This window comes from Miscanthus floridulus, chromosome 16 (genome assembly GCF_019320115.1).
Source record: "Miscanthus floridulus cultivar M001 chromosome 16, ASM1932011v1, whole genome shotgun sequence".
NCBI classification, from domain to species: Eukaryota; Viridiplantae; Streptophyta; class Magnoliopsida; order Poales; family Poaceae; genus Miscanthus; species Miscanthus floridulus.
This window is the reverse complement of record NC_089595.1, coordinates 23,729,807-23,873,985: the sequence shown is the minus strand read 5'-3', so window position 1 is coordinate 23,873,985 and position 144,179 is coordinate 23,729,807. Positions and strand designations below refer to the sequence as shown.

The 144,179-nt window shown below is 42.8% G+C and overlaps 3 protein-coding genes, 1 non-coding gene and 4 pseudogenes across 4 annotated transcripts; 6 read left to right on the top strand and 2 right to left on the bottom strand.

The window, feature by feature from the left end:
• The first annotated feature begins 36,014 nt into the window (after positions 1–36,014).
• Positions 36,015–36,906, top strand: LOC136510426 (uncharacterized; annotated as a pseudogene).
• Positions 36,907–55,735: 18,829 nt separating this feature from the next.
• On the top strand, positions 55,736–55,844 carry LOC136514604 (small nucleolar RNA R71). Its single transcript, XR_010773758.1, has one exon. It is a non-coding gene; the product is annotated as a small nucleolar RNA R71 (small nucleolar RNA).
• A 7,002-nt stretch (positions 55,845–62,846) lies between these two features.
• LOC136510425 (uncharacterized) lies at positions 62,847–65,040 on the top strand (annotated as a pseudogene).
• A 15,244-nt stretch (positions 65,041–80,284) lies between these two features.
• On the top strand, positions 80,285–81,518 carry LOC136510424 (agamous-like MADS-box protein AGL80; annotated as a pseudogene).
• A 22,486-nt stretch (positions 81,519–104,004) lies between these two features.
• LOC136509843 (uncharacterized) lies at positions 104,005–105,058 on the bottom strand. The gene is made up of 2 exons (XM_066504427.1): positions 104,659–105,058; positions 104,005–104,557 (listed from the first exon to the last, which is right to left on the bottom strand). The coding sequence occupies exons 1-2, from the start codon at positions 104,783–104,785 to the stop codon at positions 104,427–104,429; spliced, it is 258 nt and encodes an 85-aa protein (XP_066360524.1). The 5' UTR covers positions 104,786–105,058; the 3' UTR covers positions 104,005–104,426.
• A 31,769-nt stretch (positions 105,059–136,827) lies between these two features.
• LOC136512852 (1,4-dihydroxy-2-naphthoyl-CoA thioesterase 1-like) lies at positions 136,828–138,429 on the top strand. Its single transcript, XM_066506863.1, has 2 exons — positions 136,828–137,282; positions 138,041–138,429. Exons 1-2 carry the CDS (start codon positions 136,926–136,928, stop codon positions 138,194–138,196), a joined length of 513 nt encoding a protein of 170 aa, XP_066362960.1. The 5' UTR covers positions 136,828–136,925; the 3' UTR covers positions 138,197–138,429.
• A 1,487-nt stretch (positions 138,430–139,916) lies between these two features.
• Positions 139,917–142,115, top strand: LOC136512853 (1,4-dihydroxy-2-naphthoyl-CoA thioesterase 1-like). Its single transcript, XM_066506864.1, has 4 exons — positions 139,917–140,114; positions 140,237–140,428; positions 141,388–141,581; positions 141,721–142,115. The coding sequence occupies exons 1-3, from the start codon at positions 139,953–139,955 to the stop codon at positions 141,541–141,543; spliced, it is 510 nt and encodes a 169-aa protein (XP_066362961.1). The 5' UTR covers positions 139,917–139,952; the 3' UTR covers positions 141,544–141,581; positions 141,721–142,115.
• Positions 140,443–143,972, bottom strand: LOC136512851 (uncharacterized; annotated as a pseudogene).
• Between the last annotated feature and the right edge of the window lie 207 nt (positions 143,973–144,179).

Here is a 144,179-nt window from a genome sequence, read left to right as displayed (position 1 = left end):
CTGCAGACATAGGTAAACACCAGAAGGCACGTCAACGACGAAGTGAAGGCACGTCAACGACAAAGTGAAGGCTAACCTTGTCCTGCACGATGTCATTCAGGGCTACATGGCCTTGGTGATGTGCCCCTTGAGCTCCTCGCCAACATCAAGAAGGTGTTGGAGAAGCGCATGGAGGAAGCAACCAACACAATCAACGACAACCTCATTGTGTGTTAGTTACGAGTTTTATTACTTCATTTTCATTGTTGCCTATATATGTGTCTTGCATCATGTGTCACATACGAGCTTATTTGTGAGTTGCACTTACACTCTATATAAAGTGAACATGGTTGACATTTTCTAGATAATGAAACTTATTGGAGTGGTTTCTAGACCATATTCTGTGTTAGTCACACTTAATACTGAGGTGTATCCAATGTCGTGGTTATAGAATGACGTAATTCTATTGTCCAACTTTGATGCTCTGTTTATCTATTTAACTTTCATTGGAATACATAGAAATTCTACAATTTATACCACATGAGTACATCCACGCTTAGCGACGTCTCCACCATCATCATGGTGATGCATGGCCTGGTGGGGCCAGGCCGACCATCTGGCCAGTGGCACCAGAAACCTCGGTCATGTTGCAGAGGTATGCAACAACTAACTCCTCCTCGAGGAACACGTTGGACCAGGATGATGAGTTCCTAGGTGGGCGCATCGCTGAGCTAAAGATGCAGGTCAAACACCAGAAGGCCACCAATGACAAAGTGAAGGCTAACCTCGTCCTCCACGACATCATCTAGGGCTACAAGGACAACGATGATGTGCCCCTCGTGCTCCTCACCAACATCAAGAAGGTGATGGAGAAGCACATGGAGGAAGCTTCTGACACAATCGAAAACAACCTCATTGTGTGATAGTCATGAGTTTTATTACTCCATTTTCATTATTGCCTATATATGCATCTTGCATCATGTGTCACATACGAGCGCATCTTATTTGTGAGTTACACTTACACTCTATATAAGGTGAACATAGTTGAAATTTTCAAGATAATTAAATTTATTAGAGTGGTTTCTAGACCATATTTTGTGTTAGTCACACTTAATACTGAGGTGTACCACTGTGTCATGGTTAAACAATTATGTAAAACTATTTTCTAGCTCAGATGCTCTGTTTATCTAATTAAGTTCCATTGGAATACCTAGATGCCATAATTTATACCACATGAGTACATCCGCCCTCAGCGACGTCTCCACTATCATCGTGGTGACGCATGGCCTGGGGACCAAGCTGATCGTCTGGCCAGCGACGCCGGAGACCACAGTTATGCTGCAGAGGTACACAACAACTGACTCCTCCTAGAGGAACATGTTGGACCAAGACGACTTCCTAGATGGACGCATCGCTATGCTGCAGACATAGGTAAACACCAGAAGGCACGTCAACGACGAAGTGAAGGCTAACCTTGTCCTCCACGATGTCATTCAGGGCTACATGGCATTGGCGATGTGCCCCTTGAGCTCCTCGCCAACATCAAAAAGGTGTTGGAGAAGCGCATGGAGGAAGCAACCAACACAATCAACGACAACCTCATTGTGTGTTAGTTACGAGTTTTATTACTTCATTTTCATTGTTGCCTATATATGTGTCTTGCATCATGTGCCACATACGAGTTTATTTGTGAGTTGCACTTACACTCTATATAAAGTGAACATGGTTGACATTTTCTAGATAATGAAACTTATTGGAGTGGTTTCTAGACCATATTTTGTGTTAGTCACACTTAATACTGAGGTGTATCCAATGTCGTGGTTATAGAATGACGTAATTCTATTGTCCAACTTTGATGCTCTGTTTATCTATTTAACTTTCATTGGAATACATAGAAATTCTACAATTTATACCGCATGAGTACATCCACGCTTAGCGATGTCTCCACCATCATCATGGTGATGCATGGCCTGGTGGGGCCAGGCCGACCATCTGGCCAGTGGCGCCAGAAACCTCGGTCATGTTGTAGAGGTATGCAACAACTAACTCCTCCTCGAGGAACACGTTGGACTAGGATGATGAGTTCCTAGGTGGGCGCATCGCTGAGCTAAAGATGCAGGTGAAACACCAGAAGGCCACCAACGGCAAAGTGAAGGCTAACCTCGTCCTCCACGACATCATCTAGGGCTACAAGGACATTCACGATGTGCCCCTCGTGCTCCTCGCCAACATCAAGAAGGTGATGGAGAAGCACATGGAGGAAGCTTCTGACACAATCGACAACAACCTCATTGTGTGATAGTCATGAGTTTTATTACTCCATTTTCATTATTGCCTATATATGCATCTTGCATCATTTGTCACATACGAGCGCATCTTATTTGTGAGTTACACTTACACTCTATATAAGGTGAACATAGTTGAAATTTTCAAGATAATTAAATTTATTAGAGTGGTTTCTAGACCATATTTTGTGTTAGTCACACTTAATACTGAGGTGTGCCCCTGTGTCATGGTTAAACAATTATGTAAAACTATTTTCTAGCTCAGATGCTCTATTTATCTAATTAAGTTCCATTGGAATACCTAGATGCCATAATTTATACCACATGAGTACATCCGCCCTCAGCGACATCTCCACTATCATCGTGGTGATGCATGGCCTGGGGGCCAAGCTGACCGTCTGGCCAGCGACGCCGGAGACCACAGTCATGCTGCAGAGGTACACAACAACTGACTCCTCCTAGAGGAACATGTTGGACCAAGACGAGTTCCTAGATGGACGCATCGCTATGCTGCAGACATAGGTAAACACCAGAAGGCACGTCAACGACGAAGTGAAGGCTAACCTTGTCCTCCACGATGTCATTCAGGGCTACATGGCATTGGCGATGTGCCCCTTGAGCTCCTCACCAACATCAAGAAGGTGTTGGAGAATGCATGGAGGAAGCAACCAACACAATCAACGACAACCTCATTGTGTGTTAGTTACGAGTTTTATTACTTCATTTTCATTGTTGCCTATATATGTGTCTTGCATCATGTGTCACATACGAGCTTATTTGTGAGTTGCACTTACACTCTATATAAAGTGAACCTGGTTGACATTTTCTAGATAATGAAACTTATTGGAGTGGTTTCTAGACCATATTCTGTGTTAGTCACACTTAATACTGAGGTGTACCCAATGTCGTGGTTATAGAATGACATAATTCTATTATCCAACTTTGATGCTTTGTTTATCTATTTAACTTTCATTGGAATACATAGAAATTCTACAATTTATACCGCATGAGTACATCCACGCTTAGCGATGTCTCCACCATCATCATGGTGATGCATGGCCTGGTGAGGCCAGGCCGACCATCTGGCCAGTGGCGCCAGAAACCTCGGTCATGTTGCAGAGGTATGCAACAACTAACTCCTCCTCGAGGAACATGTTGGACCAGGATGACGAGTTCCTAGGTGGGCACATCGCTGAGCTAAAGATGCAGGTCAAACACCAGAAGGCCACCAACGACGAAGTGAAGGCTAACCTCGTCCTCCACGACATCATCTAGGGCTACAAGGACATGGACGATGTGCCCCTCGTGCTCCTCGCCAACATCAAGAAGGTGATGGAGAAGCACATGGAGGAAGCTTCTGACACAATCGACAACAACCTCATTGTGTGATAGTCATGAGTTTTATTACTCCATTTTCATTATTGCCTATATATGCATCTTGCATCATGTGTCACATACGAGCGCATCTTATTTGTGAGTTACACTTACAGTCTATATAAGGTGAACATAGTTGAAATGTTCAAGATAATTAAATTTATTAGAGTGGTTTCTAGACCATATTTTGTGTTAGTCACACTTAATACTGAGGTGTACCCCTGTGTCATGGTTAAACAATTATGTAAAACTATTTTCTAGTTTAGATGCTCTGTTTATCTAATTAAGTTCCATTGGAATACCTAGATGCCATAATTTATACCACATGAGTACATCCGCCCTCAGCGATGTCTCCACTGTCATCGTGGTGATGCATGGCCTGGGGGCCAAGCTGACCGTCTGGCCAGCGACGCCGGAGACCACGGTCGTGCTGCAGAGGTACACAGCAACTGACTCCTCCTAAAGGAACATGTTGGACCAAGACGAGTTCCTAGATGGACGCATCGCTATGCTAAAGACATAGGTCATACACCTAAAGGCACGCCAACGATGAAGTGAAGGCTAACCTTGTCCTCCACGATGTCATCCAGGGCTACATGGCATTGGCCATGTGCCCCTTGAGCTCCTCGCTAACATCAAGAAGGTTTTGGAGAAGCGCATGGAGGAAGCAACCAACACAATCAACAACAACCTCATTGTGTGTTAGTTATGAGTTTTATTACTTCATTTTCATTGTTGCCTATATATGTGTCTTGCATCATGTGTCACATACGAGCTTATTTGTGAGTTGCACTTACACTCTATATAAAGTGAACATGGTTGACATTTTCTAGAAAATTAAACTTATTGGAGTGGTTTCTAGACCATATTCTGTGTTAGTCACACTTAATACTGAGGTGTCCCAATGTCGTGATTATAGAATGACGTAATTCTATTATCCAACTTTGATGCTCTGTTTATCTATTTAACTTTCATTGGAATACATAGAAATTCTACAATTTATACCGCATGAGTACATCCACGCTTAGCGACATCTCCACCATCATCATGGTGATGCATGGCCTGGTGGGGCCAGGTCGACCATCTGGCTAGTGGTGCCAGAAACCTCGGTCATGTTGTAGAGGTAAGCAACAACTAACTCCTCCTCGAGGAACACGTTGGACCAGGATGACGAGTTCCTAGTTGGGCACATCACTGAGCTAAAGATGCAGGTCAAACACCAGAAGGCCACCAACGACGAAGTGAAGGCTAACCTCGTCCTCCACGACATCATCTAGGGCTACAAGGACATCAATGATGTGCCCCTCGAGCTCCTCGCCAACATCAAGAAGGTGATGGAGAAGCACATGGAGGAAGCTACCGACACAATTGACAACAACCTCATTGTGTGATAGTCATGAGTTTTATTACTCCATTTTCATTATTGCCTATATATGCATCTTGCATCATGTGTCACATACGAGCGCATCTTATTTGTGAGTTACACTTACACTCTATATAAGGTGAACATAGTTGAAATTTTCGAGATAATTAAATTTATTAGAGTGGTTTCTAGACTATATTTTGTGTTAGTCACACTTAATAATGAGGAGTACCCCTGTGTCATGGTAAAACAATTATGTAAAACTATTTTCTAGCTCAGATGCTCTATTTATCTAATTAAGTTCCATTGGAATACATATATGCTATAATTTATACTACAGGAGTACATCCGCCCTTAGCGACGTCTCCACTATCATTGTGGTGACGCATGGCTTGGGGGCCAAGCTGACCGTCTGGCCAGCGACGCCGGAGGCCACGGTCGTGCTGCAGAGGTACAAAGCAACTGACTCCTCCTAGAGGAACACGTTGGACCAAGATGAGTTCCTAGATGGATGCATCGCTTTGCTGCAGACATAGGTAAACACCAGAAGGCACGTCAATGACGAAGTGAAGGCCAAACTTGTCCTCCACGATGTCATTCAAGGTTACATGGCATTGGCGATGTGCCCCTTGAGCTCCTCGCCAACATCAAGAAGGTGTTGGAGAAGCGCATGGAGGAAGCAACCAACACAATCAACAACAACCTTATTACTCCATTTTAATTGTTGCCTATATATGTGTCTTGCATCACGTGTCACATACGAGCTTATTTGTGAGTTGCACTTACACTCTATATAAATCGAACATGGTTGACATTTTCTAGATAATTAAACTTATTAGTGTGGTTTCTAGACCATATTCTGTGTTAGTCACACTTAATACTGAGGTGTACCCTATGTCATGGTTATAGAATGACGTAAATCTATTGTCCAACTTTGATGCTCTGTTTATCTATTTAACTTTAATTGGAATACATAGAAATTTTACAATTTATACCGCATGAGTACATCCATGCTTAGCGACGTCTCCCCAATCATTGTGGTGAGGCATGGCCTGGTGTGGCTAGGCCGACCGTCTGGCCAGTGGCGCCAGAAACCTCGGTCATGTTGTAGAGGTATGCAACAACTAACTCCTCCTCGAGGAACACGTTGGACGAGGACGACGAGTTCCAAGGTGGGCGCATCGCTGAGCTAAAGACGCGGGTCAAACACCAAAAGGCCACCAACAATGAAGTGAAGGCTAACCTCATCCTCCATGACATCATCGAGGGCTACAAGGACATCGGCAATGTGCCCCTCGAGCTCCTCGCCAACATCAAGAAGGTGATTGAGAAGCACATGGAGGAAGATACCGACACAATCGACAACAACCTCATTGTGTGTTAGTCATGAGTTTTATTACTCCATTTTCATTATTGCCTATATATGCATCTTGCATCATGTGTCACATATGAGCACATCTTATTTGTGAGTTACACTTACACTCTATATAAGGTGAACATAGTTGAAAATTTTGAGATAATTAAATTTATTAGAGTGGTTTCTAGACCATATTCTATGTTAGTCACACTTAATACTGAGGTGTACCCTGTGTCATGGTTAAACAATTATGTAAAACTATTTTCTAGCTCTGATTCTCTGTTTGTCTAATTAACTTCGATTGGAATACATAGATGCTATAATTTATACCACATGAGTACATCCACCCTCAGCGACGTCTCCACTGTCATCGTGGTGACGCATGGCCTGGGGGGCCAAGCAGACTATCAAGCCAGTGGCGCCAGAGACCACGGTCGTGCTACAGAGGTACACAGCAACTGACTCCTCCTAGAGGAACACGTTGGACCAAGATGAGTTCCTAAATGGGTGCATCGCTATGCTGAAGACATAGGTCAAACACTAGAAGGCCCGCCAACGATGAAGTGAAGGTTAACCTAGTCCTCCATGATGTCATCTAGGGCTACATGGCATTGGTGATGTGCCCCTTGAGCTCCTCGCCAACATCAAGAAGGTGTTGGAGAAGCGCATGGAGGAAGCAACCAGCACAATCAACAACAACCTCATTGTGTGTTAGTTACGAGTTTTATTACTTCATTTTCATTGTTGCCTATATATGTGTCTTGCATCATGTGTCACATATGAGGTTATTTGTGAGTTGCACTTACACTCTATATAAAGTGAACATGGTTGATATTTTCTAGATAATTAAACTTATTGGAGTGGTTTCTAGACCATATTCTGTGTTAGTCACACTAAACTGAGGTGTACCCTTTGTCATGGTTATGGAATGGCATAAATCTATTGTCCAACTTTGATGCTCTGTTTATCTATTTAACTTTCATTGGAATACATAGAAATTCTACAATTTATACCGCATGTGTACATCCATGCTTAACAATGTCTCCACCATCATCGTGTTGATGCATGGCCTAGTGGGGCTAGGCCGACCGTCTAGCCAGTGGCACCAGAAACCTTGGTCATGTTGCAGAGGTATGCAACAACTAACTCCTCCTCGAGGAACACATTGGACCAGGATGACAAGTTCCTAGGTGGGCGCATCGCTGAGCTAAAGACACAAGTCAAACACCAGAAGGCCACCAATGACGAAGTGAAGGCTAACCTCATCCTCCACGACATCATCTAGGGCTACAAGGACATCGGCGATGTGCCCCTCGAGCTCCTCGCCAACATCAAGAAGGTAATGGAGAAGCACATGGAGGAAGCTACTGACACAATCGACAACAACCTCATTGTGTGATAGTCATGAGTTTTATTACTCCATTTTCATTATTGCCTATATATGCATCTTGCATCATGTGTCACATACGAGCGCATCTTATTTGTGAGTTACACTTACACTCTATATAAGGTGAACATAGTTGAAATTTTCGAGATAATTAAATTTATTAGAGTGGTTTCTAGACCATATTTTGTGTTAGTCACACATAATACTGAGGTGTACCCCTGTGTCATGGTTAAACAATTATGTAAAACTATTTTCTAGCTCTGATGCTCTGTTTATCTAATTAACTTCCATTGGAATACATAGATGCTATAATTTGTACCACATGAGTACATCCGCCGTCAGCGACGTCTCCACTATCATCGTGGTGACGCATGGCCTAGGGGCCCAAGCTGACCGTCTGGCCAGCGGTGCCGGAGACCACGGTTGTGCTGCAGAGGTACACAACAACTGACTCCTCCTAGAGGAACACGTTGGACCAAGACGAGTTCCTAGATGGACGCATCACTATGCTGATGACACAGGTCAAACACTAAGGCACGCCAATGATGAAGTGAAGGCTAACCTTGTCCTCCACGATGTCATCCAGGGCTACACGGCATTGGTGATGTGCCCCTTGAGCTCCTCGCCAACATCAAGAAGGTGTTGGAGAAGCGCATGGAGGAAGCAACCAACACAATCAACAACAACCTTATTACTTCATTTTCATTGTTGCCTATATATGTGTCTTGCATCATGTGTCACATACGAGCTTATTTGTGAGTTGCACTTACACTCTATATAAAGTGAACATGGTTGACATTTTCTAGATAATTAAACTTATTGGAGTGGTTTCTAGACCATATTCTATGTTAGTCACACTTAATACTGAGGTGTACCCTATGTCGTGGTTATAGAATGATGTAAATCTATTGTCCAACTTTGATGCTCTGTTTATCTATTTAACTTTCATTGGAATACATAGAAATTCTACAATTTATACCGCATGAGTACATCCACGCTTAGCGACGTCTCCACCATCATCGTGGTGAGGCATGGCCTGGTGGGGCCGGGCCAACCATCTGGCCAGTGGCGCCAGAAACCTTAGTCTTGTTGCAGAGGTATGCAACAACTAACTCCTCCTCGAGGAACACGTTGGACGAGGATGACGAGTTCCAAGGTGGGCACATCGCTGAGCTAAAGACGTGGGTCAAACACCAGAAGGCCACCAACAACAAAGTGAAGGCTAACCTCGTCCTCCACGACATCATCGAGGGCTACAAGGACATCGGTGATGTGCCCCTCGAGCTCCTCGCCAACATCAAGAAGGTGATTGAGAAGCACATGGAGGAAGCTACCGACACAATCGACAACAACCTCATTGTGTGTTAGTCATGAGTTTTATTACTCCATTTTCATTATTGCCTATATATGCATGTTGCATCATGTGTCACATATGAGCACATCTTATTTGTGAGTTACACTTACACTCTATATAAGGTGAACATAGTTGAAATTTTCGAGATAATTAAATTTATTAGAGTGGTTTCTAGACCATATTCTGTGTTAGTCACACTTAATACTGAGGTGTACCCTGTGTCATGGTTAAACAATTATGTAAAACAATTTTCTAGCTCTGATTCTCTATTTATCTAATTAACTTCGATTGGAATACATAGATGCTATAATTTATACCACATGAGTACATCCACCCTCAGCGACATCTCCACTGTCATCGTGGTGACGCATGGCCTAGGGGGGCAAGCAGACCGTCTAGCCAGCGGCGCCAGAGACCACGGTCGTGCTACCGAGGTATGCAGCAACTGACTCCTCCTAGAGGAACACGTTGGACCAAGACGAGTTCCTAAATGGGTGCATTGCTATGCTAAAGACATAGGTCAAACACCAGAAGGCCCGCCAACGATGAAGTGAAGGTTAACCTAGTCCTCCACGATGTCATCTAGGGCTACATGGCATTGGCGATGTGCCCCTTGAGCTCCTCGCCAACATCAAGAAGGTGTTGGAGAAGCGCATGGAGGAAGCAACCAACACAATCAACAACAACCTCATTGTGTGTTAGTTACGAGTTTTATTACTTCATTTTCATTGTTGCCTATATATGTGTCTTGCATCATCTGTCACATACGAGCTTATTTGTGAGTTGCACTTACACTCTATATAAAGTGAACATGGTTGACATTTTCTAGATAATTAAACTTATTGGAGTGGTTTCTTGACCATATTCTGTGTTACTCACACTTAACTGAGGTGTACCCTATGTCGTGGTTATATAATGACATAAATCTATTGTCCAACTTTGATGCTCTGTTTATCTATTTAACTTTCATTGGAATACATAGAAATTCTACAATTTATACCGCATGAGTACATCCACGCTTAGCGATGTCTCCACCATCATCGTGTTGATGCATGGCCTGGTGGGGCCAGGCCGACCGTCTAGCCAGTGGCACCAGAAACCTTGGTCATGTTGCAGAGGTATGCAACAACTAACTCCTCCTCGAGGAACACGTTGGACCAGGATGATGAGTTCCTAGGTGGGCGCATCGCTGAGCTAAACACGTAGGTCAAACACCTAAAGGCCACCAACATTGAAGTGAAGGCTAACCTCATCCTCCACGACATCATCCAAGGCTACAAGGACATCGGCGATGTGCCCCCCGAGCTCCTCGCCAACATCAAGAAGGTGATGGAGAAGCGCATGGAGGAAGCTACTGACACAATCGACAACAACCTCAATGTGTGATAGTCATGAGTTTTATTACTCCATTTTCATTATTGCCTATATATGCATCTTGCATCATGTGTCATATACGAGCGCATCTTATTTGTGAGTTACACTTACACTCTATATAAGGTGAACATAGTTGAAATTTTCGAGATAATTAAATTTATTAGAGTGGTTTCTAGACCATATTTTGTGTTAGTCACACATAATACTGAGGCGTACCCCTGTGTCATGGTTAAACAATTATGTAAAACTATTTTCTAGCTCTGATGCTCTGTTTATCTAATTAACTTCCATTGGAATACATAGATGCTATAATTTGTACCACATGAGTACATTCGCCGTCAGCGACGCCTCCACTATCATCGTGGTGATGCATGGCCTAGGGGGCCAAGCTGACTGTCTGTCCAGCGGCGCCGGAGACCACGGTCATGCTGCAGAGGTACACAACAACTGACTCCTAGAGGAACACGTTGGACCAAGACGAGTTCCTAGATGGACGCATCGCTATGCTGAAGACACAGGTCAAACACCAGAAGGCACGCCTACGATGAAGTGAAGGCTAACCTTGTCCTCCACGATGTCATCCAGGGCTACATGGCATTGGTGATGTGCCCCTTGAGCTCCTCGCCAACATCAAGAAGGTGTTGGAGAAGCGCATGGAGGAAGCAACAAACACAATCAACAACAACCTTTTTACTTCATTTTCATTGTTGCCTATATATGTGTCTTGCATCATGTGTCACATACGAGCTTATTTGTGAGTTGAACATACACTCTGTATAAAGTGAACATGGTTGACATTTTCTAGATAATTAAACTTATTGGAGTGGTTTCTAGACCATATTCTCTATTAGTCACACTTAATACTGAGGTGTACCCTATGTCGTGGTTATAGAATGACGTAAATCTATTGTCCAACTTTGATGCTCTGTTTATCTATTTAACTTTCATTGGAATACATAGAAATTCTACAATTTATATCGCATGAGTACATCTATGCTTAGCGATGTCTCCACCATCATCGTGGTGATGCATGGCCTGGTGGGGCCGGGCCAACCGTCTGGCCAGTGGTGCCAGAAACCTCGATCATGTTGCAGAGGCATGCAACAACTAACTCATCCTCAAGGAACACGTTGGACGAGGACGACGAGTTCTAAGGTGGGCGCATCGCTGAGCTAAAGACGCGGGTCAAACACCAGAAGGCCACCAACGATGAAGTGAAGGCTAACCTCGTCCTCCACGACATCATCGAGGGCTACAAGGACATCGGTGATGTGCCCCTCGAGCTCCTCGCCAACATCAAGAAGGTGATGGAGAAGCGCATGGAGGAAGCTACCGACACAATTGACAACAACCTCATTGTGTGTTAGTCATGAGTTTTATTACTCCATTTTCATTATTGCCTATATATGCATCTTGCATCGTGTGTCACATATGAGCACATCTTATTTGTGAGTTACACTTACACTCTATATAAGGTGAACATAGTTGAAACTTTCGAGATAATTAAATTTATTAGACTGGTTTCTAGACCATATTTTGTGTTAGTCACACTTAATACTGAGGTGTACCCTGTGTCATGGTTAAACAATTATGTAAAACTAGTTTGTAGCTCTGATTCTCTGTTTATCTAATTAACTTCGATTGGAATACATAGATGCTATAATTTATACCACATGAGTACATCCACCCTCAGCGATGTCTCCATTGTCATCGTGGTGATGCATGGCCTGGGGGCCAAGCAGACCGTCTAGCCAGTGGTGCCGGAGACCACGGCCGTGCTACAGAGGTATGCAGCAACTGACTCCTGCTAGAGGAACACGTTGGACCAAGATGAGTTCCTAAATGGGTGCATCACTACGCTGAAGACATAGGTCAAACACCAGAAGGCCTGCCAACGACGAAGTGAAGTTTAACCTAGTCCTCCACGATGTCATCTAGGGCTACATGGCATTGGCGATGTGCCCCTTGAGCTCCTCACCAACATCAAGAAGGTGTTGGAGAAGCGCATGGAGGAAGCAACCAACACAATCAACAACAACCTCATTGTGTGTTAGTTACAAGTTTTATTACTTCGTTTTCATTGTTGCCTATATACGTGTCTTGCATCATGTGTCACATACGAGCTTATTTGTGAGTTGCACTTACACTCTATATATAGTGAACATGGTTGACATTTTCTAGATATTTAAACTTATTCGAGTGGTTTCTAGACCATATTTTGTGTTAGTCACACTTAACTAAGGTGTACCCTATGTCGTGGTTATATAATGGCATAAATCTATTGTCCAACTTTGATGCTCTGTTTATCTATTTAACTTTCATTGGAATACATAGAAATTCTACAATTTATACCGCATGAGTACATCCACGCTTAGCGACGTCTCCACCATCATTGTGGTGATGCATGGCCTAGTGGGGCTAGGTCGACCGTCTAGCCAGTGGCGCCAGAAACCTTGGTCATGTTGCAGAGGTATGCAACAACTAACTCATCCTTGAGGAACACGTTGGACCTGGATGACGAGTTCCTAGGTGGGTGCATCGCTGAGCTAAAGACTTAGGTCAAACACCAAAAGGCCACCAATGACGAAGTGAAGGCTAACCTCATCTCCACGACATCATCCAGGGCTACAAGGACATTAGTGATGTGCCCCTCGAGCTCCTCGCCAACATCAAGAAGGTGATGGAGAAGCACATGGAGGAAGCTACCGACACAATCGACAACAACCTCATTGTGTGATAGTCATGAGTTTTATTACTCCATTTTCATTATTGCCTATATATGCATCTTGCATCATGTGTCACATACGAGCGCATCTTATTTGTGAGTTACACTTAGACTCTATATAAGGTGAACATAGTTGAAATTTTCGAGATAATTAAATTTATTAGAGTGGTATCTAGACCATATTTTGTGTTAGTCACACATAATACTGAGGTGTACCCCTGTGTCATGGTTAAACAATTATGTAAAACTATTTTCTGGCTCTGATGCTCTGTTTATCTAATTAACTTCCATTGGAATACATAGATGCTATAATTTGTACCACATGAGTACATCCGCTGTCAGTGACGTCTCCACTATCATCGTGGTGACGCATGGCCTTGGGGGCCAAGCTGACTGTCTGGCCAGCGGCGCCGGAGACCACTGTCGTGCTGCAGAGGTACACAACAACTGACTCCTCCTAGAGGAACACGTTGGACCAAGACGATTTACTAGATGGATGCATCGCTATGCTGAAGACACAGGTCAAACACTAGAAGGCATGCCAATGATGAAGCGAAGGCTAACCTTGTCCTCCATGATGTCATCCAAGGCTACACGGCATTGGTGATGTGCCCCTTGAGCTCCTCGCCAACATCAAGAAGGTTTTGGAGAAGCGCATGGAGGAAGCAACAAACACAATCAACAACAACCTTATTACTTCATTTTCATTGTTGCCTATATATGTGTCTTACATCATGTGTCACATACGAGCTTATTTGTGAGTTGCACTTACACTCTATATAAAGTGAACATGGTTGACATTTTCTAGATAATTAAACTTATTGGTGTGGTTTCTAGACCATATTCTGTGTTAGTCACACTTAATACTGAGGTGTACCCTATGTCATGGTTATAGAATGACGTAAATCTATTGTCCAACTTTGATGCTCTGTTTATCTATTTAACTTACATTGGAATACATAGAAATTCTACAATTTATACCGCATGAGTACATCCATGCTTAGCGACGTCTGCACCATCATCGTGGTGATGCATGGCCTGGTGGGGCCGGGCCGACCGTCTGGCCAGTGGTGCTAGAAACCTCGATCATGTTGCAGAGGCATGCAACAACTAACTCCTCCTTAAGGAACACATTGGACGAGGACGACGAGTTCCAAGGTGGGCGCATCGCTGAGCTAAAGACGCGGGTCAAACACCAAAAGGCCACCAACGACGAAGTGAAGGCTAACATCGTCCTCCATGACATCATCGAGGGCTACAAGGACATCGGTGATGTGCCCTTCGAGCTCCTCGCCAACATCAAGAAGGTGATGGAGAAGCACATGGAGGAAGCTACCGACCCAATCGACAACAACCTCATTATGTGTTAGTCATGAGTTTTTTTACTCCATTTTCATTATTGCCTATATATGCATCTTGCATCATGTGTCACATATGAGCACATCTTATTTGTGAGTTACACTTACACTCTATATAAGGTGAACATAGTTGAATTTTTTGAGATAATTAAATTTATTAGAGTGGTTGCTAGACCATATTCTGTGTTAGTCACACTTAATACTGAGGTGTACGCTATGTCATGGTTAAACAATTATGTAAAACTATTTTCTAGCTCTGATGCTCTGTTTATCTAATTAACTTCCATTAGAATACATAGATGCTATAATTTGTACCACATGAGTACATCCACCCTCAGCGACGTCTCCACTGTCATAGTGGTGATGCATGGCCTATGGGGCCAAGCTGACCGTCTGGCCAGCGGCGCCAGAGACCACGGTCGTGCTATAGAGGTACACAACAACTGACTCCTCCTAGAGGAACATGTTGGACCAAGACGAGTTCCTAGATGGACGCATCGCTATGCTAAAGACACAGGTCAAACACTAGAAGGCACGCCAACGATGAAGTGAAGGCTAACCTTGTCCTCCACGATGTCATCTAGGGCTGCACGGCATTGGCGATGTGCCCCTTGAGCTCCTTGCCAACATCAAGAACGTGTTGGCGAAGCGCATGGAGGAAGAACCAACACAATCAACAACAACCTCATTTTGTGTTAGTTACGAGTTTTTTACTTCATTTTCATTGTTGCCTATATATGTCTTGCATCATGTGTCACATATGAGATTATTTGTGAGTTGCACTTACACTCTATATGAAGTGAACATGGTTGACATTTTCTAGATAATTAAACTTACTGGAGTGGTTTCTAGACCATATTCTATGTTAGTCACACTTAATACTGAGGTGTACCCTATGTCGTGGTTATAGAATGACGCAAATCTATTGTCCAACTTTGATGCTCTGTTTATGTATTTAACCTCGTCCTCCATGACATCATCAAGGGCTACAAGGACATCGGCGATGTGCCCCTCGAGCTCCTCGCCAACATCAAGAAGGTGATGGAGAAGCACATGGAGGAAGCTACCAACACAATCGACAACAACGTCATTGTGTGTTAGTCATGAGTTTTATTACTCCATTTTCATTATTGCCTATATATGCATCTTGCATCATGTGTCACAAACGAGCGCATCTTATTTGTGAGTTACACTTACACTCTATATGAGGTGAACATAGTTGAAATTTTCAAGATAATTAAATTTATTAGAGTGGTTTCTAGACCATATTATGTGTTAAACACACTTAATACTATGGTGTACCCCTGTGTCGTGGTTTAATAATTATGTAAAACTATTTTCTAGCTCTGATGCTCTGTTTATCTAATTAACTTCCATTGGAATACATAGATGCTATAATTTTTACCACATGAGTACATCCGCCCTCAGCGACGTCTCCATTGTCATCATGGTGACGCATGGCCTGGGGGGCCAAGCCGACCATCTGGCTAGTAGTGCTGATGACCATGGTCGTGCTACAGAGGTATGTAGCAACTGACTCCTCCTAAAGGAACATGTTGGACCAGGACGAGTTCCTAGATGGGCCCATCGCTATGCTAAAGACACAGGTCAAACACCATAAGGCCCACCAACGACGAAGTGAAGGCTCACCTTGTCCTCCAGGACATCATCTAGGGCCACATGGCATTGGTGATGTGTCCCTTGAGCTCCTCGCCAACATCCAGAAGGTGTTGGAGAAGCGCATGGAGGAAGCAACCGACACAATCAACAGTAACCTCATTGTGTGTTAGTTATGAGTTTTATTACTTCATTTTCAATGTTGCCTATATATGGATCTTGCATCATGTGTAACATATGAGCACATCTATATATTTGTGAGTTACACTTACACTCTATATAAAGTGAACATGGTTGACATTTTCTAGATATTCAAACTTATTAGAGTGGTTTCTAGGCCATATGTTGTGTTATTCACACTTAATACTGAGGTGTACCCTATGTCGTGCTTAAAGAATTATGTAAAACTATTGTCCAACTTGGATGCTCTGTTTACCTAATTAACTTTCATTGGAATACCTAGAAATTCTACAATTTATACCACAAAGTACATCCACCCTCAGTGACGTCTCCACCGTCGTCGTGGTGACACATAGCCTAGGGGGCCAAGCTAACCCTGTGGCCAACGATGCGGAAACCATAGTCGTGCTATAGAGGTACGCAGCAACTGAGTCCTCCTCAAGGAACATGTTGGACCAGGATGAGTTCCTTGGTGGGCGCATTGTTGAGCTGAAGATGCAGGTCAAACACCAGAAGTCCACCAACGATGAAGCGAAGGCTAACCTCATCCTCCATGATGTCATCCAGGTCCACAAGGACATTGGCGTTGTGAATGTTGAGCTCCTCGCCAATGTCAGGAAGGTGCTGGAGAAGAGCATGGAGGAAGCTACCAACACAATCAACAACAACCTCATCTTGTCTTAGTTATGAGTGTTATTACTTCATTTTCATTGTTGCCTATATATGCATCTTGTGTCACATATGAGCGCATCTTATTTGTGAGTTGTACTTGCACTCTATATAAAGTGAACATGGTTGATATTTTCTAGATAATTAAACTCATTAGAGTGGTTTCTAGACTATATTCTGTGTCAGTCACACTTAATACTGAGGTGTACCCTATGTCGTGGTTATAGAATGGTGTAAAACTATTGTCCAACTTTGATGCCCTGTTTATCTAATTAACTTTCATTGGAATACATAGAAATTCTACAATTTATACCACATGAGTACATCCAGACTCAGCGACGTCTCCACCATCATTGTGGTGATGCATGGCCTGGTGTGGCCGGGCCAACCGCCTGGCCAGTGGCACTAGAAACCATAGTCATGCTGCAGAGGTGTGCAACAACTAACTCCTTGTGGAACATGTTGGACTAGGACGATGAGTTCCTAGGTGGGCGCATCGCTGAATTAAAGACACGGGTCAAACAACAGAATGCCACCAACGTCGAAGTGAAGGCTAACCTCGCCCTCCACCATGTCATCTAGGGCAACAAGGACATCGGCGATGTGCTCCTCGAGCTCCTCGCCAACATCAAGAAGGTGACGGAGAAGCACATGGAGGAAGCTACCGACACAATCGATGACAACCTCCTTGTGTGTTAGTCATGAGTTTTATTACTTCACTTTCATTATTCCCTATATATGCATCTGGCATCATGTGTCACATATGAGTGCATCTTAATTGTGAGTTACACGTACACTCATATAAAGTGAACATGATTGACATTTTCTTGATAATTGAACTTATTAGAGTGTTTTTAGACCATATTCTATGTTAGTCACACTTAATACTAAGGTGTACCCAGTGTCGTGGTTAAAGAATTATGTAAAACTATTTTCTAGCTCTGATGCTATGTTTATCTAATTAACTTCCATGGGAATACATAGATGCTTTAATTTATACCACATGAGTACATCCGTCGTCAGCGACATCTCCACCGTCGTTGTGGTGACGCATGGCCTGGGGGGCCAAGTCGACCGTCAGGCTAGCGACGCCGAAGATCATTGTGATGCTATAGAGGTACGTAGCATCTGACTCCTCCTCGAGGAACATGTTGGACTAGGATGAGTTCCTAGATGGGCACATTGTCGTGCTGAAGACACAGGTCAAACACCAGAAGGCCCGCCAACGATGAAGTGAAGGCTAACCTCATCTTGTCTTAGTTACGAGTGTTATTACTTCATTTTCAGTGTTGCCTATATGTGTCACATATGAGAGCATCTTATTTGTGAGTTGCACTTACACTCTATATAAAATGAACATGGTTGACAATTTCTAGATAATTAAACTTATTGGAGTGGTTTCTAGACCATATTCTGTGTTAATGTTTACACCAAAATTTGGAAGGAGAGTCACAGGGACCTAGAAGCTCCCAGGATCATATCATCAAGGGATCAGTTGTGGGTGGATCAGAAACAGCTGATTTAGGTGCAAAGTCTAGGAATCGGCTTTCTTCGGACAACACTAGCAGATAACGACAGAGGTTACGCTCGACGCTGAGAAGAAAACGTGTCGGACTCTACAAAAAGGGAAAGATTAGAGTCCAAGTTATCTTAAATTAGGAATGTTTTCATTTTGTGCCAAAGTTTGTAACAAATTGTGCTCGAGTAGGATTCATGTTTAGGCTCCGGGTATAAATACCAAACCCCGGCTATTGTAGAATCACCAATCAATCAAATACAAGTCAATTACTTTTTTTGGCTTCGGCCACCCCTTAGGAGTAGGAGTAGAGTAGATCTCGGTGAGTTCTTCAGCAAGTACGACTGCATCAATCTGGTTGACCTCCACTGCTTGTTGTAAGTACCGCCATGGTTTATACCTCTGTTCGTATGGCTGCATCGATCCAGTCGACCCCCACTGCGGCTCTGGTATAAGCTAGTTATCGACTCTTGCCTAATTCAAGTATGGCCTGTGTGATTCTACCTCACACCCCACTGCTTAAATTGGATCAAGGTCAAGTTATTAGCTCTATCTTAGAGTGGCAGTCTTTGGTAGATTCATTAAGTTACCGATATTACTTATTGCTTTCATTGTTTATCTAATTACAGCAATATCACTCTGCCCGATTGAGATTGATCTGGATTGGCCTTATATCTAGTTTAACTCATCGTTTGCTAATCTAAAACTGATCTAATCTACATTTTAAGCGGTGAGTTATGTTTTTATCGGCTGTTTTGCGTCAATCTTAATCGTGCATAGCATGCGGTTAAGGCATGTTCAATCTTGAGTAGATCTATCGGTTAGCGAGAGCCGTTTCATGGCCCATCATCATGGCCTGTGGGATTCTGCCTCTCACCCCACTGTTGGCACCGTGGAGTGGGGATTGTTGGTTGATAGACCCGTTCCTGAGAAGACATGACCTTAATTGTGCGCTATGCCTGAATTGGCTGTTTAACCGATATCGAATGCTTTCACAAACAGTTGACATCACGAGATCATTGAAGTAGAGATAAGTTGAAAGATGTGTTAGCCCTTGATCTTGTTATTGTATTATGGCCTGTATGATTCTGCCTCATGCCCCACTGATATTAGTAATGAGTTAGGGTCATCGAGTCTATTATTGTTTCTACAGCCTGCATGATTCTGCCTCATGCCCCACTGGTTATGGCGATAGATGAGATCTAACATGTTCATTAGACTTATCTTTATTAAATGATTAAGTGATGTTGAATTGTTTCTTTATATAAAAAGGAGTTCGGTTACTCGTAATCATTGGCTCAGTATGGACCGATCATCATTGATATCTTATTGCCATTGATTAATATTTGTTTAAATGATGTTTATCCTGAATGATAACCGATTCTCCTCACACGACCCCATGAGCTCTAACTGACTTATTCTCATGAATATACTGGAATCGGCTATTTAGCCAATTTCCTTTCATATCGGCTCTCACAGCCATACATTTGGGACTGTCTGGCAACACTGGTAAGTTCCGCCCTTAACTACTGATGAACTTTCTCTCCTTGTCAATTGTAGGGTCAAATTGACTGGCACGCCTCAGGAGGATTGCGTAGGATCGACCACCCCTACGCTGAAGCTAGGCAGATCTGCTCCATCGAGCGGACCCTTTCGGCTTGCTGTGTGTGTCCTGGGCACGGGACGAAATTCTGTGTCGACACACGTTTCTGGCACGCCCAGTGGGACACCACAATCGTCATGGCGGTTCACAACAACGATAGCATCCTTATGGTACATTATGAAGACCTGGCTGATGAAGATAAGGATACCATCAACAAAGCTATAGAAGAATTTCAGTAGAAGTGTTTGTTGTCCTACACCAAAACATGTGACAGCACAATTATTTAGAAATTTCCACTACCAAGAGTTCTACTACATGGGTAGACAGATATGGTCGAAGCTGAAGACAGGCGTTTCTTTACAGAAGCCATAGACAAGTCTGTTCGTGGTGCCATATCAAGCCGCAATGAAGCTTTCATTGATGCTTTTCACAACGCCATGAAAGAGGCGATTCATGGATTTCTAGTTGGTCAGGTTGGATCGACTTGTTATAATATTCTAGATCCGTCGACTTAAGGGACAAGTCAAGTCGGTACTAGCCATCAAGAAGCAGCTTCAGCTAGTAATGGTGATGTCCAAACACTTCAAGGTTCATCTAAACAAACTCCGGGTACTGCTACAAATCAGATACAGTACAATTCTAGACCGTCAGTACAGCATGTGCAGCAGTTGGCGGGGCAAAGTCAAAACCATATGATCAATTTTGGCACATCAGGCCACATACCGTCATCGGCTCAGAAGATAGCACCATCAATTCAAAGGATCCGTAGAGATATAGATCCTTATGTCTATAATCAGAGACTTCAAACAGCAAGCCAGCAAAGGACCCAATAGATTGAGATTCCACAAGGCTATCACTATGGCATGGATTATAACACCCTCCACATGATACCAAATCTAGGATATCAAGGCACGTGGGATTTCAATCCACAGATGGGTCAGCAAGTACCGAGAAATCCAAATCCGTAGGCTGATGAGTTGCTGCTCAAGGTGACCGAGATGATGAAGAATCAGTTCGATCTGAAGCCAAAAGGAATGACTTTTTCGTACAAACACCCATGTCCAGAATGGTGTGATTTGGTCGCTCTTCCTACAAATTACAGGCTCCCAGAGTTTGCCAAGTTCACTAGTCAAGACGGTATAAGCACAATAGAACATGTCAGTCAGTATCTTACACAATTGGGTGAAGCATCAATTGAAGATGCCCATCGAGTTTGTTTCTTCTCCTTGTCCGTATCAGGGCCAGCCTTCACTTGGTTCTCGTCATTACTAGTCAACTCCATTGCCAATTGGGCCGACCTGGAGAAGAAGTTTCATACATATTTTTACACTGGGACTGGAGAGAAGAAAATAATGGATTTGACAACCATGAGACAGAGGACTAATGAATCGGGCATTGAGTTTCTTTAGAGATTCCGAGAGACTAAGAATTTGTGTTTCTCATTGAGCTTGGTCGATGATCAGCTAGCTGCTTTAGCCATCCAAGGAATGCTACCAATGTGGAAAGAAAAGCTGCTAGGACAAGAGTTTGACAACTTGGGACAATTGGCTCAATAGGTAGCAGCACTCAATAGCCAATTCCAGAGTATGCGCAGAGATACCCGATTCTAGAAGAGCACCACAGTAGCCGAAACTTATGATCCATACTCAATTGAAGACGGCTATGAAGATGAAGAAGAGGAGGTTGCTGTAGTTGAATCGAATTGGGGCAAGAAGACAGTAATGGTGCCAAATCCTTAGGGAGGAGGAGTTAAGGAGAGCTATGACTTTGATGTCACAAAATCGGACAAGCTTTTTGATTTCTTGCTTGAGAAGGGGCAGATCAAGTTGCCTGATGGTCATGTCATGTTGCCCCCTGATCAATTGAAGAACAAGAAGTTCTACAAATTCCATAATGCTACTTCACATTCCACTAATGAATGCAGAATCTTCAGGCAACATATACAGAGAGCTATTCAGCAAGGGAGGCTCAAATTCGATACATCTCAGAAGATGAAAGTCGATGATAATCCTTTCCTAGGAGATCAGAACATGGTTGATGCTGGGCTGTTCAAAGGAAAAACCAAGGTCCTAACATTGACTTCGTGCTGAACAAAAGAGCCGATATGAGCAGAGGAAGACGTCAAAAGCAGAGACATCAAAGCCGTGGGTCACATCTTTGATTCTGTTGAATAAATGGTAGCGGCAGAAGGAAAAGGATTATCAATGTTGGTTAAAAGATCAAGCATACCAGCATCAATTAGAAGAAGAGAGGTATGAAAGGGAACAAGCTAAATTACATTGGAATTGTTCCTTCTTTAGGCATTGCTATAATGAAGGTTTGAAGTTGCCTACCAGACACGACTGTCCAGAATGTAGCAATCAATATCGGGAGTATAGGAAATCTCGAACCAACCACCGGTCTATCCAAGTTAAAGATTCAAATCATCATAACAACATGGATCAACGCTTAAAAAACAAAAGTGTTCATGATCAGTTGGGAAAAAGAGTCATTAGACAGGATTGGGCTGATCATGAAGAGGAAGGCATTGAAAGAAGATACACGTGGTAGGAAGGCCAGTGGTGCCCAGGAGATTTGATGAGAAGCCAAAAGAGGAGGGTGCAGCGCCTAAGGAATAGAGAGATGGAATAGGCTCAGGCACCTGGTAAAACTCAAGTATGGCGTACCAAGCAGATAGCTGATAAGAGGCAACCATTGGCTAATATCTAAATGGCTTTTCTGTTACCACCCGAATTTAGAGCTCCGGCAGAATAGGAAGTTTATTCAAACTTCGATGAATCAAAGTATGAAGAGATGGTTGCCAAGTTAATGGTTGTGCAGCAAGCAATATTTGATAAGCTAGTCAAGCATCGGCACTTAAAGGCTTTATATATGAAAGGTTTTGTTGATGGGAAGCCAATGAACAAGATGTTGGTGGATGGAGGTGCTTCTATCAATCTTATGCCATACGCCACTTTCCGTAAGCTTGGCAAGGGACCAGGAGATTTGCTTGAGACCGACATGATGCTTAGAGACTTTGAAGGAAATACATCCAAGACCCGGGGGGCAATAAACATCGAACTGGCAATCAAGAGTAAAACTCTGCTCACCACGTTCTTTGTCATTGATGGGAAAGGATCATACAGTTTACTCCTCGGTCGTGATTGGATTCATGTGAATTGTTGCATACCGTCGACCATGCATCAGTGTTTGATTCAATGGCATGGAAATGATGTTGAACTGGTTTGTGCTGATGAGTCCATAAGCATCGCAATAGCTGATCCAGTCTTTTGGGAACTAGGAGATTTCGAGTGTTTTTCTGGCAAAACATGGGAAGGAGGCTTCATCAGGATTAATAATGAAGGCCAACAGCTGGTTCAAGAAATCGACTCTGAGAGTTTGTTTTGATCAATAGTCGTGGCGTTGCGTCGGCCATTAAGTTAAGGAAAAATAAGCATTAATTCTTGGAGATGGGTTTAGACCGACGCACATGAATGCTGAGTTAAAGTGTAAGTGCGATTCAGAGTTAATGGATTTCTTAAGAGAAGTTCTGTTTCGCTTAATAGGATGCTTGACTTGGATTGATCGATTGTTTGGAAGGAAAAAATGCATGAAGGAAATGTTATCCTAACATCTAGACCTGCTAGCCGATCCATTCTCGGCTCCAATAGCCGATACCAGGAGTATCGCCTCTAGTTCAAAAAGTAAAAATCTTCAAAGACAGCAAAAGCCAATACGATATGTGTCGCCTATAGAGCAAAAACAAAAAGAAACATTCACAGTCATTGCACTGAGGCACATTCATGAAAGAGAAGTCTTTGTTCATTGGTTCCCCTAAGTACAAACTAATCAAAGACCTTGTTTACCACATCCTGAGCGGATGTGATGTCCACTATGACCTCAGCTGCCATGGTAAATTCTTCAAGCAGGTCCTCATGCAGGGCCATCGCCTACTGGGAAGCCGGTCTCCATGGCATGGAGCTCGTACCCTATCCAAACCTGTGCCGTGGTCAGCGCCACTGATGCACCATGGCAAACGCCGTGGAGGGCGATTTCCTAGACATGGGCCGGGATGTCTTGAAGACGAGCATCAATAGAGGAACCTCGAGCATTGACGGCGTCCATGGCCACGTTCACCGCTAGTTGGAGAGACTCCAACCGCGCCATCAGGGTTGGTAATCACAGAAGAGGAAAAGCTATCAAGATAAAAATAGCCGAGATCAGAATAAAGACGTTGTTGAGGCTCATCGTACCTGCCACCATGGCATCTGATTCAGTTAGCTGCGCTCGAGCGGCGTTAGCCTCTTCCTCGGCCACATGAAGAGCGGCCTGGGAAACCCCGAGGCAGATCTCTAGTTGGCCGGTCTCCTAGGTCGCCTCAGAGTAACGGTTCTGGGCCATCCTCCACTCATGAAGGTAGCATCAAGCATCATTGCTATTGTAGGAATCAGAGGAGTCCGACGACAAGGCCGGCATAGAAGATGCGGCGTCAGAAGGCCCGCCGGCCCTAGAAAGAAGATGGAGACTATCATTCACAACAAACCTATAGGTGAGTCAGAACTGTTCATCATCATAAACAAGAAATGTCAATCTCACCTCATGTGTCGGAGATGCTGGTTCATCGGCATATTCTCTTCTGGGATTTCCTCCGCCGCATGTTTGCCTTGGCGGTCTTCGCCAGCCATGAAAAGTGATTGGATCTACGAAAGGGAGAAGAAAGAACCACTATAGGGTTTTCAGCAGGCAGAGAAGAGTGAAGGAACAGTTGTGGATGGAGATGTGTTCGAGGCACAAGCCATCGACTAGTATTTGAAGACATGAAGCGAAGGGACAGATGCCTCGAAACACGTAAAAGGCAACCACAATTAATAGGAAGCGAAGCGCCACTTCACCAATGTCGAAGAGAATACAACATCAGATGACCGAGGATAGCAGATCGAAGGACTCTCTTAAATGAAAGCCATGTCTCTAGACTTAATTAAATTAAGATCAGGAGTCCAGGATTGGCTGTATCGAATCGGCTCTTTAGCCGAAACAAAAATCCAATTGAACAACAAGGAATACGATTGATTCTACACAACCTGATGATCTCGAGATTGATTCAGATAGCTCAACCTGTTCTAACCTTAACCAGCAGTTCCTGTTTCTCTTATTGGGTGACATCAGGTATCTTAGCTAGACTAGACTTGTGACAATCAATGGCAATAAGACTCTGGAAAAGACCTGGCATGGACTACTTTTGAGAGCCAAGAGCGGAGCAGCCAAACGATTTGTCAAGCCGAAGCCTACCAGAATTTTGTGATGGATGACTTTAAAGACTTGAGTTGCCTTCAGCTACATGCTCTTGAAAACATTGAAGCCAATAAACTGAGGATTGCAAGATATTATGATTAAAAGGCCAAGATCAAGCAATTTACTGAAGGAGACTTAGCCTGGAAATAAAATCACCGACTGGGGCACAGCAAGTTCGGCGGAAGGTCACCCAACTGGGAAGGGCCTTATCGGATCAAGTGTTATGCACTTGGTAATGCTTGTATTTTGGGGATACTAAGAAGAAAAGGGAAATTCGGCAGAGCAATCAAATGGGAAATATTTGAAGGAATATTACCCTAGCGTTTGGATTGGTACTTAACAACCAATTTGCTCGGTCATCAGTTTTAGTAGCCGATGCCGGAAGGGTATCATTGCTAGCAAGAAAGTAAACCCGAAGGGGTGAAGACCGGTACAATATGTATCGATCATGCCGATAGACTGATGTGCACAATATGGAGTACAAAACAAAGGAGAAATCACTAAAGACGAAGAAATTGTTTGCTAAATACCGCCTATTATAGGTTATGGGCTAGAAAACACTTTGCCTACTATGTCATCGGCCAGGGTATTGAAGGCCACATAGTCGGTAGTGCTAAGGAAATCTTTAGTCAGACGCTCATGATCCCCAGGGTGCACCGCATCCGAGAAACCATGAGGAAGAAGCCGAAGATTGTGGCTAGAACAAGCCTATGCGACAGCCAACGCCGCAGCAGCACCATGACGAACACCATGAAGAGCGACCTTCCTGACGCGATTCAGGATGTCATACAAGCGAACTATTGGGACGGCACCTCTAGCATTGACAAATCCTGCCGCATACTCCGCAGCTAGTTGAAGGCTCTCCAGTTGGGTAGAAGAATCTGAAAGGTTCGAAAGGGAGATTATCATAATCCTGAAGGTGAAATTGAAAGGAAACAAAGGTCATGATATCTCACCCATAATTCTGGCCTCGGCTTTGGCTAATTTGTCATCCACTAAATCAGTCACGGGAGGCGATCGGCATCAAGCCATGGCCAGGGTTGATTCTGCAAGAGAGAGACATTCAGCAAGTCCCTAGCTATGATTGTCGATGGCGGCAAACAGATCATCATTGCCAATCCACTGCCTCAGGTAGCAAGGAAGCTAGCGATAAGCTGTTGATGAGGAAGACCCCAGAGGCCGAATAGAGTCGGCCCTATAACCTGAGGCAGTGGGCGCATCATGAGCTGCACCCTCTTAACGATGAAGGCGCTGGCGCGATGATGCATATCCATTAAGAGCCCCCTTGGCAGACCTTGTGTTGTTCTCCATGATCTCAAGCTTACAGAAAAATAGGGACTATACTGAGGATGCCGAGGGATTGAGACGAAGCGGGTTGTTGCTCGACCCTCAGCCGTAGCCCGTATATATAGCCCGGGGAGGCAAAATCAGTTTCGCCAGAGGCATGGAATTGAAATCAGAGACGGAAACAGATCGGCACCCTCAGGAATTCAGGGGATGGATAATGAAGAGATAGCAGACTCAGACCCATTGCTCCCCCAAAATTGCAAAATATCAGAAATAGATTCAAAGATTGACCAGAGATCAACCTATCAAGGCTTCTTTGGATTGAAGGGAGCCTGAACCCTGTAAGGCTGAAGATCATTATGACATGAATCAGCATCGGCCCGTTGTACCCAAGAAGAGGGAAAACCGCTTGCCCAGCATGTGATTAGTCAATTTCTCAGTAAATCGAGAAACTATGGGGAAGAAGCCGGTAGCTTTCCCGGTGGGCGTTTAGCAGAACGGACAAGGGAAAGGTGTCCATGCATTTTAGCCCTTGCAAACACTAGAACAGCTCTGCGAGCATGGTGAGAAGACACATGTGATATCACAAGACTTCTTCTAGCCGTAGTAGCTGATTCTCTTGCTCGACAAGGCGCTAGAATGAGCGACACAATCACCCTATGCACAAGAATTCTCCTAACCGCTCAAGATTTGCATAGCAAAGGGATAAACCATGGAGGATCCAGTAGGATCAGGGACACCCGAGGAGGCAGATAAAAGCGAAACATGGCTGAATTGTTGAGTTTGCTCTCACTAGGGTCGGATAGTCATTTTTATAGCTAGCTTGGAAGGATGAATCCAAAACGCCTGTGAAGCAATAATGCTCTAAAAAAGTTTTGAAACATGGGCTCATGGGTTGATATGGACGGCGGTGAATAGTAGACCCCAGATCAAGATTCCTTACCTATGACTATGGGCCTATCGGGAGCATGGACATGGTAATTTTGGAACAAATTTTCTTTTGTCCCAAAATTGGGGGCATGTGTTTACACCAAGATTTGGAAGAAGAGTCACAGGGACCCAGAAGCTCCTAGGATTGTATCATCAAGGGATTAGTTGTGGGCGGATCAGAAATAGCTGATTCAGATGTAAAGTCTAGGAATCGGCTTTCTTCGGACAACACCAGTAGATAATGACAGAGGCTACGCTCGATGCCAGGAAGAAAACATGTCAGACTCTACAAAAAAGGGAAAGATTAGAGTCTAAGTTATCTTAAATTAGGATTGTTTTTATTTTGTGCCAAAGTTTGTAACAAATCGTGCTCGAGTAGGATTCATGTTTAGGCTCCGAGTATAAATACCAAACCTCGGCTATTGTAGAATCAACCAATCAATCAAATATAAGTCAATTACTTTTTTGGCTCCGGCCACCCCTTAGGAGTAGGAGTAGAGTAGATCTCGGTGAGTTCTTCTACAAGTACGGCTGCATCTATCCGGTCAACCTCCACTGCTTGTTGTAAGTACCATCATGGTTTATACCTCTGTTTGTATGGCTGCATCGATCCGGTCGACCCCCACTGTGGCTCTGGTATAAGCTAGTTATCGACTCTTGCCTAATTCAAATATGGCCTATGTGATTCTGCCTCACACCCCACTGCTTGAATTGGATCAAGGTCAAGTTATCGGCTCTAGCTTAGAGTGACAGTCTTTGGTAGATTCATTAAGTTACCGATATTGCTTATTGCTTTCATTGTTTATCTAATTACAGCAATATCACTCTGCCCAATTGAGATTGATCTAGATCAGCCTTATATCTTGTTTAACTCATTGTTTGCTAATCTAAAACTGATCTAATCTACATCTTAATTGATGAGTTATGTTTTTATTGACTATTTTGCGTCAATCTTAATCGTGCATAGCGTGCGGTTAAGGCATGTTCGATCTTGAGTAGATCTATCGGTTAGCGAGAACCGTTTCATGGCCCGTCATCATGGCCTGTGGGATTCTGCCTCTCACCCCACTGTTGGCACCGTGGAGTGGGGATTGTTGGTTGATAGACCCATTCCTGAGAAGACATGACCTTAACTGTGCGCTATGCCTGAATCGGCTGTTTAGCTGATATCGAATGCTTTCACGAACAGTTCACATCACGAGATCGTTAAAGTAGAGATAAGTTGAAAGATGTGTTAGCCCCATAATCTTGTTATTGTATTACGGCCTTCATGATTTTGCCTCATGCCCCACTGATATTAGTAATGAGTTAGGATCGTCGAGTCTATTGTTGTTTCTATGGCCTGCATGATTCTGCCTCAAGCCCCACTGGTCATGGCGATAGATGAGATCTAACATGTTCATTAGATTTATCTTTATTAAATGATTAAGTGATGTTGAATTGTTTCTTTATATAAAAAGGAGTTCGGTTACTCATAATCATTGGCTCAGTATGGACCGATCATCATTGATATCTTATTGCCATTGATTAATATTCGTTTAAAAGATGTTTATCTTGAATGATAACCGATTCTCCTCACACGACCCCATGAGCTCTAACTGACTTATTCTCATGAATATATTGGAATTGGCTATTTAGTCAATTTCCTTTCATATCGGCTCTTACAGTCGTATATTTGGGACTGTCTGGCAACACCGGCAAGTTCCGCCCTTAACTACTGATGAACTTTCTCTCCTTGTCAATTGTAGGGTCAAATTCGAGCGGACCCTTCTAGCTTGCTGCGTGTGTAGGATTGCGTAGGATTGACCACCCCAGCGCTGAAGCAAGGCAGATCTGCTCCATCGAGCGGACCCTTCTAGCTTGCTGCGTGTGTCCTCGGCACGGGACAAAATTATGTGTCGACAATTAGTCACACTTAATACTGAGGTGTACCCTATGTCGTGGTTACAGAATGATGTAAAACTATTGACCAACTTTGATGCTCTGTTTATCTAATTAAATTTTGTTGGAATACATACAAATTCTACAATTTATACCACATGAGTACATCCGTCCCTAGTGACGACATCTACCCCGTTGTCGTCGTGATGCACGGCCTGGTGGGCCGAGCCGACCATCTAGCCAGCGGCGCCTGAGACCATGGTCGTGCTACAGAGGTACACAACAACTAACTCCTCCTGAAGGAACACGTTGGACCAGGACGAGTTCCTAGTTGGGCGCATCGATGAGCTATAGGAATAGGTCAAACACCAGAAGGCCACCAACGATGAAGTGAAGGCTAACCTCATCCTCCACGACGTCTTCCAGGGCTACAAGGACATTGGTGATGTGCCCCTTGAGCTCTTCGTGAACATCAAGAAGGTGCTGGAGAAGCACATGGAGGAGGCTACTGACACAATCAACAACCACCTCATCGTGTGTTAGTTATGAGTTTTATTACTTCATTTTGATTGTTGCCAATTGTTGGTATTTATTAACTTGTCACTTATTTAATTAGCCACCTAATGTTTGATGACATTTCTTAGCATCACTTTTACTAAGTTGTAATCTCTAGCTATGATGCCAGAAATGCTTGTTGACATTCTTTAGCGTCACTTCTAGAATGACACTAATAAGTACTTTAAGTATTTTAGCATCTCGTTGAGTCCATTGTAGTCCATTCCCTGAATATAGGACAAGTAGGATCTAGTTACGAAGGAAGACAAGCTCTGTTCTTAATCTTCCTTACTAATATCCCTTATGTGTAGATATGAAGTTGATCTTAGCCATGACTACTAGGTGTAATTGCACTAATCAACGTATGCCTTGATTTGTAATTAAGAATGACTTAGGAATTATTCCTCTAATATTCTACTTAGCCATGCTAATACCATAGAAAGGAGTACTCTGAGTGATCAATGATTAGTTATTACTTACCATTTTTATACTTTTATCTCTTGACTTACCCCCTATTGTGAGTAGAAGTTTGGTTATAGTTTTATTTCTCCATCATGTGTATAAGTTATCAATATATTCCAACAGCCCATCCTTCCTTGTGGTAAAAATATAAGTAACAATACCTAGAATGCTCCTGGGTGAAGTGCTACAATGGTATAATTATCTGTGTGCTTGCAGATTCCATTCATTATATATTCTATCTAGTCACATGAAATATTAAAGTACTTCTTAGTGTCATTCTAAGTGGTACTAGGAAGTATCAATAAGCATTTCTGGCACCATCGCTAGGGATGACAACTTAGTAAAAGTGATGCTAAGGAATGTCAACAACATTAGGTGGCTACATAAACAAGTGACAGTGAATAAATACCAATAGTTGTCTTCCGAGTCTAAAGCTAAAACTTTCTTAAGTTTAGCTTTAGTCCACCTGAGTAGTGCTTCTGGATTTTCAACGTAGTTTGTCGAAAGGTCAAAACTGGTAATACATTACCATGCATAAGATACAAAACTAGACAGAACAAGGGTAAGCATGTTTGAGCGGGGGTATATGGTTTCCTCGATCACATCAATAAGTACAAGTTTATCAATATTCCTTTTTTTCCTAGCTGCCTTCCCTAGCAATGGCGCCAGAAATGCTTGTTGGTATTTATTAACTTTTCACTTGTTTAAGTAGCCACCTAATGTTTGTAGACATTTCTTAGCATCACTTTTACTAAGTTATCATCCCTAGCTATGATGCCAGAAATGCTTGTTGACATTCTTTAGCGTCACTTCTAGAATGACACTAATAAGTACTTTAAGTATTTTATTGTGTCTAGAAAGAATACAAATATGTATATGAAGGGATCTGCAAGCGCATAGATAATTTACCATTGTAGCATTTCACCTAGGAGTATTTTAGATATTGTTATTTATATTTTCACTACAGGGAAGGATGGACAGTTGGAATATATTGATAACTTATACATATGCTGGAGAAGTAACCCATAACTAAACTTCTACTCACAATAGGGGTAAGTCAAGAGATAAATATGATAAGTAATGATAAATGATAAATGATCACTCAGAGTACTCCTTTCTATGGCATTAGCATTGCTAAGTAGAAATTAGAGGAATAATTCCTATGTCTAATTACAAGTCAAACCATATGTTGATTAGTGCAATTACACTTAGTAGTCATGGCTAAGATCAACTTCATATCTACACATAAGGGATATTACTAAGGAAGATTAAGAACAGAGCATGTCTTCCTTCGTAACTAGATCCCACTTATCCTATATTCGAGGAGTGGACTATAAAGGACTCAACGGGAGTGTCACGTCCTCTATCTACCACATGGCCTAGAATATAGGGTGCATCCGCAAGTAAACAACGTATAAGCACCATGCATACACAATGTCCACCACTCACCCCGTGTACACCAGAGCGAGCGCTATACAAACTTATGCTTGAATATAATGGCAATCTAGCTATACTAAGCATATAATCAAAGTAAACTATGAACATGATAATTAGGAATATGAATAATATTAGGAACAATGTGAAATCAATTGTAGCAAACATATGAAATATGAAAGATACAGAAGAGGATACAAGGGGGCTGATAGGTGGGCCCAAGGGCTGTCTAGCCTATAGGTGGGGCTAACTGCCACTCGCCCTCTACTTTGGTGGGCCTCCTGGAGTCCTCTAAAACCTTCTAGAGTTATTTTTGTTGCGGATAAGCGCGATTAAATCTAACGTTCGGGTCCACCTTGATGGTTTTCTGAATAAACCCTGCTACAAACACAGATTCACTAAAACTCATGGAATTTGTTAGTTTACACCCCTACACCTATGTTGGTGATTATATTCATGCCCTTATACAAGTTTCATTGATGGTTTATAGTGGTTGTTAACTATCATCAACACCTATATATGCATCTTGCATCATGTGTCACATACGAGCGCATCTTATTTGTGAGCTACACTTACACTCTATATAAAGTGAACATAATTGAAATTTTCTAGATGATTAAACTTATTAGAGTGGTTTCCTAACCATATTCTGTGTTAGTCGCACATAATACTAAGGTGTACCCTTGTGTCGTGGTTAAAGAATTATGTAAAACAATTTTCCCGCTTTGATGCTCTGTTTATCTAATTAACTTCCATTGGAATACATAGATGCTATAATTTATACCACGAGTACATCTGCCCTCAGCGATGTCTCCACTATCATCGTGGTGACGCATGGCCTAGGGGGACAAGCCGCCCGTCTGGCCAGTGGCACAGGAGACCACGGTCATGCTATAGAGGTACGCAGCAACTGACTCCTCCTCGAGGAACACATTGGACCAGGATGAGTTCCTAGGTGGGCGCATCATTGAGTTGAAGACATAGGTCAAACACTAGAAGGCCGCCAACGACGAAGTGAAGGCTAACCTCATCCTCCATGATGTCATCTAGGGCCACAAGGCATTAGCGTTGTACACCTCGAGCTCCTCACCAACATCAAGAAGCTACTGGAGAAGCGCATGGAGGAAGCTACCGACACAATCAACAACAAACCTCATCGTGTGTTAGTTATGAGTTTTATTACATCATTTTGATTGTTGCCTATATATGCATCTTGCATCATGTGTCACACAAGAGTGCATCTTATTTGTGAGTTACACTTACACTCTATATAAAGTGAACATGGTTGACATTTTTAGATAATTAAACTTATTAGAATGATTTCTAGACCATATTCTGTGTTAGTCACACTTAATATAGAGGTGTACCCTATGTTGTGGTTAAAGAATGATGTAAAACCATTGTCCAACTTCGATGCTCTGTTTATCTAATTAACTTTCATTGGAATACATAGAAATCCTACAATTTATACCACATGAGTACATCCACGCTTAGCGACGTCTCCACCATCATCATAGTGATGCATGGCCTGGTGGGGTTGGGCCGACCATCTGGCCAATGGCGCCAGGAACCATGGTCATGCTGTAGAGGTATGCAACAACTAACTCCTCCTAGAGGAACATGTTTGACCAAGACGATGAGTTCCTAGGTGGGCGCATCGCCGAGCTAAAGTCGCGGGTCAAACACCAGAAGTCCACCAATGACAAAGTGAAGGCTAACCTCATCCTCCATGACGTCATCCAAGGCTACAAGGGCATCAGCGATGTGCCTCTCAAGCTCCTCGCCAACATCAAGAAGGTGATGGAGAAGCACATGGAGGAAGCTACCGACACAATTGACAACAACCTCATTGTGTGCTAGTCATGAGTTTTATTACTTCATTTTCATTATTGCCTATATATGCATCTTGCATCATGTGTCACATATGAGCGCATCTTAATTGTGAGTTACACTCACACTCATATAAAGTGAACATGGTTGACATTTTTGAGATAATTGAACTTATTAGAGTGGTTTCCTGACCATATTCTGTGTTAGTCACACTTAATACTGAGGTGTAATCCTGTATCGTGGTTAAAGAATTATGTAAGACTATTTTCTAGCTTTGATGCTCTGTTTATCTAATTAACTTCCATTGGAATACATAGATGCTATAATTTATACCACATGAGTACATCCGCCCTCAGCGATGTCTCCACTGTCATTGTGGTGATGCATGGCCTAGGGAGCCAAGCTGACCGTCTGGCCAGTGGCGCCGGAGACCATGGTCGTGCTACAGAGGTACACAGCAATTGACTCCTCCTAGAGGAACATGTTGGACCAAGACGAGTTCCTAGATGGGCGCATCGTCGAGCTGAAGACTCAGGTCAAACACCGAAGGCTAACGTCATCCTACATGACGTCATCCAGGGCCACAAGGCATTGGCGATGTACCCCTCAAGCTCCTCGCCAATGTCAAGAAGGTGCTGGAGAAGCGCATGGAGGAAGCTACTGACACAATCAACAACAACCACATCGTGTGTGAGTTATGAGTTTTATTACATCATTTTGATTGTTGCCTATATATGCATCCTGCATCGTGTGTCACACAAGAGCGCATCTTATTTGTGAGTTACACTTACACTATATAAAGTGAACATGGTTGACATTTTTAGATAACTAAACTTATTAGAGTGGTGTTAGGACCATATTTTTTGTTAGTCACACTTAATACTAAGGTGTACTCCTATGTCGTGGTTAAAGAATTGAGTAAAATTAGTGTCCAGCTTTGATGCTTGTTTGTCTAATTAACTTTCATTGGAATACATAGAAATGTTGTAATTTATACCACATGAGTACATCCGCCCTCAACAATGTCTCCATCGTCATCATGGTGATGCACTGCCTAGTGGGGCTAAATCGACCATCTGGCCATTGGTGCTGGAGACCACGGTTGTTCTGTAAAGGTACGCTACAACTGACTCCTCCTTGAGGAACACGTTGGACCTGGATGAGTTCCTAGTTGGGTGCATCATCAAGATGAAGACACAGGTCAAACCTAGAAGGCCACCAACGATGAAGTGAAGTCTAACCTCATCGTCCATGAGATCATCTAGGGCCACAAGGACATAGGCGATTTGCCCCTAGAGCTCCTTGCTATCGTCAAGAAGGTGCTGGAGAGGCGCATAGCGAAGCTACCGTCACAATCAACAACAACCTCATCATGTGTTAGTTATGAGTTTTATTACTTCATTTTGATTGTTGCCCATATATGCATTTTGATTTTTGAATGCATGTGTCACACACGCACACAAGGTGCAGCTTTTACGTAGCAACTGACTCCTCCTCGAGCGAACACCTTATTTCCTCTCCTTCTCTAGCATTCTCAGAGTTGCTCTCTTGTAGCAAGGCTCACCAAAGCGTCAAGATCCCATGGATCACCAACAAGAACGCGTATCTGGTGGTGTCCCTGAGTGGCCATGCCAAGGTGCTCAAGAAGGCCGAGGAGCTCTTTGTCCCACTATGATGTCTCAATCCCCATGGTGATGCGCAATGCCGGTGAGGTCGAGCCGACCATCTAGCCGACAGAGCCAAAGGCCAAAGTCGCCTTGGAGAGGTACGCAGCTAACCTTGGAAGAACATGATGGATCATGAAAAATGCTATGCCAGTGTATCGTGGAGCTGAAGATGCAGGTCAAACACCATGCGGTGGAGGGAAGGGGAGATAGGGCTGAGAGGGGCCCGGCACCTACCAACACCCTAAGTCTACTACATTACTCTACTTCAATTAGCTACTTATTAATAATACAATTAGCTAGTTAATGATATTATTTATGGTTTGATTTCTTGTCCTCCCTCTATATTAATCTCTAATAGCATATTATGTAATTCAGAATTAGGTCTTTTTAATATTATCCCAACTTTTAGTGATTTTTATTATTTCCTACTAAATATCGAGTTCGTCCTCACGGGCCAGTGTTGTCAGTGTTGTCCTCACAGGGAAAGAGGGAGTTTGTGCTTTTGTTGCATTGCATCCTGGCCGTCGGCCAAGGGTTCTGATCCTCGCCTAGCGCGATGCCTCATAATCACGGGAAGCTCAAGATCTAATGGATCATCGAGAACACCGTGCAGAACGCGACGTTCTGGAAGCACCGCGCCGCGCTGCTAGAGAAGGCAATGCTCTCCATCCTCTGCAAAATCCCTGTGGCCATGGTGGTGTAAGGCCCCGATAATGTTGAGCTGGCATTCTAGCCACCGGAGCTTGACAAGGCCAAGGGCATCATGCAGAAGTATTTAGAGCTGCCTGAGGCCTCCAAGGAGACGCATAGGCTAGACAACGAGGGTTTCCTATGCTAGGGCTTGAAGAAGATGGGGAAACGGTTCGAGAGCTACAAGGCCACCGCCTGCCAGCTCGAGGTCAACCTCATCCTCAATGTCATCAGCCTTGGTCGCCACAGCAACCTCGATGACCTAGCATCCGAGCTCGCCGCCACCATCTGGTCAGAGGTGGACTTGCTTAGGAGCTCCGTCTATGAGCTGAGTGCCTGAACTCGCTCACCTTGGCCATAGTGGTGGTTGTTCTACCATCGCTCGCACTAGAAGAAGTTGTGGCGTGGTGCTTGTGTGGTCATAGAAGGAGCCATTGATGGTGGAGCCACTTGCTAGGGCGTCACCGGTGGTGGCGAACGCACCACTGTTGGTGTAGCCACCACCGCCGCTGAAACCTGAGCTGCTGCTGGTGCCACCACAGGAGCCCCTGATGGCACCATCACAGGACCCACTGATGGTGCCACCATTTGCGATGGCACCACCAATGGTAGCTGACGTGCCGGTGTTGTCAAGAAAGTGTTGGAGAAGCATGACATGCGGTCAAGAAGGTGTTGGAGAAGCGCATGGAGGAAGCTACCGACACAATCAACAACAACCTCATCGTGTCTTAATTATGAGTTTTGTTACTTCAGTTTGATTGGTGCCTATATGCATTTTGAATGCATGTGTCACACACGCGCGCATCTTATTTGTGGGTCATACACTTACACTCGTATGCAAAATGAACAAGGTTGATATTTTCTAGATAATTGAACTTATTAGAGTGGTGCTAGACCATATTGTGTGAGAGCAAGTTCACAACTTTTTCTTGACGACTCATCGTGTCATGAACATTTATTTGTGTAGCACATGTCCTAGTAAAATGAAGTTAGACACGTATCCACATGTGTATCTTAGTAGGAAAAAATATTTTGATTTGCCCAACTATGTAGTGTCCTCAGATCGATATCATTGTCCTTCTTTTATGTTTATACTTTGTCCCTCTTTTGTGTTTGGAACCAAACACAATTTCCTGTAGGTTAGCCACCCACCCACATGGGCTATAAAATGAGCATCTCTCCATCCCCATTCGCACACCAACCAAGAGAGAACACCTTTTTTCCTCTCCTTCTCTAGCATTTCGAGAGTTGCTCTGTTGTAGCAAGGCTCACAAGAGCATCAAGATCCCATGGATCGCCAACAAGAACGCGTGGCTGGTGGTGTCCCTGAGGGGCCATGCCAAGGTGCTCCAGAACGTTGAGGACCTCTCTAGCCCACTATGATGTCTCTATCCCTATGGTGATGTACAGTGCTGGTGAGGTTGAACCAACCATCTAGCCGGCGCTGTTAGAGGCCAAAGTCGTCCTGGAGAGGTACGTAGCTAACCCCCTCAAAGAACATGATGGATCATGAGAAATGCTACACTGATGTATCATGGAGCTGAAGATGCAAGTCAAACACCCTGTGGTTGAGGAAAGGGGAGATGGGGCTAAGAGGGGGCCAGCACCTGCCAACACCCCTAACACTAACCACAACCAATCTGTAGCAACTCCAAATTGGTCGCTAAAAGTCGTTATAGCGACCGATGATGTAAAAGTAGCAGGAAGTGGCATCGCTATAAGTCTATAGCGACCGACAGGGTTTACGAGCGCATGAACTCGCTCACCTCGACCGCAGCGGCAGTTGTTCCACCAGCGCTCACACTAGAAGAAGCTACGGCGGTGGTGCTTGTGTCATCGCAGTAGGAGCCACTAATGGTGGTGCCGCCAATGGTGGCAAATGCGCCACTATATGTGCAGCAGCAGCCGCGCTGGAACCCGAGCTGTTGTTGGTGCCATCGCAGGAGCCCCTGATGGCATCATCGCAGGAGCCACTGATAGTGCCACCATTTGCAATGGCGCCACCAATGGTAGCTGATGCGCCGGTGTTGTCAAGAAGGTGTTGAAGAAGCATGACGTGCGGTTAAGGTGTTGGAGAAGCGCATGGAGGAAGCTAGGGACACAAAGAACAACAACCTCATCATGTGTTAATTATGAGTTTTATTACTTCATTTGATTGTTGCGAAATACATTTTGAATGCATGTCACACACGCGCACATATTATTTGTGGGTCACACTTACACTCTATATACAAAATGAACAAGGATGATATTTTCTTGATAATTGAACTTATTAGAGTGGTGCTAGACCATATTCTATGAGAGCAAGTTTCATAACTTTTTCTTGATGACTCATCGAGCCATGAACACTTATTTGTGTAGCACATGTCCTAGTAAAATAAATTTAGGCACCTATCCATAGGTGTATCTTAGTAGGAAAAAATATTTTTTGATTTTCCCAACTATGTTGTGTCATCATACGATATCTTTGTCCCTCTTCTATGTTTATACTTTGTCCCTCTTCTGTGTTTGAAACTAAACACAATTACCTATAGGTCAGCCACACACCCACATGGGCTATAAAATGAGCCTCACTCCATCCCCATTCTCATAGAGAACACCTTATTTCCTCTCCTTCCCTAGCATTCTGAGAGTTGCTCTGTTGTAGCAAGGCTCACCGAATCGTCAAGATCCCATAACATGTTTTGTAACCTAACGTTGTAAATCTTCCGCAACTCTAATGTATGATATTATTGTACCAATGTTGTAATGTTGTGGTGACTCCATTGTTGATCCTGTATAGGTTGTAAAATATGGATGATTTGAAGTTCCCCAAGGACACAAGACAGACTACCAGATTATTAGGCTCCCGTGTGCAGCAGTCAGAGGTCTTTAGGACAATGACAGGTGCATGTGGGCTAGCATAATTTGGGTGGTTCTGCCACAGCTGGTATCAGGGCTCATACATTGGATTTTCTACATTACTTTTGAAAACTTCAAAAGGATTTTGCAATTAAAAGTGTTTGAAAGAAACTAATTAAAAATGCTCTTCTAACTTCCCTTATGCTTGCTATCAATGTCTCATGGAGACTTTTTGATGACTCAAGTAGAAGGCATCGGAAGGTGTTCAACTCTTCTTCAGGAAATCAGGTGGAAAATCAATTTATCCGATAAATCAAAGTGCGCCAACTTTAGTGAAAATAGCATATAAAGTATCGCCCTATGTATAAAATGAGTGCGCTGGCAGTTCTAAGTAAAATTATGGGTTTGTGAGTGAGAGGTTATGTAAATAATGGCAACTATGTAAACTAACTCAATAAAGTTATGTATGGGAAGGGTTTACATTTTGCGTTATTTACATTTCAACTTACTATTCTATAACGTCGCACCTACGCTAAGGTAAGAAGGTAAGTAACATCGGTTGTATGATGTCAAGATGTAGCCTTCCCTCCAGAGATGTGATTCCGGACATCGGCTGCACGATGTGGAGATGTAGCCCTCTTGCCGGTGATGTGAATCTGGACGCTTCCCTCAAGAAGTGGCCTACCTAAGGACATTCTGTATGGCAACATACAGGGAGTACGTATCTACCATGCGATGGTGGTCATGGTCGCACAGCCGAGGTGTGTTAACCCGTGCATGTCCCATAAAGTGAAGGTACAGGAAGTGAATACGTGCTACTCACGTATGTAGCGTTGTCCATGCAACGTTAATTGCATGGGCGCCACTTCTATATCAAGTGGTGATGTATGTTGGCGTGGGCTATGTTGCAATGATTTTCTACAGGTATACTAACTTGTGAGTAAGAGAGTGTTGAGCCACCTTAAAATAGTAAGAGTGACTCGTATGTATGTGCCATCATGTATGTTCTTGTCGTTTTTCTTTTGGTGAGGTCGTTGTATCAAATGTAGGACAAGCATGCACCAAATCATTCGTATAAGGTTGAAATATAATGGTGTTTAAAAACTCCCTCCTTCCATTCAAGGAATGTCTACTAATTGTTATAGCTGTTTTGTCCCAATAAATCTCATCATATCCTAGGTTTTTGCCAATAAACTACCCTTTGATTGTCCTTACCACATAAGTTTCTAATCTTTGGGAACTTTTGGATGCACTTTAATTTTCCTCGTCAACTCGTTATGGAAACCTAGGACTAATCCTTGATATCTCAACCTATGCATGTGTCATGTCTTGGTTTCTTCTCCCCTGACACATGCTATTTTCTTGACTTTGCTAACTCGACATATGTTACTTGAGAATTACTGTAGTTGTGTCCTATGATGGTATCATAATCTTGGACCATGGTACAGCGTCAAAACCTAGGGTCTCCTATGGAATGCAGCAACAAGGTAGTACTATTGGGTGCTCGCTAATATCAAGGTCTATGGTCATGATCCATTATAGCTCCGCAATTAATGTGATACTATCCCTTTTGCACCCTCCTTGGAATACATGTCCGTGCTTCTTTTGAAATTCCTAAATCCCTTGTTACTTGCAACCATATTTTGATCTCGGTTGTAATCCCGAAACCAACCCTGTTGTTTTATGAACTTCTTGCAAGTTAATGTGTTTGACACATTTCCTTTTCCATTACCCAACCCAAGGCTTTTGGCGCTTTGAAATCTCGGGATGATATTTCTGTAAGGGGGAGGAGCTGTAACACCCTAGGTGTTAAGCACTTAATAAAGACTTGATCATGTTCATCATCATGCATAACCATTAAGCATTAAGGAAGAAATACATTTCATGTTTGAATTATATCATGAATATGTTGTTTATGATGTGTTTTATTTGATACATGAAATGCTGTGAATAATAGTGATTAAGGCTTTTTGTGATTTTGTAGTTTAATAATCTGTTTAAACACTTGAGAAGATGATGAAATAAACTTTGTAGTACAAAGTGTGTGGTCTCATGTGGAATGAAAGTTTGATGATGTTTCTTGGCCAGCCATGTTTAAACTTAAGCTCAAAAATTGAATTCAATTTTGATTCTCACACAGCCATTTTGACTCCCTGAAAAACTGAAATTAAGTTCAATTTTTGGTGAATTATTAAATGAATTTTCATAGATAAAAATTGGGCAACTTTTGTTTCAATTGGTTGGTACTATGCTTGAACTATGTTAATGTGTAATTGGTTGATATGTTTGATAGATGTTTGACTACTAATTAATCAATCAAAGTTTGCTAATCAAAACTGCTATTAAAAGCCTTGACTGAATCTCAGTTTTCAGTTTCAAGTCTCTCTCTTCAAAATTCAAAATCTCTCAAATCTTCAAGTTTTTGGTGTTTGTCCTTTAATCAAAATTGGAGATCTCAGTCAAATGGACAATATTTATTAATGGAGTTGATCAAGTTTCTGCACAGAATCAAGAGAAAGAAGGAGAGAATGAAGGTTCAGTCGGTGAATAGTGGCACCGACTGCAGTACCACGTAGCTACCTGCTCGTCGCCGTCCAGCGCCTTCGCGCCGTTTCACGCGCGTGGACACATGGGCGTGCGAGAGGCCGAGCTCGAGAAGGCGCTGCCGAAGCCACGACATCGTCCTCGTCCTTTAAAATGTGAAGCAGTCGGCACTCCTCCTCTTTCTCCTCTCTCTTCTCGCCGCCGCTCCATCTCCATCCAATTACTCGCATCCACGGCTTCGCCTCATCCTTTCTAACCTCCTTGACCTAGATTCAGCGGTCCTAGTCACCAAAATCAGCCGTGCGCTCGATTCCCGCCATAGCCGTCCACCATGGCCATCACATAGGGGCCGCCGTGTGCTCGCCTCACCCATTCACCTCCAGGCCATACCCTTGACTTCCCCATCTCGCGCCGCACTTCCCGTGCCCCTACTCCAATCACCACCATCACTGGAGCACCGTCTACAGCAGCAGCTGCCAGCACGTCCGCTGCAAGTGCTGCACACACGCGTGGCCAGATGGCCACGGGCCACCTCTGGTCAGGCTTTAGGAAACTGAGGGTGCGTTCGGACATGGAGATACCCTGAAAGTTGTACTCAAGTTTATTAACTATGTTTGAGTTCATGCATGCACTTATGTGTTCCACCATGCATCATGTCATGCATTCCATCATGTTAAGCATGCATCCTTTATTTATGTATAGTAAATGAGAGTGAGAAGGTTCTCGTGGACAAGTTTCAGAGAAGGTTCATCCACCAATGGTGTTGGTGCCAAGTTTGACTTCGGCGATCCTTCGGTGATCCTGACTTTCCCTGCAACATAGGCAAGCCCCAGAGCATCCAAACCGTTCCTTGTACTTACAAATACTTTTATAATTTGAGTCCTATAATATGTGCATTAAGTGATATAGGAATTGGTTGAAGTACCAATTGCTGCATGCCTACCTTGATATTTCAATACTTTCCTTGTTACCCTTTAGTAGTGATAGGCTAGTGATGATTAGCCATGCCTAGTGATAAGAGTCAAGTGACGAGTTCATTATTCACAATGGTTCTTTACTCAGGAGACGTCCTGAGGATTTAATATGAATTGATGAATATGGAGACCGGACAGGACATGGGATATGCCTCTGGTGGTTAAGCCAACAGGATTGCCTAGTCATGCTTGTTCCGTCTTTGTCGATTAAGGACCGATCGTTGTAGGGCTGCTTGTGATAGTGACTTGTAGTACTGGCCACATACTCCAATAAGCCTAATATCTTGGCTATTCCATTATGGGAAAGGACAACCGCGCACTGGGAGTGGAGAGATGGTGAGAGTAGCGTGTACCCACCCTACTAGAATAGGGTAGGGCGGTGGAGTACTGTGCACTTAGGTGGCACGAACCCATTCCGGTTTTGGAGGATCTGAGTGAAGGTTGATATATGTAGGTCTGGGACCTACATATATCGTGTGGTTGGGAATCCCCAGCTAGGTTTTAATCGATTCAAATCATCGTTGCTTCTCGAAAAAGAAGACTCGATCAACTAAACCATATCATAGTTAATCAATGAAACATGGTGACTTATGGATATGAGAAGAAATGAGTTGAGATGTTTAAAGAAGTGATTAATTTAGATCAGGTGCAAACTGGATATTGATATGGACTTAATACACCGTTAAAACATTGAAAGTAAGGATTCACTCGTAGTAAGCTTTTCTGCAAAAGTTACTCTTGCTTCAGACCTTCCTTTAAGCCTTCATACCCTTAGAGTCTTTTCTTTTAGTTAGGTAAGTCTTGTTGTGTACGCTCAAGTACTTAGGGTTTGTTAACCCATGTTGCAGGTTCTGACTTGTGCTGCTAATCAAGGTCAGGTCGGTGGGCTAGACATGATCTAGTTGGCCCTTCTATCTTAGGTACTTCACTTAAATTACTTCCGTAGTTCTACTCAACTTTTGGAACTTAAGTGTTATTTAAAATGTACATAACATGTTTTTAACCTAATGTTGTAAATCTTCCACAACTATGATGTATGATATTATTGTATCAATGTTGTAATGTTGTGGTAACTCCATTGTTGATCATGTATGGGTTGTAAAATGTGCATGATTCGGGGTTCTCTGAGGACACCCGACAGACAAACTGGATTACCTAGCTCCCGTGTGCAACAGTCAGAGGTCTTTAGGATAATAACAGGTGCATGTGGGTCAGCATAATTTGGATGGTTCTACCACAAGAGGTATGCAGCTAACCCCTCGAAGAACATGATGGATCATGAGAAATGCTACGCCGATGTATCATGGAGATCAAGATGCACGTCAAACACCCAGTGGTGGAGGGAAGGGGAGCTGGGGCTGAGAGGGTCCCTGCACCTGCGAAGACCCCTAAGTCTACCACGTTACTCTACTTCAATTAGCTACTTAATAATACAATTAGCTAGTTAATGATATTATTTGCCGTTTGATCTCTTGTCCTCCCTCCATATTAATCTCTAAAAGCATATTATCTAATTAAGAATTAGGTCTTTCTAATATTTTCTCGATCCTTTTTGTGCTTTTTATTATTTCCTACTAAATCTCTAGTTCGTCCTCATAGGCTAGTGTTGTCCGTGTGCGTCTCTGGCCAATGGTGTCGGAGACCACGGTCGTGCTGCAGAGGTACGCTGCAACTGACTCCTCCTCAAAGAACATGTTGGACTAGGATGAGTTCCTAGTTGGGCGCATCATCGAGCTAAAGACACAGGTCAAACCCTAGAAGGCCACCAACGATGAAGCGAAGGCTAACCTCGTCCTCCATGACAACATCTGGGGCCACAAGGACATCGACAATGTGCCCCTAGAGCTCCTCGCTAACATCAAGCAGGTGTTGGAGAAGCGCATGGCGAAGCTACTGACACAATCAACAACAACCTCATCGTGTGTTAGTTATGAGTTTTATTACTTCATTTTGATTGTTGCCCATATTCTACGTTTGTCACACTTAATACTGTGGTTTCTAGACCATATTATGTGTTATTCACACTTAATACTGAGGTGTACCCGATGTCATGCTTAAAGAATGACGCAAAACTATTGTCCAACTTTGATGCTCTGTTTATCTAATTAACTTTCATTGGAATACATAGAAATTCTACAATTTATACCACATGAGTACATCCACGCTCAGTGATGTCTCCACCATCATCGTCGTGATGCATGGCCTAGTGGGGCTAGGCCGACCATGTGGCCAATGGTGCCAAAAACCATAGTCGTGCTGCAAAGGTATGCAACAACTGACTCCTCCTCGAGGAACATGTTGGACTAGGATGAGTTCCATGGTGGGCGCATTGTCGAGCTGAAGACGTAGGTCAAACACTAGAAGTCCACCAATGACAAAGCGAAGGCTAACCTCATCCTCCATGATGTCATCCTGGGCCACAAGGACATTGGCGATGTGCCCCCTTTAGCTCCTCGCCAACATCAAGAAGGTGTTGGAGAAGCGCATGGAGGAAGCAACCAACACAATCAACAACAACCTCATTGTGTGTTAGTTACGAGTTTTATTACTTCATTTTCATTGTTGCCTATATATGTGTCTTGCATCATGTGTCACATACGAGCTTATTTGTGAGTTGCACTTACACTCTATATAAGTGAACATGGTTGACATTTTCTAGATAATTAAACTTATTAGAGTGGTTTCTAGACCATATTCTGTGTTAGTCACACTTAATACTGAGGTGTACCCTATGTCGTGGTTATAGAATGACGTAAAACTATTGTCCAACTTTGATGCCCTGTTTATCTAATTAACTTTCATTGGAATACATAGAAATTCTACAATTTATACCACATGAGTACATCCACGCTCAGCGATGTCTCCACCATCATCATGGTGATGCATGGCCTAGTGTGGTCAAGCTATCCGTTTGGCCAGTCGCGCTAGAAACCATGGTCATGCTGCAGAGGTATGCAACAACTAACTCCTTGTGGAACATGTTGGACCAGGACGACGAGTTCCTAGGTGGGTGCATCGCCAAACTAACGACGCGGGTCAAACACCAGAATGCCACCAACGACGAAGTGAAGGCTAACCTCGTCCTCCACCACATCATCTAGGGCTACAAGGACATCGGCGATGTGCTCCTTGAGCTCCTCGCCAACATCGAGAATGTGATGGAGAAGCATATGGAGGAAGCTACGGACACAATCGACGACAACCTCATTGTGTGTTAGTCATGAGTTTTATTACATCACTTTCATTATTGCCTATATATGCATCTTGCATCATGTGTCACATATGAGTGCATCTTAATTGTGAGTTACACGTACCCTCATATAAAGTGAACATGATTGACTTTTTCTAGATAATTGAACTTATTAGAGTGGTTTTTAGACCATATTCTGTGTTAGTCACACTTAATACTGAGGTGTACCCAGTGTTGTGGTTAAAGAATTATGTAAAACTGTTTTTTAGCTTTGATGCTCTATTTATCTAATTAACTTCCATTGGAATACATAGATGCTATAATTTATACCACGTGAGTACATCCACCCTTAGCGATGTCTCCACTGTCATCATGGTGACGCATGGCCCAGGGGGCGAAGCCAATCATCTGGCCAGCGGCGTCGGAGACCACGGTCGTGCTGCAGAGGTACATAGCAATTTACTCCTCCTAGAGGAACATGTTGGACCAGGACGAGTTCCTAGATGGGCGCTTCGCTATGCTAAAGACATAGGTCAAACACCAAATGGCCCACCAACGACGAAGTGAAGGCTAACCTCATCCTCCATGATGTCATCCAGGGCTACAAGGACATCGGTGATGTGCCCCTCGAGCTCCTCGCTAACATCAAGAAGGTGCTAGAGAAGCACATGGAGGAGGCTACTGACACAATCAACAACAGTCGAATTGTGTGTTAGTTATGAGTTTTATTACCTCAATTTGATTGTTGCCTATATATGCATCTTGCATCATGTGTCACATACGAGCGCATCTTATTTGTGAGTTACACTTACACTCTATATAAGGTGAACATAGTTTAAATTTTCTTGATAATTAATCTTATTAGAGTGATTTCTAGACCATATTCAGTGTTAGTCACACTTAATACTGAGGTGTACCCCTGTGTCGTGGTTAGAGGATTATGTAAAACTATATTCCAACTTTGATGCTCTGTTTATCTAATTAACTTCCATGGGAATACATAGATGCTTTAATTTATACCACATGAGTACATCCGCCCTCAGCGATGTCTCCACCATCGTTGTGGCGACACATGGCCTGAGGGGCCAAGCCAACTATTAGGCTAGCGGTGTTGGAGACCACGGTCATCCTGCAGAGGTACACAGCAATTGACTCCTTGAGGAACACGTTGGACTAGGACGAGTTCCTAGATGGGCGCATTGCCGTGCTGAAGACACAGGTCAAACAATAGAAGGCCCACCAACAATGAAGTGAAGGCTAACCTCATCTTGTCTTAGTTATGAGAGTTATTACTTCATTTTCATTATTGCCTATATATGCATCTTGCATCATTTGTCACATACGAGTGCATCTTATTTGTGAGTTGCACTTACACTCTATATAAAGTGAACATGGTTGACATTTTCTAGATAATTAAACTTATTGGAGTGGTTTCTAGACCATATTTTGTGTTAGTCACACTTAATACTGAGGTGTACCCTATGTCATGGTTATAGAATGATGTAAAACTATTGTCCAACTTTGATGCTCTGTTTATCTAATTAAATTTCATTGGAATACATAAAAATTCTACAATTTATACCTCATGAGTACATCCGTCCTTAGCAATGACATCTCCACCATCGTCGTCGTGATGCACGGCCTAGTGGGGCCAAGCCGACCATCTGGCCAGCGGCACCTGAGACCATGGTCATGCTGTAGAGGTATGCAACAACTAACTCCTCTTGAAGGAACACATTGGACCAGGATGAGTTCCTAGGTGGGCGCATCGATGAGCTAAAGAAACAGGTCAAACACCTGAAGGCCACCAACAATGAAGTGAAGGCTAACCTCATCCTCCACGACATCTTCTAGGGCTACAAGGACATTGGTGATGTGCCCCTCGAGCTCCTCACGAATATCAAGAAGGTGCTGGAGAAGCACATGGAGGAGGCTACTGACACAATGAACAACAACCTCATCGTGTGTTAGTTATGAGTTTTATTACTTCATTTTGACTGTTGCCAATTGTTGGTATTTATTAACTTGTCACTTGTTTAATTAGCCACATAATGGTTGTTGACATTTCTTAGCATCACTTTTACTAAGTTGTCATCTCTAGCTATGATGCCAGAAATGCTTGTTGACATTCTTTAGCGTCACTTCTAGAATGACACTAATAAGTACTTTAAGTATTTTAGCGTCCCGTAGAGTCCTTTGTAGTCCACTACCTGAATATAGGACAAGTAGGATCTAGTTACGAAGGAACACAAGCTCTGTTCTTAATCTTCCTTACTAATATCCCTTATGTGTAGATATGAAGTTGATCTTAGCCATGACTACTAGGTGTAATTGCACTAATCAACGTATGCTTTGATTTGTAATTAAGAATGACTTTGGAATTATTCCTCTAATATTCTACTTAGCCATGCTAATACTATAGAAACAAGTACTCTGAGTGATCAATGATTAGTTATTACTTACCATTCTTACACTTTTATCTCTTGACTTACCCCTGCTACGAGTAGAAGTTGGGTTATGGTTTTATTTCTCCATCATGTGTATAAGTTATCAATATATTCCAACTGCCTGTCCTTTCTTGTGGTAAAAATATAAATAACAATACCTGGAATACTCCTGGGTGAAGTGCTACAATGGTATAATTATCTGTGTGCTTGCAGATTCCATTCATTATATATTCTATCTAGTCACATGAAATATTAAAGTACTTCTTAGTGTCATTCTAATTGGTACTAGGAAGTATCAATAAGCATTTCTGGCTCGCTAGGGATGACAACTTAGTAAAAGTGATGCTAAGGAATGTCAACAACACTAGGTGGTTACATAAACAAGTGACAAGTTAATAAATACCAATAGTTGTCTTCCGATTCTATAGTTGAAACTTTCTTAAGTTTAGCTTTGGTCCTCCTAAGTAGTGCTTCTGGATTTTCAACGTAGTTTGTCGGAAGGTCAAAACCAGTAATACATTACCATGCATAAGATACAAAAGTAGAAAGAAAAAGGGTAAGCCTGTTTGAGCAGGGGTATATGGTTTCCTCGATCACATCAATAAGTACAAGTTTATTAGTATTCCTTTTTTCCTAGCTACCTTCCCTGGCATTGGCGCCAGAAATGCTTGTTGGTATTTATTAACTTTTCACTTGTTTAAGTAGCAACCTAATGTTTGTAGACATTTCTTAGCATCACTTTTACTAAGTTGTCATCCCTAGCTATGTTGCCAGAAATGCTTGTTGACATTCTTTAGCGTCACTTCTAGAATGACACTAATGAGTACTTTAAGTATTTTATTATGTCTAGAAAGAATACAAATATGTATATGAAGGGATCTGCAAGCGCATAGATAATTTACCATTGTAGCATTTCACCCGGGAGTATTTCAGGTATTGTTATTTATATTTTTACTACAGGGAAGGATGGGTTGTTGGAATATATTGATAACTTATGCATATTATGGAGGAGTAACCCATAACCAAACTTCTACTCATAATAGGGGTAAGTCAAGAGATAAATATGATAAGTAATGATAAATGGTCACTCAAAGTACTCCTTTATATGGCATTAGCATTGCTAAGTAGAAATTAGAGGAATAATTCCTATGTCTAATTACAAGTCAAAGCATATGTTGACTAGTGCAATTACACTTAGTAGTCATGGCTAAGATCAACTTCATATCTACACATAAGGAATATTACTAAGGAAGATCAAGAACAGATCATGTCTTCCTTCGTAACTAGATCCTACTTGTCCTATATTCGGGGAGTGGACTATAAATGACTCAATGGGAGTGTCACATCCGCTATCTACCACATGGCTCAGAATATAGGGTGCATCCGCAGGTAAACAACATATAAGCACCATGCTTACACAATGTCCACTCACCCCGTGTACACCAGAGCGAGCGCTATATGAACTTATGCTTGAATATAATGACAATCTTGTTATACTAAGCATATAATCAAAGTAAACTATGAACATGATAACTAGGAACATGAATAATATTAGGAACAATGTCAAATCAATTGTAGCAAACATATGAAATATGAAAGATACAAAAGAGGATACAAGGGGCTATACCAAGCCACGCTCTTGACATGACCAGGAATCCAAGCGAAGCTTGCCTCCCTCTAGATCTAGCCTAGCTAGATATGCCCTAGAATATGGTGAAGCTCTAAGGATGATTAGGGTTTCTTGATCTCTTGAATGATTAGGGTTTGATGCTCTAGGGGTGTCAGGGGCTGGTATATACAGGGGGGTACTATCAATCCTAAGCCCTCGGATCAAACCGACTTGAAAGAATGGCATAGATGCAAACCCTAAGGCGGTGGAGAACCGACATTCAAAGGAGGGGACTGACTTGTGGGCCTAGGGGCTGGTCGGCCTGTAGGTGGGGCTGGCCTGCCTCTTGCCCTCTGCTTCGGTGGTTTGCCTCTTGGAGTCACTGGAACCTTCTAGAGTTATTTTCGTTGCGGATAAGCATGATTAAATCTGACGTTTGGGTCCACCTTGATAGTTTTCTGAATAAACCCTGCTAAAAACACAGATTCACCAAAACTAATGGAATTTGTTAGTTTAAACCCCTAAACCTATGTTGGTCATCTTATTCATGCCCTTATACAAGTTTCATTGATGGTTTATAATGGTTGTTAACTACCATCAACAAACAACCCCAAGATTAATCTTTACTCGTCCCTAAGCAAAGCTAAACTTAGCAATGGATTAGGAGTTGCTTTAATGTTTTCACTTCTCAAAAGTACACATGCGTTCAAACAAGAATTCTCCTCCAGATTAGAACAAACTATTCTGACTTTCAAATTTACCCATATTACCTTCAATGATGGGGCTTCTTAGCCTTCACTTGGGTCTTGAGCAATTGAAAGATAGAACAATCAAGTCAAGCACTATATCTCAAGTTCTTTGCTCAACCAGTATTCTGGAGTTTTAATAGGGTTTTAAAATAAAACTCAGAGCTTCCATTATATGACACTCTCAAGTCTCTCAATATGTGTGGTATTTGTGGATCCTCACCAAGGCAATAGTGATGTTGTGCCTCTCTTCCTACAACTAAGGCTTATGTGGAGCTCATAGGAGGGGAGAAAACATGAAAGAGCATACTTGCAACACACATATTGTAAAGTCAAACCTCGGATCCAAAGAGAGTTAAGTCATACAATCAAATCTAGATGTGCTTGTATATGGACATATGGTGGATATATAGTGGCTAACCTAATTCTACTATGCTCCTTGAAAACATAACTATCTTTTGAAATTTAGAAACATTCTACAAGAGAACATGGGCTATCTTATTCATCTCCTTCCTTTTTTCAGGCGGGTATCAGAGCACCAATTTTTTTAGATATCTCGGACACTTGTCCCTTCTTTTTTTCTTCAATTCTTCTTTTTATGAATATCTTTTGCATAGCCCAAGCTTCTTTTTGCAACAAAACTTTTGAGAGATAGCAACAAAAACTTGGAGCATTTATTTGGTGGATGAAAAACCTATCATGAATATTTTTGGTGTTCACTCCCAATGTAGGAGTCAAACATTTTTGGGTGGATCTAGATGGAATGGCATATTTTTGCGCCTACCCCCAGTGTAGGAGTAGTGCATATGTGGGTGGTGTGTACGTGATCTTGATATTAAGAGCATGACAAACCTCTCATAAGGGTCAACAAAGCTTGACTAAACTCAATGCAAAACAAGCAGCATATAAGAGTGAAAGTTTTCCTAGTCTAAAAGATAAATCTACTAAACTTTAGTATCACCCGGGACAAGAAAAACAGCAGCTCAGACCTTTTTATATCATATCCATCAATTATCTAGACTTAGATCAAGCATATGCTACCCACGTGTTTCAAGTTCAGAGTAAATTCTTATATCAAAATAGTCTTATCCAAAACTTGGAAGAATTCAAGGCTGAAAACTAGGTACTTGAAAGGAATTACAACAGAGCAGCTATTCATCATTTTCATTTCAAGATATTATCTTTACAGTCCTTTTTATTTATTCAGCCCTTAAAATAGAAAACTAGACACACACTTTTTTTTCATTTTTAGATCACACATTACTAATATAGCTAACACAAAGATAAATTTTTATTTTGTTTTTAGCTTATGCATCTTTCTTTTTCTAATATATAGCAAACCTATAAATAGTAAAACAAAAGGGAAAGAAATACTTATCTAGATACACGGGGGATGCCCTTCCCCCAAGCTAGTTGTTGGCATGGTTTTTCTCAGAGTGGTTTTACAAGCAGATTTTCTTCTCATCCATCAGGAGGTTGGATTCCTCTGGAGAATGCACTCCTGGTGGAACGAGGTGAAGATGACCGGGTGAACCTGCTCTTAATCTTATGTGTTATCCTGCAAAAACTTCAACAAGAACAACAAAACTCATGGAATGGATTAGGATAAAAGAGTTAGTGATCAACCATCTAGGAGTTAGTCATTCATGGAAGTTTCAAAACATTTTTGAAGTGGCAGAATTCTAACAGGATGTCTATCTCACATTTTTTAGGATTTTCTAACATAATGCATGCATGGTATTTTTATTTTTACGCCGCCACAGTAAATATTCTTGGGGGGTTTTACACACCATAGAATTATTCACATGGGGCTTAGGATTTCGTAATGCAATAATGAAATTTTTATTTTATTTTCTAAGTGCACAGCAAATGCAGAAAAGTAAATATGCTAAAGTAAAAATAATTCATGCAATGCTAAAAAGTAAGTATAGATAACTACCGATGTTACCTCCTGGTGAGGGTTTGGATTTTTAAGTCCTCTGGATAGGACTCTTCTCTAGTCTTGTTCATTCTTTGGGTGCATCTATTGGTCCTGGAGATGGAGGCCTTGATGGTTGGACCCATTGTGTTGGTGACTCTGGTGATGATGCCACCTTCTCTTTCCAAACTTGCTTGGTCTGAGGACTTGATTTCAGCATAGTAGGTTCATCCTTCATAGGTTCTACTTCCTCTTCATTCTTTGGGAGTTGATTCTTCTAGCATTGGGCTAATTGGCGTCTCCTCTTGGAGCAGGTCTTCTTGGGTTGTTCATAAGTTGTATAACTATTGAAATAGCAATGTACCTTTTGTCCAGGGAATTGGAAGTGGACTTGTCCAGATCCGACGTAGATGATCGTGTTGGTAGTGTTAAGGAACGGTCTTCCAAGGATGATAGGTACATCTTTTCCTTCTTCTCCCATGTCAAGAGTCATGAAGTCAATAGGGACATAGTAATATTGTATTTTTACCATGATATTTTTTGCTATTCCCTCTGGAAATCAAATTGATTGGTCCACCATCTGCAATTGCATGTATGTAGGGAACAAAGGTTCATCACCAAATAAGTAGTCATATGTTACGTTGGACATTATGTTGACACCCGACATAATGTCATAGAAGGTGTTATGGAAGATTCTTTGTCCAATGTTGCACTCAATTGTTGGTACGCCTGGATCTTCCTTCTTGGTAAGGAATGGTGAAGCAAGGAGGTTGTCGTACTCTGATTGGAGTGTGTTGATCATCTTGACTAATTCTTCTTGTGTCTGTCTGGCCTTGTTCTTCCTTCTTTAGTTGTTTCTCTTCTTGGTTACTGTTGTTTCTTATGGCAGGTATGCCATTTGTGGATGACTAGGAGAGTGGTGTATACGATTCTTGAAGGTGAATTTCTCCTTTCTATCCTTGATGGTGAAACAGATCTTGGCACTGTCTGCGTAGATGATGGCTTTTGCGGTGCTCAGGAAAGGTCGTCCCTAAATAATGGGTGTCCTTACATCTTCACCTGTTTCCAAAATCACGAAGTCTACGGGAACATAGGATTGTCCCACTCGAACAATGGCATCTTCAAGAATTCCCTTGGGGTAGCAGAGTGACTGATCTGCAAGCTGCAAATGCATGTTTGTGTACAACAAACTATCTCCATTGATTTTATCATATATTACCTTTGGCATGATGTTCACACTTGCAGCGAAGTCATAGATAGCATCTTGGAAAATGTGAGGTCCAATAGCCATGGGGATGACAGGCCCCCTGGATCACCTTTCTTGTTAGGCAAAGAATAATCTATCCATGTTCCTATCGATGGCTCCGTGTATTAGTATGCTGCATTGTGAATGTCGATAAGATTTGTAGTTTCTAGATCTTCCGATTACCCCAGAATCTTACCTTTGTCAGTCGGAGGAACAGCAGTTGTCAGCTGAGCTATTTGTGATTCTATCATTTTATTAAAGCTATGCTGGGTTTTAATGGCTGAGGAGAACTATCTGTTGGTATAAATTAACGCACATAGAATAATCCGTAAGCGCATGGATATTATGCCGATGTAGCATTTCACTGGGTGTACCCAGTTTATATCAAACTCAAGGAAATGTGTATGAGAATAACCAAATCTAACTTAACCCAACTTCACAATCAAGGCTAGATAATAGGAGTGTAGAGGAGACTACTATGGTCTTCTAATTCTAACTTCGGTAAGCTTTGTCTTCTATTGTTCAATTCTGGGGATATTACAAGAGAAAACACATGGAGAGTATGTTTCCCATAGTAACAAAGTCCTTCTAGGCCTACTAATAGGAGGTGGACTACAAAGGATTCAATGAGGCTATAAGAGTCACCCTCGCGAGCTACCACCGATCCAGAAAATAGGGTACATCCATGAGTAACTGAGTCTAAGCACCACACTTACACTATGAATACTACTTTAACCCAGGAGCTACAAGCATTAAAGTACTCAAAAGAGAGTCGCAAACCTAAAGAACAGTATGAACAAGATGCTTACTTAAATTAGAAGTCGATTACCAGAGAAATCTCAGAAGCAAGCTCAAGAAGAACTTGATTCTGCCAGGGTACAAGCCATAGAGAGAGCACCGACAAACCGATACTCCTACAAAACTCTTCCCTCTCACTCTATCTCTCTATCTCTAATACAAGACTGGATCCTATTGAGGACTAATCTTCTCTTGATTGCTAGCTCTGATCCTAGTGGAGATATGGATTAGGGTTTCTAGCCCTCAGGCTCTCAGGATCAAATGCATGGATGCCCTGGAGGGGGGTGCAGGTAGGTATATATAGGCTGGGGCATCAATCCTAAGCCCTCGGATCAAACCGACTTGAATAAACAGCAGAGATGCAATCCTTAAGGCGCTGGACAACCAACATAGCGAGGAGGGGCTGACATGTGGGGCCCATAGGCCAACCAACCTACAGGTGGGGCCGGTCAGCCTCACATGTCAGGTGCATCGGCTTCGCTTTGGTGGAGAGCCTCTTGGAGTCTTCTAGAGTCTTCCCACGTTGTTTACGCGGTGGAATTCCATAATTTCTTTTGACGAATAGGTCCTCCTTGGAGGTTTTCTGATTAAATCCTGCTGGAAACACATATTCACCAAAACTCATGGAATTTGTTAGTTAAAACCTCTATGTCTATGTTGGTGATCCATTTTAGTCATTTATGCAAGTTATATTGACGGTTTATGATGAGTGTTAACTATCGTCAACACTATCCATTCTATTATTTATGTTTTCTTAGATTTTATCATTGGAATCTAGTTTTCTAGATAAGCGCTCCATTATTTTAGCTTGGCCAGAAATTAACTCTCTCAAGGGTTGTTGATTATTGAAATTATTACCTTGATTCTATTGAGGACGATAGTTGTTATTGTTGATGAAGTTCATATCCTCATGGGTCTCAGGACAATTATTCCCTGAATGCCCAGTGTTTCCATATTCTTCACATGTCATGTGGGAATCATGAATGTGCATGACTTTGTACTTCTCATTGGCTCGGTCTTCAAGCCTCTTCATCAGTAGGTCCATCTTGGCAAACAACATGTCTACCTCCTTGAGTTGATGCATACTTCCACCTCTCTTGCGAGTCTGAAGATGTTCTACATTCGAACCTTGGTTGGAGACCATCTTCTCCACGAGAACTATTGCTTGTGTGATTGTGAGTGACAAAAATGCTCCTCTAGCAGCGGCATCCATGCTCTCATGGGTGCTATTAGTCAACCCATGGTAGAAGGTCTGCATGAGTAGCCAATCCTCCATCCCATGGTGAGTACATTCTGATATGTAGTCTTAGAAGCGTTACCATGCCTTAGGGATAGATTCATCATGATGCTGCTGAAAACTTGAGATTCTCCCACGCAGAGCATTGGTCTTGCTTGTGGGAAAGAACTTTGTTAGGAAGGTAGTGGAGCAGTTTTCCCAGGAAGTATTTCTATCTTTGTTGGCATAGAACCATTGCTTCGCCTTCCCTAGAAGTGAGAATGGGAAAAGGCGAAGTAAAATGGCATCTCTGGTAACTCCTTTGATGGTGAAAGTGATGCAAATCTCTAGGAAGTGTTGGAGATGGGCACTCGCATCTTCATGTGCCTTTCCACAAAACTAACTAGCTTGCACCATGTTGGTAAGAGCTGGCTTAAGCTCAAAAACATTGTTTCCATTGTTGATTGCTTGTCCAGTATGAATGTTGGCCGTAGTTGGAGCATAGAATTCATGGAGAGTCTTGTCGGTCATGGTTTCAAAAATTGGTGTTAAGCTATGCCTTGTCATGTTGTTGTTGATGGTAGACAATAAACATTATAAACCGTCAATATAACATGAATAAGGGCATGAAATTAATCACCAACATAGGTTTAGGGGTTTAAACTAACAAATTCCATGAGTTTTGGTGAATCTATGTTTTCTTCAGGGTTTATCTAGAAAACCGGCAAGGTGGACCTATATGTCAGAATTAATCACGCTTAATCGTGGCATAAACAACTATACAAGGTTTTAGAGGACACCAGAGGGCACCACACCGAGACAGAGGGTGTGAGGCCACCACCTGTAGACCAGCCGGTCCCCCTAGCCCATCGTCAATGTCCGCCTCGTTATGTCGGTTCTCCACCGCCTCCTAGGTTGCATCTACGCCATCCATTCAAGTCGGTTTGATCCGAGGGCTTAGGATTAATGCTCCGGCATATATATACCAGCCCCTGCCACCCCTCCCCCCGAGGCATCAAACCCTAACAAAGTCAGTTGAGAAGATAGAAACCCTAATCATCCTTAGAGCTCCACCATATTTTAGGGTATAGCTAGCTAGGCTAGGTCTAGAGGGTGGTAAGCTTCGCTTGGATTCTAGACCTTGTCAAGAGTGTGGCTTGGTATAGCTTTTGTACCCCTTCTCTCATTTGTATCTCTCATTACTTTTATATGTTTGCTACAATTATTATGATAATGTTCTTCATATCATTTATGTTCCTAGTTATAATGTTCATTGTCAACTTTGATTATATACTTAGTTAGCTAGATTATCTTTATGTTCAAGCATAAGTTCGTATAGTGCTCGCTTTAGTGTACACGGGGTGAGTGGTGGACATTGTGTAAGTATGGTGCTTATACGTTGTTTACCTGCGGATGCACCCTATATTTTGGGCCATGTGGTAGATCACGGATGTGACACTCCCGTTGACACCTTTGTAGTCCACTCCCCGAATATAGGACAAGTAGGATCTAGTTACAAAGGAAGACAAGCTCTATTCTTAATCTTCCTTACTAATATCCCTTATGTGTAGATATGAAGTTGATCTTAGCCATGACTACCAGGTGTTATTGCACTAATCAACGTATGCTTTGACTTGTAATTAAGAATGACTTAGGAATTATTCCTCTAATATTCTACTTAGCCATGCTAATGCCATAGAAAGGAGTACTCTGAGTGATCAATGATTAGTTATTACTTACCATTCTTATACTTCTATCTCTTGACTTACCCCTATTGTGAGTAGAAGTTTGGTTATGGTTTTATTTCTCCAACATGTGTATAAGTTATCAATATATTCCAACTGTTCGTCCTTCCTTGTGGTAAAAATATAAATAACAATACCTGGAATACTCCCGGGTGAAGTGTTACAATGGTATAATTATCTGTACGCTTGCAAATTCCTTTCATTATATATTCCATCTAGTCACATGAAATATTAAAGTACTTCTTAGTGTCATTCTAAGTGGTACCAGGAAGTATCAATAAGCATTTCTAGCACCATCGCTAGGGATGACAACTTAGTAAAAGTGATGCTAAGGAATGCCAACAACATTAGGTGGCTACATAAACAAGTGACAAGCTAATAAATACCAATAGTTGTCTTCCGATTCTAAAGCAAAAACTTTCTTAAGTTTAGCTTTAGTCCTCCTGAGTAGTGCTTTAGGATTTTCAATGTAGTTTGTCAGAAGGTCAAAACCGTTAATACATTACCATGCATATGATACAAAAGTAGACAGAACAAGGGTAAGCCTGTTTGAGCAGGGGTATATGGTTTCCTCGATCACATCAATAAGTACAAGTTTATCAATATTCCTTTTGTCTTAGCTACCTTCCCTAGCAATGGCGCTAGAAATGCTTGTTGGTATTTATTAACTTTTTACTTGTTTAAGTAGCCACCTAATGTTTGTAGACATTTCTTAGCATCACTTTTACTAAGTTGTCATCCCTAGCTTTGATGCTAGAAATGCTTGTTGACATTCTTTAGAGTCACTTCTAGAATGACACTAATAAGTACTTTAAGTATTTTATTGTGTCTAGAAAGAATACAAATATGTATATGAAGGGATCTGCAAGCGCACAGATAATTTACCATTGTAGCATTTCACCCAGGAGTATTTCAAGTATTATTATTTATATTTTTACCGCAGGGAAGGACGGACAGTTGGAATATATTGATAACTTATACATATGATGGAGAAGTAACCCATAACCAAACTTCTACTCACAACAGGGGTAAGGCAAGAGATAAATATGATAAGTAAAGATAAATGATAAATGATCACTTAGAGTACTCCTTTCTAAGCATTAGCATTGCTAAGTAGAAATTAGAGGAATAATTCATATGTCTAATTACAAGTCAAAGCATATATTGATTAGTGCAATTACACTTAATAGCTACAGCTAAGATCAACTTCATATCTACATATAAGGGATATTACTAAGGAAGATCAAGAACAGAGCATGTCTTCCTTCGTAACTAGATCCTACTTGTCCTATATTCTGGGAGTGGACTATAAAGGACTCAACAGGAGTGTCACATCCACTATCTACCACATGGCCTAGAATATAGGGTGCATCCGTAAACAACATATAAGCACCACACTTACACAATGTCCACCACTCACCCCATGTACACCAGAGCGAGCGCTATACAAACTTATGCTTGAATATAATGGCAATCTAGCTATACTAAGCATATAATCAAAGTAAACTATGAACTTGATAATTAGGAACATGAATAATATTAGCAACAATGTCAAATCAATTGTAGCAAACATATGAAATATAAAAGATACAAAAGAGGATACAAGGGGGCTGATAGGTGGGCCCAGGGGCCGGTAGGCCTATAGTTGGGGCCTGACTACCTCTCGCCCTCTGCTTCGTTGGTTTGCCTCCTAGAGTCCTCTGGAACCTTCTAGAGTTATTTTCGTTGCGGATAAGCGCGATTAAATCTGACGTTTGGGTCCACCTTGATGGTTTTCTAAATAAACCCTGCTACAAACATAGATTCACTAAAACTCGTGGAATTCGTTAGTTTAAACCCCTAAACCTATGTTGGTGATTATATTCATGCCATTATACAAGTTTCATTGATGATTTATAATGGTTGTTAACTATCGTCAACACCTATATATGCATATTGCATCATGTGTCACATACGAGCGCATCTTATTCATGATTTACACTTACACTCTATATAAAGTGAACATAATTGAAATTTTCTAGATAATTAAACTTATTAGAGTGGTTTCCTGACCATATTCTGTGTTAGAACACTTAATGCTATGGTGTACCCCTGTGTTGTGGTTAAAGAATTACGTAAAACTATTTTCCCAGTTTGATGCTCTGTTTATCTAATCAACTTCCATTGGAATACATAGATGCTATAATTTATACCATGAGTACATCCACCCTCAACGATGTCTCCATTATTGTCGTGGTGACGCATGGCCCAAGGGGCCAAGTGACCGTCTGGCCAGCGGCGCTGGAGACCACGATTGTGCTGCAGAGGTACACAGCAACTGACTCCTCCTTGAGGAACACGTTGGACCAGGATGAGTTCTTAGGTGCACGCATCGTCGAGCTGAAGACATAGGTCAAACACTAGAAGGCTGCCAATGACGAAGTGAAGGCTAACCTCATCCTCCATGATGTCATCCAGGGCCACAAGACATTAGTGTTGTACCCCTCAAGCTCCTCGCCAACATCAAGAAGCTGCTAGAGAAGCGCATGGAGGAAGCTACCGACACAATCAACAACAACCTCATCATGTGTTAGTTATGAGTTTTATTAGATCATTTTGATTGTTGCCTATATATGCATCTTGCATCGTGTGTCACACAAGAGCGCATCTTATTTGTGAGTTACACTTACACTCTATATAAAGTGAACATGGTTGACATTTTTAGATAATTAAACTTATTAGAATGGTTTCTAGACCACATTCTGTGTTAGCCACACTTAATATAGAGGTGTACCCTATGTCGTGGTTAAAGAATGATGTAAAACTATTCTCCAACTTTGATGCTCTGTTTATCTAATTAACTTTCATTGGAATACATAGAGGCGTACCCTATGTCGTGGTGATGCATGGCCTAGTGGGGCCTAGGCCGACCGTCTGGCCAGTGGCGCCAGAAACCATCGGTCATGCTATAGAGGTATGCAACAACTAACTCCTCCTCGAGGAACATGTTGGACCTAGACTGACTGAGTTCCTAGGTGGGCGCATCGCCGAGCTAAAGTTGCTGGGTCAAACACCAGAAGGCCACCAATGACAAAGTGATGGCTAACCTCGTCCTCCACGACATCATCTAGGGCTACAAGGGCCATCGACGATGTGCCCCTCGAGCTCCTCGCCAACATCAAGAAGGTGATGGAGAAGCACATGGAGGAAGCTACCGACACAATTGACAACAACCTCATTGTGTGTTAGTCATGAGTTTTATTACTTCATTTTCATTATTGCCTATATATGCATCTTGCATCATGTGTCACATATGAGCGCATCTTTATTGTGAGTTACACTTACACTCATATAATGTGAACAAGGTTGACATTTTCTAGATAATTGAACTTATTAGAGTGGTTTGCTGACCATATTCTGTGTTAGTCACACTTAATACTGAGGTGTACTCCTATGTCGTGGTTAAAGAATTATGTAAAACTATTTTCCAGCTTTGATGCTCTTTTTATCTAATTAACTTCCATTGGATACATAGATGCTATAATTTATACCACATGTGTACATCCGCCCTCAGCGATGTCTCCACTATCGTCGTGGTGACGCATTGCCTGGGGGGCAAGCCGACCGTCTGGCCAGCGGCGCCGGAGACCATGGTCATGCCATAGAGGTATGCAGCAACTGACTCCTCCTCTCAAAGAACACGTTGGACCAGGACAAATTCCTAGATGGGCGCATCGTCTAGCTGAAGACTTAGGTCAAACACCAAAAGGCCGCCTATGACGAAGCGAAGGCTAACCTCGTCCTACATGATGTCATCTAGGGCCACAAGGCATTGGCGATGTACCCCTCGAGCTCCTCGCCAACGTCATGAAGGTGCTGGAGAAGCGCATGGAGGAAGCTACTAACACAATCAACAACAACCTCATCATGTGTGAGTTATGCATTTTATTACATCATTTTGATTGTTGCCTATATATCCATCTTGCATCGTGTGTCACACAAGAGCGCATCTTATTTGTGAATTACACTTACACTATATAAAGTGAACATGGTTGACATTTTAGATAATTAAACTTATTAGAGTAGTGCCAAGACCATATTTTGTGTTAGTCACACTTAAAACTAAGGTGTACTCCTATGTCGTGGTTAAAGAATTGAGTAAAATTATTGTCCAGCTTTGATGCTTGTTTGTCTAATTAACTTTCATTGGAATACATAGAAATGCTATAATTTATACCACATGAGTACATCCTCCCTCAGCAATGTCTCCATCGTCATCATGGTGATGCACGGCCTAGTGTGGCCGAGCCAACCATCTGGCCAGTGGCGCCGGAGACCACGGTCATGCTGTAGAGGTACGCTACAACTGACTCCTCCTTGAGGAACATGTTGGACCAGGATGAGTTTCTATTGGGTGCATCGTCAAGCTGAAGACACAGGTCAAACCCCAGAAGGCCGCCAACGATGAAGCGAAGGCTAACCTCATCATCCACGACGTCATCTTGGGCCACAAGGACATCGGCGATGTGCCCCTAGAGCTCCTCGCTAACGTCAAGAAGGTGCTGGAGAAGCGCATAGCGAAGCTACCGACACAATCAATAACAACCTCATCGTGTGTTAGTTATGAGTTTTATTACTTCATTTTGATTGTTGCCCACATATGCATTTTGATTTTTGAATGCATGTGTCACACACGCGTGCATGGTGCAGCTTTTACGTAGCAACTGACTCCTCCTCAAGCGTACATCTTATTTCCTCTCCTTCTCTAGCATTCTCAGAGTTACTCTATTGTAGCAAGGCTCACCGGAGCATCAAGATCCCATGGATCGCCAACAAGAACGCGTGGCTAGTGCTGTCCCTAAGAGGCCACGCCAAGGTGCTCCAGAAGGCTGAGGAGATCTCTGTCCCACTATGATGTCTCCGTCCCCATGGTGACACGCAATGCCGGTGAGGTCGAGCCGACCATCTAGCCGGCAGAGCCAAAGGCCAAAGTCATCTTGGAGAGGTACGCAGCTAACTCTGGAAGAACACGATGGATCATGAGAAATGCTACGCCGGTGTATCGTGGAGCTGAAGATGCAGGTCAAACACCATGTGGTGGAGGGAAGGGGAGATAGGGCTGAGAGGGGCCCGGCACCTGCCAACACCCTTAGTCTACTACATTACTCTACTTCAATTAGCTACTTATTAATAATACAATTAGCTAGTTAATGATATTATTTGTGGTTTGATTTCTTGTCCTCCCACTATATTAATCTCTAATAGCATATTATGTAATTCGGAATTAGGTCTTTTTAATATTTTCCCCATCTTTTTTGTGCTTTTTATTATTTCCTACTAAATATCTAGTTTGTCCTCATGGGCCAGTGTTGTCAGTGTTGTCCTCACAGGAAAAGTGGGAGTTTGTGCTTTTGTTGCATTGCATTCCGACCGCCGGCCAGGGGCATGCCTCGTAATCACGGGAAGCTCAAGATCCAATGGATCGTCGAGAACGCCACGCGGAACGCGACATTCTAGAAGTGCCACGCCGCACTGCTAGAGAAGGCAAAGGTGCTCTCCATCCTCTGCAAAATCCCTGTGGCCATGGCGGTGTAAGGCCCTGGTAACGCCGAGCCGGCGTTCTAGCCGCCAGAGCTTGACAAGGCCAAGGACATCATGCAGAAGTATTTAGAGCTGCCTGAGGCCTCCAAGGAGACGCACAGGCTGGACAATGAGGGCTTCTTACGCCAGGCCTTGAAGAAGATGGGGAAACGGTTTGAGAGCTACAAGGCCACTGCCTGCCAGCTCGAGGTCAACCTCATCCTCAACGACATCAGCCTTGGCCACCGCAGCAACCTTGATGACCTGGCCCCCGAGCTCGCCGCTGCCATCAGGTCGGAGGTGGACTTGCTCAGGAGCTCTGTCTATGAGCTGAGCGCCTAAACTCGCTCACCTTGGCCGCAGTGGCGGTCGTTCTGCCATCGCTCACACTGGAAGAAGCTGTGGCACGACGCTTGTGTGGTCGCAAAAGGATCCACTAATGGTGGCGCCACTTGCTATGGCGTCGCCGGTGGTGGAGAACACACCGCTGTTTGTGCAGCCGCCGCTACCGCTGAAACCCGAGCAGCTGCTGGTGCCACCGCAGGAGCCCCTGATGGCACCATCGCAGGACCCACTGATGGTGCCACCGTTTGCGAAGGCACCACCAATGGTAGCTGACGTGTCGGTGTTGTCAAGAAAGTGTTGGAGAAGCATGACGTGCGGTCAAGAAGGTGTTGGAGAAGCGCATGTAGGAAGCTACCAACACAATCAACAACAACCTCATCGTGTCTTAATTATGAGTTTTGTTACTTCAGTATGATTGGTGCCTATATGCATTTTGAATGCATGTGTCACACACGCGCGTATCTTATTTGTGGGTGATACACTTACACTCGTATACAAAATGAACAAGGTTGATATTTTCTAGATAATTGGACTTATTAGAGTGGTGCTAGACCATATTGTGTGAGAGCAAGTTCATAACTTTTTCTTGACGACTCATCGTGTCATGAACATTTATTTGTGTAGCACATGTCCTAGTAAAATGAAGTTAGACACATATCCACAGGTGTATCTTAGTAGGAAAAAGTATTTTTTGATTTGCCCAACTGTGTAGTGTCATGAGATCGATATCCTTGTCCTTCTTTTATGTTTATACTTTGTCCCTCTTCCGGGTTTGGAACCAAACACAATTTCCTGTAGGTCAGCCACCCACCCACACGGGCTATAAAATGAGCATCTCTCCATCCCCATTCGCACACCAACCAAGAGAGAACACCTTTTTCCTCTCCTTCTATAGCATTCTGAGAGTTGCTCTATTGTAGCAAGGCTCACTAGAGCATCAAGATCCCATGGATCGCCAACAAGAACGCGTGGCTGGTGGTGTCCCTGAGGAGCCACGCCAAGGTGCTCCAGAATGCCGAGGAATTCTCTAGCCCACTATGATGTCTCTGTCCCCATGGTGACGTACAATGCTGGTGAGGTCGAACCAACCATCTAGCCAGCACTGTCAGAGGCCAAAGTCATCCTAGATAGGTACGCAGCTAACCCCTCAAAGAACAAGATGGATCATGAGAAATGCTATGCTGATGTATCGTGGAGCTGAAGATGCAAGTCAAACACCCTATGGCGGAGGAAAGGGGAGATGGGGCCGAGAGGGGGCCAGCACCTGCCAACACCCCTAACACTATACCACAGCCAATCTGTAGCGACTCCAAATCGGTTGCTAAAAGTCAGATCGGTCGCTATAACATTATAGCGACCGATGTAAAAGTCATAGTAAATGGCGTCGCTATAAGTCTATAGCGACCAACAGGGTTTACGAGCGCATGAACTCGCTCACCTCGGCCACAGCGGCGGTCGTTCCACCACCGCTCACACTGGAAGAAGCTACGGTAGTGGTGCTTGTGTCGTCACAGCAGGAACCACTGATGGTGGCGCCACCAATGGTGGCGAATGCACCGCTGTATGTGCAGCAGCAGCCATGCTGGAACCCAAGCTGTTGCTGGTGCCACCGCAGGAGCCCCTAATGGCATCGTCGCAGGAGCCACTGATGGTGCCACCATTTGCAATGGCGCCACCAATGGTAGCTGACGCGCCGGTGTTGTCAAGAAGGTAGTTGAAGAAGCATGACGTGCGGTCAAGAAGGTGTTGGAGAAGCGCATGCAGGAAGCTACGGACACAAACAACAACAACCTCATCGTGTGTTAATTATGAGTTTTATTACTTCATTTGATTGTTGCCAAATGCATTTTGAATGCATGTGTCACACACGCGCGCATATTATTTGTGGGTCACACTTACACTCTGTATACAAAATGAACAAGGATGATATTTTCTTGATAATTGAACTTATTAGAGTGGTGCTAGACCATATTCTGTGAGAGCAAGTTTCATAACCTTTTCTTGATGACTCATCGAGTCATGAACACTTATTTGTGTAGCACATGTCCTAGTAAAATAAAGTTAGGCACCTATCCACAGGTGTATCATAGTAGGAAAAAATATTTTTTGATTTGCCCAACTATGTTGTGTCATCATATGATATCTTTGTCCCTCTTCTATGTTTATACTTTGTCCCTCTTCTGTGTTGGAACCAAACACAATTACCTATAGGTTAGCCACACACCCACACGGGCTATGCCTGTGGCTTGTGTGTTGACTATTGAGTGATCCATTTACTTGATGCGTGTATTGTTCTAGTCTCTAGATTAGGCCGAGACTGAAGAGGAATGCTAAGAAGGCCACGAGAGAAAGAAGGTGCATAGAGAAAATTCATTTAATAAATTATAAAATAGAATAAAAAAATTTGGGCTGCCTGGGACTCGAACACGAACCTCGGAGGCTAAGTTGAGGGGTCTTAACCGTTGCGCCAGTAGGAGGAGTTCGAAAGAAAACTAAAAGTTACCCTACTTAACACCTAACTGCTACACCACTTCACTGCCAGTTTGGAGAATGACCCAGCAGTGATATACCCGCATCACTGTCGATTTATAATCAAAACAAGTAGTGATGAGCTATTTCACGAAGTAAATTAATAATTTATAAACTAGAATAAAAAAATTTGGGCCACCTAGGACTCGAACACGGGTCTCAGGGGCAAAGTTGAGGGGTCTTAACCATTGCGCCAGTAGGAGGAGTTCGAAACAAAACGAAAAGTTATCCTACTTAACACCTAACTTAACACCTAACTGCTACACCACATCACTGCCAGTTTGGGGAATGACCCGACAATGATGTACCCCATCACTATCGGTTTACAATCAAAACCAGCAATGATGAGCTATTTCCCAAAGTAAATTAATAATTTATAAAAATAGAACAAAAAAATTTGGGCCACCTGAAACTCGAACACAGGTCTCGGGGGCTAAGTTGAGGGGTCTTAACCGTTGCGCCAGTAGGAGGAGTTCAAAACAAAACAAAAAGTTATCCTACTTAACACCTAATTGGTTGCGATAGCGGCAGGGCCCTTCACTACCGGTTTTGGTTCTTCACAGTCGGTTGCTCGAACCGACACAGAAGGCTCCATTCACTGTCGGTTTTTAAACTAAAACCGACAGTGATGTGTAGATGCTCTTCACATGCCACCAGTGCTCCCACTGACCACAACAGTTAGAACAGTGCTCCCACCTACCCCGACAACTTTAATTCAGAAATAAAAATGTACCACGACTGCTAGCCCCTATAAAATGGCCCTTGGCCAGGAGCTGTCCTCTCCATGCATGTTGGTTTCAGCCAGGCCTTATCAACCATGATACAATATTTTCCTCTCACAACAAACCACAGATATCGTTATGCGTCGTAGTCCACCAAAATGGTGCACACAAGAGGTACTAGAAGAATGCACTAAAGATAGACCAACGCTGAAGATTGGAGATGCCGTGAGGTTCACAGAGCCATCCGCTGCGGTGCTCATCTAGAAAAAAGCCATATACAGACAAGGTGGATTCATCGATGCCACCTTGTCATCTCCAACCGGTATAGCTCGTAGACCACCTCGGTGCTGCTGTTTGCCCCTAGTTGGTGCTAGAAGAATGCTACTAAAGTGGTTACATTATAATGTGTTGATACTAATTGATTGTAACATTGACATGTACGCAAATAGGTCTTTGTTATCGTATATGGAATTTTAGTGTAAGGTCTTTGTTATCGTATATGTAATTTATTTCTAATATTTTTGTTATTTTTTATGTATTTCATTACTATCTAAATAAATATATCATTGTTGTTAAAACTTTCTCACTGTACTATCTAAATAAATATATCCTTTACATATAAGCACCTTCACTGTCGGTTCTACTTACAAACCGGCACTGATATTAACTTTCACTGTCGGTTCTACTTAAAAACCGGCAATGATATCCATGCCCCCTATATAAAACAAATCGCCGGCCACATACATCAATCCCACCCACCCACGAACTCTCACAGTCTCATTTCTCACGTTTCACTCTCACTTCTCAAGAAATCCACTCTCTCTACGTGATTTGGTCAAGGCTCCTGCATTTTTCAATGGTATTGATATGTTGTCTTCTCCAATATTCTATCTATATTTATATTCATGTTTCTTTGCATTCTATATTTATATATATTCTTATTCCTTACATTCGATCTGTATTTAATTATGTTGCCACATTTTACTTGGAAGAATTTTTTGTGCATATATTTTATGTTCATATTTTTTGGCATTTTATCGATCAGGTGGTATGAACAACGGACCTCCCCCACCACAAGAATCAGGTTTCCACCCTGGCGATAAGCCATTCGCTCCTAATGTCGCCATTCCATAGTTCCCTATTCTAGCTATTGTATGAAATATTTTCCAACATCTTTTGTTTTTTATGCTAACAAATAAGTGTAATTAGTTTAATATCATTGTTGCATATATATGTCGCAGACTATATCCCCAATGGATTGGCTACGAATAGCACTTAGCTGGTTCTTTATCTCAGACATCATCGAGAACACGACATCTAATGCAAGTGGTCGGCTATGGACATGTGAACTCAGTTTTTCCATCCCTTTGAGGGGTGCAAATCATCGGAACCATATCCACGAGACGAGAAGACAGAGCCCAGACTTGATAAGCGCCCAATTCAGTGTTGTGCGCATCTATTTAGAGGTACTTCGATGTGTTTGCTATGATGTGCCTAATTTCTCGCACTTCAAGGCATTTGCTTTGAATGCTGGTGATATCCCCGTCCCGCAAGCAAGCGAATGGTTTGCGAGCTACAACCGTGCGGATGTGGTAAAATGGTCACTTATACCTGAGTTGTAGTTATTTGTTGTTTATTATTGTAATAATATTCTCTAATTTTTTTCTTTTTCTCCACATGCAGATTGCGCTCCAGGACCTTACCTATGCTGCATGTGGCTTGTGGGCCGTTCTAGACCAAGCTACGGAACAACTCGGGTACGATTGGGACTCTACAATGGTAACCTCGGCCAACTCACTGTAGAAGGACACCAGTACTGCATAAAGATTACTACTAGGGGTAGTGGTCATTCAGTAGGTTACATCTATGGTCGACCATTCTTTTGGTATTGTGAGGCATGAGAGAGTGCACTCATACGGGCATTGGACTTCATCGATACAAACGGATACATAATGTGTGACATCAATTACCATATATGGCTATTGAGGCATGTTAGTGTGCGTGGCCCGATCAAACCCGATAGTGATTCCGATAGTAATTAATGTTTATTAGGTTGTTTTCAATGTCGTAGTTTAATTGGGTTCTAATTTTAATTTGTACGACTTTGTGTGTTTAATTATTGTCATGCATGTAATTCGTGTAACATTTGTTGGGCAACTAAAAATATACATTCTGATGTCGTATTCGTCTCAAACTTTTTCTTAGGCTTCCACGTGCCATGTGTGAAGGAAACACCTAGTTTGGGATTTTTCGGAGATGGTTTGCTACTTTTTGAGGTTTAATTGAATTTACGTGCGAAGACACCGTTTAATTATAGGTTGAACAGAGTCTACCCACAAAAAGATCTAGAATGGTGCCAAACTTTTACACAGGCTCTAATGTGTCCTAGGGATAAGAATTTTGTGGAGGTGGATGACAAAATCTATTAGGGTCCAAGATGAAATTCACCCTCTTTTGTCCCATTCGGCATAGAGAAAAATATAATAAATAAAAAATTGATCAGAAAAACCTCAGATCCTGTGTAGGGTCTTAATTTGGGTGTACATGCTTACCAAAAAAATTTCAAGACATTTCGATATAGGCGGAGTATACATGCTTTTACAGAGATACATGTGCATTTTCATCGAATCATGACTATACACATAGGTTATCAAGGTTTCTGTGGTTCATAGGCATTCCGGTGTCGTATTCGTCTCAAACTTTTTTTAGGCTTGCACGTACCACGTGTGAAGGAAACACCAAGTTTGAGATTTTTCGGAGATGGTTTGCTACTTTCTGAGGTTTAATTGAATTTCCGCGTGACGACGCCGTTTAATTATAGGTTGAACTGAGTCTACCCATAAAAAATCCTGGAATGGTGCCAAACTTTTACACAGGCTCTAATGTGCCCTAGGGATAAGAATTTTGTGGAGGTGGATGACAAAATCTATTGGGTCCAAGATGAAATTCACCCTCTTTTGTCTCATTCGGCACAGAGAAAAATATAATAAATAAAAAACTGATAAAAAAACCTAAGATCCTGTGTGGGGTCTTAATTTAGGTGTACATACTTGCCAAAAAAAATTCAAGCCATTTCGACATAGGCAGAGTATACATGGTTCATAGAGGTACATATACTCTTTCATCGAACCATGACTATACACATAGGTTATCAAGGTTTCTGTGGTTCATACGCATTCTGGTGTCGTATTTGTCTCAAACTTTTTCTTAGGCTTACACGTGCCACGTGTGAAGGAAACACCTAGTTTGGGATTTTCCAAAGATGATTTGCTACTTTCTGAGGTTTAATTGAATTTCCGCGCAACGACACCGATTAATTATAGGTTGAACTGAGTCTACCCACGAAAAGATCTGGAATGGTGCCAAACTTTTACACAGGCTCTAATGTGTCCTAGGGATAAGAATTTTGTGGAGGTGGATGAAAAAAATTATTGGGTCCAAGATGAAATTCACCCTCTTTTGTCTCATTCAGCACATAGAAAAATATAATAAATAAAAAAACTGATCAGAAAAACCTAAGATCATGTGTGGGGTCTTAATTTGGGTGTACAAGCTTGCCAAAAAAATTTCAAGCCATTTCGACATAGGAATACATATGCTTCTATTTATTCAGTATATAAAAGAAATTTTTTAACATATATAAACATCATTGTCGTTTTTAAAAATCCGGCATTGATGAGTATAAACTGACAATGATGTTGGTTATCACTGCTGGTTTATTTTAAAAAGTGGTAGTGATATATAAAAAATTAAAAAAATTGTGCCAGCCCTCGAGTTCGAGCTCGGGTCTCGGGCTGCAGAGTTCAGAGACTTTACCGCTGCGCTAGTATAGGATGTGTGCCAAGGGTTATTCATTTTTTCCTTTTGACCTTTAGGCCACTTAATAAATTATAAAATAGAATAAAAAATTTTGGGCCACCTGGGACTCGAACACGGGTCTCGAGGGCTAAATTGAGGGGTCTTAATTGTCGCGCCAGTAGGAGGAGTTCAAAACAAAATGAAAAGTTATCCTACTTAAGACCTAACTTAACACCTACTGCTACACCACATCACTGCCGATTTGGGGAATGACCCACCAGTGATGTACCCCATCACTGTCGGTTTACAATCAAAACCGGCAGTGATGAGCTATTTCCTGAAGTAAATTAATAATTTATAAAATAGAACAAAAAAAAATGGGCCGCCTGGGACCAAACACGGGTCTCAGAGGCTAAGTTGAGCGGTCTTAACCGTTGTGCACCATTAGGAGGAGTTCGAAACAAAATGAAAAGTTATCCTACTTAACACCTAACTACTACACCGCATCACTACCGGTTTAGGGAATGACCCGACAGTCATGTACCCCATCACTGTCGGTTTACAATCCGAACCGACAGTGATGAGCTACTAGTATAAAAGAGGCGCGGGTTTAAATTATCCAAATTCATTTCATCCCTGCGCCAGCCCCTCCCCCCTGCGCCGCCGAAGTAGCACCCCACGCGCGGAGCACCACCCCACGCTGTCCACCACCACACGCTCGAGCCCTGCCCCACGCCGGAGCACTACCCCATGCTAGAGCACTGCCCCACGCCGTCCACCGCCCCAAGTCAGAGCACCGCGGCGTTCGTGCCCTCGTTCCTCGTCCACGATGCCAATCATGCCCCTCCTCCTCCACACTTGCACTCCCACCACCGAGGCCTTCAGGAGTGCACGGACAACTGCTTTCCCACCCCCACAGTGAGTGCGTGGCTCAATGTCCACTATGTGTCTAATGAAATGTCCCACGGTGTTGCTGCTTACTTGAATCAGTAGAGGTGTTGCTGCTTACTTGAACCCAGGAGGAACGTTTGTGTAACACATTTTTTACCAATTCACTTCTAAGAAGAAAAAAGTTGACTTATGTCTACTTTAAGTGACAGTATGTGACTGTGTTTCTTGGGTATTCGTGTACTACTGGTAAGGAGCGAAGCTAGAGCAAAATGATTGGGGTGCACCACTTAATTTATAACTACACTAACCGATATGATGTTCAATCAAAAATAGCATAACTAATGTGCAACTACCATATTTTAATATCAAATTTGACTTCTAGCAATAGATATGAGATTTTGGTCCAAACATAACACTCACCATTTAACAAAAAGAAGACAGCATTGATCACTTTAGTGTAGTCATCATTGATAGAATCCCAAAATCATGAACAAAACATGCCCTATTTAGCATAATATGTGATCCAGGAGACCATGATGAAGATCCCACTAGCCTAAAAGGAAAGAAAATAGATAGATCAGGTTATTTAGCAAATAAACTATAGAATTTTCTATTAATAGTAGATGCATTGCATTACCTATCAGAGATCATATTTACGCCCTTTTCCTTCCATTGTCATGAAACGTTGAACCATGGCCTCATTGGTCACTTTCTTCATTTCTTCTTTCTCTATATAGTAAATAAGTCTATGACTAAAGTGTTGATCACCCATGCGATTAGACAAAGTTGTTTTGACAATCTTCATTCCCAAAAAGCATCTCTCAACTATTGAAGCAGCGACAAGCAATACTAGCAAAGCAATGCACATAATAAGCTATTTTACTTTCTCTCATGATCAATGATTGCAAAGTGAGTATTTTATGTGCATTATGTGATTTAGTAAAATAGACTTTGCAGCCCTGCAAAATATTCATTTAAAATATAACCTGGATTGCTTGGAGGATGAGTAACATGCTTTTATTTGCAATCCTAGCAACCTACTTCAATGTTTTGTTTGTTACAGGCTAGGGTGTCCATGCCTATCCAAAGTAAAGTATGCTTGCTTACTTGAGAAATTCACATGAGCACCCCTGTTGCTAACTATTAACCAATGACATATGATGCTACATGCTAGCAAGTATGATTACTAAACCACATTGATCTCCGAATAATAAATAGTCCCATTATTTAGGTAATTTTTTATCATGTCAAGGATAAAGAACATTAAATAGATTTAGTTTGGCCATATAACTTGAATAATAACTCTTGTTCAGTGAGTTACCATTACCACTTACCACATGCCTAATTTACTTAAATGTATAGGCAACCATGGCATGGTATGTAGTGCATGTTGGTCACATTGCTGGGATTTATCAAACCTCGGAAGATTGCTATGCTCAAGTCAATCGCTACCCTGGTAATTTGCACAAAAAGTACAACACAGAAGCAGAAGCTTTGAGGACCTACTATAGTCATCCGGCCTACCTTGCAAACCATGGGCAACCGGCCTACTATGGTCCAATGAATGCAAACCATGGCCATCCGCTGGCACTAGAGATTGAAGAGAAGCCACCCGCCAGAGATGTGAAGATTAGGAGAATTGCTCCTTGGTCTTGGAAAGATGTCATGCTTTTATTTATGACTATGGTCATTGCTTTTCTTCTTTGGAAGTTGATGTAGGCTTAGTTTCGTAGAATAGTGGGTGGACTTTGTTGTATGTGGTCAATCAAACAATGAATTTGTTCTAGGTGAACATATGCTATTATTTGACTTTGTTGTATGTGGACTTATTATTATACTTTGCATTAAACATATTATATATATATATATGAACATATGCTATTAATAGTTGTCTGCAGCCAAAACTAACCACGATCGTGTCACGGCCATGACTCATCGTTGCCTGTTACCCCATCGCCGAAGAACAGATCGGCAACAAGAAGCGGCTGATATTGTTGGGATGAGAGAGCCGCATGATCCGACAAACGGTGATGGTGCCAATCAGGACTGGTGAGAACAAGCAGCCATGGACCCCGTCCTGGCCTGCTCGATCTAGGTCAAAATGATCAAGATGGCCAGGTAACTTTGGTATCATGTGACTATGTAGCCACACACGCTAATCAATTGAGAGGGTCATAGCTTACTTGGTGTCTCTAGCAGGAGCCTCCGCCGGCCGAGGAGCCAGAGGGTTCGGGTAGCAGGAAGGCCAGATCCAAGTGAGGCATGTCAAAGATTCCTATTGGTAGGAATGCACACTGGCACATTACTGAGTTCGATGAATTTGGGGATCCACTCTCACCGCCTATAGCTTTGATCAAATACAAGACTATCATCGGGTTACTTGTTAGGGACTTCATCCCGATTAGGTACAGAAAGTGGATTGGGAAAGATGATGACCCATGGAGGGTTCCCAAAAGTGAGAAGGATTACATATGGGATATCAAGATCCTAGAGTATTTCACTTTCCAACAAAGTATGACAAGGAGTTAGTCAAGAAAAAAGCAAAAGAAATCATAGGGACGTGCTTCAAGAATTTCAAGGGGACATTGTACAAGAATTTTGTCCTCTAAAATAAAGAGCTAGATTTCGATGGTGGACAGTTTAGCAAGCAGAAGGACTTCTGGCAGGATTTAAGGAATACAGGTTATCCGAGGAGTACTTAGAACTGAGTAGGAAGAATAAGGAGAACTTGCAGAAAGCGATGAATCCTCATCATCTCGGCTCTCGTGGCTATGCCAAAAAGATGCTAGAATTTGAAGCAGAACTTGAAAAGATGGATCGCCTTGCTGAGGAAGGCGTTCAGGTTGAGACCAGCCGATTGGGAGCCAAGATCAGTAATATAATGTATGGGGAGGAATGTACGCCATGCAGAGGATGGGAGCTTTAGCTCCACAAATCAACCCATGAGCGAATTCATCCAGAGGATCTCCTAGGTAACTAAGGAGGTGAGGCAAGGGACTCGCACTTCTAATAGGGAGAAAGACATGCTCACCCAAGCACTCGGAACCAAGGAGCACCCTGGTTGCACTAGAGGAACCGGTGTTGTTCCTTGGAAACTAGCATTCCCCCAAGAATCTAACACTTACTGAAGCCGCTCGAGGGGTAGAGCGGATCAGGAGGCAGAGTATTTGAGGTGACTAAAATAGATGGAAGAAAGAATGGATGCACGGATTGAGGCGACTATTGAAGCACGAGTCCAGCAAATTTTATTGTCCAAGGGGTTAGGAGTACCACAAAACCCTACTCCTACTTCCTTTAGCCCACAGTTTAGGGGTCACAGCAGCTACGGATCGACCCCGCTCGATGAAGAAGATGCGAATGTGCCTCATCCGATGGACAGTATCACTGAACCCGTCAATGTCAAGTTGTACATCCATCAGGAATGGACAAAGGACAAGGTGGCGCTCGACCAGGCCTGGCCTGCGGGAGATGGGACCATTAATGGCTGCCTAATTCCATAGGGGTACGCTCGTGTCACCATTGATAGAATACTTAATAAGAAGTATAACAAGATACACATTGAGTACCCCGTAGCGGAAGACATGCCAAAACTTGGTCATAACAAGGGCTCTCAAGTGGCCTGGCGCAAGCGCTTCATTAATCTTGACCACCAATTGTCCTTTGATGATGAGGACGATTGCGAGTCTTCGCCCACCCACGATGATCACTCACCATCTCCCAACAGAGATCACTCCCCTCCTCATCCCTTGCCATCACCCCCGAGAAGACAGAGGTTTCCTTCTATTCCTCCTAGGTCCGACTCCATCTTCATCAGCCTCGAGAAAAGAGAAGACTCCTCCTCCTCCAACTTCATCAGCCCCAGGAAAATAGAATTATCGTCGTCATCCTCCTCCTCCTCCTCCACCTCATCCCAAAACAAAGATCAAAGGCATCATCGCAGTCGCAGAAAAGGTCCTTGGATTCAGTCGCTAATGCTCCCAAAGTGGACCAACAAAAAGAAAAAGGTCGTTCAATGGCAGCTTTATAAACTTGATGGAAGGAAAATTTACAGCACACATCTCGAAGGAAGATTGTATTAGTTTCTTCAATCTATGTGCCTCACTGACTCCATTTTTGTTGAAGTCTGAATTCGAAAGGCAAACACAGAATCAGTACACTACAATAAGAGTCGATGAAATACACAATGAAGATTTAGCGAAGATACATAAGTTTATCGAAGACAACCCCAAATTAACCATGGAAGAGGTCGCGGCCATCTATTATGATGTACAAGGGACGATAACACCGGCAATAAAGTATGAAAGGGGCAATCTTTTGGTTCCCGATCACGAGTATAAAAATTTGACAACATATATGCGCCAGTTGCATGAATATTACATGGCTGAAATAATAGAGACGAGGACTTTGGTTTTGAGGTTATTATCCGTTCGCCACATGTTTTTAATTATCTTGAAGAAGAGAAATTCGATGTCGAGTGGGAGTGCTTGTTCCAGCTATACCAGAAACGCTCTCTCGATACACAAATGTTGATGACGTGGACTATGTAAGTACCCTACACGCACGATATTACAATTAACTACTCTCTCGGAACACATATTGTGAACTTTTGAGCACTTCCCATGATTTTATGTAGGTGTATAGCAAAATTTTGCATTCTAAAAAGCAAATGGAATAACATAGGCTTCTTGGACCCCTTGCGAGTCAATGAGAAGACATGTCTAGGCCTCCATGGATGTGACATGTAAGACCTAAAAAAGAGATTGATTGTTGTTTTCGACGAATTCAAGATGAAGAACAAAACCCACATGCTTCTAGCCTACAACTGCGAGTATGTGTTCTCGGTTTTTAATTTTATACTTCTTTTTTCATTAAGATTATTCGATAATTAGGATTCTGTGAATGCAGCCACTATTTTATCTTCATTTGTGTTAATCTTGCCAAAAATCTAATCGAGGTGTGGGACTCGAAGAAAAAATCATTTCATCATCTGGATGCATTGGTGGCAGTGCTGAATTAGTAAGCGATCCTAATAACATATTATTTTATAATCATATATACCGCTTTCTAACGTTTCTCCTTTTAATATTTGCTCAGTGTCAAAGAAGACATATCGGTGGGACGCAGGTCCCATTCAAGGTTGTCGAAATGGAGGGAAAGTACCTAAAACAACCGGCGGGAAACAATGAATGCGAGTTTTATGTAATGTGGGCAATGCTTCGCTACATCGGCGGAAAATCTAGTCAAGAAAAAAGCAAAAGAAATCATAGGGACGTGCTTCAAGAATTTTAAGGGGACATTGTACAAGAATTTTGTCCTCTAAAATAAAGAGCTAGATTTCGATGGTGGACAGTTTAGCAAGCAGAAGGACTTCTGGAATGATTTAAGGAATACAGGTTATCCGAGGAGTACTTAGAACTAAGTAGGAAGAATAAGGAGAACTCGCAGAAAGCGATGAATCCTCATCATCTCGGCTCTCGTGGCTATGCCAAAAAGATGCCTAGAATTTGAAGCAGAACTTGAAAAGGTGGATCGCCTTGCTGAGGAAGGCGTTCAGGTTGAGACCAGCCGATTGGGAGCCAAGATCAGTAATATAATGTATGGGGAGGAATGTACGCCATGCAGAGGATGGGAGCTTTAGCTCCACAAATCAACCCATGAGCGAATTCATCCAGAGGATCTCCTAGGTAACTAAGGAGGTGAGGCAAGGGACTCGCACTTCTAATAGGGAGAAAGACATGCTCACCCAAGCACTCGGAACCAAGGAGCACCCTGGTTGCACTAGAGGAACCGGTGTTGTTCCTTGGAAACTAGCATTCCCCCAAGAATCTAACACTTACTGAAGCCGCTCGAGGGGTAGAGCGGATCAGGAGGCAGAGTATTTGAGGTGACTAAAATAGATGGAAGAAAGAATGGATGCACGGATTGAGGCGACTATTGAAGCACGAGTCCATCAAATTTTATTGTCCAAGGGGTTCAGGAGTACCACAAAACCCTACTCCTACTTCCTTTAGCCCACAGTTTAGGGGTCACAGCAGCTACGGATCGACCCCGCTCGATGAAGAAGATGCGAATGTGCCTCATCCGATGGACAGTATCACTGAACCCGTCAATGTCAAGTTGTATATCCATCAAGAATGGACAAAGGACAAGGTGGCGCTCGACCTAGGCCTGGCCTGCGGGAGATGGGACCATTAATGGCTGCCTAATTCCATAGGGGTACGCTCGTGTCACCATTGATAGAATACTTAATAAGAAGTATAACAAGATACACATTGAGTACCCCGTAGCGGAAGACATGCCGAAACTTGGTCATAACAAGGGCTCTCAAGTGGCCTGGCGCAAGCGCTTCATTAATCTTGATCCACCAATTGTCCTTTGATGATGAGGACGATTGCGAGTCTTCGCCCACCCACGATGATCACTCACCATCTCCCAACAGAGATCACTCCCCTCCTCATCCCTTGCCATCACCCCCGAGAAGACAGAGGTTTCCTTCTATTCCTCCTAGTCCGACTCCATCTTCATTCAGCCTCGAGAAAAGAGAAGACTCCTCCTCCTCCAACTTCATCAGCCCCAGGAAAATAGAATTATCGTCGTCATCCTCCTCCTCCTCCTCCACCTCATCCCAAAACAAAGATCAAAGGCATCATCACAGTCGCAGAAAAGGTCCTTGGATTCAGTCGCTAATGCTCCCAAAGTGGACCAACAAAAAAGAAAAAGGTCGTTCAATGGCAGCTTTATAAACTTGATGGAAGGAAAATTTACAGCACACATCTCGAAGGAAGATTGTATTAGTTTCTTCAATCTATGTGCCTCACTGACTCCATTTTTGTTGAAGTCTGAATTCGAAAGGCAAACACAGAATCAGTACTACTACAATAATAGTCGATGAAATACACAATGAAGATTTAGCGAAGATACATAAGTTTATCGAAGACAACCCCAAATTAACCATGGAAGAGGTCCGCGACCATCTATTATGATGTACAAGGGACGATAACACCGGCAATGAAGTATGAAAGGGGCAATCTTTTGGTTCCCGATCACGAGTATAAAAATTTGACAACATATATGCGCCAGTTGCATGAATATTACATGGCTGCAAATAATAGAGACGGAGGACTTTGGTTTTGAGGTTATTATCCGTTCGCCACATATTTTTAATTATCTTGAAGAAGAGAAATTCAATGTCGAGTGGGAGTGCTTGTTCCAGCTATACCAGAAACGCTCTCTCGATACACAAATGTTGATGACGTGGACTATGTAAGTACCCTACACGCACGATATTACAATTAACTACTCTCTCGGAACACAGATTGTGAACTTTTGAGCACTTCCCATGATTTTATGTAGGTGTATAGCAAAATTTTGCATTCTAAAAAGCAAATGGAATAACATAGGCTTCTTGGACCCCTTGCGAGTCAATGAGAAGACATGTCTAGGCCTCCATGGATGTGACATGTAAGACCTAAAAAAGAGATTGATTGTTGTTTTCGACGAATTCAAGATGAAGAACAAAACCCACATGCTTCTAGCCTACAACTGCGAGTATGTGTTCTCGGTTTTTAATTTTATACTTCTTTTTTCATTAAGATTATTCGATAATTAGGATTCTGTGAATGCAGCCACTATTTTATCTTCATTTGTGTTAATCTTGCCAAAAATCTAATCGAGGTGTGGGACTCGAAGAAAAAATCATTTCATCATCTGGATGCACTTGGTGGCAGTGCTGAATTAGTAAGCGATCCTAATAACATATTATTTTATAATCATATATACCGCTTTCTAACGTTTCTCCTTTTAATATTTGCTCAGTGTCAAAGAAGACATATCGGTGGGACGCAGGTCCCATTCAAGGTTGTCGAAATGGAGGGAAAGTACCTAAAACAACCGGCGGGAAACAATGAATGCGAGTTTTATGTAATGTGGGCAATGCTTCGCTACATCGGCGGAAAATCGGAAGAAGCCGGTAAGTTGGTGTGTATAATCCCCATTTCATTTATGTCTGTTAATCATTCAACAAAATGATTTACCGATTCCTCTTTGGATATTATCTTTTTTGAACGACAACGCAAGAAATATAACCACAAAAGGCTGTTAGACATGGAGATCGTCGCGCTGCAATCGGAGCTAGCAAAATTCATCTTAGCCGATGTATTGGAAAAAGATGGAGTATTTTCCATTGCACAATCCGTGAAGTTCAAGGACCAGTGTGGCCCAGAGCAGCTCGCTAGATTATTGTAAGAAGTCCGAGAAGCATTGCACAATCTGTGAAGTCCGAGAACATTTCTTTTTTATTTTGAAGGATCGAGATCTTGATAAGAACATTTGAACTGTAACAGTAACATTTGTAATATTTAATATTGATGGACCTGTCGTCTAAGTAGCGTATATAAAGTGAAACCTGATTCCACGAAAAAATATAAATTAAAATAAATTATAAAACAATAAAATGTGAACGTGACATCACTGCCGGTTAGCATAAAACCGGCAATGTTGTCGTAAACATCACTGCCGGCTGGAGCCACAAACCGGTAGCATTGGATTAGCCATCTGCCGGTTCTTGTAATAAACCGGCAGTGATTCGTACGATAACACTGCCGGTTCAAACTCAAATCGACAGTGTTGGTGGAAATGAACTCTACCTGGGTGGATCTTATGAACCGGCAGTATTGGTGAAACTGAACTCTACCGGTTGTGTAAAGAACCGGCAGTGAAGTTGAAGAACACTGCCGGTTTGTAGGAACTGACAGTGATAGCTTACCCTCATTACTACCGGTATAATTGTACTGGTTCAAAACCCGACAGTGATGAAGTATTTTGAACCTGATAGTGAAGTGCAATTCTAACGTAGTTGTTCGTCCTCACAGGACAGTGTTGTCAGTGTTACTAAATATCTAGTTCGTCCTTAGAGACCAGTATTGTCAGTGTTGTCCTCACAGGAAAAGAGAGTTTGTGCTTTTGTTGCATTGCTTCCCGGCCGCCGGCGCCATGGGGATTCGATCCTCGCCTAGCGCCATGCCTCGTAATCAAGGGAAGCTCAAGATCCGAAGGATCGTCCAGAACGCCGTGCGGAACGCGACGTTCCGGAAGCGCCGCGCCACGCTGCTGGAGAAGGCCAAGGAGCTCTCCATCCTCTGCAAAATCCCTGTGGACATGGTAGTGTACAGCCCCGTTAACGCCCAGCCGGCGTTGTGGCAGGAGGAGCTTGACGTGGCCAAGAAGATCACGCAGAAGTTTTTAGAGCTGCCTCTGGCCTCCAAGGAGACGTACAGGCTGGACAACGAGGGCTTCCTGCGCCAGGCCTTAAAGAAGATGGGGAAACAGTTCGAGAGCTACAAGGCCACCGCCTGCCAGCTCGAGGTCAACCTCATCCTCAACGACATCAGCCTCGGCCGCAGCAGCAACGTTGACGACCTGGCCCCCGAGCTCGCCGCCGCCGTCAGGGCGGAGGTGGAACATGCTCAGGAGCTCCGTCTATGAGCGCCTGAACAAGCTCACCTCGGTTGCAGCGGTGGTCGTTCTGCCGCCGCTCGCACTGGAAGAAGCTGTGGCGGCGGTGCTTGTGTCGTCACAGCAGGAGCCACTAATGGTGGCGCCACTTGCTATGGCGCCACCGATGGTGGCGAACGCGCCGCTGTTTGTGCAGCAGCCGCCGCCGCTAGAACCCGAGCTGTTCTACTGCCACCGCATGAGCCCCTGATGGCACCGTCGCAGGACCCACTGATGGTGCCACCGTTTGCGATGGCGCCGCCAATGGTACCCGACGTGCCAGTGTTGTCAAGAAGGTGTTGGAGAAGCATGACGTGCTGTCAAGAAGGTGTTGGAGAAGCCCATGGAGGAAGCTACCGACACAATCAACAACAACCACGTGGCTCCTATATGCGGTCAAGAAGGTGCACATCGTGTCTTAATTATGATTTTTGTTACTTCATTTTGATTGGCTCCTATATGCATTTTGAATGCATGTGTCACACACGCTCATCTTATTTGTGGGTCATACACTTACACTCGTATACAAAATGAACAAGGTCGATATTTTCTAGATAATTGAACTTATTTAGAGTGGTGCTAGACCATATTGTGTGAGAGCAAGTTCATAACTTTTTCTTGACGACTCATCGCGTCATGAACATTTATTTGTGTAGCACATGTCCTAGTAAAATGAAGTTAGGCATGTATCCACAGGTGTATCTTAGTCGGTGTTTTCCTAAACGCTAAACTGGTAAACAGTCGGCCACCTACCGTTTAGCCATTATTTAGACAAAACGTCCCATTAAACGGGCTAAACGGCCAATTAAATGGGGTAAATGGATGATTAAACGAAAACGGCGCACCACCGTGTAGCGTTTACACGGTGTTTAAACGGGCTAAACGACCGTTTAGGTGAACAGTGATCTTAGTAGGAAAAAATATTTTTTGATTTGCCCAACTATGTTGTGTCATCAGATCGATATCTTTGTCCTTCTTCTGTGTTTATACATTGTCCCTCTTCCGTATTTGGAACCAAACACAAACCAAACACAATTTCATGTAGGTCAGTCACACACCCATACAGGCTACAAAATGAGCATCTCTCCATCCCCATTCTCACACCAACCAAGAGAGAACACCTTATTTCCTCTCCTTCTCTAGCATTCCAAGAGTTGTTCTGTTGCAGCAAGGCTCACCGAAGCGTCAAGATCCCATGGATCGCCAACAAGAACGTTGTGGCTGGTGGTGTCCCTGAGGGGCCACGACAACATGCTCTAGAAGGCCGAGGAGCTCTCTAGCCCACTATGATGTCTCTGTCCCCACGGTGACGCACAATGCTGGTGAGGTCTAGCCAACCATCTAGCTGGTGCTGTCTGAGGCCAAAGTCGTCCTGGAGAGGTGTGTAGCCAACCCCTCGAAGAACAAGATGGATCATGAGAAATGCTACGCCGATGTATTGTGGAGCTGAAGATGCAAGTCAACCACCCTGTGGTGGAGGGAAGGGGAGATGGGGCTGAGAGGGGCCCGGCACCTGCCAACACCCCTAACACTATACCACAGCCAATCTGTAGTGACTACAAATCGGTCGTTAAAAGTCGCTACAGCGACCGATGATGTAAAATTCATAGAAAGTGGCATCGCAATAAGTCTATAGCGACCGAAAGGGTTTACGAGGGCATGAACTCGCTCACCTCAGCCGCAGCTGTGGTTGTTCCGCCACCGCTCGCACTGGAAGAAGCTGCGGCGGTGGTGCTTGTGTTGTCGTAGCAGGAGCCACTGATGGTGGCGCCGCCAATGGTGGCGAACGCACCGCTGTATGTGCAGCCGCCGCGGCGCTGGAACCCGAGCTGCTGCTGGTGCCACTGCAGGAGCCACCGATGGATCCACCGTTTGCAATGGCACCACCAATGGTAGCTGACGTGCCGGTGTTGTCAAGAATGTTTTGGAGAAGCATGATGTGCGGACAAGAAGGTGTTGGAGAAGAGCATGGAGAAAGTTATGGACACAATCAACAACTACCTCATCGTATGTTAATTATGAGTTTTATTACTTCATATTATTGTTGCCTATATGCATTTTGAATGCATGTGTCACACACTGTCACACCCGATTTTAAGGATAAAATGGGATGCAAAATTTTATGTGCATCCCAGAGATCAGTCACACACATAAGTCGACAAATTATAAATAGTATCATCACAAGTGTTTATTACATCACGAATAAGACAGAGCCTTCACATAAATGTAGCGGAAGTATAAAGAAAAGAGCTCTCGCGGAAAGCTCCATATCATAGGGACATCAACTGGTTGACCACAAGTCTAGTAATTCTCAGGGAAATCATCATTATCATAGCCATCTGTTACCCATCCGGGATTTTTATCCAAATAATAAAAATAAACAAGCGTAAGTACATGTCATACTCAACAAGTGTAACATGGGGTTCATGAGGCTCAAAAGGCTTGACACAGGTTTAACAGCATTCAACTTTTAGTTGTCACAATTTTAGCTTAAGAGTAGCAATAAGCTGTTTCAAATCCCAATGCAAAATACATGATCAATGTAAACATGAGTAATGAATAGCATAAACAGATAATTCTTAGTTTTCATCTATTCCATAAGGGTTCTAAGGCCGCTCGTGACCAGTGAGCACGGCTGATATAGCAGTTTTACACTCTGCGGATGTTGTACACTTTCACTGTGAGTCAGTGATACGCATATGCCTGGGTTTGGAACTCCCAAAACACTTCCAAGGTGAGCAGGCAGGGGTCACTATGAAGCCTTTCAAAGGTTCATCTAACAAGTTAGGGCTGCTAGGTTTCTGTGGCCTGCGAATGTAGAGCTCCCCTTCCGACAGGCACAATGACGCGCAGCGTATACACTGACAGACAGAGGCCGCACTATATCCAATTCGGAACACACCCCTTTTGTGCCATAAAGGTAACCTCTAACAAGCTCAGAAAGGTCCTCATACTGAGCTAAAGCTAGAGCCATGTAGCCCTCACAGCTGTACTATAAGTCCTGGATGATCACTTACAGATAAGTCCTTAGGAAGAGAAATCTGAAGCATTTAGAAAGTAGCTAAATACTCCAGCCCCCTATTTCCGAGTTGCTAAAAAGTCATATTTTAATGTTTATTGCATATACCATTCAGTCAAGTTATAAGGATCATGGTTTAATTGAGCACTAGCAAAGCTACCTAATGCATATCCCGTAGGTGACAAGTTATAAGTTCAATTCTAGGGAATCCCTATCAAGGTGACACATGCAACATGAATTTAATGTATTAAAGTAAAAAGGAAATAACGATGATCCCTTGCTATACTTGCCTTGAGCAAAGTACTCCTGCTGATCTTGCTTGTCAAAGTAGTACCCTTGATCTCCCACGAATTGCTCACCATCTATACTCGATAATCACAACAACATACAAGCATCCAGGAGCAATCATGCATAGCAAACAAAAGCTATAGATTAGAATAGTACACCAATAGCATAAAATGAAGATGAAAAGTTTGGAAAACAAATCTACGTCTCGCTACGAACACACAGACGCGAAAATCACACAAATCGGACCCAACGACGAAGAAGTTATGATTTAAACAAGATTTTCTTTAGTAAAATAATAGATTAAATCTAACCTCAAATTTTAAAAGTTGAAAATCTACATAACAATAGTATGACATGTAGATTATGGAATTATGAACCTAACGCATGTTGAACGGATCAAATCAGAGTTAAAACAGAGATTTTATGGCTAAAACAAGATTAGTGGCAAAACTGTAAATAGCTGAAAATGTATTTTGGATCTAAACCGAAACAAAGTACGCTTTCAAAAGAAGAAAACAAAATCTAGAAAGATGCTAGGGACTACGGGTTCTATAATTAAATACCCAAGGGACCTTTTTGCAAAACGGGCCAGTCGAATCGGTATCATTGAATATCAGCCGTTGGATCCCGATCTAATGAGCAAAACGGATCAGGCGGGAAAGATGACGCCGGCCGGCCAAAAAATACTATCGCGGTGGCGCCATGGCCGGCTCACTAGAGTTCTTGGTTTAGAGCCTACATTGCACGGTTCTTCGAACGGGGAGACCCAGGAGAGAGAGGAGTGGACGTGGAACTCACCAAAGCCAAAAGAAATGTGCGGGGAAGCGACGAAGGCACATGGTGGCGGCACAACCCAATCAATGGCGGCGGCGCTTGGGCTAGGTAGCTACAAGCTCGATGCGAGGTCGAATTCTTGTTGCAAGATGGTATAGGGAGGCGGCGCAGGCACGGACTGTATTTAAGAGGCACGGAAGCTTGGACGGCACGACACCCATGGCGTAGCGAAGCTGGACACGGACGGCGTCGGTGCAGTCGTGCCCGAGGCGGACACGACGCGAAGGAAGGAGAAGGCCCTGACAGCTAGGGCCCAGCTGTTAGCGGGAGGAAAGGAGAGCGCATGGCGCGGGCGCAACTGAGAACCTGGGCTGTCTTGCTAGGCTTTGGCCCGTGCGGAGAAGAGAGGGAAAACACGCCGGTGCGGCCCAAGAGCAGAGAGAGTGGCGGCCTGCAGGAGGGGAAGTAATGGGCCGGCACTATCGGAACGGCCGTGGGAGAGCTGAAGGAGAGCTAGGCCGCGTGGAAGCAAAGGAACTCGGGCGCGGAAGCAGGCCTAAGGGCCGAAAGCGGGGAAAGGGGAAAGAAGGGAAATTTATTTTCTTTTTTTCTAATTTTTCCAAAGTAATTTCAAAATGCAAATTCAACTCAATTTAAAATCCAACTTCAAACCAAGCAATACAAAATATTATGCAGCAGCATGAATACACATACATGCTTGTTGACCTATTTTTGATTTTATTTTTAACAAAATTATTATTTTCCTAAATTCAAATACTCATAAAAATGCATAATTAATCATTTTCTCCTATTTTAAAAATATTGCAAATTTTAGGGTGTTACAATTCTACCCCCTTAAAATGAATCTCATCCTCGAGATTCAGACGATGCTTACTCAAATAACTACGGTTATGTTTTCCTTAGATCCTCTTCTCTTTCCCAAGTAGGCTCATCTTCTGTATACCAATTCTACTGAACCTTACACATCTTTATAACTTGGCTCCTTGTAACTCTTTCTGCCATCTCCAAAATCCTTACTGAAAACTCCTCATAAGTGAGATCTTCCTTAATTATAAGTTCCTCCATTGGTATCTGCTCCTCGGGTACACGCGAATACTTCTTTAGTTGAGACACATGGAACACATCATGTACACCTGACAAACTCTCAAGCAATTCCAACTGATAAGCTACTTCTCCATGTCTCTCTAAAATCTTGAAAGGTCCAATATACCTTTGTGCTAACTTCCCTTTCATGTTAAACCTTCTCACACTTCTCATAGGTGACACCTTCAAGTAAACATAATCCCCTACTTCGAAAACCAATTCTCTTCTCCTAGTGTCCGCATAACTCTTCTATCGAGACTAAGCCACTCTCAAATTATCTCTGATCATCCTTACATGCTCTTCTGCGTCTCTTAAAACATCTGGTCTAAACACTTGAGTTTCTCCCATTTGATTCCAAACAACACGATTCTATACTTTTGTCCATACAAAGCTTTGAAAGGTGTCCATATTGAGACTCTTCTGATAACTATTGTTATATGAGAACTCTACATAAGGCAAATTCTTGTCTCAACTTGTACCGTACTGCAATGCACAAGCTCTTAATATATCCTCTAATATCTGATTAATTCTCTCAGTTTGCCCATCTATCTGAGGATGATATGTTGTGCTAAAATTCAATTTTGTTCCCAACGAGCTATGTACTTACTGCCAAAAATGAGATGTAAATTGGGTACCTCGATTAGACACAATTTTCTTGGGAACTCCATGCAGACACACTATTCTCTCCATATGTAATTGAGCTAACCTCGGTCCATTATAAGTAGTCTTGACCAGTATAAAATAAGCAACTTTAGTTAACCGATCCACTATCACCCATATTGAATCGTACCCTCTCTAAGTACGTGGTAACCCAACTATAAAATCCATACCAACTTCTTCCCACTTCCACTTAGGTATCTTTATTGGTTATAGCAATCCTGCAAGTCTTTGATGCTCATCCTTGACTCTCTAACATGTATCACATAGAGCAACATATTCAGCAACATCTCTCTTCAGTCCGTACCACCAATACTTTTCTTTCAAATCCAAATACATCTTGGTACTTCTAGGATGAATAGAGTAAGCAGACTCATGTGCCTCACAAAGAATTGCCTCTCGTATTGCCTTATCCTTAGGCACACATAGTCTTTTCCCAAACCACAGCGTTCCATTATCATCCATACAAAAACCCGGTGCCTTACCAACCACTATGCTTTCCGCTATCTCTTTCAATTTCGCATCCTGTAATGGACCCTTACGTATTTCTTACTCTAATTTAGGCTCCAGCACCAACTCCACTGAATTAGTGACAAAACCCAAATTTAGTTGCTCGAATTCAACACACAACTCACTTGACATTGGTGTCACTTGCACCTCATTGGCATAACTCTTCCTGCTAAGAGCACCGACAACAACATTCACCTTTCCAGGATGATAGTGTACCTCTAGATCATAATCTTTGATCAACTCTAACCATCGACGTTGTCTCATATTCAGATCCGTCTAAGTGAAAATGTACTTTAGACTCTTGTGATTAGTATAGATGTCACTCTTGTGTCCTAATAAGATAGTGCCTCCAAATCTTCAGAGCATAAACCACCGCTGATAACTCCAAGTCATGAGTAGGATAGTTTAGCTCATGCTTTCTCAAATGTCAGGATGCATAGGCCACTACTCTTCCTTCTTGCATAAGAACACATCCAAGACCTTAACGAGATACATCACAATAGATCAAAAAGCTCTTGTTCAAATCTGGTAAAACCAACACTAGAGCGGTAGTCAACCTCTTCTTCAACCCTTCAAAGTTAGCCTGGCACTTCTCAGACCACACAAACTTGGCATTTTTCTCCAATAAAGTTGTCATAGGCTTGGCAAGTTTAGAGAAACCTTCTATGAACCTTCTATAGTATCCAGCCAATCCCAAGAAACTATGAATCTCTCCCACATCGGTTGGTGGTTTCCAATTCAATACATCTTTCACCTTGCTTGGATCTACTATGATTCACCATTAGAGACAACATGGCCTAGGAAAGAAACCTCCTTCAACCAGAATTCACACTTCCTTCGCTTAGCATACAACTTGTGTTCCCTAAGCTTTTGCAAGACCAACTTTAGATGTTCAGTGTGCTCTTCTTCTATTTTGAAGAATACCAATATATCATCGATGATGAATACCACCATAAACTTATCCAAAAACTCCATGAACACCTTATTCATCAAGTACATAAAGTAGGCAGGTGCATTGGTCAAACCAAAGGACATAACGGTGTACTCGTACAAACCATACCTCATAGTAAAAGTTGTCTTAGGTATGTCAGTTGCATGAATCTTCAACTAATGATAGCCAGAACGAAGATCAATCTTAGAGAAAACACAAGCACCTCTCAACTGATCAAACAATCATCAATTCTAGGTAGAGGGTACTTGTTCTTGATAGTAACCTCATTGAGTGATTGATAATCAACACACATCCTCTGAGTACCATCCTTCTTATCAACAAATATAACTGGTGCTCCCCAAGGTGACGAACTAGGACGAATAAAACCTTTCTCCTGTAACTACTTTATTTGTTTCTTAAGTTCCTCTAATTCATTAACCCCCATTCTATATGGACGCTTAGCTATAGGTGCAGTTCTAGGTAATAATTCAATAATAAACTCAATGTCATGGTCAGGTGGCATACCTGGCAAATCATCGGGGAACACATTTGAAAATTCATCCACCACTAGGTCCTCCTTGTTGATGTTATCATCAAGCTGGTTCACTGTAGCTGTTGGTAGTGCTCGTACTACCACATCGACATTGATTCTATCCCCATTCGGTGCGGTCACAACAACTACCTTCACTTGACACTGAATGACTACTTGTTGTTGCTTCATCCAATCCATACCTAGAATCATATCAATACAGAATGTTCTCAACACAACGGGGCTCACTTTGAACTCTACCCCCCTTAAGGATAGACTAGTCGAAAGACAATGATAAGAAGCTTGCATACTACCCCCTAGTGAGCTTACTAATATAGGATCTTTCATGGCACATAAGGGTATGCTATGGTTTCTAACAAATGCTTGTGATATGAATGAATGCGAAGCTCCAGAATAAAAAAGAACAGTGGCGGGAGTTGAGTTAATATCAAACGTATTGAGCATGACTTCTGGTTCAGCAAGTGCCATCTCTGTAGACACATGATTCACCTTCCTATAATGTGATGGCTTCTGGTTGCTACTCTGCCTCTAGGGGGTTTGTTGGTTGGGCTTCTCTGGGTAGTTATAAGACAGGTGACCTTCTTTACCACAACAAAAACACTTGCTGGGAGTGCTAGGGGCACTAGTCTTCATAGGAGTGTTGTTAGGAGCTCCCTGTCATGGTGTCTGCTTACCACTCTACTACTGGTGACGTTGATTGCCATTCTGCTGCTGGTTCGGGTTGCGTTGAGGGTACTGACCACGATTCCACTGATTAGGTGGTCTTTGGAACCTCTGCTAGAAGCCTTACTGAGGATTGGTACGTGGATGAGTATTGCTCCCAGAGGCCTGTCCCTGAAGCCTCCTCTTCTTGGCCTCCATTTCTTTGCGCTTATTGTCAATAACAATGGCGCGATTCACCAGCGTCTGAAAGTTGGGGTATGTATTAGACATAAGCTGGAGCTACAGACCATCATACAGACCCTTGAGAAAATGGCACTGCTTGTCGGCATCATCAGCCACTTAATTTCAAGCATAACGTGACAACTGAGCAAACTTGTCACGGTACTCAGTTACGGACATGGATCCCTGCTTCAGAGCCCTAAATTCCTCGTGCTTGAGCTCTATCAATCCCTCTAGTATGTGGTAAGATCTGAAATTCTCTCTAAACTCCTGCCAGGTGATAGGAGGAGCATTGGTGGGACGTCCATACTCGAATGACTCCCACCAGTCTTGAGCTTCTCCCTGGAGCTGTCCTGAAGCGAACAACACCTTCTGCTGATCATCGCACTGCGCTATGTCGAGCTATTTTTCCACCGCACGAAGCCAATCATCTGCTTCCAGTGGATCAATAGCATGAGAGAACATTGGGGGACGGCCTTTCAAGAATTCACCACGCTTGTCACAAGGTGCTCCACCAACTGGATGGTTCTGCTGATTCTGTAACAATGCTTGCATGAGTTGTGTCTGCACTGCTAGAAGTTGCTCAATTGTTAGTGGCGGTGTGGTGGTGGATGTGGGAGAACACCTCCACGACCTCGGCCTCTTTCTCTTCCAGACATCTGACATCCAACACAAATATTCAAAATTTAGAGATTTCCAAGATAGAACACATTCTGAAAATTTTCTGGATGAGTTCCAACATCAGCAGCTCGGTAAAACAGTCATATCTTGAGTTCCAAACATCCAAAGGAGACGTACTTTATATGTTTGGAAATCTTAAGAAATTATCTACAACTTTTATTCAGACCATATTCCCAGATTCTGTCGGTAGGTTACTCAAAAATAGGATACAACCGAAACTGTTCCAAATTCCAGACTACACAAAACTTTATCTTGAAACAGAGATATCTTACAAACCAGATCAGATATGAGGGTGATTCCAGAGGCATTGGAAAGATACTTAAGTCTAGTTATTCCCATAAAATTTTCATAATTTGTGGTTGAGTAGATTTTAATTGGCATTGAGATAAGTGCAGACTGCTCCAAAAATGAGATCCAAGAGAACAAGATGTATCAACCCAACTATTTATTTATTGACTCAAACTTTAATATTCTTAACTTTGGAACTTTTGGACATGCCCACAAAGTTCTAGTACTCATTACAAAAATCCAACTCACATGTAAACATAATAACAAATCAACTAGGCACACCAATGTTCACACCGCACTAATAGACTCGACTAGACTCAACTTGACTCGTTCTACTATTGTTTTATTACATAAAATGGACTCCAACATCTATGGGAGAGGCTTATGGGGAAGCTCCTCGTACATCTTTGGCAGGTTGAGGCACACCCTTTGCTCATCTATCACTTGTTGGTGTCTCTTAATGGTTTTTTGATGTGCCTTCAACTGATCCTCCAGTCGGTGAATCTTTGCTACGGACTCATAGACAAAGTATACCATCACTTGGGTAGTTGGATCCATGCCCTGCGGGTCCATCATTGCCCATTCCAATTCTGGGTGCTGGCGAGGGAGGAATCGATATTGATCATCCTTCATATCCTCGAATCGACGACCACGGAGACCCATGCATGATGCAGCAGCTGCATCTTCTATGTTGTCCCCCATGGTGGCACGGTGAGCATGATGTGCATAGTTTGAGTCCAACTGGTGTGCGCCCTTCTGTTCGTCCTTGATGGAGATGCGCACCCAGGTCTTCCAATAGGTGTCTTCTAGAGGGTGCGTATGTTCATTGCAAACGTACTCCACAGCTGTGTCCCAATCTCCATAGTAGGTCCAAAAGAATCCCCATGAGTCGGTGGTACTGAAATAGAGGATTCACACCCCGGCTTATACCAAACCTTTGTCGTCCATCCTAGTGGAGGGATCGGCTCATCCTCTTCAACGATGTCTTCCTCCTCATCATCATCGGACAATAAGATGACCTCGACTTCTTTGGGTACCTCCTAGACTAGCTCAGGCGTAGGTACAGGTGTTGGCGAATTAAATTCTTGTTCCTAGGGTTACTCCTCCTCAGGCTCCATGGACAAACCACGAGGCGGATAGTACCCTCCAGTGCTGATGTGGGCAGTCTTACTGGCACAAGGCATCTATAGAATTAGATTTAGTTAGATTAGAAGTAATAATTTTCATAATGGAGTAAGGCAAAAGAAGCATAAAACTTTAGCAAATAACAAGGGTGAGACGGAAAGCATGAAATGAGCGAAGCAAACAATCTAAAACGACCATTGCTAACTAGACCTACGTCCTACAGTCAACACAACTCTGATACCAATCTGTCACACCCAATTTTAAGGATAAAATGGGATGCAAAATCTTATGCGCGCCCAGAGATCAGTCACACACATAAGCCGATAAATTATAAATAGTATCATCACAAGTGTTTATTATATCACGAATAAGATAGAGTCTTCACATAAATATAGCAGAAGTATAAAGAAAAGATCTCTCGCGAAAGCTCCATATCACAGGGATGTCAACTGGTTGACTATAAGTCTAGTAATCCTCGGGGAAATCATCATTACCATAGCCATCTGTTACCCATCCGGGATTTTTATCCAAATAATGAAAATAAACAAGTGTAAGTACATGTCATACTCAATAAGTGTAACATGGGGTTCATGAGGCTCAAAAGGCTTGACATAGGTTTAACAGCATTTAGCTTTTAGTTGTCACAATTTTAGCTTAAGAGTAGCAACAAGTTGTTTCAATTCCCAATGCAAAACACATGATCAATGTAAACATGAGTAATGAATAGCATAGGGTTCCAAGGCCGCTCGTGACCGTGAGCATGGCTGATATACCAGTTTTACACTCTGCAGAGGTTGTATACTTTCACTGCGAGTCGTGATACCCATATGCCTAGGTTTGCAACTCCCAAAACACTTCTAAGGTGAGTAGGCAGGGGTCACTATGAAGTCTTTCAAAGGTTCATGTAACAAGTTAGGGCCGCTAGGTTTCTGTAGCCTACAAATGTAGGGCTCCCCTTCCAACAGACACAATGACGCGCAGCCTATACACTGACGGACAAATGCCGCACTATATCCAACCTGGAACACACCCCTTTTGTGCCATAAAGGTAACCTCTAACAAGATTGAAAAGGTCCTCATACTGAGCTAAAGCCAGATCCATGTAGCCCTCACAGCTGTACTGTAAGTCCTGGATGATCACTTATAGATAAGTCCTTAAAGAGAGGAATCTGAAGCATTTAGAAAGTAGCTAAATACTCCAGCCCCCTGTTTTCAAGTTGCTAAAAAGTCATATTTTAATGTTTATTGCATATACCATTAGTCAAGTTACAAGATCATGGTTTAATTGAGCACTAGCAAAGCTACCTAATGCATATCCCGTAGGTGACAAGGTATAAGTTCAATTCTAGGGAATCTCTATCAAGGTGGCACATGCAACATGAATTTAATGTATTAAAGTAAATAGGAAACAAGGATGATCCCATGATATACTTGCCTTGAGCAAAGTACTCCTGCTGATCTTGCTCATCAAAGTAGTACCCTTGATCTCCCACGAATTGCTCACCGTCTATACTCGATAATCACAGCAACATACAAGCATCCAGGAGTAATCATGCATAGCAAACAAAAGCTATAGATTAGAACAGTACACCAACAGCATAAAATAAAGATGAAAAGTTTGGAAAACGAATCTACAGTCCCGCTACGAACACACAAACACGAAGATCATAAAAATCGAAGCTAAAATAAAGAAGTTATGATTTAAACAAGATTTCCTTTAGTAAAATAATAGATTAAATCTAACCTCAAATTTTAAAAATTGAAAACCTACATAACAGTAGTATGAATATCTAGATTATGGAATTACGAACCTAACACAAGTTGAACGGATCAAATCGGAGTTAAAACGGAGATTTTATGGCTAAAACAAGATTAGTGGCAAAACTGTAAATAGCTAAAAACATATTTTGTATGTAAACGAAAACAAAGTACGCTTTCAAAAGAAGAAAACAAAATCTAGAAAGACGCTAGGGACCATGGGTTCTATAATTAAAAACCCTAGGGACCTTTTTGCAAAATGGGCCAGCCAAATCGTTATCATTGAATACCGGCCGTTGGATCCCGATCTAACGAGCCAAAACGGATCAGGCGAGGAAAGATGATGCCGGCCGACCAAAAAAGACTGTCGCGGCGGCACCATGGCCGACTCACCGGAGTTCTCGGTTTAGAGCCTAGAGTGCACGGTTCTTTGAACGGGGAGGTCCTGGAGAGAGAGGAGAGGATGGGGAACTCACAAAAGCCAAAAGAAACATGCGGGGAAGCGACGAAGGCGCACGGCAGCTGCATGACCCCGTCAACGGCGGCGGCGCTAGGGCTAGGCAGCTGCGAGCTCGATGCGAGGGCAAATTCTTGCTGCAAGATGGGATAGGGAGGCGGCGCAGGAACGGGCGGTATTTAAGAGGCGCGGGAGATTGGACGACACGGCACCCGCGGCGTAGCGGAGCCAGACATTGACGACGTCGGCGCAGTCTTGTCCAAGGTGGACACGACACGAAGGAAGGAGAAGGCCGTGACAGTTGGGGCCTAGCTATCAGCGGGAGGAAAGGAGAGAGCGTGGCACGGGCGCAACTAAGAACTGGGCCATCTTGCTGGGCTTCGGCCCATGCGGAGAAGAGAGGAAAAACATGCCGGTGCGGCCCAAGAGCGGAGAGAGAGCGGCGGCCTACGGAGGGGAAGTAATGAGCCGGCGCTGCTGGAACGGCCACGGGAGAGCTGAAGGAGAGCTGGGCCGCGCTGAAGCAAAGGAACACAGGCGCGGAAGTAGGCCTACGGCCGAAAGCAGGGAAAGGGAAAAAGAAGGGAAATTCGTTTTCTTTTTTTTCCAATTTTTCTAAAGCTATTTCAAAATGCAAATTCAACTCAATTTAAAATCCGACTTCAAACCAAGCAATACAAAATATTATGCAGCAGCATGAATACACATACATGTTTGTTGACCTATTTCTGATTTTATTTTTAACAAAATTATTATTTTCCTAAATTCAAATACTCACAAAAATGCAAAATTAATCATTTTCTCCTATTTTAAAAATATTATAAATTTTAGGGTGTTACACACACGCGCATATTATTTGTGGGTCACACTTACACTCTGTACACAAAATGAACAAGGTTTATATTTTCTAGATAATTGAACTTATTAGGACCTGTTTGGATTACGGGAAAAATTCTTGTTCCTGAGTTTTTCCTATGAAATTGAACTGATTCCTGTGAAATTTCTGCGAGATTCCAATGAAATTCCTACGTTCCAAACAGGCCCTTAGAGTGTTGCTAGCCCATATTCTGTGAGAGCAAGTTTCATAACTTTTTCTTGACGACTCATCATGTCATGAACACTTATTTGTGTAGCACATGTCCTAGTAAAATGAAGTTAGGAACCTATCCACAGGTGTATCTTAGTAGGAAAAAAATCATTTGCCCAACTATGTTGTGTCATCATATCAATATCTTTGTCCCTCTTCTATGTTTAGACTTTGTCCCTCTTCCGTGTTTGGAACCAAACACAATTACCTGTAGTTCAGACACACACCCACACGGGCTATAAAATGAGCCTCACTCCATCCCCATTCTCACAAAGAACACCTTATTTCCTCTCCTTCCCTAGCATTCCGAGAGTTGCTCTGTTGTACCAAGGCTCACCGGAGCGTCAAGATCCCATGGATCGCCAACAAGAACGCATGGTTGCTGGTGCTGCTGAGGGACCATGCCACGGTGCTCCAGAAGGGCGAGGAGCTCCCACTATGATGTCAACGTCCCCATGGTTACGCACAATGCTAGTGAGGTGGAGCCGACCATTTAGCCGGCGACGCCAGAGGCCAAAGTTGTCCTGGAGAGGTACGTAGCTAACCCCTCGAAGAACACGATGGATCATGAGAAATGCTACACCGATGTATCGTGGAGCTCAAGATGCATGTCAAACACCCAGTGGTGGAGGGAAGGGGAGCTGGGGCTGAGAGGGTCCCAGCACCTGCCAACACTCCTAAGTCTACCACATTACTCTACTTCAATTAGCTACTTAATAATACAATTAGCTAGTTAATGATATTATTTGTTGTTTGATCTCTTGTCCTCCCTCTATATTAATATCTAATAGCATATTATGTAATTAAGAATTAGGTCTTTCTAATATTTTCTCCATCCTTTTTGTGCTTTTTATTATTTCCTACTAAAACTCTAGTTCGTCCTCACAGGCTTGTGTTGTCAGTGTGCATCTCTGGCCAACGGTGCCGGAGACCATGGTCGTGCTGCAGAGGTAAGCCGCAACTGACTCCTCCTCGAAGAACATGTTGGACCAGGACGACTTCCTAGGTGGTCGCATCGCCAAGCTGAAAACGCAGGTCAAACGCGAGAAGGCCGCCAACGACAAAGCGAAGGCCAACCTCGTCCTCCACGACATCATGGGGAGCCACAAGGACATCGACGATGTGCCCCTCGAGCTCCTCGCCAATGTCAAGAAGGTGTTTGATAAGCGCATGGAGGAAGCTACCGACACAATCAACAACAACCTCATCGTGTGTTAATTATGAGTTTTATTTTTTCATTTCGATTGTTACCTATATATGCATTTTGAATGCATGTGTGTCACAAACGTGCGCATCTTATTTGTGGGTCACACTTACACTCGTATACAAAATGAACAAGGTTGATATTTTCTAGATAATTCAACTTATTAGAGTGGTGCTAGACCATGTTCTTTGTTAGTCACACTTATAGTTGAGGTTTGCTTCTCTGTCATGGTCAATGAAATATCTAAAACTATTGTCTACCACTATGGTGTAATCTGTTTTATTAATTACCTTTAATTGTTATACCTATAAATTCTATTGTTTATACCCACAGGAGTACACTGCTGTTAGTAATTAATAGAGATTCGTAACGATATTCTAGGATTTATATCAGTGAGAGGAACAAGGAGTGTAACATTCATAAATTTTTTCTAGACACGTCAATATGTCATGAACATTTTTTTTGTGGAGCACATGTCCGGTAAAATGAGGATAGGCACGTAGATCCACAATTGTGTCCTGGTGTAACAAGGTGTGGAGGTCCAGTTTCACCTCAGTTCGCAGGATTGAGCCCACAATGCTCTTGTGAAGTGTTGAAAACTGGTTGGTGTTAATTAACCAAGACATGGTTGGCGTTTTGCTATCCAGCCTGTTTCAGTATCTTTTGGCGGCGTGGCATCTAATCGCTGGCTGATTACAGTCACTGGCTAGTCTTTGTGTCGCTGATTCTGCTTGCGACTGTTTTTGAACCTTTTGTAATTTCGTTATTCACAATGAAATTCGGATATCTCATTGTGGAAACAAAATTAGTACCGTGTAAATAATCAAAAAAAGGTTTGTGGATCCTATTATAAATAGAAGGGCTAGCGCCCGGACGTCCGGCCATAGCAGGCATCCGGACACTGCTCCCATACGAACGCACTTACTGTGTCCCGTCTGTCCCCGTGTAAAAGAAGAGCGACCGCTGCGCCCGTGTAACAGGAGAATCGTTACCCGCTGCGCCGCGGCGTAACGGATAGGAGCGTGCCCGCTGTATCCACCTCACCCTGTCTGCGCGCGCGGCTACTGGCCTCATATGCCCGCACGATGACCCAGGGCGGCGCCCAGCAGGAGTAACAGGCGGCTAGGACAGGCGTTGTCCACCAGCCACCAGGGCTATTGCAACATGCGCTCTCCCAGATCTACTTTGGAAACATCAGTTCAAACACTTGCAGCATAAGACTGAAAACGGATAAAACACTTAAAACATATGCTTAAAACATGCATATATAGCCAAAGCAACATATGCAACATCGAGATCTACTTTTACAACATCTAGATGAAACAGTCGCAACATACATATGAACACCTGAAACACTTGAAACATGTGCTTGAAACATGCACTAGTACAGAAAACATTTTTAGAGACGGTAAAAAATGATCTTCAGAGACGGTTTTAAAACCGCTACTATGCCAGTGATTGTAAAAATAAGTGATTTTCAGAGGCGGTTTTAAAATCGCCCCTAAAAATTGATTTTTAGAGGCAGTTCTCTTAAGACAACCGCCTCTAAGGCGGTTGACTTAAGTCAACCGTCCCTAAAAATAATTTTCAAAAATTTTTAAAAATCATTTAGAGTCCAATAAAAATAAGAAAAATATATTTCTAAAGTAACCCAAAGGGCTGAGGACCCGCCACAGCTCACAAGATTTATTTTTCACTTGTTTTGAATAAGTGCCGACACCCGTGATTCGAACCCACAACCTCTCCCACGCGTGATCCCTCACCTACCGCCACAGCACACAGTCACTTGTATCTAGTTCCACGATGCTATCTATTTGTATTTATATGTATGAATATTGTAATCAAATTTTAACTCATAAATAATCTTAAATGAGAAAACTTTCAATTACAAAGTTTAGATCTTGTCGACCACTACAACTTTCATATAGAACATTTCTCCACCCAAGGTCATTTGAAAAATTCAAAAATTTGAAATTCAAAATCTGAGCCTTAATTTATATATTTGGAGCCCTAAATGATATCAACCAAAAAATTTATCAACTATAAAGTTTTAGATGCCATCGAGCTCTACAATTTTGATATAAGGTTTGTCTTCACCGATTCCATCTAAAAAAGATATGAATTTATTTTTGCTGCAGCTATTTTTAAGTGCGGTTGACAAGCGCCTCTAAAAATCCATTTTTCGAGGCGGATGTCTTAAGAGAACCGCCTAATAAGCAACCGTCCTTGAAAATAGCATTTTTAGAGGTGGTTTTCTTAACATAATCGTCTCTAAAAATGATATATTTTTATAGACAGATTTCTTAATGAAACTGTCTCTAAAAATTGATTTCTAGCAACGGTTGTATAGCTACAGTGCCTTCCGCGAAGGTTAGTGATGGTGTGCTAAGACAACTGCTTCTGATAAAAAAGGAAGGCGCCTCTAAAAATCATTTCTCTACTAGGATGCCTATTATGCGACATCCAAATATATTTCTATAACGTCCAAATGAAATACTTGAAATATACGTCCAAAACAATTGAAACATATGCTTGCAATATGCGTATATTATCATGCAACATATGCAATGCAACACCACAGATCTACTTTTGCAACATCTAGACAAAGCACTTGAAACATCAGTCTAAAACGTCTAAGGCCCCTTTCGTTTGGAGGAATTCTTGAGAAATCTGGAGGAATTTGTGAGAGGAAAACACTGTTCCGGATGAAAAAAAAAAAGTAGATCAAGCTGGGTTTAAGGGCACGCAAATGGAGCCTAAAACACTCGAAACACAGCGTCAACGGAGGCCACAACCTGTCTGGTGGGGAACGCTGGTAGCCAGCAAGCTCGGGTCAGGAGGACGTCGAGAGCAACGATCCAGCATAGATCCAGGCACAGGCGTAGATGCAAGCCTCCCCTTCGTGTCGACGGGCAACGGGCATGGTGGATGGGGGCGCAGGCACATGCCTCCCTTATCTCCCGTTCCGCGACAAGTGAGGTGGATAGCGGCGCGGTGCAGGATGGACGCACAGGAGTGAAAAACGACAAAGACGGGGAGAAAGGAAAAGAGGATAGATGAAGGGGAAGACTTGCGAAGCGTGGATCTTCGTTACGACAAGTCGACGGGCCGACCCGAGACTGCCACCGCTTTTTTTAGTGCTGCTATTTGGGCCACGATGAAGTGCTGCTGTTGGGCCAGGGTGGATGCACCCGACCGACGCTCAGGTTCGCTTTTTTTTTCTTCTGTTTTTCCTTTGCTGTTAGTGCGTGATGTAGTGCTGTGGCTTTTTCATTCTTTTGTTTTTCTTTCGTTTCTTTTTCCTTTTTGTTTTCTTTTCTTGCTTCTATTTATTTTTCTTCTCTTTTATTTTTGTTTTCCCTTATCTTTTTTATCATTTATTATATATTTCTTTTATTTATTTTCATATAATTAATTGATTTATTTTCTCTTTTTTTACTTACTCTTTTATTTATATTTGGTTTTTATTTTCTATTTACATCATTTTTATTTCATTTTTTCTTATTTTCTTATTTTCTTTTTTCTTGTTTCTATTATTGCTTTTCTTTTTATTTCTTTTTTCCTTAATTGTTTCTTATCTTTTCTATTTAAATTGTTTTATACTTTCATTTTTCATTTGTTATTATTATTTATCCTTTTTAATTTTCTTAATAATTTGTTTTCTATTATTTAACTTTTTCTTTTATATTTACCGTTATTTTTATTTTATTGTTCCTTTATTATTTTTCTTGTTTTATATTTTTATTAGCAAACTTGCCCGTGCGTTGCAACATGTCCCAGAACGTATTAGAATCGGAATGTAAACCTTCATCGGACACGAGCTATTGGTATTAGCCCACAAGAATTATACTGGTACATGCATACTGCTTAAAGACATTTATTTAGATGGGACTTGATAGCAAACTGTTCAAAACTGAGGTAAAAAAACTGTTGAAAACTTCATTTTATATTTAATTAGTTAGACCATCTGCTGAACCAGAATATAATAAGTGAAAAGTTTTATTTCTAATCATAATTGCATCAACAACTTCGCCGTAAAAATATTTCTTTTTTAAGGAGGAGCTGCCATCTATTCATGCCTACGGTCCGATTATTCCTCGTGAATGTGCAAACTAATTAATTCGTTACGCATCAAAATTCATTAACAGTCCATGTACCTGTAGACTTTGGTTTCGTTGGGACATGCGCACGTATGACATGTTGGTAGATATTTCGCTACATACGTGACACGTGTAGCCGAGCATGTCTAGTATAGGCAAACGCCAGCAAAGGGCTAGAAGAAAGGATAAGACTCGAACGTGGGGAGCAGATTCAAACAGGTTCCAAAGACGTACGTAGGCAACTTAAATTGGACGGACCCGGCCAGAATTGCCCTAAATCAGACCCACATGCAGAGGTGGACCAAGGATTAGAGTACAATAAAAAATAAAAATAAAAACAGGTTAAAAGAAACCCTCCATTGTAGATAACATAGATACGGACACTCTAAATTTATATGCGCAGGAAAGACGAACAATGTATTGGGGTCTGAAAAGAGTAGACAACACATGTAAGCACGGCTTATAAGTCCTAGTCACGTACACAATCCAATACATTTTGGAATTGGACTCCATATCATGCTAGATAAGAGTTATTCTAATTCGAATGTGCACGGGTTATATTATATATAAGTCTAGACAGAAGAAACTCTTCATTATCCGGTAGTTAGAGGAAGACGGACCAGAAAAATGGATGGACGAAAAAAATGGCCGAAAATATTGCCTCTTTATTATTAGGTGTAGATTTAATTGTTCTCTTGATTATTTATTTTTTCTTCTCTATTACTTTACTTTAATAGATATTTTGTTTTAATTTAATTTTTTTACTTTTAAAATTTTCTACGCTCCATGGGATATATATATGTATAATGTTCATGTTGTATAAATGTGATGTTTTATGTTATACTTTCTAATGTTTATGTATTATACATGTGATGTTCACATAACATATATGTGTTTATGTAGTATACATGTGATGTATTATGCTATATTTTGTGATGTCCGCGAGTACAAATGTGATGTTCTACGATGTAATTCTAATGTTCAGTAGTATACATTGATGTTCTAGGATATATTTCATGTTGTCCCTTAGCATTTTTTTCTTCTTTTTATTTGACTCTAATTAATTACTTCACTAATTTTATTTTTTCATTTTTTATATTTCATAATATAGGTAATATTCACATAGTATACATATGATGTTCTAAGCTATATTTTATGATGTCCGTGTAGTGTTAATGTGGTGTTCTACGATGTATATTTGTAATGTTCGGTAGTATACATTGATGTTCTAGGATATATTTTGTGATGTTCGGTAGCATTTTTTCTTCATTTTATTTGACTCTATTTAATTACTTCACTGTTTTTTTATTTTTTTACATTTCATGATATATGTGATGTTCACGTGTATACATATGATGTTATATGCTATATTTTGTGATGTTTATGTAGTGTTAATGTGATGTTTTTATGATGTATTTATGATATTTGGTAGTATAAATGTGAATATTTTTTCTAAATATACCCAAGTGGGATCTTGATATGAAGGATTTGTTGTAAGAAACGCGTTGGCGCAATCGAAATTTAATTTTAAAACCTCAATTGGGAAATATAACTTTTTTTTAATTTTCAAACGCTATGCACATGGTTAATATCAGCAAAATTGTTTCACATGCATGCTATCCTCTGGAGGCCCAAGAAGAAAGATGAAATTCGGCCCAATTTGTTGAAGGGTGCACGAGCGGAAAAATATATTATTCCCCTAGTCAGTGCAGTCCTCCACGCCACCTAGTTAGTGGCTAGGTGTCTCCGAGGAAGGGAGAGTAGCGGGGAGACGGGGCCTAAATTGCGCCCATAATGTTATCGAGCGGATGGAAAGGCCCATCAGCCTGCCTCGTTGTTCCGTAGATGGGCCAATATATTTTATGCAGTCCACAGTTGGAGGAAACATCTGGCGTCAGGTAAGCAGCACTACCGTATTAGAATGGTACCATTTTCCTATGGTTGATTTAAAAAGAGAAGAAAAAAATACAATGCTGAGGATTCATCCTTCCTTGTTGTCCCCAGCTTGCCGGCGGTGACACCCCACCTCTTGATCATGTGCTTGTGAATGTAACGTAGAATTCGTAGTATTGTGCTCTGACTGTGATGATGTGCTAGATTCTGTGCTCGATGATGTTGCCGATATAAATCTTTCTAGGATCGGACTTCTTTGTTTGTGAACAACATTGGATGATGTGGATATTGTCATGAACATGGGCCTCAATGCTGGGCTGAACTTTGGTGCTTCGGAGGCCCTTTGTTGGGAGAGGAATAAGGTGGGATAAATTAAATATCCAGGCAGCATAGAACAAGGCATCCAACATAACTGACGGGTTTTCTCAAAAAAAACATAACTGACGGGTATGTTTGGTTGGCCTTTGTGAAGTGCTGCTTCTTTCAAAAAGTTAAAAGTCAATCAAAGAAGTGAAATCTAAATATGCTTTTTTAGAAACAGTTGTTTTCTGTAGTACAGTTTTAGAAGCATCTTATACCATGTTTTTGGCTTTTGGCTTTTTAAATCGGGTGGAAATAAAGAGCTCTTTAATAGTTATTTCAAGGGAGATAAAGAGAGAAGATGAGTTTTATACTTATATTAATCAAACAACTTACATTTTTTCATAGCATATAATTCATAGCAGCTTTTCTATGGCTCACAGTTCACAATATCTTTTTCACAGCTTATAGAAGCTTTTGCCTATGGTTGATTTAAAAAGAAAAGAAAAAAAGTATAATGATAAGGATTCATCCTTGCTTGTTGTCCCCGGCTCGCCGGCCGTGACAGCTCTTGATCCTGTGCTTGTGAATGTAACGTATAATCCATAGTACTGTGCTTTGACTGTGATGATGTGCTAGATTCTGTGCTCGATGATGTTGCTGATTACTATAAATCTTTTTAGGATGGGACTTCTCTGTTTGTGAACAACATTTGGATGATGTGGACATGGGCCTCGATCAATGTCAGGCTGAAGTTTGGGTCTTGCTTCTGAGGCCCTCTGTTGGGACAGGAATATGGTGGGATATATTAAATGTCCACGCAGCATCAGAACAAGGCATCAAACAAAACTGACGGGTCTGTTTTGTTGGACTTTTGTAAAGTGCTTCTGCTTTGAAAAAGTTCAAATAAAGTCAACCAAAGAAGTAAAATCTAAATTTGCTTTTTTAGAAGCAGCTGCTTTCCATAATACAGTTTTGGAAGCACCTTAGACCCTATTTTTTATTTTGGGTTTTTGACTTTTCAAATTAGGTGGAAATAAAGAGCTCTTTCATAGTTGTTTCAAGGAAGATAAAGAGACGAGGTAAGTTTTATACTTTTTTTAACTAAACAGCTTATAATTTTTCACAATAACACATAGTTCATAGCAGCTTTTCCACAGCTCACGGTTCACAATATCTTTTTCACATATTATAGCTCAACCAATCATCTTCCTCCTTCTCTTACCCGTGCTTAGATTCCTCTGCTTCTCTTACTTAACTCCCTCTAAATCCTCTTAGATTGTACCATGATTTGAGTGAATTAATATATATTGGTGTTATATTGTTGAGTGATTCTAGTCTAGATATCATGGTACACGACAGACGATGTTGACATGTTTTTCTTTCTTTCTTTTTTGTTTTGTTTTCTGACGAAATAAGCAGTACTCCCCGATTATGAAAAACTGGTAGCGGAAGTTCCGCCTTTTACTACCGCGTCCACATCCCGTATTGACTTGAGCATTTCTCCCAAATGACTCAGAAACATAAACCGAGCAATAAAGTTAGTGCAGAACTGCAACCAGCTCAGATCTCCAGAAATTAACCCATGCATGTATCTATCGGGTGACGAATACATGCATGCATCTCCGACATCAAAGATAAAGAATAAGAGGAATTAGCAGAACATCATGGCCTCAAAAGCAACAACATACTAATGTTGTGTTGTGGTACAGTCACTAAATCTCTCCAAGATAGCGCGCACACACACACCATATGATCCTATCATCCATGTGTCTGTGCCAGCAACGGGGATTCATCGGACCCAACCAAACATGCTATGCGACGCCACACAAAACCAACTGCAAAGGGTTTCAGAGCTAATAAGAAGTTGCATGCCGCCTCGGCAGTCTGCAGGTATATGTAGCCGCAGTTGTCTCGCCAAGAGCTTGCTTTGCAATGAAGAATATGGCTGCGTAGGAGTATATATACTGGTGGATTGGATCGATCCCGGCTCGCCGGCTCGCCGCCATGGACAGGCACGGACGGCCGGATCGGATGGATGGATGAAGGTTTTGTAGCGGTCACGAGGCGGCGGCGCTGCAGATCCTGGCCTTGTCGAGCATGGACCACATGACCTGCACGTCCTCGTACGTGCACGCCATCACCTCGCCGTAGAGCTGCGACCTCTCCATCTCGCCGCTCTGCTCCATGGCTGTAGCACCATACGTGAGCATCCGTTTCACCGACGGTAAGAGAAGGAGACTGATCGATCGAGCACCATGAAAACCCAAGCAAGCCAGCACATTTAATTACCTGATAAAGAAGGAGATTGTTGGTGGTGGCGGTGGTGATGCCGGTGGCGCGTTGTCTTCTTGCCGTCGCGCTGAGGGTTGAGCATCTTCCTGAAGGGCGACGTGATGGTGCGCACCCAAGAACCCATGATGCAATCCGCTGCTACAACTGATCGATGCTAGACGATGTTTCTGTATCGTACAAATAAGAGCACTAGCTTGCTATGGGATCAATGGACGTCGTCTTCTGTGTGCCGGATCGGAGTCACTGTGTGTATGTATGGGATCAAAGAATTACACTGTGCTGTGGTAAACAACAGCTACTCTGCCGGGTCCTGCGAGCCCACATATATACCCCAACCCATCCATGGCGAGAGGAGAGAGAAAGCACGCAGAGGAGGAGAAGCTAGAGTGAGGAGAGAGGAAGCTAGGCGGGAGGCAAGATCCGGAAGACAAGAGTGGTGGGGGTGCACGTTGATGTCGAGCGAAGAAACACAAGTTTATTAGGCCTACATTGAAAAGCCTCTTGGCGCGTAAGTGGCGCGTCGGCCATACTCCCCGCGAGCGGCGAGCCGCCGGATCGTCGGAGCTCCGGCGATCCGACGGCGCTCCGTGAGTTGGGCTAGACAAGGAGCGTGACGCACATGCTTCCTGATGATAATGAGAATGGGAAAGGAATCGTCTCTGCCTTGTTTATTGTTTCATTTCCGTTAAGTAATCATTCCCGTACGTCACATTACAGTATCGCTTTGAGATACGTATGTGTATAGGAGTGTAGTTAAATGTGAATGCTGACGATTTGATATATGTTGCTGCAAAATCACGGATATTTGATATTTACGTGAAAACTAAGATTGTGAATATTAAGTCACATTATCTAAAGGGTACGGTGGTGATCTTGCCAAGTAGTAGTTCAACTGTCTAACTTTGCTGTCAAATTCCTTTTCTAAAAAAAACTTTGCTGTCAAATTTGTGTTACGTTTTGGACATGGCATTAACACGTAGTAGCAAGAGGACATTTCACGCCGCATTGGTAAGTAGATTGACATTGTGTTACAGATGGTCTATGAAGTGCCACGTAATAATGAGTCGATTTATTAAACGACTCGTATTCAATTGCTATCTCGTGGGTTGTCCAGTAGTTACTCAGAATTGCTTAATTTGTGCATAGAACAAACGAATGGTATGGATCACACGACAACAACTCATATAACAGTGCAAAAGTCACCTCATATATATAATCCTATATTTTAGCTTATGAGGCGGTTGTTTCACAAAATAACCACTTCGTTGTTCTCCTATTACCTCCCTCCTCTCCTCTGCTCTATATCTTAAAAAAAAAACCTATATGCTTCTGCATCGTACGGTCTATATGTGACTGCTGACGCGTTGCCATAAGAGGGCTAAGGCCGTTGTTCTTCAGATCTGGGAGTAAAAGGCAGGAGGACAACAAGACCTTTTTGTGTGGAAACGCAAGTGCGAACAGAATCATGCAACGGTGGGGACACGGCGCGCATGGCGGCACGTGCTGCATGATGCTTTGAACGAACGTTAAATAATTAAAAAAGGCAGTATATATAGTAATCATGAGGTTGCCGCAGGTGCACATGCAAGGCACGGAGGAGGAGGAGCCGGCCGAGCTCCGGAGCCGGAGCCGGAGGTGATGGGCACAGCCGGGGCCCGGGCCTGTGAGCCCGCGCGCCGCCCAGGCCTGCTGCGAGATGCATGAAAGCATGTTTCCCGCGTACAGCCGACCAATCAACCTCTGTCTAGCCTCTCTCTCTCTCTCTCTCTCTCTCTCTTCTCTCGTCGGTTTGCAAAACATGGCATAAACAACCGCCCCGGCCGCCGCCGGCCACCGTGACGACCGGCCAACGTTAACGGTTAATCCGTGTCCGGTAGCATCATCTATGTAATCAAATGTTTTGTTTATCTTCTGACAGAGTATCTAATGATGCACGCCACCAAATGAAAACATTTAATGGCTCCATTAGCGAGCGAGAAGAAACTGTGGCAGTAGTATTTGTGGTGGCGGTGGACTGACGACGTCGGTAGTGGAGCGCACTCATGACTCATGTACTACTGATACTGAATAATGGAGGAGAACATAGGGGAATGTGATTGCGACCACACAAAAACACGATGCCAGACCTAAAATCTTTCCCTCTCTGCTCGTATCCATGCATGTGATGGCCGGTTATTGTCGGGCTTCCCAACAATGACATGCATCGATATGATTCAAGGTATATGCATGTTCACATGTCACATGATGGTCACATGAGCTTCAGCTCAATCAACCACACATATATAAAGAAAAAATTGTGATGAATATATATGGTCAGGTGTAGGCCAAACCTAATCATATCATCAGTAAAGCAAAAAACTAATGCTCGTAAACTATACTGCACATCTCACTAACTAGAACTAGCCACCTTTAGTCTAAACTAACCTCCCCACATCTCAAGATTATTTCAATTTCTTGTCAAAGATATGTGTAGTCATATTGGTTTATTATAAAAAATAGTCTCCCAATTATTTATACTGTCGATGCAGATATATCAAACACTTCGGTTAGAATATACAAATTTTATCTAGACTAACAATTTATTTAAAAGAATATGTTAGCATCATTCATATATGAGTCGTTACGTTAAGGAAATATTTGCCATGATTGTTTAAACATAACACATACATTCATTGCTTATGCATACATGTGTAGTGAATCTATATGATGGAATGAACTATATTATGTTTACATTAATCATTCTTAACGTATTGATATTATTGGAACATGGTAATTTAGAATATGTGTGTGTGCACATAATCCATGGTTATTTAACCCTTTTTCTAATATCAAATGCTAGTAATATAGATGTAGACTTCAGAGGTATTTAGTTTTTTAGTATTTAGATGCAAATTAAAGGGTTACCTAGATTATTTATCATAATGGTAGCTAGATAATTAGATACAAACTTAGGGTAACTTTCGATTGTCTATCAGACATTGTATAGGTGGTAATTCCTATCCCAATTTATAAGTTCATTTATGTTGTTTTTTATAACTGCTAAGGTAGGTAATTATTTAGTAAAGAGAATAGATCCAATGGTTATTATTGTCTAATATGATTAGTGGCTATCAAACTAAAGGCCCGACCTTTTCTTATGTTTGTGAGAATTTCTATGGGTATCCTTTTTTTCTCACAAATCTCGTGAGTATTAACATAGTTCTTAGGACCTCTACTTAGAATTCCTAGGCATTAATTTTTTATATCATGATATATATTTAATTGAAACCTAAGCTTAAATTGTATAAGCTCTTGTTGCCTTCCTTCTGATCATGAATATATATTTTAGTTTCCAACTTTTGATTTTATTAGTTGTTGTATTTTTTTATACACATGTTATTTATTTAAAACACTAATACTTGTATCTTTTATTCAAAATTTTAGTGTTTATTATATAAAAATGTCCTATGTTCCTAGCATAAACAATTGTTAGTCTACACCATATCGTGGCACTTAAGATGTTGAATTTGTTATATTGAAGATTTATATGTGTTGTAATATTGTTATACAAAAACAAAAATGTGAATAAAATTAAATTACTAGTACTGATATGATTCGATCAAAATATAATAACTTGTTTAAAATAACAACTTACAAAAAATATTGTCATGGAGTACTGATATAATTAAAGCAAATCGCAAGTATCATTGATATGTGGCGTGTTAAGGGAACATTTTTTCACACAATAAAATATTAAAATAAATATTGATCCTAATGTATGCATGTTGGTCGACATGGTGTCACATATCATTGATATGCTTAGTTTTATTTTAGTTATAGAAGTGTGTCATTTAGGAACATATATAACATACTTTATCGTAATTGCTTAGCTTAGTACTTATATGCTAATTTTGAGGGATATTTAATTTTATATTTTATCATAAATAATTGAGATGTAAATTAAAGGTCATACTATATATTATATTTCATACTGATGTATGTTGTTCCTTTTAGATGCAAATCTAGGGGTTATATTGCATTATGTTTCATAATGGTCGTGGGGGGTAATTTTGAGTGTTATTTTAAATAAGCTTTGGGCAATTTCAATACAAATCTGAGGGACTATTTTGATTATCTTTCACAATGATAGGGTGGGTAATTTAGGTGCAAATTTTGGGATTATTTTATATATTTTTATAATAGCAAAGGTGAGTGATTTTTTATAAAAACATGATAGATCTAACGACTACTATTAGAGATGATGATTAGAGTCTACCCAATTAAAGACAGATGTTTCTAATTATTATAAGAATTTTTAGAATCTATCTTTTTTTCTCATGCATCTCATAAAAAATTGACATGAAAACTCCTTTTGAGGGGCTCTAATTAGTAAGGTTAGTCTCAATAGGAGTTTCGTTTGAATTTCATCTGCATTGTCAGATGGACATTTTTTATGTCATGGCAACATTTTTAAGATTAAAGAAGTAACTCTCTTGGCATGATTTACCAACCTCAATAAGTCACGAATTTAAATATATATGAAACCATAGAACGAGACTTTACATTAAAAATAGGTGTTTCATTTATTTATGTTTTATTTCATTCTATATGATAAGATAGGATTCTTTTAATCGATATAGGCACACAAGTAAAAACATAACTGACTGAGTCCACGTGCATCGGGCAGATTGAATAATCATACTTGTATAAACATGGACCACCGGCACTCGACTTTTTCCGGCAGTGTAGCTTCGTGCCGTCACGTGACTCGCTCCAACTTCAATTCCAGAGACGACTCAAGTTCATCAAGCAGCTGATATACTTGTACCGTTCTAAATTATATTTTACTTTTGCTTTGTCTATGTTGATTTTTTTAACTTTCACACGTAACTTATACAAAAATACACCAGCACTTAGGACAGTAAATTAGTTTCTTTAGATTCTCTACAGAATATATACATATATTTTGGTGAACCATATTTGAACTTTGAGGTGTTTAGTTTATTTTTCCTAATAATTTTATCAACGCTACATATTTGATTTAGAATAAAACTAGAATGTACTAAACATTTGAAGCGGATAGATTAGCCTGTCATTATTGTCACCGGCCATGCATGTGGTAGCTACACAGGGAGTCGGCAGTAGCGTAGCTACTAGCTACACTCCATCTCTAGTCGGCACACCAAACCACGCAAGCCATGCACGGGGGCCGGCAACGTGCAAACCAACCAACCCAACGAACGATCCCACTTGCACTTGCACGGCCCGTACGGTGGCTTAGGCCCACGGTATCATCAGTGCAGCAGGCCGCGGGCCCGCTGGCTCCGGCCGAGCGCCGACGAGCATGCCGCGGTGGACCCGGTACGGTCTATGATGAACTCGATCGGACGCCCGGCGGTCGACGTCGTAGCCGTAGGTGGTCGTCATCGCCGTCGCGCCGTCGCTAGGGCGCACCGGCACCGTCTTGGACGCCACGCTCTCGACCTGGAGGCTATAGACCATGCCGTGACATCGGTGGTGCTGCCGGTGATGGCTCCTAAATGCCGCCTGCGCGGCGCTCCTGTTTCTCTTATCTCTCCGTCTCCGGCGTTGTCGTCGCCGCTGTTGCCCGGAGGCCAAGGAAACCCAGCACGGCGGCGGCGCACGCTTTCTCCCCATGTCGACCGTGTGTGCTATAGTTAAGTATCAGTGATAGGTTTTTTTTTTCTTTTCCATAATGATATGCCACGAGCGTCCGACCCATGACTCTCGTCCGGATGCGTCTCCGTACAAGCGGGTCCTATCTTTCTCAGAAACAAAAAAATCGCCAGTCACTCATCTGTCCGCTCATCGCCGGTCACCGCGTGGCCGCTCATCCGTCCGCGCCCCTTCTCCCACCGTGTGCTCGTCAGCTGCCGTGCCTTGCCCTTCCCCCCACCGCCCGCGCCCCATCGTCGGCCGCACCGCGCGCCCGTCCCAGTCACCTGTACTGCTCGCTCCCTCTGCATTTAACCGTCCCCCATCGCCGTCGTGCGCGCCGCAGACCCCGCCATGACCGCTGAAGCGCATGTGCCGTGGCGCCTTAGGTCTTCCCCGGCAAAGCCAAGGGCACCCACGAGCGCGGCAGGTGCTAGTGGGGCTCGCGCGCCGCGACTCGCCGCCGGCTCCCACCCCGACAGCCGGAATTGACCGGCCCGGCCTTCACTACCGGACTCCTTGAGTTTGCCGAGTGCCCGAAACAATCGGCAAAAGGCATAAAACACTCGACAAATGGTTCGCGGCGAACAGCACTCGCCAAAAAAAGTGACGGTAAAGCCAACTTTGCCGAGTGTCTTTTATCGGGCACTCAGCAAAGCCTTTGCCGAGTGCCCGACACTCGGCAAAGTTGAAACCGAAAAAAACCCCGAAAAAATAGGAATTTTTACCCCAAAAAAATAGATTTTTTTTTATCGATGGAGGCCCCCACCGGCCAGCGCCCACCCATCTACGACATTTTTCGCGTGAATTTCATGGCTACACGGCCGACGCGATTCGAACCCGAGACCTCCCGCTGTGCACGTACGTCCTCTACCACTACATCACACTCTCACTTGTGTCTAGATTCCGTTTTAGTTCCCAATATATTATACTAAACCGAGTGTAAATTGCATGTTTGGGGCCCTAAACGAATTCAAATAAAAAAGTTGTAAACTACAAAGTTTCATAACTTTTCGAGATCTACACTTTTAGTTTAGGAAGTTTTTCCATCCGAGGTCGTTTACAAAATTTGAATTTTAAAATTTTGAAATTCAAACACAGTTTTGCATGGCAAGATGTTTTCAAATAAAAAAGTTGTAAACTACAAAGTTTCATAACTTTTCGAGATCTAGACTTTTAGTTTAGGAAGTTTTTCCATCCGAGGTCGTTTACAAAATTTGAATTTTAAAATTTTGAAATTCAAACACAGTTTTGCATGACAAGATGTTTTCAAATAAAAAAGTTGTAAACTACAAAGTTTCATAACTTTTTGAGATCTACACTTTTAGTTTAGGAAGTTTTTCCATCCGAGGTCGTTTATAAAATTTGAATTTTAAATTTTTGAAATTCAAACACAGTTTTGCATGACAAGATGTTTTCAAATAAAAAAGTTGTCAACTACAATGTTTCATAACTTTTCGAGATCTACAAAGTTTATTTTGGTTGTTTGGTCATCTGTTCATCCGACATGGTCGTTCTAACATTGTTCACAAATCTTATATATCTCTCTTGTAGTTTCATAAACTACAAGAGAGATATGTTAGATTTGTGAACAAATTTATTTTCACTTTGTCGTATGAAGAAAAAACCAAAACAAATATTGTACATCTTGATGAGTTATACAACTTTGTAGTTGAAAACTTTTTCATTTGAATTAATTTACTGCTTCAAAATGTGCTTTGAAATTTTCTTTGCCGAGTGTAAAAAAATAACACTCGGCAAAGAAGCTCTTTGCCGAGTGTCAAAAAAAACACTCGGCAAAGAGACTCTTTGCCGAGTGTTAAAAAAACACTCGGCAAATAGCCTCTTTACCGAGTGTCAAAAAAAACACTCGGCAAAGGCGTCTTTGACGAGTGCCCGAAAAATAACACTCGGCGAACCACCTAGCACTCGGCAAAGAGCCGGTCTCCGGTAGTGCTTCCCCTCTCCTATGTTGCATAAGTATGTTTCGAGTGTTTCAGGCGTTTTCGATGTATGTTGCAATAGTTTCATCTTGATGTCGCGAAAGTAAATCGGGGATGTTGCGCATGTTGCATATATTGCAAGTGTTTCAGAGGCATGTTGCAAGAGTTTGTTCAAAATATTTCATCTGTTTCTAGACGTATGTTGCAACCGGTTTTTATCTGGATGTTGCATATGTTTAACACATATATTGCAACCAGTTTTTATCTGGATGTTGCATATGTTTAACACATATATTGCAACAATATGTTTCTAATGTTTCTGTTGATTCTTATGTTGCAGGAAGTGGTGTTCTTGTTGCAAGTTATAAGAGTTTTATTGGGGCGCTAGCCACTCCGTTTTCTTTTTGATGACAGCCGACTGGTAGTGGTAGCTAGGTAGGCAGGCCAAACTCATGCATTGGTCTCATCTGGTCGTGCGTACCAATAGATGTATGTATGCATGACCGTACGTGTACTTTGTGAGATGCTGCATCTATCCATGCTAGCTAATTAATGATTTATCGAGTATGAACAGCTAGCACTGTTTTATTTTTGCTGCGTCGTCCTGCCTGTCAAGAACATGCACATGCGGGAGAGCAACTGACTTTTGCAATCATTATTGTGTTTATTTGTTGCTTGGGGAAAGCGGCGCAACGTACGCGCGCTCACTGATCTAGCATACGCGCGCGCGCCAAATGATTCTCTTGACGGATCGGCCGGAGAGAGTAGTGGTCCTGTCACATCAAATATTTGATGTCAATTAGGAGTACTAAACATAAGGCAATTGTAAAACTAATTAAATAAATCATGACTAATTTAGGAGATGAATTTATTAAGCCTAATTAATCTATAATTAGTATATGTTTACTGTAGCATCACATTAGCTAATCGTGGATCAATTAGGCTTAATAAATTCATCTCGCGAATTAGTCATGGCTTATGCAATTAGTTCTGTAATTTGTCTATATTTAATACGTCTAATTACTATAAAACATCCGATGTGACAGGAACTAAAGTTTAGTCACGAAAACTAACACCCCTCATGCCTTGAACAGCCTAAAAATATAATGTCTAAATTAATTGAAGTACATTTATGCAGTGCATTATTGGGAACCTCTGCCTGCCTACAAACTAATAAACTTAATTAGTTGGAATATAAATTGATATAAATTAATCTTAGAACATGCCATGATGAAGTCTTAATTAGATGATGTTCATTCTCTGGTATGATTACCACTTCCTCGCCTGTGATTGCTTGATCGGTTAACATTTCATAAGCTTACAATATTTGGGGCCGGGGAAATAAAGGAACCGTATATAGTACCCGACATGTACAGGGATGTCGCACATGGGAACTACTGATGATAAAACAGTGGGACATATGGCTGTGGCTGCCACAAGCTTATATGATCTGCACTCTCCTCCGGAGCAACTTAATAATGGTGTAGGTGATTAAATAGGGTAAAAGAGTTTGTTTGAAAAAGATGTCTACTACAAAGACGTAGATCTCTTCTAGATGTACAACTTTGATATTAAATTTTCCTTCATATGACTCCTTTTAAAAAAGTTATGAAGTTTACTATGTTGCATCTATTTTTAGATACGAGTCTATTTCTAGCCGCTTCTAGAAATCGATTCCTAGAGACGGCTCTAGATCTAGCTACCTCTAAACATCGGAGATTTATGATCGTAAATTTTAGTCGCCTCTAAAAATCTATTTTTAGAGACAGGTCAGCTCGGGAACCATTTTTAGAGAGGGATTTTGAATGACCCGCCTCTATGAAAAACTGCATGATCCGTTGCTAAAAATTATTTGTGTAGTGACTGAAATTAGGCTTGCAAGAGATAGTATCCTAACTAGCCACGTCCATATATACGTCCATTAAAAAGACTAAAAAACCGCTAATTAACTAAATAATATTCTCTTCGTTCCAAATTATAAATCGCTTTGACTTTTTTGGTTCATCCATTTTAATATGTATCTAGACATATTATTATATCTAGATGCATAGCAAAATAGATGTAATAAAAAAAATCAAAACGACTTATAATTTGGAATGGATGAAGTATGTACAGACCCTGAGGGGCGAAATGGGCCAGATTTTTCTTCACACATTGGATGGATGTACACGTTATCTCTTTTCCTGCACGCAAGTATTGTGACGTGCCATGCATCATCCGGCTCACTGCCCCCGGGGTTTGAGACTGGAACTGCCAAACCCTTCAGAGTGTCAATGCGTCCATTTCGTCCTCGTCCTTGCAATCTCCAAGTCCCTCATGGCCAACACTTATCGACTTTGTCTGAGATCTTATCCCTCCTTGACTTGGATCAATGTCGTCTTCATCCCTTTTGTACACCCTCTTGTCATCCTTATATGCTTGAGGTGAATTACCCATGCTTTTATAAGCCTTGGTCCCTTGTTCCAATCCCTCTTGTCTTTCCTTCGCTGCCCATGGTATATCACCGTGAACCTTGCTTGACCTTATATTAGCTTTACAGTGACCATCAAGGCATCAACCACCAATTCTCTCCACCGCCTTCACACATACACAACCATGAGAAATTTGCACCCCACTACATCGTCTTTGGTTCGTCCTAGGAAAGAACAACTCAACCACAAGAACTCACCAACCTTGACAACCGCTCATCATACATAATGACAAGGGCACATTTCAACCTCTTGTCATCTCATTATCCTTTTAATTCATATGTACAAGAGTAAATTAACTGACTGAATACGTATATTAGGCAAATCGAGTAAAATATACAGACTTGTACAAACATTGTCCACCGGAACTCAACCTAGCTTCGGGGTAGACCTAATCAAACATTCGTCAGGTTTGGGCCAGGCTAGAAACAACCTAACATTTTTTGGCCAGACCTAGCTAGCCCGATCCGAGGACAACGTTTAAATTTAATTAAAATTTAAAATGTTTGATTAAAAGTAAAACTAAAATGGACTATAGTTTGGAACGGACATAGTTTTTTTTATCAAAGGCATTATGCCCAGCTTATATTGAAAGCTGAAAGAGGTAACAGTTTAGCGCTGGGTTTCCAGCTTTTACATCATAGCACAGCAAAAGAGAGGCACACCTCCATCTAGACCTTCCCACAACAAGTTCACCTCCTCAGATTGACACTCCTATTTCACAAGAAACAACACCAGACACCAACACTAGGAGACCTAATCTAGCTGATATAGAAAAGAAAAAACAAACAGGACTCTTAGATGCAGATCACCATCGTTCCATCCCCTCCTTTAGCATGTCCACTCCATCTTAGCCCGTAACAACTTTCCCCTTGACACATTTTCGTTCCCATAGCAATATGTCTTTGGGCAGGTTCTTTTCCACAGCACTGATCTTCTTAGAAAAGTCTGTAAATAGCTGCATTTCAGCGTAGTTATTGTACTCTTCAACATCTTCCACGTCATCAACTCCGATAATATGTTGTTTCTTGGAGGCAACCACGTGCTTTGTCTTCTTCTTTGGGGGGAGCTTAGTTTGCGGATCAGGTAAATAGAAAACTTGTGCGACATGTGAAGCGAGCACCCAAAGCTCATCTTGGTAGCCTAGATTGTCAAGGTCCATGACTATCAACCCGATCTCGTTGACTTAGTGTTCTTTGATCCAGTGGCATCGAAACAGGGCCATTCGTATACCCCTTCCATAGTCAAGTTCCCATATGTCATCAATGATGCCAAAGAATGGGATCTTTCGCCCCAATCTGTCGAGAGCTTCTATTCGAACGCCGCTGTTTTGGTTCACACATGCACTATCCTTTGCGTGGGTATAGTACGCGTACCCATTGATCCCATAAGCTTGCCAAGATGTGACTTGTCTCGATGGCCCCCTCGCCAACCTACTTATCGTAATATCATCTGTGGTTTCTCCATTTGGTAGGTTTTGGTCCTTCAACCATTTAGTGAATCTTTGCTTGTGTTGTTTCATGACCTAGTCATCTGTGCGGCCATTACTCTTCTCCCTAATGATAGCCAAGCGTTCATCAATGTACGATTCCATTAGTTCCGTACTCTGCATGACACTGTAATACGCCCGACTCACTTCTTTGTAATCCTCGCCGATGAACACTTTTCTCCCCCTGGTGACCTTCCCAGCCAGCCTACCCTTGTGACGAGAATCAGATTTACCAATCTCTTTCTGCCCTTTTAGGTACTCTTGATAGCACTCGACGACTTCTTCAGTACCGTAGCCCTCTATCATGGAGCCCCCTAGGCATGCTAGATTATGCACGTATCGGTTAAGAACTGATATGAACCGCTCGTAGGACCACATTTCATGTAAGTAGCAAGGGCCCAGTGCCTCTATCTGATGAACCATGTGAATCATGAGATGTGGTATTATATCAAAAAAAAGTGGGAGGTAAACACATCTCAAGCTGATTTTGGGTCTCCACCACAAATTCATGTAGGTCACTCAGCTCTTTTTTACCAATCGTCTTCTGTGAGATCTTCGAAAAGAAGTAGCACATGCGGGTGATTACCATTTTCAAAAACTCTAGCTTTATAACTCTGATTGCAATAGGTAGGAACAATGTCATCATGACATGACAATCGTGAGCCTTGAAGCGTGTTATTGATAGGTCATTCATCGACACTAGCCTCTTCAAGTTCGCTAAAAATCCAGTCAGAACTTTGACCCCCCTCAAGAAAGTGCACATCGCCCTCCTCTCTTCTAGGGTCACGTTAAAGCTTGTCATGGGTAGAGTGTATTTTCCATTACCCTTAGGTACTGGGTGAAGCTCTGCCTTCACCTTTAGCTGCTGTTGATGCAAAAGTGGATCTACAAACACAAAGGGCTAATACCCGAATCGATATCCAAGGCGTGCCAGTCGATTTGACCTGCTAATCGACAAGGATGAAGATACGAGCACTTTGGTCCTGACAACAGCGATACGCCCGGAAGTCACGGCCAAGAGGTACTCATGCGGAACTCGAGGATCACCGAAGGTCGCACTGAAGCGATGCAGCTCGCCGAATCAATGAGAACTCGTAAAGAGAAAATAATGCAAATTGACGAAGTCGCCGAAAAGTAAGTAGATGCAAATGGGAGTAAAAATTGGTTTTGATATTGATTGATATATCTAATTACATTGCCCCTCACTCCATATTTATACCCTGATCTAAAGAGACACAACCAAACACAACTAGGACACCAAGCCCATATCTAAGGAAACACGTGACTCTTACATGAATCATACTCTAACAAATATAGAAAAGGAAATCAACTCCTATCTATTTCCCTGTCCGCCTCAATTACGATGGAAATCTCACCGTCCTCCTTCCCATCGGCATACCCCCTGTTTCATCGGCAATAGTCTTCAAGTCTTCCCTCATCAGCATACTCTTTGTTTCATCGGCAGTACTCCTCAAGTCTTCCTTTATCGGCATACTCCCTGTTTCATTGGCAGTAGTCTTCAAGCCTCCCTTCATCGGCATCACCAGCTATCAGCAACCATCTTTACAAGCTGGCTTTCATCGGCTATCAAAGTATACAGTAACTTTCCCCTTGCCGATTAGTCCACTCTGATCATTTTAACACGTGCAAAAAACGCTGTCAACACATGCCCCCCAATTTCGGAGTATAAAACCATTAATGCTCCGAAATTTACTCCAGATTACCGTAACTCATTCTCCAAGCCAAAACCTGATCTATTATCAAATCTAATCTAATCTAATCCTGATTCACGCACTTCAGTAAATATCGCACAATTGCCAACCACTCTTGCCTTGATTATGGTTAAGATACCGAAACAATAACCCATCGGCAAGATCTTAACATGATAATGTTGTCATTTTCAGAATTAAAATATCCTGTACCGATATCTCTTCCAAGTCATGATTACTTGCCATCAACCCATCTGTACAATCCCCTGATTATCGTGCGAACAGTTACCATATCCATCTGAACCACTTCGACCTACATGCACGCGGCATAGAGATAAGTCCAAAATACCCCTACTTCAAGCGGCTTATAAATAGATTCCTCCGGAACACTCGTCTTCTACCCTCAGACTCCAATCTTTGGCATTTTCTCTTCCCAGCGGCGACTCCGACGAACCACTACACGACCTCAACCAACAAGAACCCTTCTCCAGCGTTACCTCAAGTCTCCGGCTCGTGCCCTCATCTTCCTCAATATAATGGCAATCAACTTCGACGTCCCCGCGGTTCGCTCCACTTCCATTACCTTTACTTTGATTCCCCTAGTTTTTGCAAATCCATACAGTTGGTGATTTTTCCTTTCTTTTGTTCTCTGGATCCTTTAAACTTAGGAACTGCGCAACAAATTAGTTATCCCAACCGATCAGCCGCATGTCCAATGCCTAGGACCAATGGGCAACCCAGATCCAACCGATCTAATTAATGCAGAGGTTAACAGAATCCCCTTTAGAGCCCAAAATTTCTCTCTGAATTTATGGAAAGACACATTCCGATCTTGGCCCAAAACCACCAAAGGGTGGAAAGATTGGTACTTGAGGGTTAATAGATCGATGCAAGTATACTGGGCAGAACAGAAGTTAGACCAATGCATTAGGTTATCTATTGCCGATATGCAAAAGAATGAATCGATGATGATTGCAGCTGCTTACTTCTGGTCAGACACAACAAACACTTTTATGTTTGGACATGGCCCAGCTACTCCTACACTTGCCGATGTCCACATGCTCACTGGCTTGGATATCTCAACTGCCGATGAAGGCTCCATTTATGGTAGAAAATCTGAATATAGGGTGAATACCCGCAACATCGGCGGTTGGACGGGATACATTCAAGAATACCAGAAGACTAGGACACTTAACCAGAGGGAACATGCCACATTCTTGAATATGTGGTTAGAAAAATTTATCTTCTGTGGTCGATCAGTAGGACCAACCAACGCCTTCCTCCCCGCAGCTGAACTTTTGGCTAATGGTGTAAGGTTTCCTCTTGGCCGATACCTTCTGAGCTCCACTTATCATCTTCTTCATCAAGTGTCTCAGAAACTTCTGCTTGGCGAACCCATCGGCAACCTAGGAGGCCCGTGGTAGTTTATCAACATGTGGCTGAATGCCCATATGCACAAACGTTTGCAATGGGACTTTTTTGCCCAACAATTCCCACGAGAAATTGCTGAAGACCATGTGCTTGGGGATGATGAATCGGCAACATGCTCACCCCTCAATTTTGGTGAAGCCATAATTGTCCTTCCTGGAACAGAGGCCAATGAAGACCAGATCGGCAGATTCTTCCAAAACTTCTACAATGGTCTTTCTCGTGATCATAGGGCCTGGGTACCTTATATTGATGAGTAAAACAGATTTCCCCTTCTTTTCAACTTTGCCGATGACACCCTGAATTAGGATAAGGAACTCATGATGGCCATCATTACTCCTAGGGCAATTCCAGTAAATACATTTGGTAGCGGGAAAAGCACCAACATTTCATATGAATTTTACAACCCATCGGCAGTATCCCGTCAATTGGCTTTTGGGCAACTGCCAATCAAACTTTGCTTTGCCGATGTGATCAAACCCAGGGAAACAATCACCTGTGGAACAGATTGGAACAAGGTAGTACAACTCTCCCCCGATGCCGATACCACAGATGTTGATATATCCACCTGGACGCCAGTATCCTTCATCACCGAGTCATACAAGCAATGGTGGCGAGAGTGGAAGGAACAACTGTTTGCAACTTCTGCTCACACATATCGGCACATGATCGACCCTGAATATGCCATCCCTGACGACGCAGTAAGTTTCTTTTAACTCCTTTTTGCTTTTTCCCTACATATATCAGTAACTGACTCTCTTATGACAGGTAAACAACCCAGCACCATCGGTGAGCAAAAGTGGGAAACCCTTCGATCTTCAGCCTGTTTCCCCGATATCATCGATCGACTACAACGCCCCCACCTTAACTGCTTTGACCCACCAGAAGATCCGTACCAAGACCATCACCTCTAAGTCCAAATTGGCTACAGCTAGGGCCACTCCATCGGCTGCTGCTACAACCTTGGTCAAGGCATTCAAGGTAACAACCTTGTTTATTTCTACTTATACCGATTACAAACTGTATTAACATTAATCATCAGGGGGTAAGAGCTGCCGCTGGATCATCATCGGCAATTCCTCCGATATCAAGCACCACTTCTTTTGACAAACCTTCAGAGGTATTCTCTTGACTTCTCATTTTATCCGTTAAATATCATACCTTACACTTGTTTTGCAGCAACAATTGGGTACATCGGCAAGCGTACCAGACGTCCAAGCTTCACAACCAACAAGTGCCGATGCCCCCCAGCCAATCGTTGTTGATGCCCAAGCAAAGCGCAAAGCTTTAACAGATGCCGAGGCACAGCCAAAACGACAAAGGTCCATGCCGATCCCTACATCTGCCCCAATGTCATCGGTCATCATACCTCAAGAGCCAACCACTGATGAAGTCACAGAGGACATCCCATCGGCAAGCTCAGCCGATCCCTCACACGGCACACTCCAGGTTGTTTCTTCTAGTCAAGCACAGGAAATTGCCTTGAAACAGGTAAACCGATTAACCTAGCTGATTTACAATATTCATACTCATCCTTAACCGACCTCCTTTTCTTTCTCTCAGGAACAAGACTCCCCAAACAGCCTATTCTCCTTCGCTATTGACATCTCTAACAATGATGGAGAGGAAACAAGTTCTTCCCTTGCACTGGGAACAATATCGGCAGAAACTAAGTCCAGGTTGGAAGCTCTCCTGAACTTGCTACAGCAGGATACCGCCCAACTGGTAGATGACTCGGACCCCGCAAAGGCAATTTTCAAAACAATCCATGGCCAGGTCCCTGCCAATGTTGAAGAAGTACTCTTCCCAGCAGCCCATTTAGAGAGTCGCCAACTACAATATCAATGGGCTGCTCAACGTATTGCCGATAGAGCAGCTCAGGCTCAACTCAAAGAAGAGATGCTACAACTGAAACAAATTGCCGATGAGAAGCACAAGGGCATCGGCAACTTGCAGACTTCGGGTGTTGAACTTAAGCAGAAAATCTTGGATTTATCAGCAAGGAAGATGGCTCTATTGGCTGAATTGAAGGAAATCGATGCAGCCTTAACTCATGCTCAACAAGAAGAAAGCCAGCTACCTAATGCCATCAAAACCCTTCAGCAAGAAAGAGATATCCAGGCTCGCAAAGCTTTGGCCATGAAGAAAAAACTCAAGCCTGTGGAGGGTACTGCCGATGATGATATCAAAGAAATGGAGGAAGCCGAGCAGATTCGCCTGCGTGCGATATTAGCTATCCAATCCTTGTTGAACTTGTAATCTTGTTTATTGTATCGGCACTTTATGAGACATTGACATCCTTGCATAATTCTAGCCGATAGGACTGTTATCGGCACTTATACTTTTATGCATCCATCCAGATACTAGGGTAATATTTCTTTAAATATTTTCCATTTAATGCTCTAGGAAACACAACCCCTTCGAGGGTTTCTAGAATATATGCATTACCAGGAACAGACTGATTTATCCGATATGGACCTTCCCAATTAGGAGACCACTTTCCAAACTTTGAACTTTTAGTCCCAATCGGTAAAACCAATTTCCAGACCAGATCTCCATTGGCAAACTCCTTTATCTTCACCTTTTTGTCATACCATCTGGCTACTCTTTTCTTATTTTCTTCGATGCTAACTAAAGCCCTTAACCGATGACCCACCACATCTTCCAACTCATCCTTCATAAGAGTATTATAATCATCGGCTGTCAGCTGATCTTGAGAACGTATTCGCCTAGAGCCAACTTTAATTTCCCAAGGCAATACTGCATCGTGTCCATATACTAACTAATAAGGCGTTACTTTGGTTGCACCATGACATGACATCCGATATGACCACAAGGCTTCATTTAATACTGTATGCCACCTCCTAGAATTTTCTTCAATTTTGCGCTTAATGAGTTTGATGATCCCTTTGTTAGAAGCCTCAGCTTGACCATTAGCTTGAGCATAATATGGAGAAGAATTTAAAACTTTAATTCCCATACCTACAACAAACTCATCAAATTCTCCTGATGTAAACATAGTGCCCTGATCGGTAGTGATAGTCTGAGGAATACCAAATCGGTAAACAATATGCTCTTTCACAAAATCAATCATATTAACCGATGTCACCTTTTTCAAAGGAATTGCCTCAACCTATTTTGTGAAATAATCGGTAGCAACCAGAATAAATTTATGTCCCTTACTCGATAGCGGATAAATCTGACCAATGAGATCAATAGCCCATCCCCGGAACGGCCACGGTTTGATTATAGGGTTCATAGCCGATGCAGGCGCTCTTTGAATATTACCAAACTTTTGACATCCCTGACATCCTTTAAAATATTTAAAACAATCTTCAAGAATAGTCGGCTAATAGTATCCATTCCTTCTGATCATCCACTTCATCTTGAAAGCCGATTGATGCGCACCACACACTCCTTCATGAATTTCACCCATCAAAGTTTTCGATTCATCACTGCCAACACATCTGAGTAAAACTCCATCTATAGTTCGATAATATAATTCATCATCGAGGAGCACATACTTAGTAGCTTGGAACCTTATACGTCTCTCAACCTTTCTATATGGATCCTTTAAATAATCAACAACCTCCTTCCTCTAGTCATCGGTATCAACTGCCGATGTTAGCACTTCCTGAATAGGCTGATACCCTGAAGCATGCTGAGCTAGTCGATTAGCTTCCTCATTATGCAACTGAGAGATATGTTCAAGACGAAAATCTCTAAATCCTTTCAACAATTGCGAACATCTTTCATAATACGAAATCAAAGCTTCACTTCGGCATTCATAAATTCCAGCCAATTGATTTATAACTAGCATAGAATCACCAAAGATTTCAACAGCATCGGCACGTATCTCCTTCAGTAATTCTAACCCTTTTATCAAGGCTTGGTATTCAGCCTGATTGTTTGTCGATGTAGCAACAATCGGCAATGAAAACTCATATTTCCTTCCTTGAGGTGAAATCAACACAATGCCGATACCTGCTCCTTCACCGCATGTGGAACCATCGAAGAAAAGTGTCCAAGGGGCAATCTCTAGAGAGTCCACTGTATTACAATGCTGAGTAACGAAATCAGCCATAACTTGCCCCTTAACTGCCTTGGTCAATTCGTAACGTAGTTCAAATTCTGATAATGCTAAAATCCACTTGCCGATTCTACCACTTAATATCGGCATTGACAGCATGTACTTGACTACGTCGTCTTTGCATATGACCGTACATTCGGCAGATAACAAATAATGTCTCAATTTGACACAAGAAAAGTATAAACATAGACATAATTTTTCGACGGCCGAATACCTTGTCTCAGCATCCACTAATCTTCTGCTCAGATAATAAATAACACGTTCTTTCCCTTCAAATTCTTGAATAAGAGCTGAACCAATAATAGTATCATCAGCTGACAAATACAACCTGAAAGGCTTCCCGTGTTGAGGTGGAACTAGCACTGGAGGATTTGTTAAATATTTCTTAATTTCATCGAGGGCTAACTGCTGCTCAGCTCTCCATACAAATTCCTGATCAGCCTTCAATTTAAGTAATGAACTGAAAGCCTTGATCTTACCCGACAGATTAGATATGAATCTTCTAATGAAATTAATCTTACCGATCAAAGATTGCAATTCAGTCTTATTGGCAGGAGCAACCACCTTGTTAATTGCATCAATAGACTTCCTACTGATTTCGATGCCCCGCTGATGCACCATAAAACCCAAAAATTGACCTGCCGATACACCAAATGCACATTTATTAGGATTCATCTTCAATCCATGCTTCCTCGTACACTCCAGTATCTTTCGTAGATCGGCTAGATGTTTTGTGATATCTCCAGACTTAATCACCACATCATCAATGTAGATTTCCACTAATGTGCTGATGTATTCATGAAAAATAAAGTTCATAGCTCTCTGATAAGTAGCATCGGCATTTTTCAAGCCAAACGTCATGACTACCCACTCAAACAACCCTACATGACCTGGACATCTGAAAGCAGTCTTGGGAATATCTTCTTCAGCCATGAATATTTGATTGTAGCTTGCATTACCATCCATAAAACTGATAATTTGATGTCCGGCTGCAGCATCAATCAATAAATCAGCAATCGGCATTGGATAGCCATCCATCGGTGTGGCTTTGTTGAGATTCCTGAAATCAATACAAACATGAAGTTTTCCATTTTTCTTATAAATAGGAACCACATTAGAGATCCACTCTGTATATCGACACTGCCGAATAAACTTTGCCTCAATTAATTTAGTTATTTCGGCCTTAATATCAGGAAGTATATTAGGGTTGCATCGGCGCGCTAGCTGCTGATGTGGCCGAAATCCAGATTTGATAGGTAACCGATGTTCAACTACCGATCGGTCTAATCCAGGCATCTCAGTATAATCCCAAGCAAAACAATCTTTATATTCCTTTAACACATCAATTATTTGCTGCTTACACTTGGAATCTAACTTAGCACTAATAAAAGTAGGTCTTGGCCTATCGCCATCACCGATATCTACTTCTACTAAATCATCTGCCGATGTGAACCCTTGACCTAATTTTCTATCATCGGCAAACCTATCCAATAAAATTCTTCTTCAGAACCGACTGCTTGGATCGGTGGAATTTCATAATCAACAACTCTAAGGAACTCTTTTTCCCAAGCTTCTCCCGACATGCATTTAGTTCGCTCATAAGTATCTGATTCTGCCGATGCGATGATATAAGAAGAATCACCAGGGACAACCTCAATCTTATCCCCAATCCACTGTATGAGGCATTGATGCATTGTAGAAGGAACACAACAATTAGCATGAATCCAATCCCTCCCTAGAAGCAGATTATATGCACCTTTGCCGTTAATAACAAAGAACGTCGTCGGTAAGGTTTTGCTGCCGATGGTCAATTCAACGCATACTGCCCCTTTAGCCGGTGACACATTGCCTTCAAAATCTTTCAGCATCATATCGGTTTTGGTCAAGTCTTGATCTCCCTTACCAAGTTTCCGATACATCACATAAGGCATAATATTAATCGCAGCCCCTCCATCAATAAGTACCTTAGACACAGGCTGCCCATCAACTCTGCCCTTCACAAACAAAGCCTTAAGATGCTGTCTCTCGTCATCGGTAGGTTTCTCAAAAATAGCCATCATTGTATCTAGTGTCAACTGAGCTACTTGATCAGAGAGAACAACTTCTTCCTCATTATCAAATAGTGCCAAAAATTTCATCGGCAACATGAATACCATATTAACATCTGCCGATGGACCCTTATTTTTGTGTTTTACCTGCCACTGCTGATGACCGAACCTCTCATTGGAGGAATTTTCCTCTTGGTATAAATCCTCCTGACGCTCACGTTGCATCCTCCTCTGTGTCTTTGTTAGACCCTCCGAGCACCATCGAGGAAACTTGGTTTTCCAAACCGGCTGATAATAGGTCCTAGTCGATTCTACATGGCGTATATTAGGGTCCCTGTAGAATATTTCCTCATCGGGAACTCTGGCATTTGCCATTTCCTCAAGCTCCTCTTGATTCCTTAGAAAATATCCAGCGCGTTTACCAAGCCTTTCATGTACACTAAGTTTGCCCCCCAGTCGATCATGTACTGATGCTCTGCTTCTGATCAGCTCATTGATAAATAAACCCTGATTGCCAGGTTGAAATCTTCTTTCTGACCGATTGACCCCATAATAACCATTGCACTCAGGGCAATTTTCAACAGTTGGCAATTTAATACCTTCTTCCCAGCAATGGATAAAAAACGGGCACCTCCAATGATCTTTATGCCGATGCCACTCTTCCCGACGTCTTTCTTCTTGCTGTTGTCGATATCGATCATTACGCTGACGCCAACCCTCCTGCTGCCTTCGATGAGTAATCACAATGCCAGGTCGAGGAGGTTTTTTGGAACTACTACTTTCTCCCAGCAAACCCTTACTTTTTGCATCATCGGTAGTTATCCGATGTTGGGGATCCATTGATGCATTTTTCTCAGCAGCCTCGGACGTCAATACCTTGGTCTTCCCTTTGGCCTCCAACGTATTTGCTGGAAAAGGGTGTTGATCAATTTTCATCGGCCTTTGGGCATTGGAAGTACCAAACTTAATTCTCCCAGATTCAATAGCCGATTGTAACTGTTGCCTGAACACCTTGCACTCATTTGTACTGTGTGAAGTTGCATTGTGCCATTTGCAGTACAAGATCTTCTTCAACTCTTCTGCTGATGGGATCACATGATTAGGTGACAGCTTAATTTGGCCCTCTTGAAGCAAAAAATCAAATATTTTGTCAGCCTTGGTGATATCAAAGGTAAACTTTTCCGGCTCTTTTTGACCAAAGGGACAAGATATCGGCTTTTTATTCTTAACCCACTCAGCTAAGCCAATAACTGGTTCTTCATCAGAATCAGAATCTCGTACTTCTTCAACAAATGATACCTTTTTACTCCAATTCTTTTTAGGTTCAAAAACCCTAGTATCCTGATCAGAGATCCTTTACACAAGATGACTGAGGCTTTCAAACTCCAGAGAAGCATATCTGTCTTTAAGATGTGGCAATAACCCTTGGAAAGCCAGATCGGCAAGCTGCCGATCATCCAGCACCAGACTGTAGCACTTATTTTTTACATCTCGTAGTCTTTGCACAAAGCTCTCTACCGATTCATCATTGCGCTGTCTCAATCTTACTAAATCGGTAAGCTTCTTTTCATAGATTCCAGCAAAGAAATACTTATGAAATTGTTTTTTCTAGATCAGCCCAGGTAATAATAGAATTTGGTGGTAATGAAATGAACCACGTAAACGCCGATCCAGACAAAGATGAAGAAAATAATCGAACTCTTAATTCATCTTTGCTAGCTGCCTCTCCACATTGAATAATGAAGCGATTGACGTGTTCCATTGTTGATGTATCATCCTGCCCGGAGAATTTAGTGAAATCTGGTACCTTGTACCGATTTGGGAGAGGAATTAAATCATATGCAGGAGGATATGGAGTCCGATAAGAATAAGTATTGACCTTGGGCTTTATCCCAAACTGATCCTTTATAATTTCTGCTATCCTATCGGCCCAAAAAGCATCAGCTTTCTGCTGACGAACTGGCTGAATTTCTACAGGAGGTACCTGCTGATATCCTTCCACATATCTTTGTGGCCCATGATCTCCAGCAATCGGCATATTTGCCGTTACTTGTGGTCCATTAACCTGTTGGAAAGGATTCATCGGCTGAGCTGCCGATGCTTGATTCTGGACACCAGCTTGCATATAACCTTGTTGAATCCCTGCAATCTGTTGATTTTGCTTAACTGTATATTGAACAGGTAACTGTCCAGACCAACCATTATTAGAACCCATCGGTACAAAACTTACCAATGGCTGGTAATTTGCTGACGTTGTTGGATAATTATAACCAGCTTGAGGCATAAACTGAACCCCAGTTTGACTCATAACAGGGGCTTTCTGCTGCATCGGCAGTAAGCTTGCCGATGGATTTGAACTGGGCGTTTGAACCAAAGGCATCTGGAAACCCCCTAGAGTTGGTTGCACAGTAGTTGCTGTGGCATATTAAGGCACTTGGGCCATCGGCGAAACAGCCGATGGTATAGGAGCTTTTCCTACTGCATCAAACACTTGAGGTAATCCAGGATTGAAAGCAGATGACTCCGGAGGCATACCATATCCCCACCAATTAGTAGGAATCTGGCTATTCTGAGACACAGGGCCTAACATAGCTGATGCCGATAGATCTGTACTAAGCTGAATTCGTCCTCATGGTAGTACCGGATCTGATCGTATCGGTGTAGATTGAATATTAGGTAAGCCTGCCGATACTGGAGAAGAAGTAACTTCTGTACCCACAACGGCCGAGGGAGCCGATGAAGTATTGACAGATGTCGGCTCTGGTTGGTGATAGGCAGGCCCAACATAATGCGGTGACGCTTGTCCTTCCTTGAGAGTTCGAACCACAGCATTATGAACAGTATTGGACAACACATTGGAATGATTAATCAAAGCATGATTTACTGCAGAATTAACCATCTCTTGAAGTTTACCAGGATTGGAGTCAAAGGTAACCTGCCGAGGCAATGGCAAATCTTGCTTCTGGATGACTTGTCCACTCTTGTTCAGGCTAAACAATTTCAGACAAAGCTGCCTGTATTCTTCTACGGCCTTTTCCATAGCCTGCCTCTGTTCTTCCTTAAGATCTTCTTCTGATACCGCGATAACGTTCCCCGCATCGATCTCGGAATTGAACATATTGATCGGATTGATTGGTCCCACCGAGCGTGCCAAAAGATGTGTTGATGCAAAAGTGGATCTGCAAACACAAAGGGCTAATACCCGAATCGATATCCAAGGCGTGCCAGTCGATTTGACCTGCTAATCGACAAGGATGAAGATACGAGCACTTTGGTCCTGACAACAGCGATACGCCCGGAAGTCACGGCCAAGAGGTACTCACGCGGAACTCGAGGATCGCCGAAGGTCGCACTGAAGCGATGCAGCTCGCCGAATCAATGAGAACTCATAAAGAGAAAATAATGCAAATTGACGAAGTCGCCGAAAAGTAAGTAGATGCAAATGGGAGTAAAAATTGGTTTTGATATTGATTGATATATCTAATTACATTGCCCCTCACTCCATATTTATACCCTGATCTAAAGAGACACAACCAAACACAACTAGGACACCAAGCCCATATCTAAGGAAACACGTGACTCTTACATGAATCATACTCTAACAAATATAGAAAAGGAAATCAACTCCTATCTATTTCCCTGTCCGCCTCAATTATGATGGAAATCTCACCGTCCTCCTTCCCATCGGCATACCCCCTGTTTCATCGACAATAGTCTTCAAGTCTTCCCTCATCAGCATACTCCTTGTTTCATCGGCAGTACTCCTCAAGTCTTCCTTTATCGGCATACTCCCTGTTTCATCGGCAGTAGTCTTCAAGCCTCCCTTCATCGGCATCACCAGCTATCAGCAACCATCTTTACAAGCTGGCTTTCATCGGCTATCAAAGTATACAGTAACTTTCCCCTTGCCGATTAGTCCACTCCGATCATTTTAACACGTGCAAAAAACGGTGTCAACAGCTGCACCATGCCTTTCCATGATTTTAGACCATCCTTTGTCTTACATGTGTCCATCAAGGTCGCAATGAGACTCTCAAAGACATTCTTCTACACATGCATAGCATCAGTGGCATGGGGGACCTCCAAGTGCGACCAATAAGGTAGATACTGAAAGAAGATCGACTATTTCTTGAAAGGTACGCCAGCGATAGGAGGTGTGCTTTTATCTTTCTTTATCCCATCCGGACTCTAATTACTCACTAATCAACCATTAAAACTTTAAAAAAGTTTAGAATAGCATTTTCTTACCTTCTACAACCTCTCCACCAAAGGATTTAAGACCAAAACCTCACCCCCTTAGTAGAGCAATTTTTGGGAGGTGCCTAAGGCCTCCCAAGCCTTTTTGTGTAGGAGTGAGTGACCCGAGAAGGAAGAAGGGGGCTGCAGCCATTTATATAGTGGACATTTGTAGGGGTGGCTGGTGATTGAGCCGTCCCTACAAATCGAATAGTAGGGGTGGCTGGTGAGTGAGCCACCACTACAAATCTACCCATTTGTAGGGGCAGCTCGTATCACCAGCCGCCCCTACTATTTGATTTGTAGGTGCGGCTGGAATCATGGGACTCGAGCTCACCCACTGTAGGGGCGGTTGGTGGTGGAGCCGCCCCTACAAAGAAAAGTCCCTACATGATATGATCACTTGCTCCTTCTTGGCTTTCTCCACTTTGACTTGCTCAATGAGAGAGGAGTGAGCCTTTTCAAGCTTAGAGTGCGCTTTGCCAAGCTTCTCATGAACTTCCATTAGCCTCTCATGAGTAGCATTGAGCTCATCAAAGGATTGCTCAAGAAATTTTACTTTCTTACGCAATTCTTTACACTCCTTTCTCTTCATCTCATTGCAAGTGTGCACTTGCTCACACGTGTCCAAGAGCTCCTCCTTGGTGTACTCCTCATCCTCATCATCATCATCATTATCATTTCTACAAGAGTCACTTTCACATTCATCATCATCACTCTCATCATATTCTACCTTGGTAGGCTTTGCCATGAGACATGTCGATGGAGTGTCAAAGATGGAGAGCTTCTTGTTGATAGCGATGCTTGCTAGTGCTCTCTTGATAGATTTCTTGTCATCATCACTAGAGCTATCACCATCCGAGGAACCATCACTATCCCAAGTGACTACATAGCCTCCACCCTTCTTCTTCTTTTGGAAGGTCATTCTCTTCTCCTTCTTCTCCTTCTTTTCATTATTATCTTTCTTGTGGTTCTTCTTCTCATCTTCATCATTATCACTATTGTAGGGACAATTTGCTACAACATGATCAGGGCTCTTGCAATTGTAGCATCTTCTCACATATTCTTTGCTTTTGGTGTGATCTCTTCTCTTTCTTGCACCATAGCCCTTCTTCTTCATTAATTTTCCCATCTTGCGGACAAAGAGGGCCATAGCTTCATCATCAATATCACTAAGATCATCATCATCACTTGATTCTTTCTTGGACTTGCCCTTGTTCTTGGATGATGATGAGCTAGCCTTGAATGCTATACTCTTCTTCTTCTTGTCTTCTTCTTCCTTCTTGTCATCCTTGTCATCCCCCTCCCTTTCCACACGGTATGTCTCTTGGGTCATGACATCACCTAGTACTTGGTTGGGGGTAACCTCCTTCAATCCTCCTCTTATGATGAGCAATCTCAACATCTCAAATCTTAGAGGTAGGCACATCAAGAACCGATGAGAGACATCATCATCCTTGATCTTCTCTCCCAATGCCTTCAAATCATTGGCAATCACTTGCAAACGAAGGAACATCTCCGGAATGCTCTCATCTTCCTTCATCTTGAAGCTTATTAATTTATCCTTAAGGATATACAACTTGGCACTCTTCACCGCCGGTGTGCCTTCATATATTTCCTCCAATCTCTTCCACACCTCATTTGCTCTTTCACAATCCTTGATTTGCTCAAACACCTTGGAATCAATGGCATTGTATATGGTGTTGAGAGCCATTGTATTGCATTGCTTGTTGATCTTATCTTGGTTGGTGGGATCATCGGGATCAATGATAGCATAGTCATTCTCGGTCACTTCCCATACTTGATCATTGATTGAATCAAGATACATCTTCATCTTTCTCTTCCAATAATCATAGCATGTGCCATCAAAGAACGGTGGTTTGCCCCCCACATGGTTGAACACACCTTGAGCCATAATTTAACACCGAGGTTGTTAAGCCTTTAATCAAATGGTGACCACGGCTTTGATACCACTTGAAAGGTTCTAATATGGCTAGAGGGGGGGTGAATAGCCTATTTAAAATTCTACAAATCAACTAGAGCAATTTGATTAGTAAGACAAATAGTGAAATGCAAACTTGCTCTAGCTCTACGAGGGTTGCAAGCCATCTATCCAACAATTCTAGTTGCAATGATTACTAGACACACAACTTGCTATGATACTACTCACTAAGAGCTCTCAATCTTGCTACACTAAAGAGCTCCACTAGATGAACTTAAATAATAAAGCAAGCTCTCAATTCTAATTACACTAAAGAGCTTGTCACACTTAGTTTGCAAGAATATAAAAGAGTGAGTAGAGTGATTATACCACCATATAGAGGGATAAACCAATCACAAGATGAATATGAAATCAATCATTGAGAGAATACCAAATGGCAAGAGACAATTGATTTTCTCTCGAGGTTCACGTGCTTGCCAACACGCTATGTCCCCGTTGTGTCGACCAACACTTGGTGGTTCGGCGGCTAAGAGGTGTTGCACAAACCTCGTCCACATGATTGAACACCGCAAGAACCTACCCACAAGTGAGGTAACTCAATGACACGAGCAATCCACTAGAATTACCTTTGGTGCTCCGCCGAGGAAAGTACAAATCCCCTCACAATCACCGGAGATGGCCACGAACAATCACCAACTCATGCCAATCCTCCACCGCTACACCAAGCTGTCTAGGTGGTGGCAACCACCAAGAGCAACAAGCAAAATCCATAGCAAAACACGAATACCAAGTGCCTATAGATGCAATCACTCAAGCAATGCACTTGGATTCTCTCCCAATCTCACAATGATGATGGATCAATGATGGAGATGAGTGGGAGGGCTTTGGTTAAGCTCACAAGGTTGCTATGTTAATGCAAATGGCCAAGTACGTGAGCTTGAGCTGACCATGAGGCTTAAATAGAAGCCCCCAATGAAATAGAGCCGTTGGGCTCCTCACTGCACTGAACACGGGCCGACCGGATGCTCCGGTCATATTGACTGGATGCTGGACCTCAGCGTCTGGTCGTGCAATGTGCGCCACATGTCATCGGCTTCAAATGCCGATCATCTGATTTCAACGGTCAAGTGATGACCAGACGCGTCAGTTAGAAAGTGACCGGATGTTGGATCTCATCGTCCGGTCGTTTCCAGTAAGGTTCCAAACGCAACATTTCACGACCGGACGCGTCCGATCATGCCTGACCGGACTCACCCTACGTTCGGTCACACAATGTCTCCTCTATGCACCTCACGTCAGCGTACATCAGCACTGACCGGACGCACCCTGCCAGCGTCCAGTCACAAAGCGACTCAGCGTCCAGTCATTTGACCGACGCCAGCATCTTCGCTGTTACACCTAACCAGACGCGTCGGTCCAACCGAGGCCAGCGTCCAGTCACTTCTAGTGGCCTCTGTCTTTTCTGTCTAGGGCGCTAGTGGCACCATCGAACTGTCCGCACTCTATGGGCGGACACTCTGCCGGTGGAGTTTCTTACCCTTGCACCCAAACTTCACCACCCTTGATCAAATGTGCCAACCACCAAGTGTATCACCTTGTACACATGTGTTAGCTTATTTTCACAATCATTTTCAAGGGTGTTAGCACTCCACTAGATCCTAAATGCATATGCAATGAGTTAGAGCATCTAGTGACACTCTGATAACTGCATTTCGATACGAGTTCCACCCCTCTTAATAGTATGGCTATCAATCCTAAATGTGATCACACTCGCTAAGTGTCTCGATCACTAAAACAAAATGGCTCCTATAATTTTACCTTTGCCTTGAGCCTTTTGTTTTTCTCTTTCTTCTTTTCCAAGTTTAAGCATTTGATCATCACCATGCCATCACCATTATCATGATCTCCGCCATTGCTTCATCACTTGGAGTAGTGCTACCTATCTCATAATCACTTTGATAAACTATGTTAGCACTTAGGGTTTCATCAATTAACCAAAACCAAACTAGAGCTTTCACCCTGGCGTCGGCCACCTCTCCATCTACGGCACTGAGCGCGGTCTCGGTCACCGAAAGGCACTCCTTCAGTCATTCCACCTCCCGACATCCCTCCTGAAGGGCTCGTCCGGCCACGGCCAATTCCTCCCTCATGGTGTGGATGTCGTGCTCGCCTTCTTCGGGCTCCTAATCGCCGAAAGAGGAAGGCGAGCCTGGCGGCGACGCGTCCCGCGTCAATAGGGGGCGAGATGGCAACAGGGCCTCCTGAACGACGGCCGGCCAAGGCATCAAGCGCGTCGACGAGAAACCACTGCACTAAGAGACGCCTCAGACTCCTCCCTATGAAGTCAACAACAGATCTATCCTCACTTGAACCCCTTCAAGCCTAGGTGGAAGGCCCTAGCGGAGGGGGGCATGCCCCTCTCGGTAGGCTCCTCCTCTGGTAAATCCCATGAATGCTTCTCTTTGGCCATGGAAGGAAGGCAAGATCTAACAATGGTAGGAGACGCGATGCGCAAAGGAAGGTGGGTGTGCAAAGGCTACTGTGCAAATGTACAAACTCCCCTTCTCTCTTCCTCTATTTTATAGGTAGGGGATGCACACGGTCGATGGAAATCTTAGTAGTGTCCATGGGTGAAAGCAGGAGTTAAGGCCTGGCTACGCCCCCATGATCTCCGAGAGGCACAGCTTCCGAGATAAACACGTGGGGAGACGAGCCACCGAAATCGATGCCTCAGCTTCATCGAGAAGGATCCCATTCGTGTTACCACAGAGGCTATGGGGCCGAATGGTCCAAACCTCGATGCACTGTCACCTGAACCAGTGCAGGCGAGTGATCTGACACTCAAATCATGTACTCGGCCCAGCTCACCCTCACAGCAGGTGTAAGCGGTAGTGATTTGTTCACTATCGACCCTACCCCAACTAGAGTCAGGGGGTATTCAGGAGGGTTGCCAGTCTGACTCTAAAACCTCTAACACTCGGTGTCACGTAAATCTCCTAAGACCCGGATGAGCTCAAAGTACCTTATTTCAGTGGATGTGTGCCCCTTTGTGGAAAATCGAAAAACGGGTTGGCCTGTTGTTGTAACCAAAGTACGAGCTCCTAGAATCTAGAAAAGAGTTTTATAACATGACCCCGCTGATCAGGCTTTGTCCTGCCACTTCCTTTTAGTGATAGCGAACGTTCACTCGTTCTACCCGTTACCAACTCAAAGTGTAATATGCGCAACTGCCCACAACTGCTCATGCGTTCGTTACTCGCTCACAGTGGTTCCCAACCCAGGAGACTATTATATTGGCCTCAGGGCTCCGAGACAATGTCCTCGCTCTTCCCACTAATGAGGCTCACAAAAATTTGGGTCACATTACTTAACAGGTCTCAAAGAAAATGTGATGCCCTTAGTGTCTGTTAACAAAATGACCTATGTTAGGTCACCTTAAAAATCAATTGGCATAGTGACGCGCGAGTGACGGAGGTGCATCTACCCTATCCTCATTATTGTTCTGCGGCTAGGACTTAATGATGCACAACCACTAATTATATGCCGGAATACGTTGGGAACCAACTTCCCGAGTACAGCGGTGTTTTCACCCAAACATGGCGCCTACGGACATCTTGGAAGCCACGCTTTCGGTTATCGGGTGACACCACCCAAACGTGACGTTGACAACACCCCAAGGGCTACACCTAGAAAACTACGTTTCCCGATATAAAGTGTACCACCCGAGCCAAGCACTTATAGCTGCCAGGGAACTACGTTCCTTGATGTACGGCGTACTGCCGCCCCACTCAATGCTTGAAGATTCTCAGTACCCGAGAAATGCTCTTAGCACTCGAACGGCAACATAATGGCTCCCCAAACGTTTGGGTATATCTAGTTGCACTGCTCAAAACTTCAGCAACTCGAAGGTGCTCACTGGTACTTATAGTATGCAGAACTTGCAGGGGGAATTGCGACGTCCCAAGGGCTAAGGCTATAAGCTAGCTTATCATTAAGTCCTACGGGGGCTACTGTCAGATATATGGGACAAGGGTACCTGCACCGCCTATATATGTGACCATCGTCAGGCTATCGGCCCAGCAGTCGCCAAGGAGGAGACCCACAAGGGCTGACGTGGTCAACCAATGTGGAGGTCAAGGCAAGCCAAGATGGGTGTATCTAGACGATAGCTAGGATCAATATGTTGTGCATATCGTGTAACAAACTAGGAACTCAATCTCTTAACCCAATCGCCCTCTATGTAACCCTACCTCTCCTGCCTATATAAAGGAGGGTAAGGACCTCGGGCTCAGGATCCACCTTCCACCATTCTAATCTACTACGTAGCTAGGAGCAACGGCCCCTATAATTGAGCATACGAATACAAGAGCAGATGCACCACTAGAGTAGAGTTTAGCGCGATATCGTGCCCCGAACCAGTATAAACACTTGTGTCTATTGTGCTACCATCTGGATCTATCTACGTGATCACGTTGCAAGGCATTGTCGGAGCTAAATAATCCGACAGAAAGCTTATTCATAGGGATGCACATCCCACCTAAATACTTTACCCAAAACATAATAAATCAAAGTAAAATTCAAATCCAAGGCGAACTGATCAAAGATCAGTTGGTTGGGTTACTTGTAGTGAAAACTGCCCATCTAGTTTTAAGTCCTCGAATTGGCATAAGTGCTCGTATTTTTATGAATTTATTCCAGGATTTAACGATGTTATGATTTCAGTGGTAGGCGATGTCCCCGTCGACAGCGATCACTGTATAATTCTAAAAAAATCAAAGCATGCGGGGGCTGTTCAGCTAGTATTAAAGCCGGCTGATAAGCCGACCTTAGCTGATTTATTGTGAGAGAAAAATACTGTAGACTCTAGCTGATAAGCCGACTGATAAGTTCAGTGAATAGGCCCGCGAACTCCCAGTGAAGCTTTATTAGGCTTCTATTCTGTCCAACTAGCCCAGCCTAATAAAAGCCCACAACCCACCTACACTGCACATGCACCGCTCGCCCAACAAGCCCATTGACACCGGGTTTTTTTTTTTTTTTTTTTTTTTTGCGACGACCATTGACACGGATACGTATGCGCAAGGAATGCCTTCAGCCTAGAGATATCTATGCAAATCAGCCAAAGTCCTTGTTCTTGTTTGGTTGGCGGATGCAAGCGCAGACACCCTCTGGCCGTCTCGATCTTCTTCTCAACTACTATACGCCACCCTAGCTACACACGCACGCACCATAGGCAGTTTGAAGACTTTGAGCGCGATGGCCGGCGACAGCGGCAGCAGCAAGACTCCGCCACCAGCGGCTGAGGACGACGAGGTCCCCGTGGCAGCGGACAAGGCGCTACACGCGCTGGGCTTCGAGTTCACGCGCATCGGCGCGCGCGAGGTCGCCGGCCGCCTCCCCGTCACCGACACCTGCTGCCAGCCGTTCGGGGTGCTCAACGGCGGCGTGTCGGCGCTGGTCGCCGAGTCCACGGCCAGCGTCGGCGCGTACATGGCGTCCGGGTACCGGCGGGTGGCCGGCGTGCAGCTGTCCGTCAACCACCTCCGCCCCGCCCGCCTCGGCGACGTCGTCCGCGCGAAGGCCGCCCCCGTCCAGCTCGGCCGCAGCATCCAGGTCTCTTCTCAAGCTCTGTAATCTCTCTCTCTCTCTCTAGGGCTCAATTCAATTTTCATCGTGTATATATCGATCATATCGTGTTGTCGTTTGAACGAATTTTCGGTTCGGAATTAATTCCTGTGAAATTGAACTCCCATGCGTAACTAATTGGTACCAAAATTATTGTATGATTTTTTTTACCCGGATTTCATCACTAAAGATTTAGGGTGGCACGCTTGCATGTACCTTTGTATTTTCTTCTTCTAAGAAGCATCGTGGCAAAGTTTTTGTGGGTCCTTTTGAATTATTTATTGAAGAAAAAAAAGAAGCAACAACTGGGGTAGCGGTACCGACCCTACATCGTTACATGAAAAGCTGAAAACTGTTAACTGAAGGCATGCATGATTTATGGACGGTGGCGGTCAACTGCTTGATGGAACGAAGACCAGGATTATATATATATATATATATATATATATATATATATATATATATATATATATATATATATATATATATATATATATTCAATTCAAATGCATGTTAGCAGCCTAGTAGATGGAAATACGTGCCAGTTTCTAGTTTGACCCGCCATTAGTCAGCATAGGCAAAGGCTATATATACAGTTAATGACTAGTACTAATTTATTTTACTTACTCCTAATTACTTCGCTGGGTACGGTGCAATGCATTCTTTGCTGTTAATAAATCAAGATAAGAAATGTAATGCCCTGATGAGGCTAATAAAAACATAATATACATTCCTTGTTCTGGCAGGTCTGGGAGGTGCAGATATGGCGAGCAGACCCTTCCACAGAGGAGTGCAAAGATCTGGTGTCGACAGCAAGAGTTACCATGTTGATAAAAAACCCATCAAGACCAGAGGAGATGTCGACCCACGAAGCAAGCATCAAGAAATACGCCAAACTCTAGAGAGAAGAGCAACTCAAGATATGCATTATATGTAATAATAAAACTAGGCTGATTCGCACGCTAAGCTGCGCGCGAGTAGGGCCGGGGGGACGAAAAGATTGAACTGCACCAAACAATGGTCGAAGCCCGGAGGAGCAAAGAAAAAGGAAAATAAAATAAATAGAAAAAAGAACAGCGGCCCAAGGCCGGAGGAGCAAAAAAGAAAAAGAAAAAAAAACGAAAAAGAGGAAAAAATGAACAGTTGCAGAAGGGCTGAGGAGTCAGGTATATATATATATATATATATATATTAGTTAGTTAGTCAGTCAGTTAGTTAGTTATGCCTCCCCAGTTATCATGAAGGTCGGGGACGGCTGCTACGGGGAGTTTAGTGTTCAATATAATGTGCAATTTGTAACTTGCACTACTCTATCATTTCTTCAGCCTTGGTAGGTGTGCCAAGGTCATAATACAAACGGTAATTAATGCTCCTTATAGGGCATCCGTCCGTCCAAATGGGACCGACCCCGCCCTCACCTACGTCGCCCTTGCCTGTGTTGCCCGCTCGCTCTACGCTTTGCGTGCCCCTGCTCGCGAGATGGACCCTGCCCCCGCTCACGCTGCGCGCCCCTACCCGGACTCGTGCCTCCCGTCGCGGCCGTGCTCCATCAACCTGTCGTGGCCCCCGCCGAGGTCCGTGCCGCTGACGAGCTCCACACCAGTGATCTGCGCGCCACTCCGTGGCATTGAGCTCCACGTTAGTGTCGAGCTCCGCATCGACGAGCCTCCATTTTCGTCCATACAGCAAGTAGATATTGCGCTTGGAAGCGCATGTTGCAAGCCTATGTTTTAAATGTTTCAGATATTTCATAGGTATGTTGCAGTTGTTTCATATGGATGTTGCAAAAGTAGATCGACATGTTGTATATGTTGCAATGGTTGTACACGTATGTTGTAAGCTTCTATTTCTAATGTTTCATATGTTTTTTCATACGTATGTTGCAAGTGTGTTTATTTTGGATGTTGTATATGTTTCACACATATGTTGCGACTGTGTTTATCTAGATATTGCGTATGTTTTACAATGGTTTTCTGGTGTTTTTGCAAATGTTTTCAGATGTATGTTTTAAATGTTTCATCTGTCTTCAGACGTATGTTGCAAGTGTTGTATCTGGATGTTTCAAAAGTAGATCGGGTGTTGCATCTCCCTCCTCACCTTCTGCTGCCTTGCATTCTTCTCAGGCTGCGGAGGGGGTGCGGCAGGGGCCGGTAGAGGGGCCCGCCAGGGGATGGCAGCAGACGCGAGCGCGCGCTCTCCCCTTCAATTACGCAGGCAGGAATAGGCTTCCGTTGGACTTCGGTGGTTAGGGATACCGCTTCCGTCGGCAACCCAAGCCCACATACGTGTCGAGTCACGGTGGTCCGGTGGGAGCTGCTTTTGGACGCGCTGCGGGGGGCTGGACGCTGGTCGAGTCACGAAATCTGGGCCCATAAAAGTTGAGCTAAATGGGGAAAATGGAGGCCACCCGTCAGCGCCTATTCCATCTTGATCACCCGTTAGCCAGCGGCCGAGGGCCCAACGGCCCGGCCTAACTAAAAGAGAGGGGGGCAACGCACAAAGCAGAATTATACTAGAGCCCGCCAGGCCCACATACGTTTCGGTCCGTTGGGCTGGTTGGCTGGCTGAGTCTTTAATTACACACGCGTCTGTCGGTCTGTACCACGCCAGCTTTTTCATTCCTCCACACAGGAACAAGGACAGAGGCAAGAGTCGGCGATGGGCGGCGGCGCGGGCGATCCTCCTGTTCATCCGGCGGCGGCGGCGGCGGCGGCGGCCTTCCGTGTGGACCGGGCGCTGCAGGCGCTGGGCTTCGAGTTCACCCGCGTCACCGCCGAGGAGGTGGTCGGCCGCCTCCCCGTCACCGAGACCTGCTGCCAGGTAGTAGGAATAGGATCGTCCGCGCGCGCCGCCGCCATCGCCTCTATTTTTTTGTTTTCGTCTCATCCCTAATTAATTCCCTATCGCGCGTGATGGATGACGGAGGTGATCGATGGATGCAGCCGTTCGACTGGCTCAACGGCGGCGTGTCGGCGCTGATGGCGGAGGCGACGGCCAGCATCGGCTGCTACGTCGCGTCGGGGTACCGGAGGCTCGCCGGGGTGCAGCTCTCCATCAACCACGTCGGCCCCGCGCGCCTCGGCGACCTCGTCCAGGCGCGGGCCACGCCAATCCAGCTCGGCCGCAGAATCCAGGTACGCACTCTGACGACTCTACCCCATCTGAAAAGCAAGCAACGCCTTGCAGTGGGATCATCAAAGCAACAGCCCAGCGTCTACCGTACTACCTGCCAGCGGTAGCAAAGGTCGAAACGACGACGTCCTCACCACGGCGCTTGCTTGGTCTAGAGTGTTGGAAACAAATGCTCGTCTCGGCTGCAGGCAGTCGTCGGAACTGCCGCCGCCATCTCTGACGAGTATGGGATGGGTACCTACAATCTCATCCCCTTGACTTGGGTGTCAACCGGCCAATCATACATTCATCATGACGAACAAGCTGTTGACACTAACTCTGATGTGGCGATTGCCAGAGTGAAACTGAACTTGTTTACACAAATCCTCCTTTGGACCTAACGCAGTACAAGGGGTTTAGCAATCTGTACATACATTGTTTTCACGAACTAGCTGCTACAGCTAGTAACGTGCACACAAGGTACAACATCCATTTAAATAGACTTACATGTAACTGGTTCACGACGACTCTTCAACTTAGCATCTTAAACCATGTAGTTGCAACCCTAGTGGCGGAATTCAACATACTTCACTCACTGATCATGATCATGCACAATTCCGTTTCGGCACCTCAGGATTTGATGATGGCTATATCAGTCGCATACTCACTCGCGTGACTTTTTTTAGCCCACAACCTTCACAGATATTAGCAGAAAAAATCACAATGAGCACAAATAACATATATACCAACTCATCGCTTCTGTGGGAGCAGGTGTGTACATTTTATCTTCAGCATGTGTTTTGTATGCAATGCTACTAGCTAGTTTACTACCAACAACCCAGTGTGTGTGTGTGTGTGGGTTTCCACCTGTTCTGTGATTGCCTTCTCTTCGAGCATATATTCCTCAGTTATTTGTGCAACTTATTTCTATCTTAATGAATCTCAAAATTTGAGTTTAAAAAAATTCTTCATTCTGGAAAAGGTTTGGGAGGTCCAGATATGGCAGATTGATCCTTCCACGTCAGAGCGCAAAGATCTGGTGTCAACAGCAAGGGTTACCCTGTTAGCCAATCTATCAACACCAGATAAGATGAAGAGCTTTGAACAAGGCCTCAAGAAATTCTCATCCAAGTTGTAGAGCTATTGAAGGCATGTCACTTACATTATCACATACAGGTACGGACTAAACATATCTCCTAACCAATAAAGCCAGTCCTTTGTCGATTTTCGGTTCACACAAGATGCACTTTGTTACTTACATAGTTACATCACAGCAGCACACTTATGATGTTTCTATGTTTATGCAAATGTGCAGGGTTGCAGTGGGAAGCGTCGTCTATTATTTCATCCAGAACTCTAGGAGGAAGGAGAGCTGAGTGACTGACCTGTCATTGGCAGATTACCGAGAACTTGAGGTTGCTTTAGAATTAGCATTCTTCCCAAATCTACTTATTGCAAGCCTCTTCCTGTGTTGGAGCAGAATGCGAAACATTTTAAACACCGTTATGCGGTCGTTAAAACTATGGATCTAGCATTTGCAATGTGTTACCTAAGGTTCTTTAACTGGCTAGTTAAATCATTGATCTCCATGAAGGAGAGCTTTAGTGAAGATGGAGTTCCAGGCACCTCTTCTGCAAAATACTTTTGCCAATTTATTTGCTGCAGTTTCCATCTTCTGCAGCGCCTGTTAAGAACAAGGAGATTGCTTCACAAAATATACTGTCTAGTTTATGGATTGGACATCATTTATTCAGATGATTTACTCACTCTGGTTGCTGAAAATGATAAGATGGTCAGTGACAGAAAGAAGCTCATCAGCTGAAATTAGGATCAAGAAGTTAATTGCAAGGTGTGCAAGAATTAGGATGAAATTTGATTGCAGATAATGATGAATGCATAGTTCTTAAACAATGTCCACTATTGGATTTGAGTTATGCCCCATGCACCTGGGGCAGCTACAACCTACAGTTGATTCTGACCAAGCATAATTTTACATTTTTCCCTTTAACTTCGATGGTATAGGCGAAACTTTATGAATCAATATTTCGTCAGGCTAGCCTCCACATTGGTGAACCAAAACTGCTCTATGGACTGCAGAAATGTTTCAGTAAATATATATAAATGCATGGTAGTGTGATTACTTCGTTTCGAACATAACCACATTTCTCTTTCTTCCTTTTTGAAGGCTAGTAATGACATTTCGTGACGAGAGAAAAAGGGTAACAGGTAACCTAAACCTCAATTGCTTGTTTGGTTGGATACAGAAGTTAAATTTGTTGCTCAGACTGCAAGAATAGTAACGAAGTAGGAGCACAATATGGTAGTGTTGATTGGCAGTTCCACTATCAAATTGAATTCCTTCTAAACACATGCTTGTGAACTTGTCTTTTCTACTGCCAGTTTCAGTGCTTGATCCCCACAAGCACCAGATAGTGCTACTCTTAAGAACCATTTAGATTGACCAATAAGTTAACAACAAGCCGAAGGTATGGTTGTACTGATCGTCTGATACACATATTATGTCATTAAATAAATTATTTTCAAACTTATGTTCATTGATGTAAAGACAGCCACTTCCTCACAGAAGCCAATGCAAAAGCGTGCAGAGATTCCACTCACTGCTCTGTATCTTGGACAAAACTGAAATTTACAATGGCTTGACATGTTCTCTATCATCTTTGCTACTACTTGTCCAGGCGACATTCCAATGTGTTGTATGGTTACCCTAAGTTTAATAATACATCAAACTGAAATCAAATCTGTTTCCAAGGTTTCGCATGCATTTCTATCTGTCCTGGTAAAAAATTTGTCATCTTGGGGGTGCACAGGTCAATGACAATGGCCAATATTGATATTTACTAGTCGGTTGTTCCTAAGACCCATCTCAAACTGAATCCAATACTATGAAACAACCCGCTCCTATATCTATTCAGCCCGCTCCCAGAAACTTCCAAGTCGAAGGCAACAGGTAACGAGAGGCATGATACCACAGTGAGAACGACAAGGAGCAAGGCGAGCCCCGTCTCCGCGTCCCTCCGGATGGCGCCAACGGCGGCGAGCGGGTTGGAAGGAGGCGACTCCGCCGCCACGAGTCGCGGCAGCGGCTGCGGATGCGGGCCGTAACGCGCGCTGGCGCCACGTGCTAGGTCGCAGGAGGGCCTCGAAGCTCGCGCGGGCTTGCTGAGGACCAGACGGCGGCGGCGAGGGCGCCACGGCGGCAGCAGCTGCGCCGCCGGCGAAGAGCGGAGAGCCGGTGGAGAGCTCATCGGAGGGCCTCAGTCCATCTCCAAAGATCCGTTGGATGGAATGGATAAGCGAGGGATGGGCCGTCGCAAATGGGTCTTTGCGCGTCGTGGGCTGGGCGAAGAATTGAATGGAGCAAAGTCCGTTCGATAGCGTGTGGGCTTAAGTTGGAGGTTTTCGGAAATTTTTTTATTTCTGTATTTTATTAATTCGTTTTCTGCAAAAAAAAATAAGCATCCCAGGAAAAAATATGCAGAAGTATACCCCTATGTCTATTCGATATGAGTATTTAAATTTAGCAAAGTATGATTTTAGACGAAGATAAAAAAAAAGTACATCAGAGTTATAGAGCTCGATGAGATATATAAGTTTGTGTTCATAATATTTTGGTTTGAGTGCATCTTGCTGCCGTACATCCATAGAAAGAAAATTCTAAGGGAAGTGTTGCAGTATTTTTCCACATAGATGCCACTCATCTTGCCCTCTTTGCGGCTACAACTTGTGTGCAGGTAAAAAATAGGAACAAAACTA

Excerpts from the sequence above, each read along its gene's own strand:
- LOC136512853 (XM_066506864.1), top strand. The coding sequence starts at position 139,953 with ATGGGCGGCGGCGCGGGCGATCCTCCTGTTCATCCGGCGGCGGCGGCG. Across the intron at positions 140,115-140,236 it reads TCACCGAGACCTGCTGCCAG|CCGTTCGACTGGCTCAACGG; the intron begins GTAGTAGGAATA and ends CGATGGATGCAG. Across the intron at positions 140,429-141,387 it reads AGCTCGGCCGCAGAATCCAG|GTTTGGGAGGTCCAGATATG; the intron begins GTACGCACTCTG and ends ATTCTGGAAAAG.
- LOC136509843 (XM_066504427.1), bottom strand. The coding sequence starts at position 104,785 with ATGGGTTCTTGGGTGCGCACCATCACGTCGCCCTTCAGGAAGATGCTC. Across the intron at positions 104,558-104,658 it reads ACAATCTCCTTCTTTATCAG|CCATGGAGCAGAGCGGCGAG; the intron begins GTAATTAAATGT and ends ATGGTGCTACAG.
- LOC136512852 (XM_066506863.1), top strand. The coding sequence starts at position 136,926 with ATGGCCGGCGACAGCGGCAGCAGCAAGACTCCGCCACCAGCGGCTGAG. Across the intron at positions 137,283-138,040 it reads AGCTCGGCCGCAGCATCCAG|GTCTGGGAGGTGCAGATATG; the intron begins GTCTCTTCTCAA and ends TTGTTCTGGCAG.